The sequence below is a fragment of the Podarcis pityusensis genome (genome assembly GCF_964106645.2).
Source record: "Podarcis pityusensis genome assembly, chromosome: 2".
Taxonomy (NCBI): Eukaryota; Metazoa; Chordata; class Lepidosauria; order Squamata; family Lacertidae; genus Podarcis; species Podarcis pityusensis.
The window spans coordinates 6,296,057-6,438,757 of record NC_138029.1 but is presented as its reverse complement, the minus strand read 5'-3'; the positions used below and the strand labels follow the sequence as shown (position 1 = coordinate 6,438,757).

Sequence of the window (142,701 nt, the reverse complement as noted above, 5' to 3'; positions counted from 1 at the left end):
AGCTTAAAATCCTGAGTTATACCCCATTGTTGTTGTTTAGTCGTTTAGTTGTGTCTGACTCTTCGTGACCCCATGGACCAGAGCACACCAGGCACTCCTGTCTTCCACTGCCTCCCGCAGTTTAGTCAACTCATGCTGGTAGCTTCGAGAACACTGTCCAACCATCTCATCCTCTGTTGTCCCCTTCTCCTTGTGCCCTCCATCTTTCCCAACATCAGGGTCTTTTCCAGGGAGTTTTCTCTTCTCATGAGGTGGCCAAAGTATTGGAGCCTCAGCTTCAGGATCTGTCCTTCCAGTGAGCACTCAGGGCTGATTTCCTTCAGAATGGATAGGTTTGATCTTCTTGCAGTCCATGGGACTCTCAAAAGTCTCCTCCAGCACCATAATTCAAAAGCATCAATTCTTCGGCGATCAGCCTTCTTTACGGTCCAGCTCTCACTTCCCTACATCACTACTGGGAAAACCATAGCTTTAACTATACGGACCTTTGTTAGCAAGGTGATGTCTCTGCTTTTTAAGATGCTCTCTAGGTTTGTCATTGCTATTCTCCCAAGAAGCAGGCGTCTTTTAATTTTGTGACTGCTGTCACCATCTGCAGTGATCATAGCTTATGGCAAATGCATACATTTTCACGTGTATTTTTTTTGGGGGGGGGGTATAGGGCACTGTTTCAGAACTGGGACTAATCCATTTGCTAATTCATTCAGGGCTCCAGCACTTCATGAACTCTACCAACCAATTTGATCGGTAGTTTGTGCCTTTTTAAAAAGAAGAGAAGCTGGATCCAGGAACAGCAATGGCTTGAGATTTCCCTCCAGATGTCTAAACTAGAGCTTTTAAAAGTCTCCTTGTCTCTCATCTTCAGTGACCATCATGAAAATCTCAGTTCTCCTTGTGCAGTGAATGCCTTGGTGTCTTTGGTTGGGCAGATGAAATTAATTTTCCCTGTGCTTCTGATGGGTGGATTAAGAGACACGGGCAAATACATTTCTCTACAGCCAGGCCTTTGGCTGATTAAACATTTGATGGCCTTTAAAATGTGCTTGTGGTAGGGGGTGTTATTAGTTTTTTTTGTGGTTTTAAAAAATGTATTATGTGTTCTCATTTTGTATTGTTATGTTGTGAATGAATGAATGAATGAATGTATAAGCTGCTTGAAAACCTCAAGTTTGTTGACACAGAACTGAGCTTTTTTGTGTGAGAGACAGGAGGGCAATCTAATTAATCAATCTAATTAATTACCCACCCTTCACCCTAAGATTTCAGGGCAGGTAACAGCGTTAAAAACAGTATTACAAACCATTTAGAAACAACTTACAACCAACACAATAAAAATGGGAGTGGAAACTGTTGCTAAAACCAAAGATGATTTAATTTGTTTAAATGCCATACCTAGGTATTTGGTTAAATTTGAAATTTCTGTCATCGTGGTTTTGCTTCTTTATTAATTTGCTGGTTATCAGGCCCACTTCTTTGTAAGATTTTGTCATTTTGGAATATTGTTGGCTTTTTGTTTATTTTTATTACTTTGTTCCAAGCTTAGCTGGGGCAGATGTGTGCCCAGCGCAGACCATTGCTTGGGTCAGGTACCTGTTCCTAAATCCAGCCTTAGATTTATTTGCTTAATGAGACATGGCCCCTTTGCCATCAAGATCCTCAGTAAGGCACCTTCACTGAAGATTTGCAAAAACAAACTGAAAAAAGGTCTTCAGCGCGTTGCAAGACACATTTTATATCACATGTTTTGGCTTGTGAAGGTAAAAAAAGGTCTCTCTAGTACATTAGGAATTCTGTATCCAGTGTCCTTGCTTGGCTCATTTGCATCCTCTCTCTCTCCCCCTCTCTCTCCCTCTCTCTCTCTCTCTCTCTCTCTCTCTCTCACACACACACACACACACACACAAAAGCAAAACACTGAAATCTAGAATTCTGGGTTGATCTGGGTTTATTGATAGGAAAAAAGAGAACCGAATCATCCTGTATGTGCCAAGGCCAGGCAGGCAGCCCGATTCTTCCAGCCTCTCCCCTTCCTTGGCCAGGGACTCCTCACCTCCAGTCATCCATCACGTAAGCTGAACGCTTGTCTCGCTGCAAGAGATTTCAGCCAGGCTTGTGGCTTGAGACTTCACAGAAGTAACAGCCAGCCTTTGCCGTAAGAAGCTGTGTTTCAGCACAATTCAGCACATACTCCCATGCCGAGGGCCTTAGTATATGTGAAACAATGCCGGAAGAGAGAACAGTTTGCAACATTCTCCCAACTAACCACTATTTCGCATTCTCTCTTTGCTGGGGTTTACTAGACCAAGGCTGCAGACCTTGCACAATGGCTTGGTGCTATGCAAATGAAAAATAGTAGAGGAATGGCCTGTAAACGACAGAGCAGACTTGAACTTGCTTCATGCAAACCTTCCCTCCCCAACAGAATGCTAGGAAGAGGCCAAGACAGGACAGGGAAAGAGTGTCCTCTCCCTCGCCACCCTCCTCCAGGTTCAAGGCACACAGGTGAGAGGCAGCCATCTGCATAAGCCCAGGGGTTTCCTCCACATACACAAGAGCTTTGGGGAAAGTGGGGTGGGCGGTGAATGAGTTCCAGCTCTCCACTCCATGTTGCATTGAGCCAAAGGCCTGTTTCCACCTGGAACTGCACACCCCAAAACAGCATCAGGTCAAGAGACTCTTGGCTGCACAAAGCTCCCAATGAGTCAAGTGGGTGGCCTGGTTTTTTTGCTCCTGATGCCAAGCACAGCTGGCATGAGACTGTGAGGGTTGATGCCAACAGCGTGGCATGGGAGGGCACCACAGATTTGGCACCAAGGCTGCCATGGCCGTGTGAGGCAGCTTATGGAAGCCTTTTAGGCTATGGTGGGGACATGCCTGAGGGTACTTGAGAGAGACAGAGAGAGAAGGGGATGGGAAGGAGGGAGAGAAAGAAAGAAAGAAAGAAAGAGAAAGAAACTCATGAGACGATAGTGGGTCCAACGAAGACAGGTTTGCACCTTATGGGCAAGAGATGCCCCTCACACTTGCCAGTCACTTTGTAGGCAATTCTAATGGGATTCTGGTCACTATTGAAACACACTGTTCTTCCTGGCGAGCAACTGAAACGGTGCCCAAGAAGTCTTGCAGGGGGGAAAGCCACAGGTGACCAAGTTCCAACACTTGTTGAGGTTCAGAAATCCAGTTCATCTGAATCAGCGCTGCCAGCAGCTGGTAATTCATCCTGCCTGCGCCCCCACACAAAACGATAGTTGTCTTCCAGCTGTCGCTGCCTCCGCTGCTCTTTATGAGCTTCTTCCGTACCCTGGATCTGGGAGGGGAAGCAAAAGGCAATGAGGGCAGGGAGAAGCACACCAACACATTTGTGTATGTGTATGCATATATCTTCCTATATACATCAAAATGAAACCAACATTGGAGGATTTGTAGTGCTGTATCACAATCTTGGATTTGCACGGAGTCAGGGTGCAGAAAAGTGGTGGTTTAAAACAGCAGAAGCATGACTAAAGCTGGAAAGGAAATGGAGGTTTCAAACAACACCAGAAGTTTTAGGACAGGAGGAATGGAGACAAACTGAAAGGGAAAAAGTGGCATGACAGAGGGTTGAGTACAATGACAGAGGGTTGAGTACAATGAACATGGGGAGGGGGAGAGAAATGGGATTTCAAAACAAGGTTTGGTACAGCAAAAAGGGAGCTGGGAATGGCGCTGTTGTGTTAGCTTTTTGATGTTGGCAGAGAAGGGTACAACACAGACGCTATTTCTTCTTGTTAAAACTGATTTGCCTTTAAAAAAAGACCACACCTCAGTCTCTTTCCATCCTTGCTTTACTCAAACCTCTGCTATTGTTTGAGTACAGTGAGATGGGAGAAAAACTGAAAGGGGGAAAATGACTGTTAAAAACTTCTCCCTCTTCCATTCTTCACTTGTCTCATGTGTGAGAGATAAACTATGATATTCCATACGACCTTTACATTATATGATTCTCTCCTGCCACTATGTGTTGTCTTCAATAAGAAGCTCCAAATTCAATTTGGGAACTTAGCAATTATTTTATTAACAAGCAATCACCCATATATGTGCAACAACCATCAACTGAAACCTCTCTAACTGAACAAGCTGACAGGCTTGCTCTTAAGCCTCTATTTATTTTCAAGATACGGTAACATATCAGCACAAAATGTATGTGCACAAAGTAGCTGCACATTAGGAGAGAGGCGAAGGCAAGGAAATGGGGTGATCTGTGTGCAAGGAAGAGATGAGAAAAGGTGCATAGAGGAAAAAGGGGTGTAAAGGTGAAAATTGGCTTATAAAGGGGGTTACAAAAAGGGGGGTTTAGGAGCCATGAGAAAGGGGTTCAAGATGAAAGCAGGGGTGTGAACGGGTCTGAAGAACAGGAGGAGATTATGGCTTGTTAACTGAGAAGGTGAAAAGTCGGTCCAATATGTAGAAAAAAGAAGATGCAGAACATTACCACGGGGGTGGTTTCTTTCCAAGGGGGCTGCACAAAATGGGGGGAGGTACAGACATGGGGGTGAAGGTGAAAACAGAGGTGTAAAGTGGGGCTCAGGGAAAGAAGAGAGAAATGGCTTCGGAAATAGGGTTGGGAAGGTGAACAGCAAGCAGGGGCACAGCAGTCTCTCTCTGTGTGTAATATATATACACATACAATCAATCATATGAATGGTGGGTGACAAATTCTAGGTCCCACTGCCAACCCAAGATATTTTGGCACTCTAGGTATAAAATCTAAATGGCAAGCCCTCTCCCTCAACAGGAAAGGAATACAGGGAGTGCGCCGTAGAGTCTGCCAGGAGGAAACACATCCCTCATTCCACCAGGAGGCTCTTCTGCCAAGCTTTGTTGACATGAATGGGAAGGGCACTGTTCCTATTCATTCCTGTGAAACATGCCTAAGAAATGTTCCTGGGAGATTCTGCTCTGTGGGTTTGTTTTGAGTTTCCCACTCTGCTGCCATCTTTAAGGGTACTGAAAAAGCCGCCCTACTTAAGTGGTTACCATTTATTAGTCATGGTACAGCTACTTCCTGCATGGGCTTTACCAGGTGAATCTTGTGGTCCTGTCCAACTCTACAATTCTATGATTCTATGTGCAGAGCAGGGCCAGCCCACTCGTGAGGTAAGGTGAGGCTACCGCTTCAGACGGCAGCATCCACTGCGACAGAAGATCCAGCCTCCAAGGAACGCATCGCCCACTGCTGCCGACTACAGCTGTCCCCCATGCCGCCTCTACAGTGGCCTCTTGGCAAATAGAAGGTGCTGCTGGTCTCCCTCCCACCGTTGTTCCCTTGTTTCCAGCGTAGATCTTTATTCCCCCCTTGTTTCTGATGCAGATCTTCACTCACCCCTTCTTCTCTGGCAGGGGTGGGTGGGGAGTACCATTTTGCAGTTTGCTTCAGGTGCCAAAATGTTTTGGGCCAGCCCTGGTGCACACCCTTGTCCCCACCAAAGACCACAACTATAGCCAGTGTTCCACACCAGAGGCCAGGACTTGCAAGCAGTTCTTCCTCTTCCTTATTCCATATTAAATATAAACATGGTGTGATATGGAGGGGAACAACCTCTTTCTCCTCATTAAAACACTCGCTTCATCTTGGGCCCTCACCAGAATATTGAAGAAGATGTCCTTGAGATTTTTGGTGTCCTCTTCTGACAGCCAATGGGTATCATCATCGTCGCCCAGGCCACCCGTGGTCACAATCTTGATTTCAATTTTACCTGCCAGCCACAAAGTTAGCCACACGTTAGTTGCCCTGCCCCCAGTCCTTGGTGGGTCATATTTGAGGGAAATGGCACATGAAGATACAAGAGCACGGCAAGGAGGTCTAGCAGGCTTGCCCTGCTAAGAAAGAGACAGAGGGCATCTCTTAACTGGAGGAGCAACAGCAGGAGATGCAGCCACATCAGGACTAGCCTGCCCTCAAACTACAACCAACATGTGCAGTACCCACACAAAGATCTACACGCAACAGCTGCCAGTCCACACCTCTTCCCTGCATCTCCCAGTAATATTTTAGTTAAAGCAGAAGTGCACAGCGACACAGCTTAGCTCAGTATTTCCCCTGCCTTCTGCAAATGCTGGCCATTGAAGCATTGTTTACCTTTAGATGAAGGTAAACAATGAGCCCAACTGTGTCCCATCATGCAGTTGCTATGGCTGAGTGTTATTGGAGCAGTGTGGGGAAGAGGCACAGCAAAAGGTCACAGGCAGTTTGGTCCCCAAAATTCTGTCTGGGGAAAAACAGTACTGCTAGAGGAGCTGTTTTTATGGCCCTCTTCTAGTTTTAAAGAGCTATTAGCTTGGGGGTTTAGCAAGAGCGTGTGCACGCACAACCAGTTATAGTGGTTCCGGAAAGAACAGAACCAAACATTGCAGGTTGGTACATATAAGTTGCATGCTGCTTTCTCCTTCCTTTTAACACAAGGGGAGTGGGTTTGGGTTCCAGAGAAACCTCTAATGTTGAAGACAAGAGCATGCTGCTCCCACATTATCCCCCCGGAACTAAACTGCCCATAGGTCTTTTAATTGTAGAAAGGGTCCAGGAATGGTGATGCAGGTACAGCAGGGATGGATGCTCATCTCCATGGTTACCATGTGTGGGTGAACCTGCATGTTGACATTTGACTAACAAAATGCTTAGCTTGCCATCATTTAAAATCTCAAGAATAGGAGCCATGAGGCCTTTAAGACAGTGGTACCTATGTCCCCACTGTGGAGGGATGTGTGGATCCAGAATTGGCCTCCACAGTTACTTATGGACACACTGTTAAGGCCATATTCATGGAAGACAATCCTACTCAGCTACGAGTGATCGCCAAAGAACAAGAAGGTACCTAATCTTGTGTACAGGTAATTAATGCACTTCAGTCACAATTCACTGGGATTTCAAAAAGAACAAAAGTCAGATGTTACATAAAGTCACTTGATGGCCTACTATCTTGACTGAGAGTCCTGGAAGACGTGCTCTCTGACTTGTGGGCCTTTTCCCACCTGGTCTGGGAGGGCAGGGCCCTGACTGACTCCAGCTACAAATGCTGTGGCTGCTGAAGAGAATTTTGGGCTGGGGTAGGGGTTTGTGGCTACTATCACTGTTGCTGATGCTATTTTTTTTGTATTTTTATCTTCAGATCTTATTACGATTATGTGGAAATTGTTCAGTTTGGTTGTGTCTGCTTGATGTCTTTTATTTATTCTTTATTACTACTTTTGTTATGTTTGTTTTTATGTGAATCTTTTCATGTTGTAAACTGTCTTGAGCATGGTTTTAACTACAGAAAGGTGGCATACACACAAAAGGATGATGACAATACTATGCAGTAGAACCTAGTTCAGGGGTCAGCAACCTTTTTCAGCCCTGGGCCGGTCCACCGTCCCTCAGACCATGTGGGGGGCCGGACTATATTTTGGAGGAGAAAAAAAATGAACAACTTCCTATGCCCCACAAATAACCCAGAGATGAATTTTAAATAAAAGGACACATTCTACTTGTGTAAAAACACGCTGATTCCCAGACCGACCACAGGCCGGATTTAGAAGGCAATTGGGCCACATCCGGCCCACGGGCCTTAGGTTGTCTACCCCTGACCTAGTTCTTACAAATCCAACTTCCCATTTTCTTTTCTCCTTTAACACTCTGGTTTTGACAGATATTGGTGATTACACTTGAATTCTTCCCCATCTCCCGTATCAAAGCACATCATAAATGGGATTCACATCAAACTTCTACCTTCATCCACTACAAGCCAGCTCTTTGTTTCCCCCTACATTACGGCTGAAGGGTCTCAAAATTAAAATGTATAATCTTACAGGCAACTCCTGGTTTAGGCATATCTGAAGGCTGCATGATCAAAGATGTCAGGAAAAGGGCGAAAAGGGGCAGGGGCAGAATGGGGTGGAGCGGGCTTACTGTACTTTTAAAAATCTTCAAGTTCTAGAAGTTCAAATCCTGGCCTCAGAAACCTTCTTGGGAGAAGAATTAAGCAGATAATGTACAGTGGTACCTCGGTTTTCGAACAGCTTAGTTCACGAACAACTTGGAACCTGAATGCTGCAAAACTGGAAGTAGGTGTTCCAGTTTTCAAACTTTTTTGGAAGCCGAACGTGCTCTGTTTTGAGTCCTGAGCTTCCGTTTTTACTGTTGCGCTGCTAATTTGTGTCCTCCCATTGTAATTGAATTATTCCGTTTCCGATAGCAGTGTTCTGAGGTGATATTTGGAGCTTAAATTTGGTGCTTTTGTTTTTGCTATTTATTTTGCATTTTTTGTTTTTGAGGCTTTTTCAGTTAGTTTGTTTTTGTGACTGTGTGGAACCCAATTCAGCTACTGATTGATTGATTGTGGAAATGGATAAAAGCCCCCCCATACAAACAATGACTATCATCAGTGCAGGTAAGAAAAATGTAATTTTAAATTTTATCATCTACAATACTGTCTTATTTATCTTATAGTACAGTACATTGATTATTGCTTTCATTTTATGGATCAATGGTCTCGTTAGTAAAATTCATGTTAAACTGCTGTTTTAGGGGTTGTTTTTAAAAGTCTGGAACAGATTAATCCGTTTTGCATTACTTTCTATGGGAAAGCATGTCCTGGTTTTAGAACGGACTTCCAGAATGGATTCAGTTTGAGAACCAAGGTACCACTGTGAGATTATCAGCTCAGGAGCAGAATGGCCAATGGCTCCCTGTGGTTTGCAATTAAGAGAGCCCTCCAGTGACTTTGCATCCCTGACTGCTCTCCCTTAAAGAACTCCCCCTAAACACAACCCCGCCCAGGCTAAAAAAGGCTCAAGGCCACCTCCGGCTGTCCAGGTTACATGGCTGCGTTACCTTCTGCCTTCAGGCCTTCCTTCTCCAACAGGTCCTTAACCACACTCTCTATGTGGCGCAGCTGTGGGTTGTCCCTGCTCATCTCTTGGACTCGCAGCAGCTTCTGCTGAGCGCTGCCTGGCTTTACTTTAGTGACCCTGACTTTCACGCGCCCGTCTGGGTCGCCATCTGAGACAGAAAAGGGGACAGAGGAGGGTCAGTAGGCCAATATTTGTGGAGGGAGGGGGAGAGAGAATGAGAGCGCAAGCTGGAAGGGCCTACAAGCAAGGCTGGGGATAGTCTGCATTCAAAAGGAAAATTTCTGCCAATTGTACTTATGGTGCTTTGAGCACAGTTTTTTTTTCTACGGGTTTATTTTCAAAGCATTTGGAAATTTTGCAAAATGCAGAAGGTCCCTGGACTGCAGAGGAAAAGGAAGGCAGGAAGTCCCAGAAAGGTGTGGTGGTTATATTGGGCTGAAAACTGAGCATCCTAAGTCCCTGAACAGCAAGTTTCTAACCCTTAAGGCAGTCTTTCCCAACCCTGGTGCCCTCCGGACTCCCACCATCCCTAGTAGTGCTGGTTGGGAGCTAAATCTCTGCAGCGTACCCGGTTGGGGAAGGCTGTCTTGTGACTTGAAAGCATCTGGGTAATGCCTGGCTAGAAATATCACAAGGAAAATGGGGAGAGCTAGGCAAGGTGGCCAAGACTTCAGTGCCCTGCCTTTCCCAAGGCTAGCAGGAACAATCAAGAGTATGAGAAGCAAGCAAAAAGGGCAAAATGGGCTTAGCCAAAAAACAAAACAAAAACTTGCACATGGGTTAGAATGAAATGCAAGGGACTTTAAAAAAGGAAAGAGTTGAAATGCAAGGGACTTTAAAAAAGGAAAGAGTTGAAATGCAAGGGACTTTAAAAAAGAAAAGAGTTGGGAACTTCTATGTTGCTGGACACCCCCCCCCCCCCCGTAGCAAATAACTATTTCCATCAGTTTGGAAACTGGCAAACATTACTGGGAAAACTCCTCCCACCATCAGTTCTCTGTCTACAATGCATCATCCTACCTGCCCCCTGCCTCCCAGTCACTTACTGACCAGTGCTAAGGAAATGCACCTGGGAGAGCAGGTGAAGTCTTATGTCTTTTTTAAATGCGCAGATAGTCACAAATGGAGAAGGGCATTAGACAGGCCAGCTCTGGCAAGCTTATAGAATCGCTTTGGCCAACCTGCGGCACCTCCTGCTGCTTTAGAGCAAAACTCCCACCATCCCCAACCAGATGGGCACTGGAGTCCAAAACAGCTGGAGGGCACCAGGTGGGCAAAGCCTGTTCCAGGACTGGTGTCTGAGCAGTTGTGTTACAAAAATGAAACTCTCCAGAGACCTCACAGGCTGTCCCCTGCAGGAATTTTAAGAATGAGAGCAAGGATAAGTGATGAAAGAGCCCTTCTAAGAAGTCTCACCCATTGGGCATTCAAAGGCTTCTCCATAACTACAGTGTTTCTGCTATGGTTTTCTTCATCACATCACAACTTGCTAGCCACCTGCTCCCAAATTATTTGCTAAACCCTTGACATCTTGCCCTGCTCTCTGAGCAAGTCCGCATGTGGATCAACCCATTTATGACAAAATGTCACCCCCTGTTGGCTGATCCAAAAACAGTCCTCAAATTTACTGGCACTGAAAAAAATGAAGCCAACCTTATCTGTATGAGAACATACCGGTTGCTGGTTTGGCTACGTCTTCTTCAGCAGTATCTTCCCCATCTGCTGCTACCTCTTCTTCCTCCCCTGGCTGTGGCTCCTGCTCCTTATCTCCTTTATTCAAGTCTTTGCCAGGATCCAGCTTGTCAATAAGCTTGTTGAGGGTAGACGCCAAAGACTTGGAGGCTTGCTTTCGATCAAACTCACCTTTCAGGCCTTCTGTTTCCAACTCATCCTCCACCTGCCAGTAAATGATCCAAGAAAGGATAAGCTAAGGTCTATTTATTTATTGAGAAAGAGAGAGATCCAGTTGAGTAGCAGCCTGGCTCATTTCCTGCAGTTAAGTGTACAGCAGTTGCTCCCACACTTTCCTGGGTCTCTGCTCCCCTGAATCCACTCATTCCCAGTGCCCCCTCCTTACTAAAAGCAATATTCAGAACAGTGGTTTGCATGACCTACTATGGAAGGTAATAACGCAATAAAATTTGAAACAGCAACAATTAAATGCACATTTATTCAAAATGCAATCAGAACTATTTAATTAGTTAAACAAAACAAATGAACTTGATCTAGTGATACCAGGTTTTCAAAGTCTAACAGTCATTTACACCTTCAGTCCCCCCTTCGCCTGCTAGGCAACCCCCCCTGCCCCTCCAGGGGGCCGGACCACCCGCTTTGAGAACCACAGGTGTAGAGTCTGGATCTGCAAGACTCCGTTTTCAATCATATTTCTAGTCCTTGTGGTTGTAAGGCTCCACCAGGGCAACCATACTGACTACACGTCTCGCTCCTGCATCATTCAGACACCACTTCCTCTGTTAGTCCCCTCCCTTCCCCACCACTGGTGCTGCCTGAAGAAAGTTCCTTCACTTTGCAGAAAGATTCCCTCTCCTTACTATTCATCATTCTTTGCCAATTTTGTGTCCCTCCCTCTCAGTTTTTTCTAAACTAAAAAACACATACAAAGTTTATAGCCCTTTTCCCCACAAAGGCAGCAAAATATGTGCAAATACAAGGTGATTAGGGACAGAGAACATCCAGGGCCCATCAATAGTTTTCTCGGGTGGGTAGTGCAGAAAGGAAATTATAGCTAGTCTCCTGCATCCTCACCTCATCAATGATGTGACCAAACTCCTTTTCCATCTCAGATTTTACCTCCTCCTTCAACTTGGCCATTTCAGACTTAGGCAGCAGGATGTCTTCCAGTTCCTTCTCAAACTTCCCCAGCAGGTCTTCCTCATCCTTCTCATCCTCCTGGGCCCCTTCTTCAGAGTGCTCTGTCCCTAACGATGGCTCACTTTTGGGTGGAGTTTCTTGAGATGCTTCCTCTGGTTCTCTCACCATTTCTTTGTCCTGGAGGGACAAAGGCAAGGTGCAAACTGATCCAGCCGAGATGCCATCACAACATGCACATCACAAAGGCTGGACAATCCCTGTCCAGTGGCCCCAGGAAGACCTCCCAATTATTGTTCCCTAGCAAACACCTGGACCCTGAACAAGGAAGTTCCATGTACTAGGCAGATAACAATTCCACACTGCATACATAAAAGCAGCTCAGCAATAGCATAGTAAATCTGGAGAGAAGCAAGCCTTCTACTACATCTTACCTTCCTGGCATTCTCCTTCAAGTCACGAATAAACTGCACCAGGTCCCCAGGATTCTTGATAACTTTGAAGTGGATTTTTCTCTTGAAATCTGCAAAGATCCGAGACAGCACATATTATTTATTTATTTATAAATAAAATAATTTATATACCACCCTCTCATAAAGTATCCAGTTAGCATACAGCAATGTCAAAACATTTTTTTGAAAGAAACCTTTAAAAGCAACACAGTATGACAGCATCTTACATGGGGGTTTGGTTTCAAGGGTTCAGTGTATAGGCAAAAACACGTATACTCAAACCCTGGAAATGCCCCCCCCCCGGCAGCCTTAGCCTTCCAGTGCCAGAGCACTAAGTTGGGTTTTCCTGATGTAAAAAGTACTTTTAGCCCTCCGCCTTGCTTACCAAGCAAGGCATGCTCAGCATACTGGTTTTAGGATACTTTTGTGAAATCTCATGGGTCCATCCAAGTTCCGGTGAGATCTCATGGAGCTACCCACAAGCTTCCAGAGCCTGTGTGCTGAGAGGACCTTGGAGGTTCTTTTTGCACCAGGAAAACTTTGCATGCATTTAATTTGCACAATTTCAGCTGGCCGGCCTTCAACTGTGCAGGGTAGAAAACGCACAAGTTGGATGTGCCTAAGATGCAAGAGGAATGTACAAAACAATTAAAATGAGTCACCACTCAACAAAATTTTAAAAAACTGCATAGTCCTCTTAACTTACAAAAGAAATGCATGGAAGTGTGCTGGAAGAGTGTTCCACAGCATGGGACCAGTGACCTGGGGAAAACTATCAGCACTTCTCTGGATGATTTCAGTGATCAAGCTGGATACAAGGGTTCGGATGGTCCTTAGGGCATCCTGGACCCAACTTACTCAGGGTCTTGTATATCAACACAAGACCCTTGAACCTGGCCCAGTAGCATATGGAGATGTTTCAACAGAGGTGTCTCATGCTGTCAGCTGTTTGCCCCCATGTGCAGTTTGATCGCTGCATTCTGCATCAGCCATAGCTTCCTGACCAGGTCCGACGGCAGCCCCACATAAAGTGAATTGTAGTAATCCAGTCTTGAGGGTAACAATGCATGGACTACAGTGGCCAGTGGGTCCTAATCCAGTTATGGCCATGGCTGACAAAAGGCACTCCTAGCCACAGAGGTCACTTGGGTCTCGAATGATGGACATATCCAGGAGTACGCCTAAGCTACGTACCTGCTCCTTGAGAGGGAGTGCAACCCTTCCCAGAACGGGCAACTGGCCTATCTTCTGGATACAGGAACCGCCCACCCACAAAGCCTCCATCTTCGCTGAATTCAAACTCAAGTTTATTGGCTCTTGTCCAGTCCACCACTGCCTTGAGGCTCTGTTCCAGGGCTTTCACAACCTCTGATTCAGATGGAGAACAGAGCTGCATGTCATCAGCATACAGATGGCACCGTGCTCCAAAGCTTTGTCCTGCAGAAACCTGTAGCCTAAGGGCCAGGGAGTCCAATTGCACTCCTCCCATGTTACTTTTTAGACTCAACTGTGCAGGTTGGCATGAAACCACTCTAGTGCAGTGCCTCCAATCTCCATCCCAGGAAGCTGATCCATGTTTTCAAAAGTTGCTGAGAGACTGAGTAAGAACAACAGGGTCACACTCCCTGCCCCTCTCTCTGTAACAGTCATCCATTAAAGTAGCCAAGGCTGAGTCAATCCCCAAACCAGACCAAAATCCAGGCAGAAGTGGATCTAGATAAGCAGTGTCATCCAGGAGCGCTTGCAGTTGCCATTGCTCTCTTTCTGAACACTAAACAATGTTAAAAAGAGGAAAGGATGCCAAAGGGGGGAGGAACCAGCAGTTTCCAAAGATACAGGCCATTAAAAAAATGTCTGACTGTTAACCAGTCTTCTTGAAAGAATAGGAGAAGGAGGGTTCAGAAAGTTCTGAATTCTTTGGTTCAGGTGAACGTTCCTCAAAGCATCTTTTCTGACAGTCCTAAGAGGATTGTTTTCTTGAGCCACAGCACTTATGGGCCACACACTTACCTGCTAGGTGACTGTCTGCTGTCTTCATGATTGGCTCTTCCTCCTGCAGAAAAAAGACAGAAGTTAAATGGCTTTGGGTGCTATGCATAGAAGCCACTGTTGTAGGGTTGCGAGGGAATTATTTCTGCATGATACAGACTGTTGAGTTCAGCTACTTGTTTCGCCAAAGGAATTCATTATTACCCAGACCCTGCATTCATCACTTGAGGTCCTTCTTTGTGTGCCTTGTGCATGAGAGGCCCGGAGGGTGGCAACATGAGAACAGGCCTTTCCTGCAGTGGTTCCCCAGGAGGCTCACCTGGCGCCTTCATGGCATATCTTTACGCACCAAGAGAAATTGTTTCTCTTCAACCAGGGTTTGGCTGATTAACATTCTATGGCTTTTTAAATGTGTTTGTGGGAGGAGGGGTTATTGGTTTGTTTTTGATTTATTATGTATTTTCCCCCTCGTTTTGATGGCATGGTGCCATCAGTATTTTTATGTTGTGAACTGCTCTGGGATATTTGAATGAAGGGTGGTGCACAAATTTTATAAATATTTTTCACCCGCAGATCTCAGGCTAGTTCATAACATAAAAATGTAACAACAAAATAAATAATATAATAAAAATATAACAACAACAACAAAATAAATATAACAATATAATAAACATATAACAACACCAACATCAATGGTGCATGAGCCAACAACGAACAGATGCATCTATCTAATACTGCAGTGGGGGGGGACTGTATCTGCCCAGTGGGCCAGATCACTAGCTCCCCCATCTTGCATAGGACAGTTTTGACAGGCCAATCACCTGGTGTTAAAAGGACACTAGCTGATCTTTTTGCCCGCAGGTGACAAGCAGCTAATTGGTTGGGTCTTGTGATGTCCCTTGCAAAGCTTTGTTGGAGATGTGTCACGTGAGGTGTAGGGCAGTGGACATGGCTTGGCTGAAGTGAGCTTGTGGGCCAGATGTGGAGATCTGGTGGCCTGGAGGTTCCCCACCCCTGATTTAGTAGATATGGAACATATGACTGTGCTTGGATGCAACACTAAGACATTGGCAGTGGTGAGGCAACTTACAGGAACATAGGAATCTGCCTTTGACAGTGTCAGACCAGTGTCTGGCTGTTTGACTGACTGACAGGGGCTTTCGAGGGTTTGAGAAAGGTGCCTCTCCCAACCTTATCTGGATATGTCGGGGACTGAACCTGCGTGCAAAGCAGATGCTCCACCCCTCCCATAATTATCCTATGCACAAGGTAATTCCTGTGTGTGCTTTTAAACGCACTTTGAAGATGTTTTTAGCCAGAAAGGCCTCTTACAGTTAGTTGTGTTTATGCAGGCTTAAGACAATTAGCGGAGTTTCTTTTTCATTACTTGAATTTTATTGTCTCCCTGTTATGACTGATATGTTGCTGAAGTTAGGATATAAATCTATAAAATAAAATAATTCACTGATAAGTCAAATCTTATAATTTAGGGGATACTTATAAGTGCCTCAGCAACATGCCTAAATAAAAAACAAAGAACTCCCGCACTGGTGGTGTCAGAATCAAGAAAAAGGAAAATATACCAGCTTTGCGGGTAAGAATACACACACACACGTTAAAAGTATTTGGACAGATACTGGTTATGATCAGGTGTGATGACAGGAGGTTACCTTTGTTTGGTCTGGCATCTGGGCTGTCTTCTCATCTCCCCGCAGCGCTCTCTCCCAGAAATCAGAGTCATCACCTGGGTCACTTTCAGGAGGAGAAGCAGTTGGAACAGGCTCTGGGGTCACTGACCAAACAGGCAAAACAAAGTTTTTAAGTGGGAGCAAAGTCATTTGGGCTTACCAAGAGCATTTCTACAATTACACTCAGGATAGAGAATACTCTGCACCACACAAAAGCAGAATTCAGCACATTGAGAACGGCAGTTCCTTTTTACAGGTTTCTAGCTTCCAAACCTGCAAGAGCAGGTACTGCCCCCTAGAGGTGAAGGTCCTGTTTCACCCCGAACCTTACCCCCCACTAATGAAAAAAAGGACTATAATATATTTTGTTTTACAATGATGAACAAAATGTTTAAGACAATCTGCTTATATATTTACTTTTCTAAAATGATTTCTAAGCTTGTGTAACAGGAAACCTTTTATGTAAAATTTTGTACAATATCAGATCATTACAATTCCTGAACACTGAAGCAAACCAAGTCCTAAGTTGTACACTGAGAGCACAACTCTCAAATGCAAGAAAAAGATGCATTTCTGCCTCTTGTAGGGCACTGCGGTTGTCACAAGAGAACAAACGCAGGTTCAATGCCTTCTTTGCCGATAGCTTGCCCATCTGACAGAATTGCACCAATAGACATCTGAAACTGCAGAGGGCCCCTAAGGATGAAGGCACATTGTGTAAGGGTCCTTGCACATTATCCCAACACAAAAATCAGAGGACCAATATGTTTTTTAGCACTGAAGGCCATACAGTGGACCCTCGGGTTACATTACCTTTGGGTAACGTAACTTTCGGGTTGTGAACGTGACAAAACCCAGAAGTGTATACTTCCGGTTTTCACCATGCGCGCATGCGCTCTGCGCACTTCGCACATGCAAAGCACTCTATTGCATCGCACACATGCACAAAATCAGCACCTCTAGATCTGGACTTTTCAGGGTACATATGGACCTCTGGAATGAATTAAGTTTGTATCTGGATGGTCCACTGTATTTGCTGACTTTTTAAAATGGTGACTTGCCTCAGGCTCCATGTGATCACCCCACCCCACGGCTAGATTTCAGTAACATCCTTGCAGGACTGTCTTGCCAGGTAGTTCCCTACCATTGCCATCTGAATCCTGAATGGCAGAGTTTGGGTCTTGCTCATTCCACAGTCGTGTGTCTAGAGTCTTCAGCTCTTCAGAGATCTCCTCCACTTTGCGCTTTGTGTCAGCTGCAAAAATTTACACAATATACATTAGACGCGCAAACACGCCCCCCAGTATGTCCAGGTAAGAAACAGGTCATCATCATAGCATCCAATGCAACAAGACAATATTCCCCCAAGCAAACAGGATTCCTTGGCAGTCAGCGCTCAGAAACTACCCAGTTTGCTCTCCCTGTGCTATGCGGCTCTTCTGGCATTCGGAGGGCAAAGTGGGCACCAGAAATAGGAATCCTGAAATCCTGTGCCAAGAAATCTGGCATTCTGCCACCAAGTGCCCACATTACACAGGTGAAAATACCTGCATACTTTGTTTTGTGTTGGGAGGTGCAGTGTTCAAAATACAAAATGAGATAAAGTCATCTAGCACTTTTCAGGCTAAGTGGAATTTGAATCCATGCCAGCACAGTCTTCACTACACCACACTGTTCCCCCATGCCTATTCTCTCAGCAACAGAGAAGGCAAATGAGGAAAGGGCATCCCTTACCACCAACTCTTTATTCTGTTTCTGCTTTGAGGCCGTACTTTACACACCATTCAATCTCCCTGAAAGGAGGGGCTTACGCTTCAAATGCACTTAAGATACTTCTGTCACACTGCTGTATCCTGCCTTGCAAGGGCTAAGTTCTAAAAATGCCACCAGATCAAAGCGAATAGCCCTGGCCAAGAGGGCACTGAAGGGGCCTCCACCTCCTCCCTGACCAGTTGTACTACTTACACACTTGGGCCTTGACATATTCCACATATTCTGCAGGGCTCAGGGCCGGGTGACAGCGGATGGTCTGAGGGGTTGCAGTGGACGGTGGCCGCAGAAATGGGTGGTGGCAGATGCGGGTGGTGTGGATGGTCAGCACGTAGGAGCAGGACTGGGGCTCGTCCACGCGGGCAATGTAGTCACCTGAACCTTCCTCACACAGAAACTGCGATTTAGATATAGAAAAATATAGAAAGCTGTTTTATACTGACTCAGATCATAGGGTCCATCTAGCCTAGCACTTTGTGTTCTATTCCTCTGGCAACCAGCAGCTCTGCAAGACCTCAGGCACCAAACTTTCCTTGCCCTGCTCCTGGAGAGCCTTTAAAGATGGATATGACCAAGATTTTGCCTGGGAGTCCTGCACCCACTGCACATGCTCCACCCACTGAGCTAGGGCCCTTACCCCCAAGATAGCTTTCCATGAGTTGCCGGGAGTGGGGACAGAAGAGAGGCTAATCTCGTTTTGAAAGGCGCATACATGGAATCCAGGTCTCTCTTCCAGGACAAAGGGGGAAGGTCACATTGGTTAAAGAGAGCATGGGGACTCTGAGTCCCTCCAGATGTGGTTGGACTCCCATCAGCTGCAGTTAGCATAGCCAATGGTCAGGAGTGATGGGAGTTGCATCTAGCAAGATCTGTAGCAGCACAGGTCCCACATCCCTGGGTTGAAGGGTCAGCCCAAGTTCAAACAGCAGCAGGGTAAATTTATGAGACAATGTCCCTCCCTTTCCTTCTATTTCACAATGTGCACTTCCTAACACTTCCTTGGTGGCTACATAAAAGCCTAATCTTTATTTATTGATTATATATATATTTGATACCTCTTATGATTACAAATAAATCTCAAAGCAGTTTACCAAGATAGAAAGAAAACATGCAATAAAATTATTCCAATAAAAAAGTACATTGTGGATTATCACCTATGGTGTCGGGCAGAAGGATCCAGTGCTAATTGTCAGGGAAAGCCTGAGCAAGCAGGTGAGTTTTCTATACATGTCAGAAAAACCCTGGCCCTGAATTGGTGGCTTGGCAGCCAATGATCAGGCATTTGCAAGAGGAAAAATGGGGAACAAACTAACATGCATGACCGCACAAGCAGGAAGCTCTTTATAGCTCTCTCCTCTGCATGAAACACAGGAGAACCCATATTCCAAGCATTCCTAGGTCCAACTTCCAACTCTCGGCTCAGCATCTCTCAAGTCAAATATAGACCAGGGACCCTGTGGCCCTCCAACTCTCATCAGCCCCAGCCAGCATTGTCAATGGCCAGGAATTATGGCAGCTGTAGTCTAGCAGCATCTGGTGGGATACATGGAAAACGTCTGTTCCTGCCCATCACACAGCTCTGGCTACCTGAATGGAGACTTTCACTTGTGCATGAAGGGTTCTAAAGGACAAGAGAGCCATACTTCCTTTCCTCTCAGCTGCTGACTCAGGAAACTTCCGCACAGTACAACCAAGTTCCTTTCCTTACCCTGACTTCAGCCTCCCGGGGCTTCCCGTTCAAGTTGCACTTGGATCCGTTGACATAGGTCTGGCTGTGGTAACGCTTCAGCTTGTGCTGCTTGGAAGCCTGTGATGCGGGGAGAGAGAACCAGAAAACACTCAAGGCCTTTTGGGGGGGATGTTTCATTGCTGCAAGCCCCTATTGAGCAGAAGCTGAAGGTAATCTGCTTTGAGCTGGGCCTAGATTCAGGGACAGCTGCAGACTGTCCTTAGCATACCCTCCCCCAAGCTGGTGCTCTCCAAATATTGTTGTACTGCAACTCTCATCATCCCTTATGGGACAGGAAGGCTCCTGAACCAGGGGCTTAATTTGCTTTGGAATATGACTCCAAAAACTGCCTTACTCTGCTTTTTTAAACTCCTTGTGCATAGCAAGGAGGGACCTCCAGACCTCTTCTCTACTTTCCCCGCATCCGTTCCTTTTCTTCCCCCCGCCTCCCCGCCTCCCTCACTGGCAGCATGGTTGCCACAATCATCCCTGAATAGTTTCAAGGTGGTAGCGGCAGCAGTGGCATCTATCCCTATTTTCCATTGGAGAAGCCTTCCCTAAACTGGAGCCCTTCCGGAGATTCCTGGACTCCAGCACACTATCAGCCCCAGCCAGCACAAAGCAACTTACAAGCAAAATAAACCCACTGCACATACATGCATTAAAACCAAGGGAAAAAAGATACTTTAAAAACTTCCCCACCTCTTCTAAAAGGCAAAAACAAAAAGTTAACAACCAAAGGCCTGGTTAAAGAGATATGCTTTTGCTTGTGCCTGAAGTGACCCAAAGTGACTTACAAATTGGGAGTTTTCATTGCCATTCCCCTCTACTGATGTCAAGAGTGTTTTATCTCAAGGTACACCAAATCTAAGAGCTTCAGGCTGGGGGAAGGGGGAGGAAAGGTCTATTAAGGAAAGCAAGTGAAACATCAGATTTGATTTATGTTCAGCAGTTAGGAGGTTGGAGAGCTACCTAAGCCTTAGGGATGCTCACTCAACTTTTTCTCCATTGCATGAAGTGATCAAGGGCCTAGGGAACACCCACCTTGGCAGTTTCGTTGTCCCAGTCGAATGCGGACTGGTAGTACCCCAGGTACAGAATGTCACCTTTGATTTCAGACTCTGGGGGTGGGGGAAGACACAGGGAAAGATGAAAAGTGTCACTTTGTTAACTGGAAGCTTGGACCTCAGCAGAGAGTAGTAATGATGATGATGATGATGATGATGATGATAACAACATCTTAGCATGAACCAGAGGCTGAGAAAAGACCTGCTTCAGTTGTGCCGCCACAGTGTAAATTCAAGCTGTGAATCTGGCTACACTGACAACCACACACAAAAGACACCCTTTCACTAAAAACAAAATGTTAAATATTCTGGTCTGTGCTAATCACGCCACTAGTTTCCTGACACATATGTTTCGTTTGCATAAAATCTGTGATTATAGATTAGGGGCTATCCCAGCTAAGAAACGGAAGGGATTAGTACGAAGTAAAGTTTCAAATCTGCATATTGATGCAAAAAGGGAGAGCACACCAGACTGGAGAACCCCCACTTCCTTTTGAGAACACAGCCATGCACCTATCAGTTCAAAGTAGCTGGACAGCCATTCCTGGTTTGCTGACATGAACTGCTTCAGTCATCAGCCTTTGACAGTGTTGGAAGACCCCCACCCTGGCCAAACTCTACAATATGGGGAGACTATGGACCTCTCGTTATAAGACTACTGTAAGAATTAACCATGTATACAGACCTAAGGTTAAGGTTTATTAAAAGGGTGGCACTACACTCACGACACAATTCTGGGGACTGTGGTTGCTCCTTTTCCACTGCAGATCAGCAAAGTGGGAGGCACTTTGCAGCAGGCAAGTGGCAAGTGATGGAGCACCAGAGGCTCTCAGATACTGCTGGAGTCCAACTCCCACCAGCCCTGGTCAGCAGTCATGGGAGTTGTGGTCCAGAGGCACCTGAAGAGCCAAAGGCTCCCCATCCCTGGCTTAACTGTTCACTGATTATTTATTTCTACTCCACCTTTCATGCCAAAGACCTGTCAGGTTGACTAATATTAAAAGGGGGAAAATGAGCATTGTATCCAGAGAAAGTTGAGTGGAACTCTTTTGAATAATAAGACTTCCTTGGCTTTCTTTTCTACCACAACTCCATTTCACCTCCCAGAAGCCATTTCTGAGACTGGGCCCTCTGGAACAGTGGGTTATTGCAGCAACCCTCCTGCTCCACCAAAGCAAATTGTGCCAATGCATATTGTGGTTGAGAAGCAGGCAAGCATGACTCCCAGACCTGTCTTTGCCACCACCAGCCCACTTCTGTTCTGACTGAATCATATACTCTTCACTGTTGTGGCATCCGGGGTGGGGAGGTTTAAACCTTCCATTACAGTGGAGATGAAAAAAACCCAGCCCGGTTGGGTAAAGCGAGCAAACATGGTCTGGGGGGTGTGGGGCTTGCAGAAGGCTGGATAGGAGGGTCTGGAGGGTCAGAGGCTCCCCATACCTACTTTGATGGGAGAAACCAACAAAAGAGAAGAGAGTACCTTCCATGTGGTATTGCTGGATGTGCTTCCCGTAGCAGAACTCGTACGTCCACCAGTCCTTGGTCTGAGAGAAAAGGGAGAAGTTAAAGCCTAGGTGATTTGGCTGAAGCAAAAAATCTTGTTGTAAGAGCCCCATTGCATTGTAATTCTCTTGAACTATTACACCCAAATTAGGCAATGACTAATCATACAAATGAGTGGAGTGGACATGGAAGTGTTGAGTTTCACTGAAGTTTTGGTTATAAAAGTGGGCAACGCTCAAGGACTCAGGAGTGGAGAGGGGGGAGGGGGAGAAAGAGAAGAAGAATCTCAATGGAGTTTTAATAAGGCTGCAAGATTCAAGTTAGCATTTTAGCTGAGTACCGGCTTCGGTTCCTTAAAGGAGGCAGTCCCCATGACAGCAAGAGATTGTTGACAAAGGAAAAACAAGGATGATTGAGGGTAATCATCCTTGCAAATTTCCCCAGGGACAGGGGGAACAGACTTCACTTGCAGTTCGTTAACAGAGAGCCCAGGGGTGGCTTCCCTGCTTCTCTTCTTGCATCTGGTCTCCCAACATTTAATCCCAACTCTTAGCCCAAAGTTACCTTGGTAAGGCAAGGAGCCACTTCCATGGGCTTCAGCAGTTCTGAGATTCCAAGTCCACTGTAACTCCGTGGGTGTTCCTCTTTTTCCTGGTGGATCTTCACTGCGGCAGCAGGTAGCCGGCACTCATACATCTGCTTGTATTTGGATGAGATACTCACCACATCAGATGACTTGCTCTGGGAAGATATAAGCAAAGGAGCTGTGTAAGAAGAGATAAATTAGCGGCAGGCAGCAGCCTGACTTCTCCAAAAGGACAAGGGAAGCAGGAGCCCAGGAGATACAAACAGCAAGAACAGGACTAAGGTTTGCCTTATGGAGAACCAGTCTCCAGACACTTTAAAGTGGTTCTTTGGATCCACCATGTCAGCCTGCTATCTTAGTCAACAAGGCTTCCAGCCACTGGAAACACCACACGGGACAATGGCTTAAGCATGAAAGAGTTTTTTATTTAGCAATTTATTTTTAGGGAAAAAGGCAAAAGTCAGACTTTGCTGTGATGCAACATCTTCCCTCTTAGGGGAGAGTCAGAGCCAGTAGGAAGCACACATTTTGGCTGGCTACTAAACCCAACCTTGCAGACTACTGATTATTATATTGATAATATCACCACAGGGGAAAAGTTCCATTTGGTCTTCCCTTATTCCTGATACCAAGATATCTTGCTTGGGTATATTTACAAATGCAGCTGTCTTGCTTTCAAATAAACCTGCGCAGAATTGAGCCTGTAACCCGTTTCACCACCAGTCCAGTCACTCTAGGCAGAGTGCTGTATATACTCCACATTTATATATACATAATACACGCACCCCCCCCCCAAGGTAACCCAAATTCTGCCCACTATATTATATGCAAGTCAAGCAATTTGCATCCATGTACATGTAAGTTAAGGGATGCGGGTGGCACTGTGGGTTAAACCACAGAGCCTAGGACTTGCCGATCAGAAGGTTGGCGGTTCAAATCCTCGTGACGGGGTGAGATCCTGTTGCTCAGTCCCTGCTCCTGCCAATCTAGCAGTTTGAAAGCACGTCAAAGTGCAAGTAGATAAATAGGTACCACTCCGGCGGGAAGGTAAACGGCGTTTCCGTGCGCTGCTCTGGTTCACCAGAAGCGGCTTAGTCATGCTGGCCACATGACCCAGAAGCTGTACGCTGGCTTCCTCGGCCAATAAAGCGAGATGAGCGCCGCAACCCCAGAGTCGGCCACGACTGGACCTAATGGTCAGGGGTCCCTTTACCTTTACCTTACATCTAAGTTACAGGGAGGATCAAGGGAGTATATAGGGCAATGAACCTGCTATCAACTGCTTGGCCCCTTCCCAGCTTCAGCAATTATGCTAGGCATTGCCTAAAGTTTCCTGCTGATCTTTATATTACTACTGAAGCCTCTACTACAACTATATCCCACCTTTCCTCCTTCCTTTTTATCCTTCCAACAACCCTGTGAGGTAGGTTAAAGCTAAGAGGCACTGACTTGCCCAAAGTAACCCAGTGAGCTTCATGGCTGAGTGCGGATTTGAACCCTGGCCTCCTGGGACCTAGTCCAACACTCAATAATTAATACAACACAGCCGCTCTAGCCAGGGGGGTGAGGAAAACTCTTGCCCACAGGCTTCATTGGGCCCAGCAGATGCTCTAACACCACCCACAATTACCTTCTAATCATGCCCACCCCGATGTGACAACAGCACAGTTGTTCAGACAAGGACCAGTAGTTTCTGTGTATGGAAGACGTTCCAGACACCTTGTATTGAAGACCTTGTGTGTATGGAAGACCTTTATGTTCCTCTCAAATGTAAATATGATCTGAGTAATACACATTTACATAGCAATAACAGCATGTACAGTGGTACCTCGCGTTAAGAACTTAATTTGTTCCGGAGGTCCGTTCTTAACCTGAAACTGTTCTTAACCTGAAGCACCACTTTAGCTAATGGGGCCTCCTGCTGCCGCTGTGCCACCAAAGCACGATTTCTGTTTTCATCCTGAAGCAAAGTTCTTAACCCAAGGTACTATTTCTGGGTTAGTGAAGTCTGTAACCTGAAGCATCTGTAACCTGAGATACCACTGTATTCATATTAGCAAACAATTATTAACCAGTGTGTCCCTCAACAGTCAAACATACAATCAGCAATGATTACACTACAAAGGGCGGCACCAAGGCAAGGTCACCGTGAGCTCAGCTCCAACTGGCCAGCCAACTGCAACCAAGCCCTCCAGAACATTCGCAGATGTACAAAGTACAAGCCAGATTTAGACTGTTGACAGAAAGGGGCTCCTCTTTTTTTGCCTGACAAACAACTTGGCAGAAAGTCAAAACCCTCTCACTCATACAAATCACTCCCTTTTGAAAACTGATGGAGAGTCAGGCTCTGTTTTTGCAGTCACATAGGGGCAGAAAAGCATCAGCCACAAAGAACAGCAGTGCAGTATAGCAGGGGTAACTTGTTCCTAACTGGAAGAGCACTGTTACTACATTTGTGTTTCTGGGCATTTCTGACGGATCCAGACCAAAATGTATTTTCCAAAAGCTGAGCTCAGTTTTGGGATGAATTAAATGATGCTCACAGTGGTGAGTACCACACTCGTTCTTCCTTTGCAGAGCCACAGTTTTCAGAGTGGTTTAACAATCAACCGCTCTTCACAGGGAACTCTGGGAATTGTAGGTCTTATGAGGGGAATGGGGGTCTCCTAACAACTCTCAACACCCTTAACAAACTACAGCAACTGCAATTCTTTGGGGGAAGCTGTGAATGTTTAAAGTGGCAGCATAGCACTTTAAATGTATGGTGAATGTGGCCTAAATCAAGGATCATGATTTGTTGCACCAGATACTAAAGGAACAAAGTGGGAGCTAACTCCATGTTCACAGTAACTATTGATTACTGTGATGTATCAACATGGTCCATTCAATATTGCTCTTTTACTCCCCAATATAAACCAGCACCTCAAACCGCCCACATATTTGTTGTGATTTAGAGCTCTCTTAGGCTGCAGGTGACGCTGTGGTCTAAACCACTGAGCCTAGGGCTTGCCGATCAGAAGGTCGGTGGTTCGAATCCCCACAACATGGTGAGCTTCTGTTGATCAGTCCCAGCTCCTGCCCACCTAGCAGTTCAAAAGCACATCAAAGTGAAAGTAGATAAATAGGTACCGCTCCAGTGCGAAGGTAAACAACATTTCTGTGCGCTGCTCAGAAGCTGGCCACAGGACCCAGAAGCTGTCCGCGGACAAATGCCGGCTCCCTCGGCCTATAGAGGGAGATGAGCACACAGAGTCGTCCGCGACTGGACCTAACGCTCAGGGGTACCTTTATCTTTAGGTTGCAGTCCTATCCTACGTATCCGGGGGCAAGTCCAACTGAACTCAGTTGGGCATATTTCTGAGCAGAAATGTATAGGATTGCTTTGTCGGACAGTTCTTGTGCTGTGGCAGCAATCTACATCTACAAAAAAGCTGGAAAAGTAGCCTCTCAATGTGCCACTGAAATCAAGCTCACTCTATGATGGATTTCAAAATGACATATTTCAAAATGACAGAGTGCTAGAGGCCTGACTAGTCAAGTTGCATGGGTTCAATTCTAATCTGTTACCACTGAGGATGTGGACAGGCTGCTTGGACGAGTGAAACCAACCACCTGTCTCCTTGATTCTTGCCCATCCTGGCTTATAAAAGCTAGCCGGGAATGGCTGGGCAATGGGCTTCGCGGGGTGGTGAATGTTTCTCTCTGTGAGGGAGCCTTCCCAGACCCGCTGAAAGAGGCGGTTATCAAACCGCTTCTTAGAAAACCATCTTCAGATGCGGCCAATATGTCCAACTATCGCCCAGAATAAAATATTCCATTATTGGGCAAGGTGACTGAGCGAGTGGTTGCTGAACAACTCCAGACATGCCTGGAAAAAGCGGACCATTTGGATCCCTTCCAGTCGAGATTCAGGCCTCATCATGGGACTGAAACTGCCTTGGTTGCACTGGTCGATGATCTCCAGCGGGCTAGGGACAAAGATGAGAGCTGTTTCCTAGTTCTGCTGGATCTCTCAGTGGCTTTTGACACCATTGACCATAACATCCTTCTGGACCGTCTAGAGGGGCTGGGAGCTGAGGGCACTGTTATACAGTGGTTCCACTCTTTCCTCCTGGGCCATGTTCAGAAAGTGGTGTGGGGGATGAGTGTTCAGACCCCTGGGCTCTCACTTGTGGGGCACCTCAGGGTTCTGTCCTCTCCCCCATGCTTTTCAACATCTACATGCAGCTGCTGGGAGAGATCATCAGGGGCTTTGCGCTGGGTGTTCATCAGTATGCGGATGATACCCAGCTCTACCTCCCTTTCAAATCGGAACCAGTGAAGGCGGTGAAGGTCCTGTGTGAGTGTCTGGAGGTGGTTGGAGGATGGATGGCGGCTAACAAATTGAGGTTGAATCCTGACAAGACAGAAGTACTGTTTTTGGGGGACAGGAGGCGGGTGGGTGTGGAGGACTCCCTGGTCCTGAATCGGGTAACTGTGCCCCTGAAGGACCAGGTGCGCAGCCTGGGAGTCATTCTGGACTCACAGCTGTCCATGGAGGCGCAAGTCAATTCTGTGTCCAGGGCAGCTGTTTATCAGCTCCATCTGGTACGCAGGCTGAGACCCTACCTGCCCGCGGACTGTCTCGCCAGAGTGGTGCATGCTCTAGTTATCTTTCACTTGGACTTCTGCAATGCGCTCTATGTGGGGCTACCTTTGAAGGTGACCCGGAAACTACAACTAATCCAGAATGCGGCAGCTAGACTGGTGACTGGGAGTGGCCGCCGAGACCACATAACACCAGTCTACACTGGCTCCCAGTACGTTTACGAGCACAATTCAAAGTGTTGGTGCTGACCTTTAGAGCCCTAAACGGCCTTGGTCCAGTATACCTGAAGGAGCCTCTTCACCCCCAACGTTCTGCCTGGACACTAAGGTCCAGTGCCGAGGGCCTTCTGGCAGTTCTCTCCCTGCAAGAAGCCAAGTTACAGGGAACCAAGCAGAGGGCCTTCTCGGTAGTGGCACCCACCCTGTGGAACGCCCTCCCACCAGATGTCAAAGAGAAAAACTACCACCAGATTTTTAGAAGACATCTGAAGGTAGCCCTGTTTAGGGAAGCTTTTAATGTTTAATAGATTATTGTATTTTAATATTCTGTTGGAAGCCCCCCAGAGTGGCTGGGGAAACCCAGCCAGATGGGTGGGGTATAAATAAATTATTATTATGATTATTATTATTTATATGGATGTTAAAATGTGATGTTGGAATTTCATTTTAAGACACCACTCAATAGCTGCAGAATCCCTGCACAATTTTAGAGCACACTAGAATGCATTGTTGTAAGGAGATGCCAGCCAGGCCTACCACCACAGATACGTCAAGTAATACTTTGGCCACCTGAGAAGAGAAGACTCCCTGGAAAAGACCCTGATGTTGGGAAAGATTGAGGGCATAAGGAGAAGGGGACGACAGAGGACAAGATGGTTAGACAGTGTTCTTGCAGCTACCAGCATGAGTCTGACCAAACTGCGGGAGGCAGTGGAGGACAGGAGTGCCTGGTGTGCTCTGGTCCATGGGGTCACGGAGAGTCGGACACAACTAAACAACAACAACAAGAAACCAAAACTTCCCCAAGCACATTGCAAAGGAAGATTTGTCATGGCACACAGTATGTCTTTGGGGTAGCTTACTTAGCCTTATTGTTATTTTCATCAGGAAGCACCAGTAGATTGAGCACAGTTTAAGGTTTTCGAACGGCTTAGGACCACAATACTTCATTGCCCGCCTCTTTCCATATGAACCTAGCCTAAGAGCGATCATCTTCTGAGGCTCTCCTTCATGAGTCTCCTCAAGAGGTCTGGAGGGTGGCAACATGAGAATGGACCTTTTCTGCAGTGGCTCCTCGTATGTGGAATGCTTTCCCCAGGGAGGCTGACCTGGTACCTTCATTATACACCTTTATGTGCCAGGCAAAAATGTTCCTTTTTAACCAGACCTTTGGCTGATTTGATTGACCTCCTATACCCTTTTAAAATCTGGTGGTGGGGGGGTTATTGTGTTTTTATTTTGATTATGTATTTTGTGGTTTTATATTCTGATTTTACTTTGTGAATTGCCCTGAGGCATGCAGGTATAGGGCAGTATATTAATATTAATGTTAATAAATAAATAAATAAATAAATAAATAAATAAATAATACCGGTGCACAGCATAATGGTTCCTGTTGCTAGGACCTAAGGCTGTGTCAGGTAATTAATCTGGAACTGATAAGGCAAGGACCAGTTCAGAATGAACTTGCATGGAAGTGAAACTTAAAAAGCAGCTGTGCAGGCTATAGAACATGGAGACACTCCTGCAAATGAATCCAACTAAAATTACTAGTCCACAAATAATTTTACTAGCTTATCAGCCGACATATGCCATTGCCCCTGAAGTAAAAAACAAAGCAAAAACAGATTTATAAGACTTCCCTGCCTGATCATCTGGAAGGGTCCCTTAGGCTGCAGTCTGATGAATACCGACTTGAGTGTAAGCCAGCCTTGTAAATTAAGCCCAGAAAAGTTACTAGCCTGCAAAAAGAAAGTGCAAGCCTGTTAGAGGCTGGCAGGAGACAGAGCTCTGCCCCTCCTCCTGTAGCCCACTACATTTTGATGCAAGGCACAGGGGGACCAAATGCTGTGTCCCTCTTCTGCCACTCCAGTGTAGGATTCCTTTTGACCTATAGCTCACAGGCAAGTGCTTAAACACAAGGCTGGGGTAAGACCCATTGAATCAGAGGGCTGCATCCACTGCCCTACTGGCTGTGGTTGATGGGAGTTGGAGTCCAACAACATCTGGGGGTCATTGGTTGGGGAAAAGTTGGCATATAGGACTGCACTGCCATTTGCCATAGCAAGCGGCTATTTACAAGATGCATTGTTTTGTTACCCATGTAATATTACTTTTGCTGTAACTGTAATGTTCAACTTATGCTTTAGTTTATGTTTTAGTTGCTGCTTTGTTAATAGTGTTTTATAGACTGCAATTGTTTTACTGATTATTTATTTATTTTATATGATTTATGCTGTACTTGTGGTACTACTATGTTCTATTATGTTGTTAATTATTGTGTGTAAGCCACTTTGGCATTCAGTGGAATGAAAAGCGGCATATAAATACAATCAATCAATCAGTCAATTCTATGCCAGTCTGGAAGGCACCATTTAATGCTAAGCACTCCCCACTGCTTGGAACGGCTCTGGTGCAAGTCACTCTGGTGCCAGACGGTGCATTTCCTTTTATGATACAGCCCTTGCAGTATCCCAAGCTCCATCACTTGCAAGGGAACAACACACAGGAAAACCAGATGGTTAAGCTGTCAATGCCTTCAGGGAGCAGCTACTTCTATTAGGAAGGCTCTTTTTCTTCTGGAGAAGGGATGCAGTTCTACAACAGATACATTCTTATAAGAGTCAAAACACCACTAAAGCAAAAGGAGGTACACCCACACTTGTGCTAATGAAAAATGACTTCTTATGTAAAACAGAATATATTAGCCAGATTTTTTTTTAACTATATGAGACATCAGTATCAAAAATCCAAATACTGCAGAATCACAGAGGGGAGGTTGTTCACTGAGAGGGTGTGGAATGAACACACTGAGTAAATTACAGTCGTTTGTTTATGTTGCAAGCTTCAAACTCCAGTAGTCAGAGACACGGTTGGGCAGCTGACATCTTGGTGCTGCAGGAAGCACTGCTTTCAGAACAGTAGACATGCAATTAAGAGTGCACCTGAGCGGCATAAATAGTTTTCAGGATGTACACATAACTGATTACTAACTAAGATACTGGTGCAGAGCAGCTTTCTCCAACCTGGTACCTGCCAGATGCTTTGGATTACAACTCCCATCAGCCACAGCATGCAAAGCCAATGGTATGGGATGATGGGTGCTGTAGTCCAAAGCCCCTGGAGGGCACCAAGCAGGGGAAGGTGAGGGCAGAAGATGCCCATAGCTGGGTACTGCCACTTCAAGACTACAAATTTTCTACCAAGACCTGTCCTATTAACTGAAGCAGCAAGTTTCCCTTAAAACAAAGGCTACTGCTGTCCTATAAATATTGCCTATAAATATATCTCAGGAAAATCATCTGCATCACACTTTGAGAAACTCAGGTCCTGCTCAGTTCTGCCACCTTGAAAAAGACCAGACCCTCCATGGGTCTGTTGCCTCCCCTTCCCTAAGACGACAGGAAACAAAGAAGAAAGAAGAGGGAGAGGGAGAAAGAAAGAAGAGCCATTTGGCTCTGCAAGGTTTAAGTCAGTCCTCTGTAAAAACCACAAAGGAGATCAAGGACAATAGCACTCAAGCCACTTAAAATAAGTCTTCAAATTCAAATTCCTCAGGGTCAACTACAACACAGATGATGCAAGACTCAGGTGTGATGATGCAAGCCTTGCTAGAGTAGTAAACATACACTGATGCCACTGTTCCTGAAAAGGGCAAGGGTGCAAGCAGCTGTAGAAAGCAGAGCAGCAGTCAAGGAACCTGAACAGGATGATTAGGGTTTGAGTGCCCACTGCTATTATGTGTCCACAGTCAAACATCATCAAATATACCATGAAGCCAAGAATGTCCTATCTAAAGGGCAAGGCAAGTGTGCGAGCTTTTTACAGATCCTACATGCATTTTGGGAGGGGTGGGCTACAGACACATAGGGAAAGTGCATCACCTCCTTTAAACTACAGTCAGAACTACATTTAAAAATCAACTCCCCTTTATTTATGACAACTACTGTACTAGGCAGAGTAATCCAAACCCCAATCCACCATGTTGTATGGAGAGGGAGGGAGCACTCAATATGCCCCCCCAAAATGGCAGACAGAAGCTGCCACTGGTGGTAGCCAGCAGGAAACCCCAAATTATGGTGCTTTGGACTGGGCTGGCACAAAATTGGCTGGATTCTGTGCTAATTCTGCTACTGTCATAAGATGGCAATAGGCCTGATCTGTGTCTGTTCACTGCACCAGCCTGGGGCTTGACACAGCAAAGAGGTATTTCCCCCTGCCTCTGTTGCCCACACCTTCCACCATGAGCAGCAGGACAGCAGAAGCAGCCATGGCTACACTATGCCACAAAGTCCAGCCACTCCTTACATTTTTAAAAAAGTTTTCAATTTGAGTTATCCATGGGTTAGCCAGGATAGGCACTCAGCCTCTTGAACACCATTATGTTAAGTGTACATAAAATAAATAAAATAAAATAAAATAGTAGACGACTACAAGTATGTAGTATTTAATTTAGTTGTTACGTGATTGTAATTAGCCCAAGGTGATTTCTTGGGAGCTGCTGTAACTGTCTAAGTTGGAGTTCAACAACATCTGAAGGGATACAGGCTTCCCAGTCCTGTATTACATGATTGGTGAAATGGTCAATTTTTCTGAAGTAATTAAATGTTTATTACATGAATATTATTCCTGCCCTTTATGGCATACCTTGGCCACTTCTTGAAGGGTGAGATACTGTTCCTCTAAATAGGAATGGAGAAACCTGTGGCCCGACTGACACTGAAGGATTCCAACTCCCATCATTCCCAGTGAGCATATCCAATAGTCAGGGATGATGGAAGCTGTAGTCCAAGAATTTCTTGGAAGACCACAGTTTCTCTATCCTGGTCTCCCAAGGGAAGCTCACCTACCACCATAATTACATGTCTTTAGGCACCAGTCAAAAACATTCCTTTTTACCCAGGTGTTCATCCATTAAAAAATCTATGGCCTGTTAAATGTGGGGGAGACGTTACTATGGTTTTTTATTATTTTGCTGTGTATACTGTTTTATTATTCTGCATAAAAAATGTTATTAATGTTGTACACCACCCAGGGATCTTTGGATAAAGTGTGGTATATAAACTGAATACATAATGATTTAAAATAATATCTTGCTACACTTTAATGGGACAGAGGACCCCTACCTGTTGTTTATTGCAGACAGATTTGTTTTATTTATTCATACAATTAGTTACCTGGCTCTTCATTGCAAATAACCCCCAAAGCGAGGGTACAATACTTATAAAAAGCAGCAAAAAAACCCCACACAATGAACCCATCAACAAACAAGAGATCCAACAGGACCTGGTCGGGGGCGGCTCTCATGGGGGGGGGGTCGCCCTGGGAAGCCTCTTGCTGCGAGCAGAGCCAGCGCAGCGCCTTGCGGCCCCTCAGAAGCCTGGCACGAGTTGATGAAGGGGCGAGAGCCGTATGGCGGCGGCGGCGCCTGAGGAGGCGGCCTCGGGCCCGCGGAACCTTCTGCCACAGTAATGATGAGGACGACGACAACAACCAGGAGCGCAGGTCTTTCCCGAGGCGCCGCCAGGCTCCTTTTGCCGCTTCTGCTGGACTCTCCGGCGCTTCCCTGCCCACCACCATCGCCTCAGCTCGGCCCAGCCAGCCATACCTGCCCGGCCATCACGGGCTCGGCGCCGATTTCAATGCCGTACTTCAGCTCGCTGAGCTCGTGCAGGTTGAGCGCGCCCAGCGCCTCGCTGCGCCCCAGCGCCAGAGCCCCGGCCAGGAGGAGGAGGAGGAGTTGCAGCCGAGGCACCCAGGACCCCGAGAGGCGTCGCGCCGGCGCCATCTTCCTCGCGCGGCTCCCTCCGGCTTCTCGCCTTTACTGGCGGCCGCCGCGGAGGCTACTTCCGCCCTTCCTCTACGGGAGGGGGCGGGCCCGATGACCATTATGGCGCGGGAGCCTTTCCATTGGCTGCCGGGAAGGGCGGGGGAGGGAAGCGTTCGTCGAAGAAACCTGGTAAAAGGGGATTGGGTCGCTCCCGTCAGCCAATCAGGAGAGCGAGCGCCCGTATCGGGCTGCGGCTAAACGAGGAAGAAGCGCGTCGCGGGACGCCCCAGCTCGGCGCTCGGCCGCCAATCAGAACAGCGAGCGCCTGCAGGACTCGAGGGAGCGCTTGACGGCGCGCGCCAGCCGCTTGCAGATGCGTGGCTTCGTGTTGTGTTGTGTTTTTAAAATCTAGATAATTTAATCCAGATTATTTCGCCACCCCTGTTACTGCTGTGTGGAAGCACGGTGATCTTGAATACTGTATAATGCATTTAAAGTATAATGGGGGAATATTATTTTAGCACTTACTTTAGCTTTCCTGAATATTAGCACCAAAGCATAGTGAAAACATGTCAAGGAGTAATTAATTCACATTCAGTGACCTTGGACAAGAGCTATGGAAGGGATTCGGTGAGCCGATGCCCTCCCTGAAGCTGGAGCACGCAGGCTGCATGACCCGTTTTAATTCACTTGGAATGGCTGTTGTCTCCCGGGCCCCAGGATTTGTCCTTTTCTAAAATGGTGTTCTATTGTTGCTATTAAGAATAACCTTCCTATTAATAATGTCTCATTAATTCAATTAGTAGTTGTCATTATTATTATTAATTAGATTTATATAACAGCCCACAAACATACATTCATTGGGTGGGTTACAACAAAATATTAAAAACAGAATCTATAGTCCTATAGCAGTCGCACAATCAGGCAAAAGACATTCCACAGCTTTCAGTGATTCCTAGGGTGCTTCCTGATGTGTGTTTATTACAGGATCCTAGCAGTCTGTGCTTTATGAAAAATCATACACATTTCCTTTTAAACACTGACATTTTTGCTAGGATAGCTTTGCAGTTACTAGGATAATTCTTGGCTTGGCCAAACTCCTTATCTCAGATATTTCTGTAGGTATTTTATAATGATGATGATGATTGTCCTCACTTTCTGGTGGGTCATGACTCATGAGAAACATGAGTGCCCTTGGCTTCCATCTTCTGCTTGCTTGACTCCTGCTGTAACTGTAATTGGAATTACAGTTAATTGGAATTACAGTTAATCTTGTCATCCATAGGCATGTGAGGGAACCATTCTAGATGAGTGTGCCCTTTGGAGAGGCTTTGGTCTGGTGCCCTGGATCCAGGCAATAAGGTGTTCAGCTCCAAAGTGCTATTGGAGACAGTGTGTGGAAGAGGCATGGACCTTGTCAAGAGAACATCTGGGATGGGGATGAGGGTGGTTAGTGTTTGTGTCATGCGATTTTCCTACCGACTCCGGCCAGATCCTGTGAATGAGAGAGAGTAAAGCCAGGTTAGCAACAATGACCCACCAGCTCCTGTGGAGAAGAGGGTTCTCACAAAGAAGGCAGAGGGTGTGCCAGACATCCAGTGAAGAGAGCAGTGGAGTGATCCTTCTGGTACACCCAAGGTAGCACCACCTCAGGTAGTACCACAGCAGCAAGCAGTGGTAACAACTGAGGCCTATGCTGCCCACCTTGTGACCCTTTTTCTGTTGTCCTCATGAAGCCTAAAAGGAGAATATTGTCACGTGCCACTCCAATCTCTAAGTGGTGAGAGACTCTAGACTCAAAGCGCTCACCCAGGTGTTTGGTTTCCTTTGGAATAAAGGTCAGTGGAGACTGCGGTGTCCAAGATATATGATTTTATTTTCACATGCATACAAAATGAACATAGGATGGAGGGGTTCACAACATTAACACTCCAGCATATATGGTGTCCATTAGATTTCCAGCAAAGCCTCACAGTCCAGCAAAGAGCAAACATCTCTCTTTGTCTCCAGCTTCCAGTCTGCTTTCAGCTTACTTTCACATACAACTCTGGTTATTGTCCTGTTACCTACCAGCCAGGTGAGAGTGTGTGGAAGACCCACCCATTTGTTTCTCTGGCAACTTCTTTGGACGCATAATTTGCAGTAAACTAGTCAGCCCAAGCCATTTCCTTGACAAAGGAAGTGGTGTGGCAAGCTTCCCCTTGCGCATTCTACCCTCACAGATATAGGATCCCAGGTTTCCTTCTCCACTCTCCTTATTCCAGGGTACTGATTAAACCTCCCCACAAACTCAGGTGGTTGGCTGAGCCCTGAAACTTCTGTAATGTAAAATCAAGCAGTGACTGGACTACTTGCCTGCCCCGGGTTGCAAGTCCTATTGAAATTCTGTGGGAATCAATGTGAAAGGAACCCAAGCTCTTGAGCCTCTGTGACCTTTGAAGTTAGAGCTACTTGCTTGCTCTGTGAATCAGGCATTGTGTTTGGGGCAGGACCCAAGAACTTTTCCTACACACAGAACAGCTCCACTAGGAGTCCAGCCAATAAGATAATGGAAAGCTTTGTACTATCTCAAGGCAGCACATACTGTTTTCTAGGCTGCACATTTATGCTACTAAAGATGTGCTGCAGCCAGAGTCTTTCAGATGGATGAGAGAGACTGGTTAAATGTGGGTTGAACAAGGTAACTGTTAGGTGGATTTGTAGCTGGTTGACTGATCGAACCCAAAGAGTACTCATTAATGCCACAAGTTTCTGTGCTGGGCCTGTTCAACGTCTTTATAAACAACTTGGATGAAGGAATTGAAGACATGATCACCAAATTTGCAGATGACACAAAACTAGGAGGTTCTTTTGCCACAGAAGACAGAATCAGGATTCAAGATGACCTTAACTGAATGGAAAACTGGGCCCAAACTAACAAAATGAATTCAATAGGGACAAATGTAAGGTTCTGCACTTTGCCAGGAATAACCAGCTGCACAAATATAAGCTGGGGAACATCTGGCTTGCCAGTAAGACATATGAAAAGGATCTAGGGGTCTTCGTAGATCATGAGTTTAACTTGAGTCAACAGTGTGATGCGGCAGCAGCAAAAATAAAAATAAAAAATGCTAATACTGCCTCAACAGAAGTATAGTGTCCAGATCAAGGGAAATAAAAGTACCACTCTTTCTGCTTTGGTCAGACCACACCTGGAGTACTGCATCCAATTCTGGGTGCCACAATTTAAGAAGGATATTGACAAGCTGGAACATGTGCAGAGGAGGGCAACCCAGATGATCGAGGGTCTGGAAACCAAATCTTATGAGGAACGGTTGAGGGAGATGGGTATGTTTAGCCTGGAAAAGAGGAGAGAGTAGATATGATATATCTGATGAGCTTCAGTTAGTAAGGCTTGAGGATGTGGACAAGGTACTTGGATTGGTCAGAGTGACCACTTGCACTCTGGACCCTTTCTCCTCCTGGTTGATAGAAGTTAGCAGGGAGGCGACAGCTGGTTGAGCCAGGGAGGTAGTTCAGGCCCCTTTACGATAGTGGGTGGTTCCTGCCTGTTTGATGGAGGCAGTGGTAAAACCACTCCTCAAGAAACCCTCCCTAGATTTGGAAAATCTAAGTAACTACCAGCCAGTTGCTAATCTCCCTTCCCTGGTTCTTGAGTGGGTTCTTGTGGACAGTGCTTTCTTCTGGCAGTACTCATAGAATCATAGAATCATAGAGTTGGAAGAGACCACAAGGGCCATCGAGTCCAACCCCCTGCCAAGCAGGAAACACCATCAGAGCACTCCTGACATATGGTTGTCAAGCCTCTGCTTAAAGACCTCCAAAGAAGGAGACTCCACCACACTCCTTGGCAGCAAATTCCACTGTCGAACAGCTCTTACTGTCAGGAAGTTCTTCCTAATGTTTAGGTGGAATCTTCTTTCTTGTAGTTTGGATCCATTGCTCCGTGTCTGCTTCTCTGGAGCAGCAGAAAACAACCTTTCTCCCTCCTCTATGCGACATCCTTTTATATATTTGAACATGGCTATCATATCACCCCTTAACCTCCTCTTCTCCAGGCTAAACATGCCCAGCTCCCTTAGCCGTTCCTCATAAGGCATCGTTTCCAGGCCTTTGACCATTTTGGTTGCCCTCCTCTGGACACGTTCCAGTTTGTCAGTGTCCTTCTTGAACTGTGGTGCCCAGAACTGGACACAGTACTCCAGGTGAGGTCTGACCAGAGCAGAATACAGTGGCACTATTACTTCCCTTGATCTAGATGCTATACTCCTATTGATGCAGCCCAGAATTGCATTGGCTTTTTTAGCTGCCGCGTCACACTGTTGGCGTCACACTCAAAGGTATGCAGTACCAGCACCTCCCCCCCAAAATCTTGCGGTGACCCTCATAGTATTTTCCACCTCTACGATTCTGCTATTCCCTCCTCCAACCCCTGCATCTAGTTCCTAAGAAAAGGAACTGGAGCAGGGCCCCTCGGACAGCTACAGAATCTCCAGTAAGCCGATGCAACAACAACAGTGGCAGCGGCAGCAGCAGCAGCACGATGGCGATGGTGTATGGAATCAAATGCTGCTTTGAGAGGTATAAAAGCGGCATAAAAGGAGGTTGTGTTGTGGGAGGAGCACTTCTCAATGAGATGATGGAGTACTAGGCACTGATCAATAGTGGATTGACCTTCCCTAAAGCCAGATTGCGCCTCTGCAAGTATATTTTCTTGTTCCATCCAGTCGTGAAATTTCCATTGTAGGTGTCTTATGTAAAGTTTGCTAATTAAGTTAAGGAGACTAATCGGTCTGTAGTTTGCAGGATCATCCCTTTTTCCTTTTTTATATATAGGGGCAATGACTGCAAGCCCCCAGTCCTTGGGGGCTCAGCCATGGGTGTCGATGCAAGGGAAGAGTGAGGCCAGAATAGGGGCCCAGAAGTCCATATTGTTTTTAATAGCCTCTGGAGGAATTAGGTCTTCCCCTGGGGCCTTCCCCAGTCTTAGCTGAGCTACCAGGTTCTTAAACTCTGTCACCGTCACTAGTGCCCACATAGGCAGATTCTCTATAGTTTGACTAGAGCAGGCACCCCCAACCTGTGGCCCTCCAGATGTTTTGGCCTACAACTCCCATGATCCCTAGCTAACAGGACCAGTGGTTAGGGATGATGGGAATTGTAGTCCAAAACATCTGGAGGGCCAAAGGTTGGGGGTGCCTGGACTAGAGCCTCCACCTTTAGCAGAGGTTTCCGAGTAGAGTTCCTGAAGTTGAGCCTCCCAGGTCCCTGGGGGGATGTGACAGTCCACCATGGGTGGGTCCTTGGTTTGTGGGCTAGATGTAATATGCCAAAATGTGGCTGAATCATTGGATCTGGCTGCCTGGATAAGTCATGTCCAGGTGTTCTTCATGACTTCCCTTTTCTTGCGTGCCAGCAGATGCTTGTAGTATCTCTTCTGTTGGAGGAGGTCCATTGCAGCTGTTGGCTTGGTCTTGGATACATAAGCAATAACTTTTTTGGCATTAACACAGTCCTTGTCAAACCTTGGCTTGGAGTGGTGCTGTTGTTGCCTCAAGGGTGCACTGTTATTCCAGGTTAGGTGTTGCATAAGGGTGTTATAGTTCTCCAAAAGTGCATCAGGAGACTCAGCAGGTATTTAAAGGTAAAGGGACCCCTGACCGTTAGGTCCAGTCATGGCCAACTCTGGGGTTGCAGCGCTCATCTCGCTTTATTGGCCGAGGGAGCCAGCGTACAGCTTCCGGGTCATGTGGCCAGCATGACCAGCTTCTGGCGAACCAGAGCAGCGCACAGAAATGCTGTTTACCTTCCCGCTGGAGCGGTACCTATTTATCTACTTGCACTTTGATGTGCTTTTGAACTGCTAGGTTGGCAGGAGCAGGGACCGAACAACGGGAGCTCACCCCATCACGAGGATTCGAACCGCCAACCTTCTGATCGGCAAGTCTTAGGCTCTGTGGTTTAACCCACAGCGCCACCCTTATTAGGGCAGACCAAAGGCACTGTAAGCAATTTGAGGCCAGTAGTTCAGTTATCATTTGGTTTAGATCATTTGGCTCAGCGGTAAGTTCTTCCTGCTGGCATTAGGAAGGGTTGGTAACAGTCCTCAGTATGTATCTCTTGAATGAAGGATTTTGGCTGAAGGAGAATTGGGACGTGATCACTGTCAAATTTAGGCATAACTTCTAGGGTCTTAGCATAAGGAAGGAGATCCCTAGAAACAGTTATATAGTCTATAGCACTCATTCTGGAGCCAGATAGGTAGGTGAATTCAGCTGGGTAGTCGCTTTCAAGGGCACCATTTAAAATGTTTCGCCTAAATGCCAAGCAGAGGCCTGCGAAGTTTGATTTCTGATTTTTTGAGCAACGGGTGAGGAGGAATCCACCGGCCTCAAGGTTGGGGGGAGGACAGTGATTACCAGCTGGGTTTGTCTAGATGTCCTTTCAGTATCTTTTGGCTCTAAAGCTCTCTCTTCAGTTGTAAAATTTTCCACCAATGTTGTAAGCAGCCCGTTGCTTACTGTAAGAAAGTTTTATGATGAGGGTTAATTCTAAGCAAACCATATGAAGCTGATCCTGGAGGTCAGTGTCTCTCTCCTCTGTTTGTGTGCATTTAGAAATGCCTTGTTGTCTGGGCTGGCTTTTACTGAGCTCAAAAGAACGCCTCTGTATAAGCTCATCGGTTTGCCCCAATTTATTTCTCAAATTGGCCTTGTCTATGTCCTCTGCCAAGGCCAATTTAGGACCAAATTTATTAAGGGACTTATATTCCTAGGTTGCTGCATGTCCCCTTTACGATTTATTGACCAGTCCAAACAGGAAGTATAGGGGACAGAGGCATAGCAAGGTCAGGTGGTACCCCATGTGGATTTTTTTTTTGTCAACCCCCCCCCCCCCCACATTGACGGCTCGGGGTAGGCTTGGGAGTCACGGGCAGGCAGAGCACCGAATGTCACCCCTCTCAGTGATGACACCCGGTACTTTGCCCCCCTGCTCCCCCTTCTTACACCTCTAATCCCAGCATGGCGTGTGTGTGTGTGTTCACTGTCAGGTCCCATCGGCCTCAGCCACTATGACTAAGATTAAGAGCCCCCAAAACCTGAAAGCCCCAGGTTGGGGGTGGCCTGTCCATCAGTTAACTGGGAGGGTGTCTCCTCCAGCCAGCCATGAAACTGCAGTGGGAGAGGGGAAGGCTTCAGTCCTCCTCATTGTGAGGCGGCCACGGACTCACAACCTGCGAGCCTGATATTCCCTATCCATGCTCTTTCCCAATTGATTGATTGGCTTCCAGTATGTTTCTGAGCACCATTCCATGTTGGTGCTGACCTTAAAAGCCCTAAACGGCCTCAGCCCAGTATACCTGAAGGTGTGTTTTCACCTCCATCATTCAGCCCGGACACTGAGGTCCTCCTCCGAGGGTCTTCTGGTGGTTCCCTCACTGAGAGAAGTAAGATTGCAGGGAACCAGGCAGAGGGCCTTCTCGGTGGTGGCAGCCTCCTTGTGGAATGCCCTCCCTACAGGTGACAAGGAGATGAGCGACTATAAAACCTCTGAAGGTAGCGCTGTATAGGGAGGCTTTTAATGTTTTTACCCAAGTCACCAGGAGTATTGTGTATATAGTTTTCACTCAGGTCCACGTCAGTTACTTTAGGCGGGAAACCCTGTGTTGTTGTTGCTACAATGTTGACAGCCGGCTGTCTATAAAAGCAGGCCGGCTGAGCTGTTTGCTGTTCAGTTCTGTTCTGGCCTGTGAATAAACAAGAGCTGTTTGAAGAATCGCTGTGTCGTCTGATATGTTCACCCACTATTTAACACTGGCGACGAAGGTGGGATCGATGGACATCAGAGCACAGCCAGACACGGCCACGCTCTGAGCTGAGCTGAATCACGGAGCTGAAACACTGAGCGAAATCACAGAGCAGAATCAATTCAGAGCTGACCGTTCTGGCTAGAGCACTGTGTTCCATCCATGGCCCTCCATGTCGGCATCGGAACCATGGCTTCACTCGTGCCTCTACCGCCATTTGCCCCAGCCTCTGAATCATGGGACTCCTACCTCGCTCGGTTCGACTGCTGCCTCCAAGCAAATGAGCTGACAAAAGGGTCTGTAGAGCAGAAGCGGGGCCTCTTCCTCAGCCGTTGTGGCCCCGAAGTGTTTGCGATGGCCCGAGCATTGGTTGCGCCTCTAGCAGTCCAGGCAGAGCCGTGGGACACGATTCAAGAGAAGCTCCGCAACAACTACGTGCCAAAGCCATCCAAGATTGCTGCCTGCCATGCGTTCTACCACCGGAACCAGGCAGAGGGAGAGTCAATTAACAACTACACTGCCGCCCACCGACAGGCTGCAATGCACTACGAGTTCCGAGACTTAGACGATGCCCTGATGGATCAAATTGTCTGCGAGGTCCGGGACATCCGTCTGCAACGGCATCTCCTCGCCAAGCCAGACCTCACGCTGCAGAAAACCATTGAGGAGGCCATGGCCTCAGAAGCTGCTGAACTCTCCGCCCAGGAAATCCGCAAGGCCAGTAGCTCACGTCTTGCTAGGAAGCCAGTCCCAGTGCATCATGAAGAGGCCAGCAGTGATGAGGCATCCTCCAGTGAAGACGATGACGTGCACCAGACAAAGCAGGAGCACAGGAAGTTCAAACAGAAGTCCATGGGCCAATCAGAATGTGCCGGCTGTGGAGGCAACCATTCCCGTGCCAAGTGTCGGTTCAGAGACGCCATCTGTCGGCGATGTTCCAGGAGGGGCCACATCGCAACCAGACAGCACGAGCTCTCGGCTCATCACGGCTGCCTACTGTGGGGAGATCGAGTTGTGGTTCCCCAAAGACTCCGCCAGCGCGTCCTCGAGGCTCTGCACACCAGCCACCCGGGAATCATCAAAATGAAGGTGTTGGCTCGGTGTTACGTCTGGTGGCCTAACATGGACGATGCCATCACTTCGTGGGTTGCCTCCTGTCAAGCATGCCAGGAGTTGAGACCTGCACCGCCAGCAGCTAAGGGTAACACCTGGGAGATGCCCAAGGCACCCTGGTCGAGGGTGCACATTGATCTTGCCAGCCCCTTTCATGGTCGGACCTTTATGGTAGTGGTGGACGCCTATTCCAAACGGCTGGAGGTGGCCCTGATGCCCTCCACCACTACCGAAGGCGTCATCCGGGTGCTGTGGGGTCTGTTTGCAACTCATGGGTGTTCTTATGTCCTCGTCTTGGACAACAGACCTCAGTTCATGTCGGGCACCTTTGAAAGGTACCTCTTGGGGCTGGGCATCCGCCATGCCCTAACGGCACCATTTCACCCGGCCAGCAACGCACAGGCAGAAAGAATGGTGCGCTGGCGCGCCTGGAACAGAGGGACTGGCACGAGCGGGTCACTGAATACTTGCTCGTGCAGCACATCACCCCTCATGCAGCCACAGGGCCGAGCCCGGCCAAACTGCTTATGGGCTGCCGCCTCAGATCTCCGCTTGACCAGCTGCACCCAGACTTTGGTGTGGCCAAGCCCCTGGGCAGTACTAACGTGCCAAGGTCCTTTATTCCAGGGGATCAGGTTTTTGCCCAGAACTTTGTGGGGGACATTCCTTGGGTGCCAGCCATGGTAGTGGGAGTCACAGGGCCCTGTTCGTACCAGGTGGCACTCGAGAACGAACACTTGTGGCGGTGGCACATATACCAGCTAAGGCGCAGGGTTGGGGATTAGGACACTACCGCTGTGCCCCCAGCTGTGGCCCCAGCTCTGGAGCAGTCATTAATGTAACGCGAGGCTCCACCTACAACTTCCTCACAAACTGAGGGCATGGAGCCGAGCAGAGCCATTTCAGTGGGTCTGCCTGGCTCTCCAGAGACTCAGATCACCACCATGCCTGACCGTCCGCCAGTCCGCTCGCAGCAGTTTCTTCGACAGCAGCGGAGCCAGGGAACTTGGGCTCAATGCCACATTTGGTCGCATCACAGTCGCAACCAGAATCGGAAGGCCACCCGGATTCTGGTACTGGCCCTCGGCGATCCAGCAGGGTTTCCAAGCGCCCAGCATATTTAAAAGACTATGTTCACTGGACAAACTGCACATATAAAGCTGTATGGTGAATAGGGTCAATTAATATGCTTATGTGCCTTACTGAAACCAATAAGGGTATTGCTGTATGTACCGTATTTTTCGCTCCATAGGGCGCACCTGACCATAGGGCGCACCTAGTTTTTAGAGGAGGAAAATACGGAAAAAAATATTCTGAATCAAATGTTGCACTAACTAAACTATTTAAAGCAGCAAAGCGGGCGGCTCCTGTCCACTTTGCTGCTTTAAATTGAGCCTCAGAGGAGGGTAGGAAGGGGAACCATGGCTTATCTAAGTCCAGTTAATAATGCTGAGCCTGACTTATGGCCATCGAGATTAGCCTGGCCGTCTCAGTGGAAATCTGGGGAGGCTGAGGTGGACTTTCAGTGGTCAAAGTGTGGTTGTGTCTTCCTGCCCGGCATCTATTTCCTGCCCTCTTTCCCCCCTGCACCCCCGCACCCTGCTTCGAGGGAAGGAAGCGGAGCCATGGATCCTCTGCTCGCAACTGCAGTGGATTCCCTCCACTTTGAAGCAGCAAAGTGGGAGAGGAGCTGCTTACACAAGTGCTTTCCTGCTTCAAAGCAATCACGGAGGAGGAATCCGCTGCAGCCGTGAGCAGCGGAGGATCCATGGTCCCCTTCCTTCCCTCCTCCGTAGTTGCTTTGAAGCAGGAAAGTGGGAGAGGAGCTGCTTACACGAGTGTAAGCTGCTCCCCTCCCACATTGCCGCTTCAAAGGGAGCCCGGGAGGAGGGAATCTGCTCCAGCTTCCCCCACCTCCCGCAGAAGCCGCGCGCTCTTTAAAGGGGCTGCGTGGCTTCTCCTGGCTTTTCTGGGAGGTGGGGGGATTCCCCCACCTCGTAGAAAAGCCCGCAGGAGCCGCACAGCCTTTAAAGAGGGCGCCGCTCTTGGGGGCTTTTCCCCCAGGAGGGAAAAGGGACTGATGTGGCCAGTCAGTCTCTTCTCCCTCCTGGAGAAAAGCCCGCAAGTGCGCACGAAGCTTGTGTGCGGCTCTTGAGGGCTTTTCCCGCCTGCCTCCCCCCTGCATTCGCTCCATAGGACGCACACACATTTTCCCTTGCTTTTTAGGAGGGGAAAAGTGCGTCCTATGGTGCGAAAAATACGGTAATGGAACCACTATGATTGTAACTAATGCCTTATCTCGGTGGGGAAGGGTCTTATGTATTGAAGTTCTCACCCTGCCCACCAGGAGTATCGTGCATATAGTTTTCACTCAGGTCCACGTCAGTTACTTTAGGCGGGAAACCCTGTGTTGTTGTTGCTACAATGTTGACAGCCGGCTGCCTATAAAAGCAGGCCGGCTGAGCTGTTTGCTGTTCAGTTCTGTTCTGGCCTGTGAATAAACAAGAGCTGTTTGAAGAATCGCTGTGTCGTCTGATATGTTCACCCACTATTTAACAGTTTTATTATGTTTTTATATGTGTTGGAAGCCACCCAGAGTCGCTGGGGCAACCCAGTCAGATCGGTGGGGTATGTTGTAAACAAAAATTGCCCTTTTCCCTTATGGGGTATCCAAGAGCCTATATAGAGTCCTTACATAGGTTCCCTATTGGTAGGAGAGAATAACAGAGGCCAACCAGAGAATATTGAGAAGCAAAGCAGCTAGTAAGCCTGATCTTTATTGAACTGTTGCAATGTTGTAAATAAAAATATGCCCTTTTCCCTTATGGGGTATCCAAGAGCCCATATAGAGTCCTTACATAGGTTCCCTATAGGTAGGAGAAAATAACAGAGGCCAACCAGAGAATATTGAGAAGCAAAGCAGCTAGTAAGCTTGATCTTTATTAACCTGTTGCAACAGGGTGCTCCCCTCACACGCAGGAGAGGAAGAGGACCCAGAACAATGGCCTGCAAGGCCTTATAAAGACTTTTGAAATTCCCATTCTCTAGATCAGGACCACCCCCAGAAACATTATGCATACATCACAGAAGGGGTGTAACCTAAGACCACCCCTCAGATACATCCCCCTACATCACAGAAATTTAAATATTGTTTTTCTCCTGTTGTTGTTTATCTCCTGTCTAGCAGGTTACTTGATTGGATTTCCTGGGGAGCCTGGCCATTCTTTTGTAGTGGTAAAATACTTATTTCCTGGGCCAGGTCACAGGCTCACACCTTATTCAAACAGACATATCCTTGAGACAGGATTTGTGAGGAAAGAGACAATGGGGAGGCTTTTCCAGGATTTGTTCAGTTTAGGAATCAAAATGGTTCCAGATTGGTCTTCCTGTGTTGATCTATGTACGTGTGGTTATGAACGTTGCCATATATCTAAAACCATAAAATTCCTATCACATTATTCCCCCCTTTGGGGCTAGAATTTTTCTTAAAAATTTTTGCCCCACAAATAATAACATCATATGTTGTAAATGGATGTCTTTGTATAAATATATCATATAAAAATAACACGTTGCATTTTGCTACTAAATTACTTGTGGCTTTCTAACACTTTGGGAGAGACCATTTACTCAATAGTGTTCTATGCTTTACACCTAGCAGGAAGGTCCACTAATGACTGAAAAATGCAGTTGGTGTTTTGTCCTTCGCCATTTTTGTGTGTTTCTCAGGTGTCAAGCTAGCTCTTCTGTGGTCTCACACTGACATAGTGCTACAGCAACACATCCTGTCTGTTGAATCCCCTCGGGGCTTTCATTTAACCATGTTGCCTGGCATTCACCATAGCTGGCACAGGTTTGGGCATCTCGTGAGGGAGATGCCTTGGCCTTGGCCTTTCTATGGCATTTCATTATAGGCTGTGGTCTTGCACTCATGGGAAGTTGCTCACTTGCACTTAAAGGACCAAAAAGCTAATTGCAGCCTGGATACACTTGCCCAATTCAAACTGAGTCCAATTTGAATTTATCTTGCCCCATGGTTCTCAACTTTTCAAACCAATCTGTTAAAAGAAAACCATTCTTAAAAGGGCACTTTGTCCAAATAAGTCAATTTAACTCTATAAGGGATCATTCCTGCTAAACCAAAGCATATGCACCTTCATGTACCTGGTGTTTTATGGATCCAGAAGTTTGTCCTTGGCAAAACGAGGTTTAACACATTTTAAAATGGATAGGGAAAGTTGGCAGAGTGCCAGGTGGAACAATGTGGTTATAAATTGAGCTAAACATTGGACTACACAATAGTGTGGGCTATTAGAAAGTATAAAATGCATGAGAATTCTCCATTGGTGTGTAAGCAATAAGACATTAAACATAAAAACAATTACACACAAAAATAGCCTCCCCCCCTTTGTGGAAATCACACTGTCAGACACATTTCAACATTCCTACATAATAACACATAATACAAAACAAACTAATTAAATATCAGTTGCATATCTTGACACAATTGTGACCTTTTACGTATGTATCTTTTGAATCTTGGTGCACAGAGGCTTGAGGTTCAAAAGTGAGAAAATGTCCTTGCAATTCAACTCCTCCCCCTTTTGTCAGCCCCACTCCCCATCAGTCTATATCCTTTGAAAGAGATAGCTGTGGCCACTTTGAAACTTTGGTGTTTGTTGTTGTTGCAGGTCTTGTGATGGCGAAGAACTGAGTTGAGGGGTTGTTGCTGCTTTTCATCATTGCACATCTGTAGAAGTGATATCCTGTAAGGGGGCAGGGTTTTGGGGAGACTTAAAAACAGTTAGACAAGGAAGGGGCAAAAGGCAAAAAGGATGTCCTCCAGTTTCCATGGGAAGCTGCAAATAATAACAATCTTAGTGGATTAAACATTTTATTCATTATCACATTTCCATATAGTTACTGTTATTATCTGCTAAGTTTGTTTGCTTTCCTTCACTTAATAAAAAATTACTCCACATGTAGAGAAAGAGAACTGTAAAAAATACAAGAAAGGTTAAAAATTAAAAAGAAAGCAAAAAATTAGATTACCAGTTAGATGAAAACGGACTTGACACAAAGACATCAGATTCAGAAAAGAACCATTATTAAATAGTACAAAGATATTATCAAAACCACACAGATTACTACTGGACTAAAAAAAAAATGGGAAAACAATGGGGAAAACTTAAAATTCACCATGTGCTATCCAATAAAAGAACTTCATGAAACTGACTTTCAACATGTGATGAACATGTCCCCAAAGTAAAACACACACACACACAAAATGAGCTATGAGGAACCAAAAATAAATAAATGCTAAGACACACAATTAATAAGAAACCTGAAGTAATCTGTTTTGGCATTCTAACATCCCAAATGAAAATAAAAGCGTGTTTCTTGATGTGACAACATCGGCTGTAATGTTAATAGCGGAATACTGGGAAATGAGTTAATACCAAGAAAAAATGAATGGCAATTTAAAGTTGTGCAAGTACCTTGCACTAGCCAAAATGACAGAATTAATAAGAAATGCTCAGGCAAAATGGTAGACAAATACAATTCCATAAATAATGTTTGGTTGTGCTTTGATTAATTTCATATATATAATGGAAGAACTGATAAAACGAACTTAATAAACGAAAACAGATTATTTGTAACCTAAAAAAAATGTCAAAGCCACAAAGAGATAGAGGGAAGTCACTACTATAGCAGGGATTCAGACTTCTTTTGCTGAACAGAAAGAAAGTGACTGTTTGGCTTTAAGGGAAGAAAGACAAAAAGAAAAACAAAAGCAATTACTTTTTATAGAGTATTTAAATCACTGTTTGCATCCCCTCATTATCATTTGTGCTGTGGGAGAAAAGAAAGGACACTCTGTTAAAAGGGAAAATTATTTCATGTGAGAGGTCTGTCAGGAAATGCTGTTCCTAAAATGCATAGGCATATACACACACACACCAAAAAAAAAACTTATAAAATTTAAATTCCATTGGGAGGCGAACCTTTTGTCTTACGTAGCCCCTGGAGCAAGACACATTAGGGTGATTTCCCTCAATGGTTCCAAGTTTTACATAAGGAAATTTGGATAGGTTTCACGCTCTCCAAACCTTCTCTCTCCCCCCTCCTTTCTCTCTCTCTCTCTTTTTTTTGTAAGCTGATCTAGCCTCTGTGCATGTGCAGAGTTCATGTCTCAGCAAACCTTTTATACCATTGAAATGTTGCATCTTTTGGCTCAATTAGAATAAGGAAGGGAAAGGTAAGGAGTAGATTTTAAAAATAGGGTTAGATTTTAAAACAAAAAAGAGAAACTCAGCAATTTAAGTATTCACCAAAGCTAGCAATTTCAGCCCAAGCAAAAGGAGTGCTTCCTTTATGTACAGGAAAGGGCTATCATTATTGGTCATTTTATCTGGTCATTCGCGGAACAATCAACCGCTCTCTTATTTATGAGTAAAAATGGCCAGAAAGTTAGAATTCATAGGATTTTTTTTTTTTTTTAACATTCTCAGTCATTTCAGCCTTACCATTTGCAGACAAATTTTACTGCCCTTTATTTACAGGATTGGTCAAGGCTAATTCTACTTGATTATTCATTTGTATGTGCTTAAACTTCGAGTAGACTCTTAAGTCTGATTTTTGTAAATAATAGACAAAACGATAAACACTGTAATCACTTAAATGCCTGATATCACCAGTTCTGCTTCAAACATCACGGCTTCACCTCACACCTTTTAAAAAACAAAGAGCAAATCTGGGCTGAATTTCAACACATCACCAGAATTTAAGAATTACCCTCCAATGCTTGCAGACACATGGCCTTCCACACAGCCACAAATTGGGAAAGTTGAAAGGGACCCTGGGGTCATCTAGTCCAACCCTAAAATACAGGGTTCATAGCAAGATTTGTACTACCAGAGAGACACACACATACTTATGTACACAGACACAACTGGGGAAGAGATCACAAGCCATGCGCCTATCACAAACCATGCGCCTATCATGTACTAAGGAAGAGGAAAATAAAAGTACCCAACTTTATACAGAACCCTTTTAGCAGATCTTGAAGCTAGTTTGAGTGAGAGTTTACTTCCTTAGACTAGAGAGTGAAAGTTCCTAGATAAATTATCTTTAAAGAGTGAAGTGAACATTTTTCCTAAGATAGGGAGAGGATCTCTTATAAAGCATAGTTTAAACAGCCATAGATTTGATTTAAAAGGAATACAACAGTGACAATTTTTCCTGAACTTGCAGAGGAATAGTAAGCCTATTTTATGCCCCCCACCTTTGCAGTTTCCTTTAAAGGAAGCTTACTCGGGAGTAAATTTACCTGGCACAGAAGTAAGAAGGAGAAGGGGAAAAAAAACCTGAAAGAGACAGAATGAAACAAGGGGGGGCATTTTCTAAGAATAGAGGCCAGGAAGTCTTATAGAGACTGATATCAGGAGCCTTACAATAACTCTTCTGTCCAACCAAATCAAAGTTAAAACTGGACTCAGATATTTTTCTTAGAAGGAAGACCATACTTTCATAGGCATTTGCTTAATGAAGTACATACAAGGAGGAAGACTCTTTTGAGCCTCTCTCAAATAACAAACATTTGCACACTTCATTCTCATTTTTGTCTTGTTTAAGATTGATAAGGCCCAACATGGCTTTCTTAGATTTAGAATTTGGAGCAAGCTTGCATTTTTATTTCAGATGGCACATTTAAGATAAGCAGCTGCTGGATGTGTTACCTAAGTACAATTTAAACACAGGAAAAACGTTTCTTAAAGTCCAGGCGGGAAGTAAGCACCAACTGGGCTTCTTTCCCATCAGGAGTCTGTGGGTTCATTTCTTTTGATTGAGGTGCACCCATTTTAAGAATTTTAATAGCGCTAGCTTTTACTTTTATACTGCAGTCGGGGTTTTATCCCCACTTTTCAGGAAACACAATAAATAACCCACAGTACACTCAATTTGGACAACTCCGAGAATTAGTACTGTGACACACCGCCGTTCGTCTGGCCTGACTTACTAGGCTGGTACAGCTGTTGGCCTTTCCTGGCTACTAAGCTAACAGTGCGGTCAGCGATCTCAACCCCCCCCCCTTTGGTCATTACTCTGCCAGGGAGCCCACAGCAACCTCCTGCCTCTTACAATCTAACCTGAGAGTTCCCTACTGGACGCTTGCGTAGCGCAGTGCCAGATTGGGACTCAGAAATGACAAAGAAGGAAAGGAATCAGGTGCCCTTGCTTTCTCTGCTCACAGGTCATCTCTAACAAAGATCGCCATGGCAGAGGTGCGGCTGCACCTGGGAGTTATAGTTTTCAGTACGGAAGAAAAAGCACGACCTTTTTCTGGGCAAAACTCCGAAGGAATAGGTCAGCATATAGACTGTAGAAGGGAAATGAAAGAAGTCACACACAACTTTTGCCTGGGCATACTCCGAAGGGCTAGGGCTGGTGTTGAGATCGAGGGGACAGAAAGGAGAAGGCAATTTTTAGATGAGGAAAAAAGTAGAAATTTTAGATTTGAAGGGAAAAGGAAGAATTAAAGAATTTTGGTTGCTGTGGTTTAGAGACCCCAACCCACTACCCGTGTTTCCTACTTAATACTCACTTCCGCATGCACTGTTCCTGGTGATCCCACGATCTCTTGACTGGTTGTTTAAGGCCGGCCTGATCAAGCGTTGCTTCCTCTGGTTAGCCCCGCTGAAACTCCAGTTATTTCCAGACCCTGGGACCGATGGAAGACTGGTTATTCCTCCTGGCAAACTGCCTGGTGCGCGCTGGATAACCAGTCCTTCCTCGTTTCCAGAATCCGGGTAACCAAAAGTCCCTTCGTGCGTGGTCGCCATCTGTTGTAAATAAAAATATGCCCTTTTCCCTTATGGGGTATCCAAGAGCCCATATAGAGTCCTTACATAGGTTCCCTATAGGTAGGAGAAAATAACAGAGGCCAACCAGAGAATATTGAGAAGCAAAGCAGCTAGTAAGCTTGATCTTTATTAACCTGTTGCAACAGGGTGCTCCCCTCACACGCAGGAGAGGAAGAGGACCCAGAACAATGGCCTGCAAGGCCTTATAAAGACTTTTGAAATTCCCATTCTCTAGATCAGGACCACCCCCAGAAACATTATGCATACATCACAGAAGGGGTGTAACCTAAGACCACCCCTCAGATACATCCCCCTACATCACAGAAATTTAAATATTGTTTTTCTCCTGTTGTTGTTTATCTCCTGTCTAGCAGGTTACTTGATTGGATTTCCTGGGGAGCCTGGCCATTCTTTTGTAGTGGTAAAATACTTATTTCCTGGGCCAGGTCACAGGCTCACACCTTATTCAAACAGACATATCCTTGAGACAGGATTTGTGAGGAAAGAGACAATGGGGAGGCTTTTCCAGGATTTGTTCAGTTTAGGAATCAAAATGGTTCCAGATTGGTCTTCCTGTGTTGATCTATGTACGTGTGGTTATGAACGTTGCCATATATCTAAAACCATAAAATTCCTATCACAGCAACAGGGTGCTCCCCTCACACGCAGGAGAGGAGGAGGACCCAGAAAAATGGCGTGCAAGGCCTTATAAAGACTTTTGAAATTGCCACCCTGTAGATCAAGACCACCCCCAGAAACATCATACATACATCACAGAAGGGGTGTAACCTAAGACCACCCCTCAGATACATCATACCTACATCACAAAAAAGGTGGTCTTAAAACAGAAATTTTAATGTTCTTTTTCTCCTGTCGTTGTTTATCTCCTGTCTGGCAGGTTACTTGATTGGATTTGCTGGGGAGCCTGGCCATTCTTTTGTAGTGATAAATACTTAGTTCCTGGGCCAGGTCACAGGCTCACACCCTATTCATATCTTAAATGTGCCCTTAAGACAGGATTTGTGAGGAAAGAGACAATGGGGAAGTTTCCCATTTTGACCTTGCAGAGAAAACATTTACTCAGTTTAGGAATCAAAATGGTTCCAGGTTGGTCTTCCTGTGCTGATGAGGTCCATAGCTACTGAAGGTAATGGGGCCCTTTATATGTCCAGCTTTGTCAACAACAAATTGTCGCTGTTTTTTGTGTTGAATATATGCTATATGGTAATTTATGGACCTAATAGATATCGAGAGCCATTTGAACATGTTGCCATGCAACCAATCCATGCAGAATATATGCACCCTATATATAGAAATGAGCAAACCAGTGATATTTTAGGGAGCAGGCTAGTAGGCGGGGCTCGTTACAATGGTACCTCTGGTTACGAAATTAATTTGTTCCGGAGGTCCGTTCTTAACCTGAAACTGTTCTTAACCTGAGGTACCACTTCAGCTAATGGGGCCTCCTACTGCTGCCGCACCGCCAGTGTGCAATTTCTGTTCTCATCCTGAGGTAAAGTTTTTAACCCGAGGTACTACTTCCGGGTTAGCAGGGTCTGTAACCTGAAGCGTTTGTAACCTGAGGTGTTTGTAACCTGAGGTACCACTGTACTTACATCATAGGAGTCTACACAACACAAAACACTGTTGCTGTATGTAGGTTTTATTTTATTTGTTTTTTTATGTTATATTTTGGAAATGTACATCCAGGGTTTTTTTCTTTGAATTTTTGGAGGCGCCCCCAAAATTTTCTGGGGGCCCTAAGCTATAGCTTATACAGTACCTAAATCCAGCACTGGGTCAAAGAGACTTGCATTGCAGGGGGCTGGACTCTTGTCCCTATAATTCCATGGTTCTGTTATTGATCTTATTGGTTGGCATATATCAGTCTTGGGAGACGATTTGGGGGTGAAGTCAAACTCTACAATTCTATGCTTCTATTAACGCTGAAAGTTTAAATGTTAACTCTTTTTTTTTAAATAATATTTATTAAAATTTCACAAGAAAAAAAACCACATTAATGAAGAAAAAATTAACAATAAAAAAATACAAAGTAAAAAAGGAAAAAACAATTAAAAACAATTTCATCTTTTCCTCACTTCTTTTACGTTTACTTGTTTCTCGGACCTCCTCTTACCTCCCTCTTTTGTATTCTAATTAAATATGTTAGTCCAACAGTTCCTTTCCCTCCTTTTTAATCCTAATCTTTAATCTTGATATAATATAGCTTTAAATTTTAGATTTTACATATTAAAACCAATTTTTCCATATTCTTTTAGCCTGTACAGCTAGAAACCCCTTAACTTCAATCCAATATCATTCTAACATTCATTAATTTTGCAGTATTTCTGTAAATAGTCTTTGAATTTCTTCCAATCTTCTTCCAGTTTAAATGTTAACTCTTGACGCGTGAGGAAGCCTTAATCTTTTGTTCTTAGTCGTTAAACCTCCCCGCTAGAGCGCCCGAGACATGCCCATATGTGGATGCATGCATGCATGCAAGTGGCTGAGTGGGAACTGCTTCTGCACCCACCCACCACGCGCGCCACGTGTGAACTCCGGGTCGCGGTTGTCGCCGCGCAGACTCCTCCTGCTCCGATTCCCGGCTCGGCCGCTAGGGGCGGGGCGGAGCTGCTCCCCTGGCTGCTCTCTTCCTTGGGCGGAGGGGCTGGTGGTTTTCTGCTAGCAGCAGGGTACCTGTTATTCCTTTAAAGCAAAACGAGAACCTGCCACATGTGAAATCTGGAAGCCGGAAGATTGCTCTGAGGTCGGAGAGGAGGAAGCGAAGCGGCGATGTGAAAATGGCACGGGAGATGGGGGCGAGGCAGATGCTGCGGCGCTGAGCGTGCAGCTCCTCCGATTTATTTCGCATCCTCCTCCTCCTTCTCCTCGGGACCAAGGTACCGTCTCTGCCCGCGTCCGCGGAGAGCTAGCCGGCGTCTCAGCGCTCCGGTGCCCGCCGGACCAGCCTGGCTTTTGTTATTTATAGCTAGGTGGGGCTGGCGGGGGTGGGGGCCGGAGCCCAGCGAATCGACTGCATTGATTGGCTGGACAGGTTTTTAAAAAGAGGTTTTATATCTCTCTCTCTCTCATCATTGCAGTCTTTTGGTGCGGGGATAGAGGAGTCTGTCACAATTGGGCCTGAGCGGTGGCAACAGCAGGCCTGGATCCGGTCCGGATGGAGGATAGATGCGGATGGTGTGGAGCCAATTATTTCGTTCCCAATGGCGTTTTATAGGTACAGGAGACGAAGAGCTTTCGCCTCCCCTTGCCACCTGAATGCTGCTTGATAGAGGAGTGATGGGTTAATTCTTTATAATATCACCGGGTTTTATTTATTTGGTCATGTTAGGTAATGTGGGGAGGGGGCGAGTCCTAAGTGCAGGTGGCATTTCTTTTAGCTTTCTGGCTCTCCCCCGCCTCCCATGATAGAATTTACCGTCTCATTTATGCCTGGGATTTATTCCAAAGAGAGCTTGTTAATTGAATTACCAACCAAAGGGTAGCCCTGGGAACAGGCCCCAGGATGCAGTCATGTTCGGAAAGGGATTCTCTTCCCTTCCAGTCCACGATTGAATGTGCTTCAATAGTGGGCCGACCTGCCTAGAAAGCGAAGGTGAGGTGGGAACTGCCTTTTGTCTGAATGGCACAGGTATATCTCTGATCTGCCAGAAACCAGACCCAGGGATGGCTAGAGGAATTGTACAGCTGCTGTCAACAAGGTTTACATAAGGCTTACGGTCCAAGGCCAGTTGCCTGTTTCAGAGCACATGTGCTGTATGGGCATGACTTAGATTAGGAAACGGGGTTTGGATTCTTATTCCTACTGCATTTCTGGGTGTGTGTGATTTCTTTATTTTTTTAAAAAAGCAATAACCAACTGTCACATAAGTTAGACTGACTTGTAACCCAAGCCTATGTCTTTGTACTCAGAAATCACGGTGTCTAGTGAGACCTTTGTTCAGCTGTGTGCTTGTCAGATTGCAGCTCCATATCGTGTTTCTTTGCACACTCAGGCTGCAGTTCTAGCTGTGTCTCCTCAGAAGTAAGACCTACTGAATTCAGTAGTACTTCAGGCAAGTGAGGTTAGCATTGCAGCCTTAGTCCTATTGAACTTGGTGGGATTTGCTTCTGAGTTGGCAAATATAGGATCACTGTAAATAAATATAGGATCGTTGTAAATAAAAAATGTGGCTGTGTATACACATGCACATCTTTTCAGTTTATGCTTACAGTGAAGTAGGTTTTTATCTATCATGGAATTGGGATTGGAGTTAATTCCATTCCTGTGTGTTAATTCTAATCTTGTATATGTGGTGTTGGTAAACTTTATGGCTGAGTACATTCACCACAGACCTTGCTAATTTTGCTCTGCACATGGCAACCATTCCATCTTGTAATCACCTAGTCTCTTCTGGATTGTCCGTATTTACATCCCCCTCCCTGACTCCCATCCTTTGGAGCCTGCCTACGGGGGGGGGGGGGGGTTAGCTCCATATAAGAAACAGCCAGACACTGGGTGAGGCCTCCTAAGCATAGACAGAGAGCGAGTGATCTTGGCACAGAGATTCCTTAACCCACTGCTGTCCCTCAAGGCCTGTTAGCTGCCGTGCCTTATCTTGTCACTTTAGGCCACCATATTATCCTAATCAGAGAAGAGAACTTTGTTCTTGATCCTTCCTTCTAACAGGTCAGATTGTGAACTGTGGAAGGAAGTTTATGTGAACAGAATAGCAGATTGAGTCAAACTTATTTGTAATTATATTACAAATAATTAACGAAACCACAAGATGTGAGTTGCCCTGCCAACAATAATAGTAGTGTGGAATAATCAGAACTTTCATAATAATCAAATTAACGGATTATAAAATGGCTTGTGATGGGCAACAAAACACATTTCATAGCGATTGGAAGTCCAGAGGGGGTATAAACTGGGGGTAACTATATCCCCCCTCAAAGTTTCTGTATTCCCCAAATTTATGGAAACAAATATGAAAACAACTTGAAAGATAGGGGGGGATACCTGGTCTGCCCTGGTTTTTCCACCCTCCCAGACCTTTCCATTTGTAACTGTTCATTGTTTAATTTTGGGATGATTAATATCAGGATGATACATGCTTATACACTTTTATATTATTATAAATATTCCTTTATCTAACAGAAACAGAAACAAATCAATAACTCCCATCCCACAAACACATTTTAAAAGCCATAGAATGTTAATCAGCTGAATGCCTGGTTGAAGAGAAACGTCTTTGCCTGGTGCCTAAAGATACGCAATTAAGGTGCCAGGCGAGCCTCCCTGGGGAGAGCATTTCACAAATGGGAAGCCACTGCAGAAAAGGCCCGTTCTAGTGCTGCCATGCTCCACAAAAGGCAAAGGTGCATGCAGCTGCCTCTGCAAGGCTTTGCAAAGTTAGCTAAGGTTCCTCTCCCCCCCCCCCTTTTGCCCAATCCCAAGCAAGTTGATTTGGAAGTCTATTGAGTTCAGTGGGATTTACTCCCAGGTAAAGCCGGGGAGGAGCCAGGCTGCCCACAGAGAAGAGACCTGCAAAACGGGTTTGAGGTTGCAAATAAACGTTTGTTTGTTAGGCTTCTATTTTTTTTTTTAAAATGATATTTATTAAAGTTTCAAAGAATACAAGAATTACACAAAACAAAAATTAAAAATGCAAGAAAATCCAAGATACAGAAAAAAGAATAAAATTTTTAAGATATAACAAAGAAATGAAAGATAAAAAGAAACATACAAAATAAAAACAGTTAAAAACACGTTAATTTTCCATAGCATATCTTCCTTACCCTTATTTCCCCGGACCTCCTCGTACCTCCCTTTTTTGTATTCCAGTTCAGTTTGTTAGTTCAGCAAATCCTTACCATTAAGCTTTTACCCATTTATAAACCTTTTTTCGTATCTCTTAAAGCATTACAGCTGGAAACCACTTAGTTTCTATCCAACATCCTTCTAAGATTCCTTAATTTTACAATATTTCTGTAAATAGTCTTTAAATTTCTTCCAGTCTTCTTTCACCGACTCTTCTCCCTGGTCTCGGATTCTGTTTGTTAGGCTTCTATGTGCAGGAAAAAGGATGAGGTGGTGCTTATTTAGGAGTTGTTCCACAACCACCCTGCTAAGCCCATGTAAATATAACTGCTGCACTCTGTCCTGGCTGTTTGATTCCCAGGGAAACAAACCAAATCAGCTTCCTCATCCATAATCACATCCTGGTTGAGGGAGGTCTTGCTCAGAGCCTATGTGGCATTCAGCAACAGCAGATGAAGACCCAAGGGCTGGCTGATAGGACAATCCTCAGCAACTCCTCAGGTTGGTGGAGGAGCTGTCACACAGCCCAGTCACTAGCTGCCGATACTTCTTGATGAGCATGGGTGGGAGGTTGGAAGGACTCTTTGAACAAGCTTCCTTAATTTACCCAGTTCCAGAGCCTATTTCTGCAAAAGAAAGGGAAGTTCGAACTCCGCATTTCCTCTCCTTATTCTTTTCATATAGTCAAATAGCTCTTTTGTACTTTGCAATAGTGAACCCTTGGTTATTTTTGCAGCTATGAGGCATGCTCTTCCCATTTCTATACTGCAGTTATCTGTTCTTGTTATTCTCCTAACTGGATCTCAGTGTTTTATTCTCTTCCTCCCACCTCTGATACTTAAATCAGCTGGGACCCCAAACTTGGTAATGGGTTACTTTCATTTGTATGTGTTCTTTTTAATTTTAGTGGATCCTGAACTTTGGAGGATGTTGCTGCCATTTATTTGGAGTTGGTGGTTGACCTCCATTCTTCAGCTGCATTGCTGACCTGTACAGTCATAGAATCACAGAATGATAGAGTTGGAAGGGACCCCAAGGGCCATCTAGTCCAACCCCCTGCAATGCAGGAATCTCAGCTAAAGCATCCATGACAGTAGGCCACCCAACCTCTGCTTGAAAACCTCCAAGGAAGGAGAGTCCACCACCTTCCAAGGACACATGGCTCCCCCTCCGAAATCTTGGGAACTGTAGCTTGTTAAGGTTTCAGGATTCTTTAGGGAAAGTCATGTGTTTTAAATGTGTGTTAATGTATAGTGTGGATGAAGCAAACAGAAATCACATCCACACCAAACATGTTAAGCAATCTTAACAGTCATGAATCTTGGGAACTGTAGTTTAAAGTTGCTGATTTCTCAGAGCTACACTTCTCAGCACCCTTAACAAATGACAATTTCCAGGATTCTCCATGACTAAGTGGTAAGAGTGCTTAAATGTATGCATACCCTCCAACATTCTTCAGATGAAAATAGGGACATTTCTCACTCCTCTCAACTGACCCTCCTTGAACCCCCCATTTTTGTACCCCCCCTTGCAGAGCATTTCCCATCAGAAGATGGGCGGGAACCACCACCTCCCTAATGGGACATAGCACACATGCCCTCCCCCATCCTGAGAAAACCCCTTTATTTTATTTTATTACTTGGTAGATTTACAAAAAGAAATACTCACCCAGAAATTTATTTATTTTTAGAAAGGGGCAAGATTAGATGTAGTTGCACCAAGTTTTGTTTTTTAAATCAAGATCCATTCTGTTCCCTCTTTCTTCCTGTTCTTTCTGAAGGCTTGCTAAATGCAGACTCCATGCATGATTTCAACACCAGTCATTTCGCTTCCCCCTTTCTGTCTACTGAATACTGTAATAGTTCTGGAGAAGGCAAAAGCTTGCCCACTGTTTTCTTTTTAAGATCTTTAACATTGCTTGAGAAAGGTATTTTCTAATGTAGATTTTGAATGAAGAAAGGAAGTTAAGATCGTTTTTTTAAGACTATGGTGGCAACTTAAGCCACATGTATGAATTGGCTCTTAGACCTGGATCATGGTTCCACGTTGTGCCCAGGAAACTCAAGAAACAATTGGAGATTAAATGGCTTTTGAGCATGTGCAGAGTGCCTTTCTCTCTTCCTTGAGCACATCCTGGGTTCCATGGGTCAGTATCAGGGCCTGTTGCATTTCTGGAAGGGGTGAGGAGAGGAGGAGTTTGAGGTCCACCACTGTGTGCATGTGCCTGTTCATTTATCTGTTAACCAGACCCAGCCTGGTTACCTGTAAAAAGTTTAGGGGAGATGTGTTTGGTGAATCAGGTCACATGCTACCCTAGAACAAACCAGAGATGATTGAACTAGCACCAGCACCTTCTGTTGCAGAGATGGAGAACCTGAGACTCTTTGGATGTTGTTGGACTACAACTTCCATCATCTCTGACTCTGACCTTTGTCCATGCTGGGCAAAGGGGCAAGATTAGACGTAGATGCACAAAGTTGTTTTTTTTTTTAAATCAAGACTCCTTGCGCTCTGTTCTGCTCCCCCTTCCTTCCTTCCCAGGGAGGCCCTTGCCCTCTGCCTGCCCCTCAGAGCCAGCACTTCACACAGGGCTGGGCCTTGGCAGTGGCAGCCTCTTCTCATCTGCTCTCTAGCAGCTGCTATGAGCTGCCCAAGGAAGTGGGGCAGCAGCAGCGGCCATGGAGAGGCCACAGGGGCTCCCTTGCCTCCTCGGCTGCTCAGGACAAGTGCCAGATCTTCCTCTTTTTTTGAGCTCGGCAGCAGCAGCACTCGCAGGGGAAATAGGGACATTCTGGGATTAAATGAGAAACTGAGATGGCTTTTGTAATTCTGGGACTGTCCCTGACATATAGGTTTGATTACAGAAAATTCATTGCTGATATTTGTGAGTAACAACAACTACAGAACCCCTTTTTGGACTTTTTGTTTGAAAAGGAATGCATTTGAGACGTATGGGTCTGAAGATTGGGGAAGTATTGCTTAACAGAGTGAATGTTTTGAATAGTTTTTTGGGGGCAACTGACAAACAAAAATTCGAAAGTCCTGTTTTATTTTTATTTTCCCTTTGTTTCTTTTCTCATATATATGTCCCTCCTTTTTATCTTATTTCTTCTCTTTTCTTTTGTTTTCCTTTGGTGTCCTCTGCTTTGGGCCATTACTGGGTTCCAGGATTACACACACATGAAGGTGGTGGATGGATGGAGGGACCCTGAGTGAGAAATTGGAAGAAGAAACGAAAGCTCCCAGGTGAGAGCTGGGAGGGTTCACCACTTTCTGTGTGAGACAAGGACTCTGAATTTTCTTTCTTCTTTCTTCAGACAATCTTAACTGCTATATCTCAAAGTGTTACACGCAACCTCAAACTTCCATCATTTATAAATAACTTTCACCTTTCTGATGTCAACAACAGACTAGAAAATATTTTTGTACATTAAACAGGAAGCTGCCTTAAATATCTCAAGTTTAGGACGGTTGAGACTGACTAACCGAAGTGCTCCAGGGTTTCAGAGAGGGGAGCGTTCCAGCCCTGCCTGGAGATACCAGGGATGGAACCTAAGGCCTTTGCATGCAAAGCAGATGCACGGCCCCATAGCTGTTGCTCTTCCGCAAACATTAATACCTTGCTCAGTCCCTGAAAGGGCAGCCAGCTCCAGAGCTCCACAGATTTCAACCGAGTTTTAATTGATTTTAACTTGTTTTAAACCAAGCATTTTATTAACTGTTTTATTAACTGTTATTTTAACCTGGAAGCTGGAGAGCAGAAGAATGTGAACTGTGAGATAAGCAATAATTAACAAACTTGGAGCTTATCTGTTCTGTCAGGATCCCGTTTATCAAGTGGAAGGGTGCAAAGTGACTGAACTTGACACAGTAATTGTTGAGATTTTAACTTAGCTTTGAACCTAAAAAGGCACCCAGAGGCAAGAAAAGAATCCGGACCAGTCCCAGTAATGATACTGGGGCTCATAAATCCAGTAAAGCAGAGAAACTGATGAGAATACCTTGCTCATACCCAAGCTGGGCTCCCCTAGCCCTATTCGTAAGACAAATTCATGTGTGGAGCCAAGCCAAGTAGCCATGCCCTTAATACAATGCATGTCTGTCCTCTGGTGAAAGTCTGTAAGGTGTGTGTCTTTTGGCGTGCATCACTGTGCCTGAGGACACCAGGTGGTGCAGCCTGGGACATGCATGACAAGTTGGGGCATGGGATAGCAGCTCCTTGCAGATGTTCTTGTTATTATCTCTGCTCTTTCTACCCAAGGGAACTTAGGTTGGTATTGTGTAACTTTTGAACTGGGCTCCTGTGATCTTCCACCCAGGGGACAGATCTGAACTCAACTGCACCCGCTTAGCTTCAGCAATGCTGCAGTGGATTCTCCCAGATCAGTTAGGCTTTTAAAGCCCTGCAAGGCTTTGAGTCTGAGGGTGCTGTGGGCGTGTATGTGTGCCATCATGTATATGCAAGGTAACCTTGAGCATAAAGACTGGCACCTTTTCCCCCCTGGCAGAGTTTATGTACCTTTAACCGATGTATGACAGGCAGAAATCCAGCAGGTCAGAAGAACCAACATTTTGAGTGTTATCCCTTGGAAGCCTATGGGATTTAAATTCCCACTTTTAATTGCTTAAAGGGGTTGTTGTGGATCCCTTTGTGTGCTGTCACTGACTTGAATTTGTATAAGATTTCAGGCTTGGACACAATTGTATTTGAACTTGGTGGAGCTTACATTTTGAACCATGTACAGTTTGAACCATGTGTGCAAGCATATGGATGGAGTCAGAGGGTGTGCATGTGTGGTTCTTAGTGCACGTAGGAAGAAGGAGGGGGTTATTAGTGATTATATGAAAGAATGGGTGCAGATGACTAGTACCTGCTGAAACAAACATGGAAGAGAAGTGAAATGAGACTTTTTCAAAAAAGAACAGGCTGATACCCCACCCTCACCCACCGTGGCCCCCTCCACCTCTTTTCCCCTTCCCCCCCAATGTAACACTAATGTCTCAACAATTGAAACCGACTGTGGCGATCACACAGGGTCCCCGGACGTTTGATGGTCTGTTGATCCCTGTGCCACCACTGTGATTGCCTCTTGGCTGCCACCAACCCATTTCTCTTGGGTACACACGGAGTCCATATAGTTGTTAATCACGTTTATTTTTATAGGCACCAACAACTAACAACTTCAAACTGATTATCCCAACTATATATCTGACTCCACCTAACAGTTCCTCTCACTCTCTCACCACACAACTCGACCAACCCACAGACTCAACCTCCCTCTTCTTTCTCCAACTCCCAACTCTCAACTGACTTTCAAACAACACCAATTCTCTCTCTAGCTCCACCTCCTCCCCTCGGGTTCTCACTGGCCAATCACATCACACTCATTTAACCCTTTCCTTATGACCCACCTAGGAGGCAAACGCCACACCGACCTGTAGAAAATGTTCCTTGGAAAAAGAGATATTGCACATACTTCGTAAACAAGACATCTTTAATAAAAAATACATTTTTTAAAAAAGAACAGGCTGCCTTGAGAATTGAGCAGTGCCTGCTAATAATTCAGGCATGGCCAGCAAATGGACTGCAAGTCCTAATGTAATTGTTTTTATGGAACTAAGCAGGTCTGAGCTTGCTACTACCCCAGTGGGAGGAAGCCTGGGCATCCCATAGGTGCTGCTTTGAGCAGGAAGAGAGCAAGACACAATTTTAACAAATACAATTTCTGCCTTTAAATGGAGATGAAATGAACTAGGCATCCAGTTTTTTCTACTTTGTAAGTTCATTAGTAACAATGACGGGGTTCAGTACTGGATTGCAGGAAGGGGCCGTGCCCCAGGGACTGGCAACCCATACTACTCCACTGATCCTCCGGATTTCTCATGGAGGAGATGCTTGAAGGGCCTCAGGGGATGATCATAGTGTCCAGGTAGGTTCATATGGGGAGAGGCGGACCTTGAGCTATTGCAGTCCTGAGACAGTTAAGACTTTGAACTGGACCCAGAAACTAATTGGCAGCTAATGCAGTTCAACCAGGATTGGTGTAATACGCTCAAACTGCCTTGCTCCAATGAGCAACTTGGTCACCAAATTCTGCACCAGCTGAAGTTTCTGAATAGTGTTCAGTGTTGCAGTGGATTCTTCCAGATCAGGGGTGTCTAATGTGATGGCTTCCAGATGTTTCTGGACTACAGCTTTCAGCATCGTTGTGCATCGTTTTTGTGACTGAACCAGTGCAGATTTTCATCCCAGGTATTTTAAATGTTTTATTAACTAAAAATGTAACAACAATTTGGTTATTTGACGAGTACTGGAGCTCAAGGTTAGCAATTTTTATATTCAAAAGGTTTCTGTGTTTTGACTTCTAATATAATGGAACTTAATGAAATCTGTCTCAGAAAGGACAAAGCAATAATCAGTTTGCCAAGATGTCACTGCTGTATTGCAATGTCACAAAGTGTCATAGTGTGTGAGATGTTCAAAGGAGTCGAGTCTGATGCCTTGGCCATTCTGGGAACAGTGGGGGGTGACCAAAGTTGAGCCATATTTTGACTTTATTGCTAAATTAAGCATCACTTAATTGTAGTTTCTCAGTATACGCAGTAATTTCCCCATTATTACTATTTTTGTGTGCAAAGTAACCTCTACAATCTGTAGCAATCTGTTCTCTTTCTACTTCTTGAGAGCAAAGTATGTACATCTACACATGCATGCACACCCCACATAGATAACGAATCTCGATAGATATCGTATTAAATCCTGAAAGAACCTCAAATCACCATATTCTACTCTTGCAGATTTGTGATGAATTATTGTGGAGACAGTTGACGGCTTTCTGTATGCATTGGCCTTAAATTATTATTGTTACTTTTTTATTCATAATTGTATGTTTTATTTTTATTTTTTTGTAAACTGCTGAGAGGTTTTGTACAATCAAGCTGTTAAGTTGTTGCTGTTTGTTCCGATTCAGGGCTGAAGATCAGGTTTCCCCGGGGGGAGGGGAAGCAGCGGAGCAAATGGCGATGTGGATGAGCCCCCAGACTCCCATGTGAGCCCAGGACACAGAGGCAAAGGGTTTGTTTATGCCTTACTTCCCATAGTAAATGGCAGCAGGGTTGGGCTTTAGAGCCTTCTCCCTACCCAGCTCAGTCGGAGATGCGGGCTCTTAGAAATCATCAGGGAATGATATTAGGGAAGGTGGTCTTGGCATTGGAGGAGAGGGTAGGAGGATATAGCCTTGGCATGGGAAGCACCTGGGAGCCAGACTGAACCTCTGAGGTTCCCAATTCTCTATCCCTAGGATGGGATAACTAACATGACTCAAATGTTTGGCTTCACCCAGAGATTTCTGATGGAAGGGCTGAGGCTAGAATGATTTCACCTGGAGGAAGTTTATTCAAGCATGTAGTTTATGAGTTGCATCACTTTCCAGGAAGGACTTTCCCTCAGTCCCACTCCTCTCCATGAGTTGTCAGTTTCCTTGTTCTCAAGATCCTAGAGTCAATTTATTTTTCTTTTACAGGTATGTCACAATATCATTATCTGCTCAGGCAATCGCTAGTGTGATTTCCTTATCCTGGCTGTAGGTATAATAGTTATGAGGAAGCAATAAATGATGTAGCTGCTGCTTCTCCACTGGGTCCCCTTGCTCAACTTCCTCAAGGACATCTTCTTGCAGCAGGTGGAGGGGAAGAGGGAAGGCAAAGGGACTAGTGAAGGAACAGAATGGGGAGTGCGACAGAATCTTCTCCCATTGCCTCAGAGCTTATGGCTATAGATAGGATCTCTAGTGGGTGAAGTGGTAATCCTACAGCTCCCCCCCCCCACGTTCAACGGTGTGTGTTCTGCAACATGTTCTAGTGCTTATGCTTGGCTTGTTCTGTGATGCTTCCCCAATGCTACCACATTACTGCTGACTGGAGAAGCTGTAGTGCAACCAAAACAGAACAAGAATAAACAAGGAACATTTGTGTTAGAAAAAGTGACAGGATATGCACTCATTGAGCATGTGAAATAATACACCTGCCCTCAGGGGTGGGCTATGGTAATTTTTCGTAATATGGCACCCTGTGCGAGCCCAAAATGTTATGCCCCCAAATGCATCTTCTCAGTTTTGTGCCCCCCCCCCGGCTTGGCACCCTGTGCCTGCACCACCTTAAATCTGGTGCTGCTGCTGCCCCAAATTGTCATTTGCAGGTGCAAATAGCTTTGGAAGTGGGATCACGTGTGACGACCACGATGGCCTCACAAGCACAGATCACCATGAATGTGCAGTAAAAAGGATGAGGTGGGGCTTATTTAGGAGTTGTTCCACAATCACCCTGCCAAGCCCATGTAAATATAACTGCTGCACTCTGTCCTGGCTGTTTGATTGACTGTTCCTTTACAAGACCCCTGGTAACTCACTTACATTCTTGTTCTAGGAAGTGGTATGGGGATGGGGAGGCTGAGAGAAGACCCAAAACTATGATGTTTGAGTTTTGATTGGAATTTTTGGAAAAGAGAGGGAAAACAAAACTCCAAAACAAAAAGTAAGCAGGGTTACAGTAGGAATTTGCAGCAGCTGACCAAAGTGAACACTATTCACCAGACATGTATGGTGACCTGTTAGGGACTTGGGGTCAAACCATTTCCTTCCTGCAGGGCAAATAGGAGCTACATGGGGAGGGCAATTCAGAGTGGGGAAATGATGGCAGGTGAAAGGGTTAAAGTGTCCTGATCCAGCCCCCTCCCCCTCCCCCCTCCAGTGGCATGTAGCTTTGGGGAGGGGGACAAGGGGGGGGTCGTATTTATCCTAAAATCATGGTGTCAATAATGTATTGTATTTTTTCTTTATTTTTTCTTTTATCTTTTTGTCAACTGCTTTGAGGGATTCTTGTATAATCATATTTTGGTGGCGTGTGGTTAACCTGATTTTGCCACTGACTGAAACGCCTTAAACCTTTTGGGGGAGAGAGAAGCATCTGGTGGGCAAAAAATATCTGCCTGGAGACCGTGTTCTGCTCTGTGGGTCAGATGTTGAGCAGGCCTGGGCCAGAGTAATGATTGGAGCTCAGCTAGAGGCTAAATGAGGCTGTTTGGAGACCATCATATCCTAATAGCAGGGAAGTGATTGAGATTGGCTTTGTTGCATGTCTGGTTTAGATCCCAAACTGGGATTCTGTGAGTGCATAACAACAATTATTTAATACTTTAGACGTTCCCTAGCTCCTTTAAATACGCACATCTTCTTTCTAGCTGTGTTTGCTATTAAATCATATGTGAGACTAATGGGCTTCTGACTAGCTGTCCATTTCACAATATTGCTGGTGATGATGTGCTCTTGGTTGCTACGAATCTGATTTGCACCCTGTCAATTTCTGGTTGGCTTATTCTGAGAGCAGGAGATCACTGCAGTGATTTCTGTCTGGAATGACTTCTGTAATTTTGCAATTGCATGGCCACTGGCTAGGATTTTCAGGCGATTTTTTTGCTGACTGGGAACAGTTATGGACCACAGGTATGAAGTTTACGGCATGTAATGCCTTAAGAGAGAATATTATGAAAATGATATACAGGTGGTACATGACCCCAGTCAAGCTTGCAAAAATCTATCATTTGCCCGATAATAAATGTTGGAAATGTAAAGAAACTGAAGGTACATTCTTTCACCTTTGGTGGACGTGCCCAAGGATTAAGGCTTTCTGGGAGATGATTTATAATGAAATAAAAAAGGTATTTAAATATACCTTTCTGAAGAAACCAGAGGCCTTTCTTCTGGGCATTGTCGGCCAATTGGTGCCAAAGAAGGACAGAACTTTTTTTATGTATGCTACAACAGCAGCAAGAATACTCATTGCAAAGTATTGGAAGACACAAGATCTACCCACTCTGGAAGAATGGCAGATGAAGGTGATTGACTACATGGAATTGGCAGAAATGACTGGCAGAATCCGAGACCAGGGAGAAGAGTCGGTGAAAGAAGACTGGAAGAAATTTAAAGACTATTTACAGAAATATTGTAAAATTAATGAATCTTAGAAGGATGTTGGATAGAAACTAAGTGGTTTCCAGCTGTAATGCCTTAAGAGATACGAAAAAAGGTTTACAAATGGGTAAAAGCTTAATGGTAAGGATTTGCTGAACTAACAAACTGAACTGGAATACAAAAAAGGGAGGTACAAGGAGGTCCGGGGAAATAAGTGTAAGGAAGATATGCTATGGAAAATTAACGTGTTTTTAACTGTCTTTATTTTGTATGTTTCTTTTTATTTTTTATTTCTTTGTTATATCTTTAAAAAATTATTCTTTTTTCTGTATTTTGTATTTTCTTGTATTTTTATTTTTTGTTTTTGCGTAATTCTTGTATTCTTTGAAACATTAATAAATATCATTTGAAAAATAATAATAGGATTTTCAGGCGATTTCTTGGTGAGACAAGTAGACCAGATCTGAAAACAAGGCAACTTGCAGCTTTAACCACTAATTAACTTTCTAGTGTAATGTTGCAATACAAAGGCTGTTAAATTCAAATTAGGAATGAGTTTGCTATCTTGAGCTTTCATCAGTTGTACAGTGCAGTCTATTAACAGAGTGAGGGCGTTAGAAAAAGCATTACAAAAGTCTATCACTCAGGATAACATTTCATGCATCTGTTGAAGTTCAGTATTGTCTGTGAAAGTTTATGCTATGATGTATTCATTGGTCTTTAAGGTGCCACAAGATTCTGATTTTTTTTCTAGGCAGCAAGGTGCCACAAACCTTTTGTGACCTACTTCCAAAGGAAACAGAACTTTTAGTGGGGCATGTACCTATGAAACAGCTTGTCACTCAGAAGTGAGGACAGACCTGCATAGCCATATACTTGGGACACCAGATAGGGGTAGAATCATGCGCAGTGAAAGCTATGATGTAATCACAGCTGGATCTAATGTTGCTACAAACACTGGATCCCACATCTTCCAGTGAAGTTGGCTGTGTTAGTCCATTACAATAATTATAACAGCCATACGGCACCTGGAACAAACTAGCAGACTCATCCTAGCATAAACATTTCTCCCTCCATCCTGCTCCCACACTCGGACTCACGTGGACATACTGGGGTGTGCATGAAAATGGGACCAAATGACCATGAGATGCAAAAAGTACTGTCTCTGATAATTCTGTATAAAATTTATGATAGGCAAAGCTACCATTCAGCGGTAGTTTGGTGATAATCGCCCCAGTTTTGCTATTATTATCCCGACCTTTAGTGGGACAGGAAACAGTTATTGTGATTCAAACCCAACTGATAGAGCCAAATGTCTTGATAACTTTCTAATTCAGCTATTTCACCCTATTTTTGAAATTTTTAATGTTTGATGATTTAGCATGTTTTTAATATTCTGTTGGGAGCTGCCCAGAGTGGCTGGGGAAACCCAGCCAGATGGGTGGGTTATTATTATTATTACATTGCAGTCTCCTTTCGCAGTGCCTTTGTTGCAGAAAGGCACTTCCCAAGAAAGCAGTATACTGTCTCATAAAGCTGAAATGTTATCCCACTGGTTTCTGAATATTGCAATTTATTGCATCAGATTTGTGACCGGTTTGTATGCATTTCAATGTTTGTCCTGTACTGAAGGCAATCGTTGATGGCATGTATCCCTTTGGCAAATAAGCCGGTGAGTGAACTCCTGAAGATGTGGTAATTTTTTTCTGGCAAGCTGTCATGAGGCCCTACTCCCTGCACGTTCACACATGATGTTTGTTCATACTGCCCTGAACTGTAGTCATGGCCTTCACCAAGGGTGGGTGATGACCCAAACAATAGGAAGATCCCAGGGTTCTGGAACAAGGTCAGTATTTTGGACAAGGACCAATATGCTGATTCAGGACTGCTGTTTGCAATCATTCCACTGAGGCAGAAAAACCAAATTGTCTCAGCAGGATTCTGAGCAACTAACGGGATTTGGTTAGTCAAGAAGCAAGTCCATACCCTGTTAACATCCTGTAATGGTGTTGTCTGAGTGGTGTCTCATTGTAGCAAATGTCTAATATAAATCCTTCAAGTGCACATCCCCATCCAACAAGCTGGAACAAATGTGGCTGAATCCAGGACTTGGATATAGATGGAAGATCTTGTGTTATGCTTTGGATGGAAGCAAGAAGTGTGCAAACATGTTTTGCAGTCAGCTGGTTTCTATTATAAGCTGGTGCCTATTTGTCTACTATGCAGTTTTGCAGTATCATCCATAAAACGAACCTGCATGTGGACAGGTTTATGCTTGGGTTGATGGTGAGGTGAATATTTTTTCACTAGTCCTAGTGTACAGTCGTACCTCGGAAGTCGAACAGAATCCATTCCGGAAGTCCATTTGACTTCCGAAACGTTAGATTTCCAAAGCGCAGCTTTTGATTGGCTGAGGAAGCTCCTGTAGCCAATTGGAAGCCTCGTTGGATGTTCGGCTTCCAAAAGAACGTCCAAAAACCGGAAAATTGATTGCCGATTTTTGATCATTTGGGAGCCGGAACGTTTGACTCCCCAGGTGTTCAGGAGTCGAGGTACAACTGTACAGTACTGTACAGTCTCCTGCCCATGGGTCCAGATGATGAAGATGTCATCAATATAACTTGGGGGAGGTGTTTGTGGGCAGAAGCAGAAGTAAGTGTTGTTCTAAAATAGCCATGGATATGTTTGCATACTGTGTTGCCCATTTACCTGTCTTTTTGAAATAATGGTGTTTGAGGACCAAGTGGCAAAACTTGGTAGCTATATGTGGTCCAGCATCCTGGATAACATTCCTGATGGCTGGTACTCTGTTTTTGAGGGGGAAAGTGGTCTGGAACCTCAGTATCCCTGATTGCCAAAATAATATTCCCCGGGATAGAGAAAGACTTGTACAGTAGTTGCCCAACAGAGTTGGTGGTTTTCTTTGTGGAAGGAGGAAAGGAAGAGAAAGAAAAATATTTGAAGGAAAGGATGGATTGAACAAACAGGCTCCTGTTCTAAATGTAGAAATGTAGCATCAATGTAGCATTTTCCAAAGCAAATTGTCTTTTTGCAGATCCCTCCCACCCTGCTTTTCAACACAAGACTCTTTGTAATGCTTTGCAATGCAAATGTGAAGCTGAAGTTTGGACAGAATGCTCATTGCATGGCAAATTCTTCTCTGCTCCTCCAACACCGTTCTTGCAAATGTAGTTGTGTTGACCCACAAGAAGAAAATCCAAAATCCACATTAGGGCAATACCCTTATTAGGCCAACCAAGATACTACAAGTAGCATGCGAGCTTCTGAGTTCTCCTATACAGGTATTATTCTAGATGATAAAAAAACCAAGACTGGTGAGAGGAAACCTGTGTATTTTGCAAAAGTAAAAAATGATACACTTGTGATTAACAGCTGGATCTTATATTTCTAAAAATTGGAGTGTCAACCATTGTATGCTTCTTTTTCCCAGAAGCCCTGCAAAGCACCTAATAGAGCCTCATTTGAATATTGCAACCTCCTTCCACGGTTTTTCTGACTAAATTCAGACTCCATGCATGATTTCAACACCAGTCATTTCGCTTCCCCCTTTCTGTCTACTGAATACTGTAATAGTTCTGGAGAAGGCAAAAGCTTGCCCACTGTTTTCTTTCTAACATCTTTAACATTGCTTGAGAAAGGTATTTTCTAATGTAGATTTTGAATGAAGAAAGGAAGTTAAGATCATTTTTTTAAGACTATGGTGGCAACTTAAGCCACATGTATGAATTGGCTCTTAGACCTGGAACATGGCTCCACGTTGTGCCCAGGAAACTCAAGAAACAATTGGAGATTAAATGGCTTTTGAGCATGTGCAGAGTGCCTTTCTCTCTTCCTTGAGCACATCCTGGGTTCCATGGGTCAGTGTCAGGGCCTGTTGCATTTCTGGAAGGGGTGAGGAGAGGAGGAGTCTGAGGTCCACCACTGTGTGCATGTGCCTGTTCATTTATCTGTTAACCAGACCCAGCCTGGTTACCTGTACAAAGTTTAGGGGAGATGTGTTTGGTGAATCAGGTCACATGCTACCCTAGAACAAACCAGAGATGATTGAACTAGCACCAGCACCTTCTGTTGCAGAGATGGAGAACCTGAGACTCTTTGGATGTTGTTGGACTACAACTTCCATCATCTCTGACTCTGACCTTTGTCCATGCTGGCTGGGGCTGATGGGAGTTTGAGTTCTCATTCTTGATCTGTTGCCACAATTTTCCAAGTTTAAAATGGACCTACCTAAGGATTTTTTTCATGTCCCCTCTATTTATTTACTTTATTTCAAACATTTACATCCCACTTCTCGATTGTAGTTTTCCAAGGCAGGAGGGTTGTATGTTGCTGGTGTGTGACTTTCTGGTGGAGCTGGGCAGGTTTGTTGGCTTCAAAGGGCTAGAGCTGCCTTGCACAAAGCTGCGGCAGGATGTGGTAAAATAATGACGAGCATCTCTGCATTTGAAGAGATAACTGACTTTGTGAGCAGAGATCACTGATAAGATGAATGATGGGAGTTCAGGCATAGAATACAACCTTTTGATAACTTTCTGATCAATTTGGGCTAGATTTTGCCTAGAATTTCTTTCTTAATTACAGGTCTTGATCTTGGAAGGTGTGAATCATGTCAGAGAAAACGGTGCCCGTGATCATGCACAGAGTGTTCTTTTCTTCCCCTTTTCAGTAACCACAGTTTGCATCCACATACCTGGAACTGAGGTAAAATTTTCCAGGAAAGATTGTGTGACCTTCCCATTCACAGTTCACCTCCAGCATCACTTGCTTGAAATAAAGCAGGGAGGTAGAAGACCTCGCCTTACTAAAGAAGGCCAGTTTAGCTTACACTGTGATTCAGCCACGCAAATCTGTGGACCAGCTGAAGTGCCCCAGTAGCTTTCTCTCACTAGGTCTGGTTCAGATGACACACGAAGCCAAACCATGCCTTGGGATGGCTCAGTTGCAGAATGACCAAGGTGGAGCAAAGTACAATAGCCACAGTCTCCTTTCTGGAGAGCGTGCTAAGCCATGGTTAGGCTCACTATGATGTGTGAAACCAGGTCACTATGACAGGAATCTTTGTGGAATCTGTTTTCTCCCTGTCAAAGGCTGTTTTCTGTAGTGCAGATATATTTCTTGGCTGCTGTAGGTTCTGCATTCAAATTATGTAATAACCACATTATACTTTGTGTGCTAGAACTGTCTTTGATTCAGTGCTGTGGATGTTAGTTAAGAAGGAATATTTCATGCACTTAACAGGATTTTCAAGAAAAGAAAAAAGTATGTGCTTTCAGATGCACCAGCACCAGAAGTTTAGGCAAAATCTGATGACAAAGCAGGACAATGCTGCTTCCAGGACAGAATAATAATGTGTGAAAGGTGCCCCACTCCCACGAAGGGAAAACACCCTTGGGTAAGATTATTTTAAGGCAATAATAATAATAATAATAATAATAATTTATTATTTATACCCCGCCCATCTGGCTGGGTTTCCCCAGCCACTCTGGGCGGCTTCCAAAAGAATATTAAAATACTATGATACATCAAACATTAAAAGCTTCCCTAAACAGGGCTGCCTTCAGATGTCTTCTAAAAGTCTGGTAGTTGTTGTTCTCTTTGACATCTGGTGGGAGGGCGTTCCACAGGGAGGGCGCCACTACCGAGAAGGCCCTCTGCCTGGTTCCCTGTAACTTGGCTTCTCGCAGTGAGGGAACCGCCAGAAGGCCCTCGGTGCTGGACCATTACTGGGGCAATGGGAGGTCCTGGGCTCTCCAATACTGGTAGATAATATGCATTCTCATGGCAAGTAGTCATGGATAGCTTTATGAATTACCGTATTTTTCGCCCTATAGGACGCACTGTCCCATAAGGCGCACCTAGTTTTTTTTGGGGGGGGGGGAATAAAGGGAAAAAATTTATTCCCCCCCCCAGGAGCGGGGCTGGGTCGGGGGAAGCTCGGGCTTCCCCCGACTCCAGCCCCCAGAACAGGCAACTCTCCGCAAGCCGCGGGAGCCCAGCGCCAGGCTCCCGTGCCTTGCAGAGAGCTGCGCCAAGCCTGGGCGCGCTGAGCTCAGCCTGCGCGGGCTTCAGCGTGCAGGCAACTCTCCGCAAGCCGGGGGAGCCCTCCCGCGCCTTGCGGAGAGCTACCCGAAGCCCAGGCGCGACTGCTCAGCGCACCAGGGCTTCGGGATAAGAGGCAGCTCTGCGCAAGCCGTGGGAGGGCTCCCGCGGCTTGCTCACAGCTACCTGAAGCCTGGGCGCGACTGCTCGGTGCGCCGGGGCTTCGGGATAAGAGGCAGCTGTGCGCAAGCCGGGGGAGCCCTCCTGCGGCTTGTGCACAGCTACCCGAAGCCCAGGGGCGACTGCTCAGTGTGCCCGGGCTTCGGGGTGCAGGCAGCTGTGCGCAAGCCGTGGGAGCCCGGGGGAAACTCCGTTCCCAGGTTTGAGACGGTGGAAAATTTATCTTTCTTTACTCTCTCTCCTGCAGGCTTAAACAGTCAAAAATCCCCCTCTTTTCTCCTGCTTCCAAGAGGGGTTTTGGTGGTGATGAATGAAGGAAATTTAGAACTTTATATACGACTTTCCAGACTTTAGCTTACACAGTTTTTGCTTCAATCTATTTACAAAAAACGGGAGGCGGACTTCCTGTTTAGAACCTTCCTGTTTCGGTGCCAAATTAAGATATTTCTTAATACTTAATCCAATTTTCCGTCCTACTCACGGGTACTTGTTTAGAGTATAAATATCCACAGGAAAAGGTCAGCACTCTCCGGCAATGGCTGTGCAGCTTCACTCCGTAAAAGTAGCGGTTGATTCAAAACAACGCGCCACTCACCCCACGTCGCTTCGGACCCCCGAAAAAGGGTTTCCCTGCGAGTAGGGGAGGTAGGGGAGGCGCTCCTGGTGTCAGCCGAATCCCACGTTTCCAGGCTTCCTCCGCCTGGGATTTTTAAAGGGTCTCCGCCTTCGCCGCGGCGGCAAGACCCGATTTTCACGGAGCGGGTTCCTCTCTGTCAGAGGAACTCTGCCATTGCCGATGGCGCTGTCCCGGAAGTCCGTGAATTCCCTAGTTTTAACTATCTGCTGTGTGACGAAGTATTTCCTTTTGACCTCAGTCTTCTAACATTCAACTTTATGGGGGTCCCAGGTCAAGCTTCACAGTCATGTGGTTTGCCCTTTGCTGAAACTTTTCTGACTCTACAGTAGCACATAATGAATGGTCTTGTGTTGATTTTATGTGTCAGCAGTAGGAGGCCCACAGGCATTCTGAGAACTCTGTTAAAGGGATCACTGCCATTTCTCTAGTGCTTGTACTGGTGTTCCTCCATGTTAATTTCCTAAATGTGAGGCATTGTTGGCAGTATTTTGGGGACAGTTGGCACAGTGCTGCAACTTTGCTTTCTCCCCCAAGGATGGGAATTAATGCCTCTTCCCCTAGGGCTGGGTGACCAGTGGTGTAGGAGACGGGGACTTTTTTTAAGAGCAGAAGTGATGTCAATGTGATGTCTAATGAAAAAGAGGGTAAATGAGGGTGCACCCACACTTCGCTTGTCCCGTGCCTAGAAAAATCAGAGCAAACCTCAATCCACAGAAAACTTGACGTTTGCTTCAGTTGATTGACATTTGCTCTGATTAAGTGGTGAAGTTTTCCCCGGAGGGAGAGGCAGGTACAAACAGAAGTGTGAACAAGCCCTGACTGGCGGTCCTTGCTTATGGAATTGAGTGAGGCTAATAATCAAGCAGAGGCTTTTGTCTTTGATTGTGTTCCTACCTTACTGTAGCAGTTGAAATGGTAACACTTCCTTTTTCAAATTTGCATTTCTTCTACTTATTTAGAAATGTGCCAAATCATTTACGAAAGAGGGCCCTTCCTGGACTCATAAGGAATTGTTGCTGAAAGAGATTTGGAACATACCCAGAAGAATTCAGTGTTGCGCGGTTGTTATCATTCCATTAGTGCAAGCATTTCTGCTTGCCTGACAGAACAACCTCTCCTTTCCTCCCCCAGTGCGCTGTTCTGGAGGTTTTCCAGAGCAGATCGGGAGAAGGAGAGTGGAAGAAGCTGCCCTGCCCTGGTGTGCTCACAGGAGCCCTTGTGTCGGCTTCGGTTAGTGTACTGGGTTAGTTCAATCTGGCCCATAGCTTCCTTCTTGACAGCAGTCATATGAGCAATTGCTGTCAGTTGGAAATCCCCCAACTTTAGTAGTACAGTAATGCAATGGTATGATAATGTTTGGGAGATAGCTTTTATGACCATAAAAGACGAGAAGAAGGTTGCAGTGCACAAGTAAATTGATAGAACTATGGAGTTTAAAAACCATTGTAATTCAAAATATTAAGATATTGCACAACCTTGTGCCTTATTTTCACTCATGATTGCCGTGCATTAGACTGCAGTTCCCATTATCCCTGACAGCTGACCATGAAGGCAGGGGGCTGATGGGAGCTAGAGTCCAACAACATAGGAGGACACAAGGGGGGGGGGTTGACGGCTTATTTTTTTCCTTCTCTGTCTTAGCTGCTACTTACTTTCTTCTGCCACTAAATAAGTATGATTGCCTAGAATTGTAGTCATTATATATGTAATTTTGTACAATACACTACAGCAGTCGCCACTAAGTTCTGTGGGCAACTGGGCACATATGGTATCTTGAGGAAGCAACAGGGGTGTCCTTTACAAAATGGTTGCAAAAAATGGTTGCCATATGAAAAAGAGACAGGGCCACAAGATGGTCCGTCAGTGGGGTGGAATGGCACCTACATCAGTCACTGCCACATTCACTCTTTGCAGCTCTCCTCTGTTCAGAACAGATGGGAGGGTAGGCACCCATTCCTGAGCCAGTGCAAATAGAAACTGAGCAGGATGAGTAAACAGTTTCTTGTATATTGTGGATTTTAGGAAATAGCTACTGAGACCTTTCGTGGACACCATAGGAGATATTAGTGAGCACAATGGCACCATGTTAGTGACTGCTTGTGTTGCAGTTTTGTATTTCTAATAAAGAGCCAAAGATTGCATTTCAGCTGGCTTGATACCTTTTGTTAAAGGTCAATGTTTTCTACAAGTTGAATTTATTCCATAATTTATTACTGTCAGCTGATTCTAATCAAATGGGTTTTATGCCACAGATTGCTGTTCTTTAGTGGGGGGGGGGGTGTATGCATGTATAAATTTACATATATCAGTTGATACAGCTGCCTGCATTTTTGGACTTTCTTTGAGGGTGTGGTGATGGGGATTGTCCCAATGAGCCCATGCATTTCAAAATTACCACACTATTGTAGAATATCTCAGAAGTAGGAGAAAACTAAAGTAGCCCCTACACAAATAAAAGGGGGGGGGGAGAGAAGAACAGGAACAAGGTGCAAACTTGTTTCATTTCCATTGTTTAATACGGTTTCAACATCCCGTGGTGCAGGCAAAAACATGAATGCCTGTATCCTCACCATGCATCTTGCTCAACTGATGACGTGCCAAATCATTGCTAATTACTGTAGCTCTTCCCTATATGACTCACGCTGCTTCTAGTAACGACTGTGCAACTGGTGCAAGGAATGTTTCGAGAAAGCACACAACTCACTTGGATGAGAGGGTGCAGAACATTCTGCTTCAGAAAAAGGTAGGGCTGAAGGGGACAAAAGTGTGGGAGGGACCAGATCTCAGTGGTAGATTGCTTTCTTTCATGCAGATCAGAGCTGGGCCAACTTGGTTCCCTCCTGATGTTGTTGGCCAGAACCCCCACCATCACTGGCTATGGGCCATGCTGGCTGGGGCTGATGGGAGCAGGGAGTCAAACAGCATCTGTAGGGCACCATGTGGGCTGCCCCTGACGTAGGAGTTTCTAGTTCAATCCCTGGCATATGCAGGTTTTAAAAAAGATTGGGTAGCCCTGCTTTGGAATCTCAACTGCATCAGCCTCAGGCAGTTTGGCCAGTGGTCAGGGATGATGGGAGTTGTAGTCTGGCAGTATCTGGAGGAGAGCCACACACTCCCCATCAAGCAGTGTAATCATTTCAAGAAATAAATAATAGCATAGCCTCCAAGTGCCACTTTTTAGCCATGGCACCCACGGGAAAAAATAAGCAAATCTGCTTTGTTCTTCAACAGAGAAATCCTGGTTTAAGATGGAGCCATAGGCAAAATTGCAGCTGGCTTGCAATGCCTTTGAGGCTCTCCTATGCAAGTGAGAAAGTGCTCCTTCCTGTTCAGTTTGCTTTCTACTGTTGCCCGCCCGCTCTCCTGCTCACCCAGGCTCTTTCCCCAGGCTCTCCCTCCCTCCCCAATCCCATGACCAGAAGGGCAGGAGGGATCATTAAACCACTCAGGCGAGGTCTCTTCAGCTTGGCAGAGGAGCATTGCAGCAAAACAGTTGCCTTACAGCCAACGGGAGAGCAGCTGCCTCTGCATGGCTTTGCAAAATAAATAATAATAATAATAATAATAATTCTTCCAGTAGCACCTTAGAGACCAACTTAAGTGTGCATGCACACAAAAGCTCATAGCAATAACAAACTTAGTTGGTCTCTAAGGTGCTACCGGAAGAATTTGTTTGTTTGTTTGTTTGTTTGTTTGGACTACGGCCGACGAACATGGCTACCTACCTGTGACTATGGCTTTGCAAAGTTAGCTAGTGTTTTTTCCTCCCCCCCCCCCGTCTAGCCCAAACCCAAGCATGTCTACTTGGAAGTAAGTGCCATTGAGGTCAGTGTGCATCTGAAGAAGTGTGCATGCACACGAAAGCTTATACCAAGAACAAACTTAGTTGGTCTCTAAGGTATATGAAAGATGGGTGCAGATGACTAGTACCTGCCGAAACAAACATGGAAGAGAACCGAAATGAGACTTTTTCAAAAAGAACAGGCTGCCTTGAGAATTGAGCAGTGCCTGCTAATAATTCAGGCACAGCCAGCAAATGGACTGCAAGTCCTAATGTAATGGTTTCTATGGAACTAAGCAGGTCTGAGCTTGCTACTACCCCAGTGGGAGGAAGCCTGGGCAACCTATAGGTGCTGCTTTGAGCAGGAAGAGAACAATACCCAGTTTTAACAAACACAACTTCTGCCTTTAAATGGAGATGAAATGAACTAGGCATCCAGTTTTTTCACTTTGTAAGTTCATTAGTAACAATGACGGGGTTCTATGCTGGACTGGAGGAAGGGATTTAGGGAGTGGTAACAGTCCACGGGTTAGGAGGTGCTATATTTGCCCTGGGTGCTGGCGACCCATGCCGTGCCACTGATCCACAAGGATAAATGGCATCTTCCCTTAAAGGGACCTCAGGCAGCAGAAAAGGATACTGTGTAGCAGGATTAGGAAATACCTCCTCCATCTTGGAGAGCTATAGCTAGTCAGGGCTAGAAAGCACATTTGTCTGGAGTTATTGAACATGTTTATGTGGACTGAATGGTTATTAAGTGTCTGAGTTACCTTCTAAATAGCATTTAACATATTTAATATGGTTTTGCTAATTCCCCGTTTTTGGCCTTAAAAAGTTCCTTTTGAAAACTTTAAATGCAAATAATAGTCATGCATCTATCCCCTGGGCTTTAAAACCAAGCTGGTCAATGTAAATATTTGTCTTTTCTGTACAGTAATTTCATAGCATCCTTTTGCGCAATGATCTGAAAGTGAGTTGATATTATTATTATTATTATTATTATTATTATTATTATTTATTTGCATTTGGCCCTTCCTAACAATGAGCTCAGGGTAGCATATATGGTTCTTCTTCCCCTCCCCTATTTTATCATCACGATAACCCTTTGATGTGAGTTAAGCAGAGAGTGTGACTGGCCCAAGGTAATCCAATATGCTCCATGGATGAGTGGAGAATTCTGTCTGGGTCTTCCCAACAGGCTAACCCCTGCACCAACTTCATGCAACTCAAAAGCCCAGATGCTTCAGTCTCTCTGTCTAAGCATGGCCAGGGAGCTAGCTCATTCAATTTTTTGGTTTGGTTCTGGTTCAAATATGACTGGTTTGGTTCCAGTTTAGACTGATAAGTCTACTTATTTAATAGATTTATATTCAACTTTTTTGACAAGAAAATGGCTTGCATTTACAGAATGCAAATGTATGCCAAATAAGGACAAAATTTTGGGGTATGGTACTTAAAGCTTCACTGAAATGTCACTAGGGTCTAGCCTTGCAGGTTCAGAATCTATCAGGTTCAAGCAAGAGATCTCTGCCAGGCAAATTGGAAGCAAAACAGTGGCTAGAAGAAAGCTGGATCATTTGTTATTGCAACAAGGTTCCAACTCCCAAGCAAAACATGGGAGAAGCCCAGAACAAAGGGCACATTCTTTTCTGGTTTCTGTGAGGACTGGTAATACAAGCTCCGATACTTTAGAGCGGTGCTTGGTATACGCAGTAGCACATCTGAAGGATTATGGCGTCCTTGTTCCATTCATGCCATGGGTCGGGTCAACTCCACCCTTGGAACTAAAAAACCATCTATTTGGCTACTTTTTTGTGAATGTTTCAGAAAGTGGGGTTTCCTTGCCTTATTACGGCACTGGGAACCCAGTAGAGGTTGCCTAATGGAGGGAAATGTATTGAAATTAACAGTGGTGTGTATGCAATGTTGTGCAGTGGAACCAACCCTTCTGTTTTGGAGCTGTGGCTTTGTCAAATCCCTACAGCGTAACACTCAAGCTCAGGAGGCCAACGCTTCTGATGTGTTGGTTGGGTAGACCTCTGTTGCGTTGATAAATAACGCAGACAAAGAGATGTTTGTTTCAGAGCTTGCGTGTAATGAGCCAGATGAGATGAGAGAGTGTGCGTCTCTGTGTGTGTGTCTCTCTGGCCCCACAGCTTCTCTCTTTTATTCAAAGTTAAAAAGCATGGCCACGGTATGCTTGCGGCTGATTGGTTAAAAGTAAACAAAGAAACTGAATTCTTATTGGATTACATATATGTAAGGCGGGCTTACATAGGTTCATCAATCTTTGGTACATGAAAGAAAATATGCAAGAGCTGCACTTAGACAGGTATATAAGCTCTTAATCCACTTATGACTAAAATTGATTATAATATGACTAATGCAATTACTGATGTTATGATCATATGTAAACTCACATAATTAATTATACATTGAGGATTAACATATCATTGTGAACTTAACGTGAACTAAAATAAAAAAGTGGTATGCAAGGAATGGAATGTAGGGATTTGTGTGCCAGGGACAGGCTTGCGCCTTGTGCGTGAAGGAGAGAAGCGTGTCTGATTATAAGAAGCTAGAAATAGTTCCCAGAATGCAAGAGGAAAGAGAACCAATGTTTTTCTATACTGGCACATAAGAATAACATGTCTACATCTCCTCCTTTCTTTTCTTCTTTGCGAGATAAGGCAACTGGGTGAATAAAGCAACAATACTTCCGGATTAGTGGTTTGCCAACAAATGCCGGAAATAATACTGCTAGGGTTGATGGGGCAAAAGTACTTCAAGATTAGTGGTTTGCCAACGAATCTCAAAATAATCCTACCCACATCTCCCCTTTTTGTTTTTAATTTTCTTACCGCTGGCGTTGCCATTTCGCATAATAGGCTGCAAGAAGTGCACTAGGTGGTTGAGGAGGAGAAAAAAGGCATGAAAAAAGACTTGTAAGGCTAGGAATGCATTGGAAAAAACAACAAAACAAAATTAATATACATACAATAATAATGGCATAATAAAAAAGACTACGAAGCCAATTGAGATTAGGGAGCCATGCAGTGGACCATAAGGAAAAGGAGTCCCAGAGACCAGAAAATCCGACATCCTTTTTTATGTGGTGAGTAAGATTTTGCAAATGAGAAATTTGTCTTTGAACGGCCTTAGAATTGTCAGTGATGTTGAAACAGCACATGTCTTCGACCTGTTCGCAACCATAATGATGAAGCATGAGTAGATAGTCAATAGCAGATTTTGTAAAAGTCCATAGTGGAGTTTTGTAAAAGTCCATTATGTAATTCACTCTGTTCTTTATTCAAAAGGTGAAGGGCTTGAGAAGTGAATTTCAGGGTTTTTTCTGCAGAGCAAGCTAAAGAATTAATATTTGCGCTATTACGTACAGCCAAGCCAGGAACACCTAGGAGAGAAACAGCTAAAGAGATATATTCAGACCTACTGAGAAGAGAGACAAAAGCTTCACAATCATTAGTCAATTCAATATTGTGACGATAAAATGATGGACAAACGGCTTAAACAGCAAGGTGTGCCATGGCTAATGTTTGCTGGAATGTGATTAAACGTATAGCCAGGACACGACCTGAAGATTTCCAGTTGAGGGGAAGTGCAAGCTTACTCATTAATTTGAATGGTAGCTTGTAACTGTTGTAATAAATCTCTTCCCCACAGATTGAGGTGGATTTTCAGCACACAGGGCTGAATATATGCAATGGTTTCAGAGCTATCAGGCAGAGAAACAGGCAGCCACTGTGCGCTTTTGCAAGAAGTCTGGTTGCCTCCCATGCCCCACACTTCAGGAGAAGATTCAAGGGGCCATGTGGGATCCCAAAATTTACTTGAAATGACAGAAACATCCGCGCCAGTGTCTATCAGACCCTCTAATAGTTTTCCATTAATTTTATACTTACGAAGGAGTTTTTCTCTTCCAATACGTTGGGTTACAGCTAGAAGCTGTGGGGAAAAAGATGAAGAGAGCTTGTGCAGATTAGTATCAATAACAGAAACAGTATCAGGTGGAGAAGGCAGCATCACCAATTGTGCCCAAGATTCACCTTTTGTTAACTGCATGGGCATATGGCTCCAAAATTGGACCATGATTGTGCCCACATAGTCAGGAGGTAGGACACCTGGGATGATCTGTATGCCTTGTTTTGCCGCAGAAAATTTAGGTAAAATTAAACCTGTGAGGTTAGAAGGAAGTGGACCTGCCATTTGGCTGGCCATGATTATGATTTCACCAGGTAATGCAGTGCTTTTGGTCTCTTGATTAATCAAATCAATAGCAAATTCAAAAGGCACATTTTTAGAAACTTTTGCAGCAGTAGAAACTAAAGGCTGACAACTCTCTATTCTTTGGGGCCCGAGAGTCTGGGCCCAATGAAGTTTCCCTGAGACCTACATTGATTTGCCCAATGATAGCCTTTCCCACACTTTGGGCATTTTTTGGAAGGTCTGGCCGTGGTATTTGCAGTATTATTATTCTGTGGAGTCCTATCTGGGGCCTTGCACTGCTTTGCAAAATGGCCAGGACGCTTGCAATTGAAGCAATTACCTGTTGGTTTTACGGAAGCCTGGATTGCAGTAGCAAGCAATGACATAGCATGTGACTGACTTCCTATTTCCGAACACGATTGTATCATATCTGCAAGACTAAATTTTGAACGGCATGTGACAGATTGTAACACTTTCTGACAGTCCGTGTTCGCATTTTGAAATGCCAATTTTTTCAACAACTCATCCTGAGCTACTTCATTGTCTATTTGTCTAGAGATAGATTCTTTCAATCTATCTACAAATTGATGATATGGTTCTGAATGCTGTTGTTTAACATTTACAAAGGAACTCAGAGGCTGTCCTGTAACAGGAATTTTGCGGAATGCACGCTGCACGCAAGTTGCAGTGCGCTGAAAGTGTGAAGGTGACAACAGGGCTTGGGCAGCCAAAGTATCAAATGGTGCAGAACCAAAAATTTGACTGGCTGTATGCATTGGATCTGCTAGAGCTATGGCAGCATGTTTGAATTCATTTTCAAATACAACAAATTGTGCTGGAGATAGCATCATGCGCATCAAATCTCTCCAGTCAAAAGCTGTCATCGTATAAGATGAAGCAATTCCCTCTAACATTCCCATAACATAAGAAGATTTCAGACCTGAATCAGAAATGGCTTTTCTAAAATCTTTCATTACAGCATAAGGCAACTTTTCGTGGTAAACCTGCAACTGATTTCCTCCAGGGACATTTTGATAAGTGAGGGGAAAAATTAATGGCATTTCACCAGCCCACGCACATTTTTCGTCCAAGGAAAGAAGCCCATTCTGCTTAGCTTGTAACAGCCCTGCACGGACAGCTCCGTACTGAGGTATCATACAAGCATGCTCAGAAGGGAGGGGGGAGGGAAGAGAAGCATGCTGATTCACAGCTTGTACAGAGACAGACTGAGAGGCAGGCACAGTGGGGGAATGAAGGGGGGTAGGTGAAATCTGAGACGAAACAACTGCAAGAGGAGGGGGATTTTGGCTGGGTGATGAAAGAGACAAAGGAGGCAGAATCTGTGGGTATGGTGGGGGTTTTTCTGCAGTTACCAATAATGGAGAAACTGCGGGAGAAAACAGTTCTAATTTTGCTATTGCATTTGCGCATTTTTGCCATGTGAGTAGGCAGTTAATTGGAGCCCTTGGCTCAGAGAAAAGGATTTTCCCTATCTTCTCCCATGTGCTAATTTGTAATGATCCTTCGTCTGAATAAAAGGGGCATTGATATTTAATTTCCAGTAATAGCTGTTCAATCTCTTTTAAAGAAATTTGAACTTTGTCTACAGTCTGTTTTACGAGCGAATAAAGTTCTTTTGCATGAGCCATTTGCACCTTGCTTAAATCCCCTCCCATACTAACGAAATAAGCGCTTGAGACTTTTATCTTAGTCGGGTTAAGTATGAGGGATGCAGGCTCTAAAGGGATCTGGCAACTTACCCTTCTTCAGTATCACGTCGGGGGTCACCAGATGTTGCGTTGATAAATAACGCAGACAAAGAGATGTTTGTTTCAGAGCTTGCGTGTAATGAGCCAGATGAGATGAGAGAGTGTGCGTCTCTGTGTGTGTGTCTCTCTGGCCCCACAGCTTCTCTCTTTTATTCAAAGTTAAAAAGCATGGCCACGGTATGCTTGCGGCTGATTGGTTAAAAGTAAACAAAGAAACTGAATTCTTATTGGATTACATATATGTAAGGCGGGCTTACATAGGTTCATCAATCTTTGGTACATGAAAGAAAATATGCAAGAGCTGCACTTAGACAGGTATATAAGCTCTTAATCCACTTATGACTAAAATTGATTATAATATGACTAATGCAATTACTGATGTTATGATCATATGTAAACTCACATAATTAATTATACATTGAGGATTAACATATCATTGTGAACTTAACGTGAACTAAAATAAAAAAGTGGTATGCAAGGAATGGAATGTAGGGATTTGTGTGCCAGGGACAGGCTTGCGCCTTGTGCGTGAAGGAGAGAAGCGTGTCTGATTATAAGAAGCTAGAAATAGTTCCCAGAATGCAAGAGGAAAGAGAACCAATGTTTTTCTATACTGGCACATAAGAATAACATGTCTACAGACCTCCCCCCCCCCCCCGTGTCCATAACAGTTTGAACTGTGGTAAGGTGGCATAAAGATAAGATTATGTATGAAGATAGGAGTGAGAGAACAAATTGAAAACAGGGCAAAGAGGTATGGCCTTAAGGGAAAGTGGAGTTGGGCCTTTAGTGTCAATCTCAAGCTGCAGCCTATTAGACCATGCCTCTCAGACATTTTTAAAGCTTTCTGGGGGTTATTGAGTTATGGAGTTCCAGAGACCCTGAAGTAATAAAAAACAAGAAGTGCAAACATCTAAACTTCATTTTAAAAGTGGGCCTGAGGGAAGTTTCTGTTTAAATGGATACACCAAGATGGTGGATGAGAATTGACCCAATGAGCCCATGCACTTCAAAATTTACCATATCATTCTAGAAGATCTCAGATGTAGGAGAAAAGTAAAGTAGCTCCCAAACTAAGAAAAAGAAAAAAACCCCGCATGCAAACTTGTTTCGCTTCCGTGGCATAACCTGGTTTTGGCACTGTGTGGATATTCCTTTTCTGCACTTCAAGTGAAACTGGGGCGCTTCCTCCTTCACCTTGCAGCTTGCTAGGCTTCTGACCTGCCCAGGCCCTGTTAGTGCAGGTGACTCTTCCCCATACGACTGACACTCTCACTGGCAACACCTCTGTAATGGGAGGAGGAAAAGCTTTGAGAAAGGACACAACTCACTGGGCATCTCCAGTTTAAAAAAAAAAAAAAAGATCAGGCAGCACAGACCCTGAAATATTAAAACAATAAATAAAAAAGTACAAACATCTAAACTTTATTTTGAAAAGTGGGTCTCGGGGAACAGTTTCTCTCTAAATGGATACACCAGGAACCACAAAGCAGAGAGTTGACGCCTGACTTTCCTCCCCACAGGGCAGTGGGTGGCATAGAGAGTCCTCTTTGGAATGCAGGGAGGAGACAATCCTGCAGGGACAGGCTCAGGTGTCTCTTTTTGGCTGCCTGTCTGCTTTCCCACAGGGCAGTTGCTGGAGGATTTCCCTTGAAGGGAAGGGGTAGCTTAACTGGAACAGAAACGCCTATAGATGTTTTCCACCATCCAACCCAGCTCACCTTAACACCTAGGCAGCTCCTGAAGCCAGTAGTCCTAGAAGAATGGTGCAGTTTGTGATGCGGAGATACATCCCTCTCATTTGCTGTTAAGTTGCTCAGTCTTCCTTTTGAAACTTTTGCAACCAAATTCCAATTCACTAGTCTTTTGGGAAAAGCCATGGCATTCTGTGCTGCATGAGACCCTACAAGTCTAAAATTACAGGTTTTGCCAATCTTCAGAGCTGATGGAAACGGACATCTGCAGAGATGAAACCGCCACTTCATTTGCTTGTTTCGCTTCTCATGATCATTACCACAAGCACAGAATGGTGTGTGCCTTCCCCTACTCACAAATGGTTTATCTATGCAGCAACCATGTGAGCGAGGTTAGGCGAAGAGAAAAAGAGGGCATTACTCACCCAAAGTCACCCGCGGGATTGGGGCTTAAGAGTAAGAATAATCAAATCTGTCCATTTTGGCTTCTCATTTTTCTGATGATCAGTTTGCCCCATCTTCACTTCAGTTTCCTTTTTTAAAAATGATACGAAAATGCACAGGCATTTCTCCTAATGTAATGCAGAAACATTTTGAACACACTTAAAAAAAAGGTAAAGGATCCCTGACAGTTAAGTCCAGTCATGAACGACTCTGGGGTTGCGGCACTCATCTCACTTTACTGGCCGAGGGAGCCGACGTTTGTCCACAGACAGTTTTTCTGGATCATGTGGCCAGCATGACTAAGCCGCTTCTGGCGAACCAGAGCAGCACACGGAAACGCCGTTTACCTTCCCGCCAGAGCGGTACCTATTTATCTACTTGCAATTTGGTGTGCTTTCGAACTGCTAGGTTGGCAGGAGCAGGGACCGAGCAACGGGAGCTCACCCATTGAACTGCAGACCTTCTGACTGGCAAGCCTAAGAGGCTCAGTGGTTTAGACCACAGAGCCACCCACGTCCCTTGAACACACTTACTTTCCTGTAATATTTCTGTGCCGCCTTTGTTGTTGTTGGAGAACTACATTGCAAAATTAAGAATCCAAATTTCAAAGGGCAGCTCAGTTTTTGTTGCCATAATAATAATAATAATAATAATAATAATAATAATAATACCATTATTGTCAATATACAACCTGTGTACAGTGAAATTAACCGAGCCTCCCCCACCCAAACACTCAATCTCATTGCACTCTGTGTGCTTGTCGCACAACACATCAACCCCAAAAGTCGTTTGCACTATATTACTGTATTTTCCGTTCAGCAGCCTAACACCCCACGGATAGAAACTGTTTTTTAGCCTGCTGGTATGACTGATTATACTTCTATTTCTCCTGCCCAAGGGTAGAAGATTAAAGAGGTTCTGGCCGGGGTGTGAAACATCCCTGAGAATTTTTCTCACTCTCTCTTGGGCTCAGGGGACAGCCCATGATATTATGTGCTGTGTTCACCACCCTCTGTAAAGACTTTCTGTTCGTGGCTGTCAAGCCAACATACCACACTGTGATACAATGTGAGAGGACACTTTCTATCGTGGACCGGTAGAAGGAGGTCATCAATTGTTGTTTAACATATTGGTTTGGGAAGAGTGAATTGGGTAGTTTCCCATTAAAGTGCAAATGGAACAAATTTCTTCCCACTCTCTGGCTGAGAACTCTTTCCTTGCTCACCCAATCCAGGCTGCTGCTGCCTTTCTAAGGTTTCTTCTCTCTCCTTGCATCTTCGCTCCAGGATGCGTCCAGTCCAGAAGTCCTTGTGTGTGCTGATGGTGCTGATGGCATCCCTGGCTTTTCTCTATCTTCATGTCTGGTCACCGAAGCCCTACAGTACGGTGGACCTGCGACACCGGCCAGGCCGAACGCCAGAGCAACTGTTGAGTGACCATCTGCTGGTGCCTGAGAAGAAATATGCACACATTGCTTTCCGGATTAAGGAGGAGATCCTGGAGTAAGCGCCCATCCCTATTTAACAAGGACAGTGCCTGTTTTCGGGTACCAGGCCCTCATGAAGCGCTATTTCTTTTTTGTTTGGGGGTGGGGGAGGTGTTGTATATGTGCTTTTATATAGTGTCAGAACATCTGCAGTAGGATTCTTAAGGTTACCATTCAACCCCCTTCCGGGGGGGGGGGTGGAGTGAATTGAGAAGATAAATATCTGAATATAGGAATGGATGCATTGTGACATTAATGTGCATGCATGTAAATACTCATATCCCAAAGCATAGAGCTGACCATGGCGTGGCTCCAGTGGCCAACTCCTCCTCCTGCTGCCGTGGAGAGGAAGGAGGGTCAGAGCAGTCTCCTGCCAGTAGCAATGCCAGGAGGAGGGGAAGGAGGAGCCATTGAAGCTGTGTGGCCACCGGGTTTGGCTCCACCCATGGCTCCTCCCAACATTCTGATGTCACACGTGGGACGTTGCGCATGTGACATCCCCACCCCCCTGCCCTTGTAAGCTGGCTCCTTGGACTGGATTTAAGACTCAGGAGACCACCTGGAATGCCATGTGGGGCAAGAATGTCTGGACTGTAGATTCAGCTGTCCACACAACAGCTGAAATGATGTTACACATCGTAGGGAGCAGAGCAGGTCAGTGGTGTGGCCTAGGGAGAGAAACCGCTAGCCCCAAAGGTGTTCCAGTCGCTAGTACCTTGCTTCCATTCCTCCTGCCACTGCTTCCCCAGGTACTAAATGTGTTTCACTTTTACCTCTGCTATAATAGGCAACAGCCAGTGGTGCAGTAATGTAAATTTAGATTCTGGATTTATAGGTCTTATTCCGCTCCTGCTTTTAGATGTTAATGTAGCCTTGCTGCTTTGGAAGGGGGCAGGATCCTGCTCATTCCTCTGTGTGGGGTCCTGAGCTGCTGTCCCACAGTCCTATCTTGATGGTACTGAGGGCAACATCCATCTCCATTGGGCTTGGGGGGGGCGAGATTATTAAATATTCTTCCAAGTAAGTAATGGTGTTGTTGCACATTTAGTGTATTCAGCATTGACAAAAGGAGAATACCCCTCATCAGTGTTTACTGACATGTACTTGTCCCTTCCCAGGCTCCTTCCAAAGAACTCCTGCAAGTGTGAGGTGGAACCTAGTATGAACTTCCCACTTCAGAAACAGCTCTTTGGTCACATCTATTCTCTGGAATTCGCAAACGCCTTCAGTCCTTCCGAACTGCCAGAGATAAACAGCAGGCGAAAACAGGAGTACCGCAGTTACCAGCAAAGGTGAGCTTCACCTGTGGCACGGTGGGTTCCTTGATCACGCCACACACGCTTGGTGGGGAGTTCTGTCGCAAAGGAGCAGCTGCTGAAAAGGCCCTGCTACGTGTTGCCATCCTTCTATACAGGACCGCAGATGATGGTAACAGGGGAATCTCACATGGGAGCCGGAAACTATTGGGCGGTGCATGGTTTATAGAATGGCAGCAGATTCCTGTTCCATCAGCAGAGAATTAAACCATAAAAGGTACTCCTGACCAGAGATATTATCCAGACTTAGGGAAAGGCTGTGTATATTTCCTTGCTTATCCTGTTAACAAAGCCCAGCTTCCATTCCAGTGGTTTTTCCTAACCCTGCACTATTGTAACCATTTAATATCACTTATACCCTTTAAACCCTTAATTTACCAACAACTCTGGTAACTCTGGGGTCTAGACATTGTACAAACCACTCAGATATATTTACTGTATTTAACAAAGATATTACTGTTTGCTGACGTGGTTACTTTAAAATAGTACTGCCTCATTAAGTAGATAACATGGTTACTGTCACTGTAAATACCAACAGCTTATTTCTAGTGACACTCACCAGTTTACACCTTTTGACATGTGCAGTTAGTCCTCTTTGTTGCTGCCCATTTTGCACCGTCAGCTAGGCATAAAGTGCTTGATCTGCAATTCTCTCTGAAGCTTCTACAGTGTGATTTGTTGTATTCTCCTGATGTTTCCTTATCTGTAACATGGCTTGCTTACTCCATTTCCATCACATCAAATATGGCCTTGCTTTCTTTCCACCCAGCAGTTTCTCTTCAAGACAACTTAACTAAATGATTTTAATTATTTCGGTCCCTCCACACCTCCAGTGTGTGGTTGACCTGGCATGTAGCCTCCATCGTCTTCCATGTTTCCTCACATGGGCACACAGCTCATGTTAGATAGACTCCTGCCGATTCCATAGCTGCTGCCTTGCTTGAGCAGAAATGCACCTCAGCAGAAAGCTGGCCTCGTATTCTGTCACCTCCACTGGTCAGTACCACAGCGGAGTGAAGGGCCGGTTGTTTGGTGCCTCCTCCCAGCTTGAGGGGTGGTACATCATGGACGTAGCGGGGGGGGTGTGTCAGCTGCCTCCCTAAATCAATCTAAATCAATACAAATCCCCTTTTTTGGAGAGAAACCCGCCAAATATGCTAGGCAGAGGCAGGTTACTTTAGCATGCATGGCTTAGGGTTAGACTGCCACATTTATTTTTTTTGGGTGGGAATCCATAGCCTCTTTGTTCTGATCAATGGAAATGTCACAAAATGGTGAGCAAGCTTTTGAGACCACCAGAACTCTTACAAGGCTGGATGTTTAGAAAAACAGAAGGTGGTGAGGAAAAAGCTGACTTTGCATTGATGCCATAAAGTCTGCAATGCAAGCATTTATTTTTCTAGTATAATCCTAGAAGGTATGTGGCTATGGGGGTTGTCCCAAAGAGAACCTGCACTTCAGAATTTAACTCATCAGCCACGTAGAGTAAACCCCCTGAATTTGGCAGGACAAATTTTTGAGTAAACACAGGATTGTAATCTGTGGTTGCAGTCCTAAGCACATTTCCTAAGGCTCACTCTGGGCAGCTGCAATCCTAAGCAATCTCATGTGGAAGACTTCATAGAATCATAGAGTTGGAAGAGACCACCAGGGCCATCGAGTCCAACCCCCTGCCAAGCAGGAAACTTGTGAACTCAGTGGGATTTACTTCTGTGGGAATTAGCCACCAACTAGCTACTGAGAGTCAAAGCAGCAAATGAAGGTGAAGGAACAACTTCCTGTGTCTTCCTTTGAAACAGAATGGAGATGTTTGTCAGGCACAGCTTTGAGGGAGTGTGTGCTTACTGGACTTCCCTTCCACATAGTTCTTAAAATTAAGTAGTCAGCTGGTGATCTGTTTTAATTTTTGTTTGATTTCTACTGCATTAAAATCACTGTAATCCACTTTGGTTTTTAAAATGAAATTGTGGGCTACAAATATTTATATCAATGGATAAAGATGTAGGAGCACCTTGTCAAAGCCAGAGGCTGGCATCCCTAAACCTTCTTCCTTTCCATTCTCCAAGGTCCCATTCTCCATCTGACCAGCTCCTCATTGTCCGAGCCAACTCACCTCTAGAGTATCCAGTTCAAGGGGTGGAAGTTCGGCCCCTCCGGACCATCCTCATCCCAGGCAAGTCTCTTCCCCTCCACTTGTGCCTCGAAGGAAACAACTATGGGGGTGGCAGGTCTGGGGAACAGGGGACCGTGCTGTTGTGGAAGGTGGTGGGCTTGGCACAGAGACTTCTTATTGTGGAACAGGGAAAGGTAAAAATTCATTAACCTCCTTGTGCATTTTTATTCCTCAGGTCTGAGTCTACAAGCAGCTGAAAGAGCTCTGTACCAGGTAAGGTATTTGGGACACAGAGATCTGATTGCAGGGATTAGGTGACGGTTTCTCAGCCTGATTAGTTTCTAACATCCCTGTATCCTTGCAAAAAGGAAGGCTGGTTGCACATGGAGTTACATGTTTGAATTTTCCGCTGAGGCAGCAGGTGAAGTTGCATGTTTGAATGCATTCAAGCACATATTATCCCACCTATAGCCTGAAATGGTGCAGGCCAGAAAAATGGTTACTGCTTGATTCTGCTAAATGTATAAACTGGTCCTGTTTCTTTGACAAATGGCTAGTGTGCGTTATCTCTTTGGGTGTTCTTAGATAATCTGAGGCCATGAAGCCACCGGGGGATCTTGTGTCTCTCTGTGTGTGATGATTCCTTGTCTTATATATTACGGTGGTACGTTGGTTTGCAGCCGCTTTGGATTACAACCACGTCAAACCCGGAAGTGCGTGCCCCTTTTTTTGGATTACAAACAACTGGGGTGGGCCATTGGCAAAAGCGCGCCTTGGGTTACAACCTGTTTTGGTTTACAACCAGTCCTCCGGAACACATTATGGTACCACTGTATGCAGTTGCAGTTATGAGCTGGTTGTTTGGAGCATGTGACTCCTCTCTTCAACCGGTTTGGGGGGCTTCCGGTGGGTTTCTGGGATTCAATTCTAAGTGTTGATTATCACTTTAATACAGGTGGGGAACCTGTTTCAGCCCAAGGGCCACACTCCCTTCTGCACAAATGTCTGGAGGCCCCGTGCCAATGGTGGGCAGGGCCAGAGTGGCTGGGGCAGCCCAGTCAGATGGGCAAGGCACAATTTTTTTTTTTATTATATTATTATTTATTAAAAGTGGGTGGAGCATTGCATGTGAATTTTATCTTTATACAGTAGGCTAGTTTATACACAAACCCCTTTACTCTTCACCCAGGAAAGCAATAAACATTATCAGAGAACAAGGACTCATTCCAGCCAGGCAAAAAGATTTGCGGAGGGTGCAGAGTGGGGCTGGTGAAGGGGGTGTCACTTGGGAGGGTGTGAGCAGCACTGCACTAGATGTGGCAGCTTCTTCCCAGGCACAGGTCCATGCTTTAAAGCTTCATGTCTGAGCACGCCCCCCCACGCCCCCCCAGAGCATTCCCTGTGGAAAAACCTCCAACATCCCACTAGTCAAAATCAGGACACTCGTTTTTGGGTCCACTCTCATGGGAGCCAGTTGGTTCGCACCAGAGCACCAGACCAAAAAAACACAGGACATTCTGGGATCCAATCAGAAGGCTTCTGTAATTTTGGGATGTCCCGCTGAAATCAGCATGGTTGAGCAGTATGCATTTTCAATCTGCGGGAAACCTGAACTGACGTTTGCTCCAAGTGTGTGCTAAAGAGTAGGTTTTGTGGGGAAAGTTCTGGGGTAAACAATAACAAAGGAATTAAAAAATGCTCAGGCACTGAGCTTTTAAGAACGGCCTGGGCCTGGAAAGAGCAGGACAAAAGCCAAGTATGGTTGAGCTCTTCCTGTGTTTCCCAGCCCTCTTGTCTTCCTGTTGTCCCTCCCTTTTCCAGCTGTTTCCTCCTGGCACCACTTCTTGTTGCACAATGTCAAGTTCTGAAGAAATGCAAACACTCATTTCTTTGTTCAAAGATTTATGCCCTACCCTTATTTTGCAATCACATTCCTCAGAGAGTCAGGCATCAGCCAAAGTACTGCAAGCCATGATATTTCCAGTCCTCTGGAATTCTCTTCCTGTAGCAGCAAAGAAAGTCCCAGCACCGTTATATTTTTTACGTTTGCTGAAAACTTTAATTCCCCTCCCCAAGGCTTTCCAAATGAGTATTTTTTCCTGCAGTTGGTTTTTATGTTTTAAGACTCTTTTATGATCTGTATTTTTAATATATATGTTACTTTGGCACACTGCTTGGGCATTCTCTGAATGTAGAGTGGTTCATAAATCCTGAAATAAATAATGAATATAATAAAATAAAAACAATAACTTAAAGCAATCAAACATTTACAAATTTTATATATATATATATATATATATATATATATATATATATATATTCATTTGTAACTAAAAATCAATAAAACACAAATTTTAAAATAAAGGGACTAATTAGGAGTCACCATATTAAATTCCATCTGCCCAGCTTGAAAAAAGCTTGCCAAAACAGAAACGTTTTCACAATCAATGGAAAGTAGCAAAGGATGTGGGATTAAGCAAGTTTCATGTGTCACAGCAACTACTGGGTGTGACCACCAAGAGAACCATGCTTATCTTGATTGAAAAAAACCAAACCTTGCGGCAGGTTCATGCAAATTATCTAGGATTGCTCTGTGTACCTATAATTTATTTGCATGTAACCAAATTTGTACTCTGCAGAAAATATGCTGTATAAACCAGTCTCGTTAGATTTTGGTTCATGGAACATCCTATAAAGTTTTCCATTCTGTTCCCAGCACACCATTTTACCAGAGAGATCCTAAAGCTGAGGTGGGGAACCTGTGACCCTCTACATGTTTGGAGACTCCATTAGGGTAGCCATATTCCAGGGATCAAAAACCCAGACACCCCACCACCATCGGGGCACCCCTCACCAGTCTGCATCTCCCTTGCTTGCCCCTCCCTGCCGCTAACCCCTTCCTCTCCTGCCTGCTCCCCCCTTCTTCCCTCCCCTCTCTTTGCTGTCTTTGGCCTCCTGCTCACGATGGGAGGCTGAGCGGCCCCGGCAAGGTCACACAAGGCCAGGCAACTGCCGGGACCAGCGCGGGGCCTAGTGCGGCCAGGAACAACACCAGGCCTAGCACGACCCCCAGCAGGCTGCTCCAGGCCACCCGATGCCTGCCTTCTGTTCCTGGGCACAGTGCCTTCTGAACATGGGCGTGCTCCACAAAAAATAATAATAAAATAAAACATAAAAATAAAAAACAACACCCCCCAACCTGGACATTTAATCCAAAATGCAAAAATCCACCCAAATGCTGGCCCCCCAAAACCGGATGTGTCCAGGAAATCCCAGGTAGATGACAGCCCTAGACCGCATCAGCCCCAGCCAGCTTGGCCGATGGCCAGGAGTAATGGGAATTGTAGTCTAAGCAAGATAGAGGGCCATCTCTGTTTCCCATCCCTGTTGGAAAGTCACAAGCTGGCTTCCTTCATTCTTGACCCTGCTTTTTTTCCTTTGACAGGTCAACTTGACAGCTACTATGGGCACTTTCGATGTGGCTGCAGAAGTGGAAGGGGTCAAAGTGGAAGGGGAGGGGGGCATGCAACTCATCATGTCAGGATCCCAACTGGACAACCTCAATCGGCAAATGCAGTTTGTCACCTACACCAACACACTCTTCCATCCCAACACAGCAGATACAGGTGGGTACAGAAGGGGCATTCATTGCATTTCAAAGCACTGGGGTGTCATTGCAGAGAACAGGGGGAAAGGCACAGGATGGCACAGCACAGAACCAAGGAAATCTTGTCACAAGGCAGCACAAATGAGAAAAAAATGAACAAAATGGAAACCATTGTGGGGATATGAACAAAGGCTTTGTGGTAGGCCTATTTTTTGACAGGATGTATCAGATACATCCTTTGAGCTACTGTCTAAAATGGGCACTAAGAATGTGAGCTAAGAGCTAACTAGTCTCCAGTTCAAGTTGTGCCTCTGCTATTAGGTGACTCCCTCAGACCCAGTCCTTCTGTCTGCTATATAGGAGAAATAATTGGGATGCTGGAAGAAGCAGACTCCTTGCAGATACCTGGGAGTTGAGCCTGGCCACACTCATAACCTCAGAGTTACACTCGTAATTCAGACACTGAGTACTCATCACCCCCACTTTCTTCCCAAGGATCCAACAACGTACCTGTGGCTGCAGGGACAAGTAGGGTGGGTGAAGGAGCTCTCAAGCTGAATGTTCATTTTCACCAAGGGGAGAACTTGGGGTTGCAAAAAAGATGGCACTATAATGCCAGTTCCCACTGCTCCTGCTGCTAGTGTTCCCACTTCCCCCCCAAGTAAGGATTGTGGGCCCTTGAGGGGACAAGGACAGATAAAGGTGAAGGTCGGCATGTCAGGTGCAAGCAGGTGTTCTCACAATTGCTTGCAAATGTGGCAAATGTGCAAAAGGTTAAGTTGCTTGTGAGGCATTATCCTATTGGACTGGAAGACCCTGGGGTCTCTTCCAGCTCTGTTCCTGTTGTGGCAGTTCTGTGGTGAAGTGCTCTGAATACATGGAGGGGAGCGTAGAGACTGTTGTTGCTGTGATTGGAATTCTGCCTTCCCCACTCTCAAAAATTGACTAGTGTATGCATTCATTGATTTGATTAGATTTCTTACCTGTTCTTTGCCATATGTTCCCAGGGCGGGTTACAACAATAAAATATACAATTTTAGGCAATGCAGTGCCTTTCAGTTTGACCAGGCATTTGGGGGCTGTAGTTACGTAAGTAGTGATGTTTGGGGGGGGGTAATTAAAATTCATTTTATTTTTTGTTTTTGTTCTGTTTAATAGTATAATACCCTGTGGCCCCAGGGATAGGGCAGGATAGTAGCTCAAGGAAGGATGCTATTAAAAAAATGAAGAAATGCCATGTTTCTGAAAGATATTGCCAGATTGCTACAGGGTATGTGTGATTTTGCTAGGCTGACAACTGTGGAAATTAATAAACTCTGCAAGCTGGAATCTGCATAAGCGTCTTCTCATGGATGGCTGATATTTTGCACCTGGCTCTGCCTGGTGGACCTCAAAGTTCCAGTCAAAAGGCGAAGTAGATTTTGCAAGCCTGAGGTTTGCCAGCCCCTGGCTTAAAACACACTCCTAGGCATTATCTATGTCTATTTAGATGTCTAGTTAAATTCAGTGGGACTCACTCCCAGGTAAGTATCTATAGCAGGGATCCGGGAGCCTTTGGTTCTCCAGATTCCCCAAACTTCCAGAGCAGATTTTCAGTATGTAGAAGGGCTTCAGAGGAAAGGGGAGATCAGCAAAACACACCTTTCCCCCTTTCTGCTGATGGGAGCATAATGTAAACAGAACTCCACTCACAGGCTGCTCCTGTCGACAGAAACTTCAGACCTAAACTGTTATCCCCATATTATAGTTGAAGGGTGAGTGCTGAGGAGAGACAGTGGTTTGGATAAAGGCAGCCACCAAGGTCATCGCTGAGGTGAGATTTTTAAAATCTGGGTCTGGCCAGCTCAAACTCTTGGTCCTTAGAATGTACCAGTTCGTACTATGTGTGTGTGAATGGTAGAGAAACATCAGCCCACAGCCAGTGATTCACACAGAAAAGGCCTTTGTAGCAGAGAGTCTTTGAAGTCTAGAGTACCACTCAGAAGGGACCCTCAAGTGCAGCAGGCCTAGCTTGCCACATTTTGGAGTAATGCACATTATCATCTAAAGAACATTAAGCTCAGTCTAAAATTAGCTTACTGCACCAGAGCTCCCAGGCCAGAAACACGTTCAGTGGTGTTAGCTTCGTTTTCAAGTGCTTACAGCTCTAGACTGGTGTTCTGCTCCTTCCTCTGTTTTCCAGTGCAGTTTTCTACCGATGAGCACCATGCATCTTTCATCATCCGCATCCGCCATGCACCTACGCCCAAGCTCTACAATCCAGGACCCTCCAGTAGAGGAGAAAGTGGCGGTGAGTACTACACATGAGGTGTCTAGCACACAAATGTTCCAAGGGACGGCCTGGCCTTCGAGCCCATCTGCTGTGTCCAACTTCAGACTTGGATGATCAGAAGTAAGAGTCTTTCCTTTCCCCAGCACTCTACCCCACCCCAGTCTTTGTCCTCATCACATCCTTAGAGATTCTCTCGTCTTTTTTGGTCTCAAATTGTTCCAGGATTAAGTTCTGATTTTCACCACAGGCCTTGAGGGGAGAGCTCAGATGGAGCCCTGCACAGGGCTGCATGCCATCACTGCCACCTGCATGCCACCCCCATTTGTGTGCTATAGCAACATAAGGGCGCAACAGCTTAGAGCAGCGGTAACCATGCTCAGGAGTCATGTAACTAGTTTATAGTAATCCTGGTTCATAGTAAGCATTGTGTTTAGGAGCATGTCTTTTCAAGGTATCTCTTGCTCTCTAGTAGCCCAAGAACCCACTGCAACAGAGTTGGATACCATGGTGCTTGTTCAGCTGTGGTGCCGCCCTTGTGGAGTTCTCTCTCCTGAGTGGTTCACCTGGTGCCCTCGCTGTTTCATTTCTATCCGTCTTTTTGGTGCCTTCTTCCTTGGAAACCAACCTGGAAGCATTGTTGTAAGGCGATATAGAAGTCCTCTAAATGAGCAGATAGCTGCTGGATATGCTGTTCTTTTAATCTCAACATTGGAAACCGTGAAGGATATCCATTTCTGCCCAAGGCTTCTCAAGCCACTCCCTCTGAGCCATCCCTCAGCAGAACCTTTCCAACCTCTCCTGTGTTGTGTTTCCTCTGCAGAATACGACATCAGCGCCCTGGTCACCATAGCAACGAAGACCTTTTTGCGCTATGACAAGCTGCAAACACTGATCAGCAGCATCCGCAAGTTTTATCCCACCGTGACCATCATCATTGCTGATGACAGCGAGACCCCTGAACATGTGCAGGGAACCCACATTGAACAGTACTTTATGCCCTTTGGCAAGGTGTGGAGACTAGCTGTGGGAAGCCTCAGGCACATTTCTGAATCTCTGCTGGGTTCCATTGTGATGTGCTATCTAAGGGCAACCAGCTCTGGCGTCAGGCTCCTGAAGTAGAGATGGGGGTGGAATGGGGCTAATTGACACCTACTAAGAAGGGAAAACTCCACTGTCACTTTCCTCATCGCACATTAACTGTATCTACACTAACAATCAGGATGAGTAAAGAGTTTAAATGTATTCTTGTACGTGAGCCTAGTCCACATTAATGATTACAACATTGGGGTAGCAATGTGAATTACTAGAATATGGAATACAAGGATGCAGTATTGTATTTGTGGTACATGGTGACTGGAGTGGAGTAGTGGCTGAATAAGGCCACAATGCTGAGGTAACCCCGGGCTGGAGAAAGTTGGTAGAGAACAGTATGGGGATCAGCCACTGGAGACCTACAAGTCTCATCTGGGACTCTGTAGGGAACCACCTGATCCCCTAGTTGCCAATGTAGAATGAAAAACTATTTACTAGCCAGGGAGGGAGAAGCAACACTTGGGTTCCTGGAGCCCAAGGAGAAGTATGGTGCCCAGTGATTGAGCTCATGATATTAAATGGTAAGATGCTTCATGGCAAAGCAAGATGGCTATGTTTCACTTTGGGGCAAGGGGAATGACATTAGCCGTGTTGTGAACAGTGCTTGCAGAACTTTCCCTTCTTTTCTAGGGCTGGTTTGCCGGCAGAAACCTTGCCATTTCCCAAGTGACCACAAAATATGTTCTGTGGGTGGATGATGATTTCATCTTCACACATCGCACCAAAGTGGAGAAGCTGGTAGATGTCCTTGAGAAAACTACCCTGGATCTGGTGAGTGCCTTTCCTGTAGTTGCTTTTCCTGTTCCCCATTTCTTTAATCTGAAGCATGGATGACAAACATGTGGCCCTCAAAATGTTGTTCCTATCAGCTGTGCCAGCAGGATAATAAGAGTGGGCATCCAGGATAATCTGAAAGGCCACAGGTTCTCCATCCTTGGTCTGAAGAGACGGACTGACATCTCTCCAGCCAAGCCTTCTAATACCTATTATACAATATGGCAGCAAAATGCAGCTTCTAGAATTGGAGAAAGATGCTCACAATGGGGCCCCTTGACAGCCATGATAGTTGAAGGGATCTGTGGGGACAGCAGCAGGGCTGGGGACATGTCACATTCTGAAGTACAAATCAGGCTTGTAGGGAGAGCCAGTAAGGAAGGAACCTAGTCTAAATTAGGCTGAAGTTGGCTTCTATTTTCAACAAGTTTTTTAAGTATAGATCTTTCCCAGTCGGCATTTGTATAAGAATTGTTTTTAGATATTTTCAGGTGTTTTAAATCATTTGTGTGTTTACTGATGCTCCCGCATTGCAGGCAGTATGCCTCTGAATACTGGTTTCTGGAGAAGCCGAGTGGGGAGAGTGCTGTTGTGCTCCTGTCTTGCTTGTGGGCTTTCCATAGCATCTGGTTGAGAAGAGGATGCTGGACTGCATGAGCATTTGGTCTGATCCAGCATAATTGTTTCTATGTTCTTGAGGGGGACCATGGGGGAACTGCTCTACTCCTTGATCATTTTGGTTGCCATTTTTGCACCTCTGGGAAGCAGGCTGGCTGGCTGCTGTTGGAGACAGCATTTGGTCTGAGACGCTCAAGGCCAATTCTTGCGTAAATCCACACATCTGTGCCAGTAGAGACTGTCCCTTGTATGTCTGGCCCAAACTCTGTTCCATCTCTGCATCCATCCCAAATGTCCTCTCTTGTGCCTGGCAGGTGGGTGGAGCAGTGCGAGAGATCACCAGCTACACCACCACATACCGCCAGCAGATCAGCGTGCAAGCTGGCGGTGAAGAGGGAGATTGTCTGCACATCCGCCAGGGTTACCATCACGTCATTGAAGGTTTTCCTGACTGCGTGGTTACTGATGGTGTGATCAACTTCTTCCTGGCACGCACCGAGAAGGTTCTGCAGGTTGGCTTTGACCCTCGCCTCAGTCGTGTTGCCCACCTCGGTGAGTCATGCTGGCACAGTCCAAGTGGTGCTTAGCATGTGTAGGCAAGGAGCATTGGCTTAACGCTAGGGGTGGCACTTTTGTACAAGGCAGCGGAGGAAAACTGTATGCAGTGTACAAGTCAAGTGATGTGCTCGGGACCCCTTGTGAGTGCGGTGGGTGCTTGGAGCATAATTTAGGACCAGTGACCATATCTGGACTAAGCTGGTTTTTTGGCCGCATGAGGGCTTCCTGGCTAAAATCCAGAAGACCGTGCTAATCCTCCTCCTCCTCCTCTCTCTCTCTCTCCAGAATTCTTCATTGATGGCCTGGGTATTCTGCATGTCGGTTCCTGTTCCGATGTGGTGGTGGACCACGCCTCAAAGATTAAGCTGCCATGGCTAAAGACAGACAGTGAGAAGCAGTATGCCAAATTCCGCTATCCCAACTCAAGTGACAACGGCCTGACCACCAAACAGAGCTTCTTTTACTTCAAGAACCGTTTCAAATGCATGACCGGCAACTAGTCTCTGGTGCTAATGAGTTTAGCTTCACCCCTGACAACTGGCTTTGTCCTCAGGCAATTGGGTTTACCAATCTCAGGCAGCCTGCTCTTGCAATTGGCCAGAGCCCCAGGCAAATGGCCTTGTCTGTCAGCTAGCCAAACCCCCAGAACTCAGGGTGGCCTCAGCAGCCTCAGGCTTAAAGAGCAGTTGGGGAAATGGGCAGCCATGACCACTTTTTTTAAAAAGAAAAAAAATGTCTTTTCTAGCAGGATGGAGAGACTGTGCTATTGCTTGATTCTGAGCCTTGGTGGTCAGGAGGATGTGACCCGTTCCTGTGTTTGTTTTGCCCTGTTACGTCTCTGAAATGGAAAATCTTGGATGGGGTGTGATACTTGAGAGCGCTGGAAGTTAACTTACTTTCTTTCCTAGTTGGAAGCAACTACATTTTTTTCTGGGCTTCCCCCTGCATCTCGCCACACACAGACACAATACTTTATCCAGTGCCACAACTTTTTGTGCCAAGTCTTTACATCTGTGCTCCCTTCTTCCCAATTCCTTTCCCTCACGCATCCTCAAGCTGGAGCCATCCTGGGACATTTTGAAGTGCCAAAGACTACAGTGATGGAAAGCAGCCACCAGGGGGAAGCTTTGAGGTATAAATTGCTGCAAAGCAACAGAAAAGGAGGACAGCAGGGGCCATAAAACAGCACACTCAAAACTCCAGACAAGTTCAGGTTTGTCCACTCCTGCAGAAGAAGTGGCCTGTGTTCATAGACAGTGGGGTGGGAGCTGGGAGCTGATTTTCTAATGTGGCAGGATTTTTATATGCTGAAGAAGGCAGACTTGTGTACAACAGACTGCAATGTTTTTATTTCAAACAAAATCCATTTGACATGTCTTCCCCCTCATATCCCTGAACCCTGCTTCCTTTTGCCTTCTTGGTCCCAACTGCGTAATCGGTATTACTGTTCTTCCTACAGCTGCTGTTTGTTTTTGGGGGTGTGAAATGCTTATGAAGCAGGGCTGGGTTTAGTTTCTCCTGCATATTTAGTTCCAATGCATGGGATTGGTCCTACAGCAAGTAGGCAGCAGCCATTAAGACCACTCTGTTATGTGACACGCTTTCCCCACCCCATTCCCCATATGATGTGCACTCCTTCCTGGCAGCCTGGCTACGAAGTGCTCATCTGCAACTGACTGCAGAGGTGTTGAGACAGAGAGGCAATCATAGCACTAGCCAATCAGCTCTAGGCACTGAAGCACTTCTGCAGCAGGGAGAGTGATGCTGAGGGGACAGATATGGAAATTGCAAGAGTCAATGTGGTTGGAGCAGGACTGATGATCACTGCCATTTAGCTGTGAAGTTCAAATATATTTGTTGTACTACCATAGCGCCCCCTTCCTCCAAACTCTCTCTCTCTCTCCATGACCTAAAGGTTCCCTCTGGTCATGTCAATAGACCCAGAGCAAATGGCTCTTCTTCAGAAGGGGGAACATGTTGCTTTCCTGAGAGTGTTATTGTGCTTTTCTGCCACAACCATCAGATAAGCAAATGCCTCAGTAGGTAAAGAATTGATGCTTCGTTTTTTCCTTCTACCTACCTTCCCCCTCCAGCCTAACCCTCTTGCTTTTTATAGGGTTGCTTCTTGTTCCAGGATGATGCATTATGTCTGAGTTGCTAGATCACAGTTTCAAAAAGATTGGTATAGAACTGGGTCTCAAATAAGGCATTTGCTAGATTGGTCAGTTGGCTGTAACAGAGGCTGCTGAAGTCCCATTCAAAACTGAAGTAAGCCCTGTGGAGCATAGTGGGACTTACAGCACAATTGTTGACTCAGAAGCAAGTCTCTCATCTCTGTTTATCCATTCAGCAGAATCACATGCTGAAAGGTAAGGCACTGAATCTTTCACTTGCTCTCCCTATGTAAAGTAGGGCAGGTGAAGCCCCTTTAGTTTTAGCCTACATATTGATATGTAAATAAGATGGGTCCTCTCTCTTGCTGTCATGCCACTTTATTTATTTATTTATTAAGCGAGGGAGTGATTCAACCCCTACAGATTCCCCCACCCCACAACACTTTCAAATACAGCAAGAGTTATTTTCAAAATGTTGACATATTGATTTGGAACTATTACTGGAAAGCTTACAGCCTGTTCCTAATTCAGCCTAAACAAGCAAATGCTTAGTTTGGTACACACGGTATGAATTCAGATCATGATACTAGGCTGAAGAGTCAACTATACTGATGTGAAAGAGAATTAAAACTAAAAGCAGAAACCCTCCTCAGTGAGGGAAGCTGCCCAGGAGGTGAACATCATCCCCATTTCTGACTTTCTCCCAACAGCCCTGCAGTGTTGCCTTACTGCCCAACCACATGAGGAGGGAAAGGCAGTTTATCAGTCTTTAGGGTGGCTAGCTATAGATTTGGCAAGCAAGTTCTTCAGTGGCGGCGGTGGCAGCAGCAGCGGGGTGTGTGTGTTAGCCTTTGCATGAAATAATATCTTCCAACCTCCCCATCCTCCTGTCCTGTTTGCATCCAGCCGTGGGGGCTGCTGCAGCTATAATGAGACCTCTCATTCCAGGCTGCACAGCCCTTTCACTCACATTGAGTAGAAGTCCACTAACCTTTGCTCAGAGCAGACTCACTGAAGTTAAAGAACATGATGAAGTTAGATCCATAAATTTCCATGGGTGTACTCTTGAGTAAAACATAGCTGGATGCCACCTGCTGTTTTGCGGCTGCTCCTTTCCTTTCATCTTACGAGCTTACTGTCCCTTTCCTGTTGGCAATGACTTTACCTGTGATTACTTCAAACGTTTTTTTCCTGTATAAAGGAAATGATTTGGGGAAGGGAATAAAGTTTTTTTGTGTTGGTTTTTTCAACAAAAAAAATTATCTCTTGTTGTTGGTGTATCGAAACTTTTTGACAAGGGCCCAGAAGAGATGGAGATCAAATAGGATTGAGTGCAAATCAAACCCTCCTTTAGTGTGGTGGTAGATGAATACAGACCACAACTGGCCAAAGAGGTCTTGGCAAGAGAAGGAGCTTCTGTCTTGTCCTGCTGCCTCCTTTCTCTTCTGTCTCTCTGTCCATTCCTGATAGGACAGCCCTCCATTATAGCAGACAGGGCCTTGTTGGTTTCCAAGGCAGCCAGCTGCCTCTAGCATTTCTGTGATCTCAGCTAGTCCTTGTCCTGGTACGCATGGATTGATTTGATACAGAGGCAGTTACACCCAGATGGTTGGGTCCTTCATCTCCATACTTTCCTGAACAGGGAAAGAAAAAAAGAAAGAATTCTGCATGAAGCTGTATACTGTGTAACAGGACTCTCCCAGGCACCCTTGCTCACTAGTCTCTCTGCCTTAGCCCCTATCTGCAATATAGGTGCATGATGGCTGCAGAAAGGATTGGGATAATGTATGTCAAGTGCCTTGGACACCTTAAACATGCTGTATTAATGGTATTGTGAAGCAGTGAGCAGCAGACTTTATAGAGGCTGTTCTTATCCCTCCTGTAACGCATGGATTGAAAGAGACTGAAATGGGAAGGCACCCACACACTTCTCAGTGTATGCTCTTTAGGAATGGAAAAAAGACCACCAGCTCCCTTGCTATTTCTGTAGAACGGGGATAGCCAGTGTGCTGTCCTGATGTGGACTACAGCTCTTATCATCCCCTACCAGAATGTCCCACAGTCAGGAATTATGTAGTCCAGCAACAGCTGGAGGACCCCCCCCTCTTGGCTGCTCCTGTTACGGAAGGCTTCAGCTCCACACAGACACAGAGCCCATATGTGGGATTGCATGGGGACCAGAAAGAACTCTCATTTTTTATACGTTACTACAAGAGGTAAAGGTAAAAGGACCCCTGACCATTAGGTCCAGTCGTGACCGACTCTGGGATTGCGGTGCTCGTCTCGCTTTATTGGCCGAGGGAGCCGGCTACAAGAGGTACCTCGTAACAAATAGCTTGCAAAACGAAAAGCAAGCTGTCAACCAGCCAAAGCCACTTTCATCTGAAAAGGGTGTGCATCTGCCTTGGTGCAATATCTACTAAGTGGGTGGCTGAGACGTGGGTTGTGGTTTTTTCATTTTGTGGTTGCCACAATTCTGTATTTTTTCTTCTACTTTTCATAAGTGTTCCATTGCTTCCTGCCCACACCCATGGGCACTCACTGAAGAAATGTTTCTGCACTGCTGGTTCTGCCCCCCCCCCCCCCCCGCAATGCTTCACTACCTTTTCAGATTCTTCGCATGTGTACGTAAAAAATACAAGCAAGTATTCCTGGCCCTTAGTTACTATGTTTCACAATGGAGGTTTGTGTTTGGGGGATGAGGTGGCTGGGCCCCATTTCCATTTTGGTGGGTTTAAAAAAATTATTACCCATGTCTTGCACAATAGTGACATTTTAGCTATACTGATACTCTAATAAGGAGGTCTTACCTAAGACCTCGCTGTTTGAAACAGTAATTTTTAAATGCCTGATAATAGAGACTACCAGGTAATCCCCCCCCCCACACACCATGAGATCTTTTTGCGGGATCTTGAGAATAGCTGCTGTAAACTGGGTTGTTGAAATTCCAACATGCCTTCATGAAAATGGTTGAAAATAGGCATACAAATATCATTTTGGCCACTGGAAAGAAAGTGGGTAGGTTGTGCTCAGGTGAGGAGCAAATAGCTGTAGGTGTATGGCAATAGAGACTCCCCACCCCAACATCACCCTACACACATTTTTATTGCAGGGAATTCATTGATGGGCTTCCACACCAGTGGTGACTGTAGATTTATAATGGGTTATTGTTACTTAACAAATTTCCTGCAGTCAGAGAAAAATCCAGATTAAATGTTTAAAAACAGTACAGGTATTGATGATGGGAAGGCCATGTGGATAGTGTGGGAAACTTGCATACGTGGACAGCACTGATTCCACAATAAACCTCCATTGAAGCCCGCAAGGGAAGGCCCAGTTCCTTCACCTGGCAGCTGAAGTGGTGAATCTGTGTCTGGATTAGTCCATTTAGGTGTGGGTTCAATTGATGGAATGCTCCCACATAGAAAAATAATATCCCTGCACATAGAAAATGGCCATGCCAGAGAGAGGGCTAGGCTGGACATTGAGAAAAAGCTTTTTCCCTTGGGAATATTTCAATGATAAGAGTTTATACTTTCAGTCTCAATGGGTACAGCCATGACCCCACAATTGCTGTTGGGGAAAACGGAGCTATTTCCCAAGTAAGGCCCTGTCCTCCCCAGGGCTGCAAAGCTGGTTCCAGAGGGGCCAGGATTGCAACCAGCAAGAGCAAAGGCTCACCTATTGTCTGTCTGCACCCTCAGCCTCTTACCATAGTCTGCTGAAGGTTGGAAACCGCATCGTGAACAGTGACAAAAATCAACTGTGGGGGAAGATGATGGAGAAGGCCACAGGACCTCAAGGTCTGTAAAACACCAGCTAAATGGAAAGGAGGAAATAAATGGATATGGGTGAGGTCTGATTCTACAGGCGCATGTTCCTCGAGGGGTGACCTGCATGTGTGAGGAAGACACCCCCCCCCCTCAAAACCACTGCAAACAGGATTTACCTCTCATTTTGTATGCAAGGCTTCCTCAACTGAGTCAGTTCACATATTCAGTGGCAAGTCAAGAGGGGAGCATGCACTTCTGATCTTTGGGTCTTAGGGCCTAACTCTGGCCACATCCACACCAAACCTTTAAACCTTCCCCTAAATTATTCTGGCAATGGTGATTTGTTATGGTGCTAGGAATGGATAACTCAGTTGGTCAGAGTGAGGTGCAGATAATGTCAAGGTTGCACGTCCGATCCCCATATGGGACAGCTGCATATCCCTACATTGCAGAGGGTTGGACTAGATGATCTACAATTCTACGATTCTATGAATTGCAGCTCTGAAGGGTAAACTACAGGGCACAAAATTCCTTGAGGGAAGCAATGTGCTGTAAATGCATGGTATGGATGTGGCCTATGTCAGGATGATGACAGAGCTGTGGATGGATTTCCCATTTCTTTATATTTCTGTAAAAACTGGTTCCTTCCCATAGCTATTCAGAGCAGAATTAGAGCACCAGGAATGGCCATTTCCCCTGCACTTTCCCCCCAACAACCCCCCCCCCCCATGTCATTTGCTCCCATAGGGAGCGCTACTACCATACTATGTTTTTGATGTGAATTGGGTACCCCCATTGCTGCTTTTTACAAAAATGTAGAGAAACGAAAACAGGAGACCCAATCACAAATCTCTGTTGCCTCCTCTAGTTTGGCCCTCAGTCATGCCGGCTGAAGTGGCTGATCGAGAAAGAGACAGTGCAAGGACTCCTACAGAAAACAAAGTACACCAGATGCACATCTCAGAATACTTTCCAGGGGTTGCAATCGGCCGCTCCCTGCCTGAGTGTACAGCTGGTGGCAAGCCCAGGCTTGCTTCTGGGTAACGTGTGCATTGGGACAAGCTGCCTTTTAAATATATTGATTTTAATCTTTCTATATTATAACAACCATGAAATATAAAGATACGTCAGAACACAACATAGCACACATTCTTTCTTTATATACGTGCAACTTCACTTTAAAAACAACCAACGGGAAATCAATGGGGGAATAAAGAGGTCTGGTGGCACCTTTAATTTCACTTACCATTACAGGAAGCCAAATGTATCTGCATGCCTGCCTTTTGGCATTCTACACACACCTGCAAGGCACAGGAAGCCATTAGTAGAGAATTGCAAACATTGCCTTTTAACCACAAGCTGCCTTGGTGATTATAGCTAGGTCCCTGGTGCTATGCTGTGATCTTCTAATTTGCTACTGATATTTGCACAACTGCGGGGCGGGGGAACTATCTCTGTAATCCATTTTGGGATCTATCATGTCTGTGTCACTGTTTTTGATTCCATTATGGAAAATCTTGACTCCAAATTGTTCATTGGTAAGTTACATAAATAATAACTGGACTCAATACAGATCCTTAGGGACACCGCTGCTCACAGTTTGTTCACCTACCTGTAAGTTTAAAGATCTAACTTGAACAAGGGTTGTGCTTGAACTGACCGAGAATTGTAGTCCCAACAACATTGGCTGACAAATTGATCAGATCAGAGCCAGCCCTACTATTAGGCAGAGCGAGGCAGCTGCCTCAGGCAGCAAATGCTGACAGGCAAAGAGTAGTGGCAACATGTTGGTTGACAGAGCTGTATGTGCCTTTTTGCCCACCTTGTGCTGCCTAAGCTAGCCTGTTACCCTTTGACAGAGTAGAGGATATTATTCCATCATCAATGTTGCAGTAAGTTTGAACTATCAGCCTGGTTGACTCCTGTACAAGGAATGAGGACAGAGGTGGGGTACCACCTTGCCCTTTGCTTGAGGCACATGGACGTAGCTTAGTGGGTGCAGGGGGTGCAGCTGATCAAGTAAATAAATAAATACTTAACTAACTGACCAATTGCATTACAGATATCTTCGTTCTATGCCCCCCAACATAAATCCTGACTACGCCTATGCTCAGGCGGCAGCATTCCATTTACTGAATTTTCTAAAGATTTCCTAAGTGGGAAGTCACATGGCAGCCAGATGAAACTTACTCTAAGAGTCAAACTGGACTTGGCACTAATGGAATAATTTCCTCCTAATGCAACTAGGAGGGATTGCCAGAAAGGTTATGTTGCTCCCTCCTTAGCCCACATTATAACAGCTCCACTACCTGGGTGGATGCTGTTTGCATTTAAAACAATCAAACACCCTGCACATTAAATGCAAAAAGTGCATTTAACATTCAGTCAGGTTAAGCCCTGAGCTCTTTGGAGGAAGAGCAGAATACAGGTGAAATAAATAAAACAAGGCAGGCAATCTAGACTGGGAGCTTGGCTTCCAGATTGTCTCAGCACCCAGACTTTCTGATGGCAAGTGCGCCACCTCATTACTTGTACGCATACATATGTGTCCTTTTGTACCTGAATAAGTAGATGGGCTCCAGCTGCATCCACAAAGGACACTCCACTGCAGTCAAGAATGACAGCCTGTACTGACACGCCTGGAAGAACAAAGTAGACACACCACAATCTGCAATGAATCCAACAGGCAGAGCCCAGCAGCATCAATGACAATTTGCCATGTGCCGCTCTGCACATGCTCAGAAGCAATCCCATCTCCAACCAGTTTTTACAGGGGAGACATAAATCTCATTTTCCATATGGGAAACTGTTGCAGCTGCACGATCACAACTGTTTTCTTCAACCCAGCCCAACATGTCCAGTCCTCTGGCATCTCCAGATCGGGCTGAAAAGAAACTACTATCTGATACCTTGGAGAGCAGCCGACAGTCAGTGTTGACAATACTGAGTCAGATGGGCCAGTATTGATGGGCCAGTATGATGCTTTACTCAGTGTAAAGCATCTTTCTATGTTCACAGAAGAGAACCTGCCTATCAACTCCTGTCACACCAGTCTAGTGTAGCTAAACACAACACCCAGCATTTTGCTCAAAGGTGGGAAGATTGAAGGCTTACAAGAAGTAATTTGATTTTTACAAGAACGCCAAGATCCACTATCCAGAGCCAGGTGCAAGACACAGAGAGAGAGAGCACTAATGAATTCTGAACCCAGGAACTTATTCTGAGTACCAGAAGTGAATGGAACTCTTGTCCTTCCATAGGAAAAAACACTCCTGGCAAGTCCCTTACACACACACACTCATTCATTATCCTCAGCAGAATACAGGAAAGGGGCAGTTAAGCAGCTTTCCACTTTGCAGAGTTCAAAATGCATGTTGACTAAGCAAGATTTACCAGGAACTGGAAGGCAATTGCCCTTTGCTTACCTGAGCCAGGCTTTTTGTCCAGGACAGAGACATTGCTCTCCTAGGAAGAAAAACAACAGTTAATCTCCACTTAGGTGAGAAGAATTTAAACTCCAGACAAAGTGAAAACATCTCCAGCCTTGGGTTTGTTCATTTAATTTATATTTATTTTAAAACCTCTGCTTTAGAGCAAAACCTAGTTTGGTCCGTGGCTCAACAGGACTTGCTTAGTTCTTTGCTTCTACTGAATCAAATGGTCTGTATCTAGTACAGAATTGTCTTCCAAGGATGTGCTCTACAGGGAGCTGGCTTCAGGCACTAGGCCTGTTGGCGGCCAACTCTGGGTTACAAAGATGTCTGCAAACGTGGCATGAAGGCTGGTAACATCAGCCCCATCCTGTGGGAGTCCCTTGCAGATGACCACAGTGCCTGGAGACAGGTCATGGAGATATAGCAGTGGCCAGGGGAGGAATGACCGCTGAGAGAAGCGCAGAGAGAAGAAACACCATGGTGCATCAATGGACGCCTTCATCTGCCCCAGCTGCAACAAAACATGTTTATCCTGTATCAGTCTCTACAGCCACAGCAGGTGCTTCAGCCTTACAGCAGTCTGAGTTCTCCCCCAAAGGCACACTCCTCCATTATCTCCCAAGACGGATGGAGGCCAACTCCATTGGCTCCCACTCTGACTAGCAAGAATTGTGTTAACTTGATTCTGTTATTTATGACTAATATTTTTATCCTGCTCTTCAGCTGAGAAAGCGTTCCCAGAGTGGCTTATTGTCAGAGCTGCTTCCAGATCCTAGCTCACAGAGGATCACGCTAGCCAGCGATCATTAAATAAAAGTCTTTATTGAGTTACAGTTTCCATTCTCAAGCTGCTGCGTGCAACTCTACGTCTCATGGTTAGATCGGCGAAGCCCCATCTGAGTCTCCGCCCCTTGTACACCAACTTAATATCCTAGCCTTGCTCCACCTTTTCCGCCTGACTGTTCTTCTCTGGGTCCCTCTGCCCCCCGGGGTCTCTTCCTTCCGGGATTCCTCTGACGCTGACGCTGACCCCCCTGACTCTTCTCCCTCCTTTCGGCGGGCTTTAGGACCTGGCTCCCTTTCCGGGCTGCCTACTGCGCCACCTTCCTGTGCATTTGAACTTGGCACGCGCGCCCAACCTTCCACCTTCCGTCTGACCGTTTCTTCGCTCCCCGATGGAGGTGTGGCCACTCCTGACTCGTGCCCTCCCCCCTGTTGTGAGCTGCCAGCACTTGATCCCTGGCGCCCTTCCTCTTCCCTGCTCTCTGGCGGTGACGCTGGTCCTGATTTCCAACTGCTCCCCTCTGAGTCCCCTCTGGCTCTATCTTCCTGGGGTGTCCCCCTAGGCTCCCCCCTTGCCCTGGCCACTGGTGCTCCTTTCTGTGAATCTTCTGATTCACTGGAAAGACTCGGAGATCTCGGGTCGTCGTCATCACTCATCTTTTCTTCTGCCTCCTCTCCCTCGCTCTCTGTTTCCTCCCTTGCCCTTGCCTCTGCTCCTGAACCCCTGACACTTATGAATATCAGTGAGAAGATGTCCCTGCCTTCAGGCTCACAGTTGACCAGTCTCCACACAAAAGGAAGAGGAAAAATGCAAGCAAGCTTAGGCACTAATTCTTGGCTAATTCTGAATTCCACTCCCAATTTTCCACTCTACTTCCCTCCATCTTTTCTGCCCCCCTCCCACCCTGGGTTGCCACATTACCACAGTGCTGATGTCCATCTTGAGCTCGATGCCTGGAGCTTGGTCCTCGTGCTTCTCCCCTTCTTGGTTTAGTCCCACAAGTTGGCTCAGAGTGTCGCGGAAGAAGCTGCGGTTCCCATAGTAGATGGGAGCCTGGTAGCTTATAATCTTCACACCTGGGATCTCAAAGCACTAAGAAGCAGGGATGGGTGGATAAATGGGGTACAGATGCATCACTGTGCCTGGCTAGGGTGGCCAAGTTAATAAAATTAACCCCATCCTAAAATGAATATACGAACCCCATCATCTTTCAAATTTTTGGCTGAAGCAGAGGTGATGAACCTCTTTCAGCCCAAGGGCTGCCTTCCTTTGTGGACAAAGGCAATGTAAGGCAAACAGAGATTTATACACCCACATGGATAGGCACACCTCCATTCAGACAAGCAACAGCAGAGGTGAAATTAGGGCATGGAGCCTCCATGGTCTCTGCCCAAGCCATGTCCCTCTCACTAGGAATGATGTAGAATGGAAGGCAAGAGGCAGGGGTGTGTGTGCGCTGAATTTTGGTGTCTCTTTGCCTGCTCCAGTGACCCCCACCCCCTACCAGAGTGATCAACCACAAACTCTGGGAAGGATCCCAGTAGAAAGAGGGAACCTGGCAAAGAAGACACCAGGGGCTGCTACTGCAGGACTACCTTGCCACAGGGCCATTCATTTGGAGACTAGTTGTGGGAAGGATCCTGGTGGCTTTTTATATGTTGATAATGTTCATAGTGTGTTTTAAAAATGTATTTTAATATTGTTTAATCCTAGGAAGGATTTGTTCCCTGAAAGGGGTGAAAAGTGGGGCACAAATGGTTGTAATAAATATTTCTGATCCTTATTAAACCACAGACCTAACCCCGCCTACTTAGAAGTACCGTATTTTTCGCTCTATAACACGCACCCGACCATAACACGCACGTAGTTTTTAGAGGAGGAAAATCCGTAGGCATGCCACCCGTAGGCATTCCCTCCATAACACGCACAGACATTTCCCCTTACTTTTTAGGAGGAAAAAAGTGAGTGTTATGGTGCAAAAAATACTGAATTCAATGGGGCTTATGCACAGGTAGTGGGGTTTGAATGACAGCCTAAGTTGCCACCACATCCCTACACATCTCACCTCAAAGGCAGGCCCCCTTGAGTACAGTGAGGCTTGCTCCCTCTCCTAGGAACATCTGCTACATTTGCTACCTTCCGCATCCTCCTGGGATAATTGCCATCTTCTGCAGTGTGGCTAATTTCCATTCTACAACACTGAAAACTCAGAACTCGCACGCACTTCTGCTTGTCCTGTGCCTAGAAACCATGGGTCCAAGAGGTTTCCCTCTTGTCTGGAGCTTTCATTTGTCCCATCACTTTCCCCGGGAAAATCTGCTGTTTACTGCTGAATTCAGTCGGCGGAATAAATGAGTGATGTTTGTTTTGATTTAACAGTAATCAGGTTTTCCAGGGGAAGCAGTGGGATGAGTCCTCACCTCACACCCACCTGCAGGTTCTGATCCTTCAAAAGCCTGGGTGGGAAGCCTTCTGATATTGCTGGACTTCAGCTCCCTTCACCCCAAGCCAGCATGGCCTATGCTCAGGGATGAGAGGAGTTGTAGTTCTGCTGCCTCTGGAGGTGCCCCACCTGTGCTATAAATAGCCTATCAAGAGATTAGCATGTGTGTGTTCAACTAGTGTGGACTGGGCCCCCTTGGGCACTGGAGTCGCCCCACCAATCTCAATCCTGAGATTCATGCTCCCTGCAGTGGGTGCTTTGGGGCTGCAGCTTCAGACATGCACGTGGCGTGTGTTCCTATGTTTGTTTGCTCCCTCTTGATCCTCACGACTCTTACCTTGCTGTTGTACTTGACAGGCTTGTAGATCTCTGTGTCCCCTGCCCTGCCCAGAACTGAGCACTCAGCCCTGTAAGAATGACAAAGCGACATGAAGGGCAAATGGGCAATTATCTGGACACAGATCCTCCAACATACAGCAAACATGGTTGGAGGCGGAAGGTTGTAGGGAACCATAGGCTCCCTCTCAGCCCCCAGCGCAGGCTCCTTCTCGTGGGACCTTTGCTGCATGGGAGCTGCTGTGACACGGCTCAGTCGTGCACCACCAGGATAATGTGAGGAGCCTCAGGCCACGTGGCAGAAGCCCACATTGCAGTTCCCCCTCCGCGCTAGTACTGCTCCAGTTTCTGGGAGGGACAACACTAGCTCAGAAGTCTACACTATGGGTGAGGAATCTCAGGCACTTCAGATGTGGACGAACTGCAGTTCCTATCAGCTGCAGATGGCAAGGGATGATGGGAGTTGTAGTTCAGCAACATCTGGCGGATCGAAGGCTCCTCATCCTGGCCTACAATGGCTTGCAGAAGCTCTCCAGGGTGTCAGATAGGAAGTATTTCCCTGTCCTACCTGAAGATGCTGAGGACTGAATCTGGGACCTTTTGCATGCAAAGAAGATGCCCTATCACTGAGCCATAGCCCTTCCCCATGTGGCCCCCAGCAGAGAGATGTGGAGAGGGAGAGATGGGGTAGCAAGTGAGGGGGCAGGAATGGTATGAAATCTGCCCACCACTAGCAATGCAGCCCTCAACAGAAAGAAGCTCCTCCCCCTAATCTTATAGCCTTGCAGGCTCCCCCCACAATCCCAACTAGGGGACCTAATCCTAGCAGCTGGGCGTGATCTAACAGTCGACAAGAGGAGAAAGTAGAGGAAGAGGACAGGCAAGCAAATACCTCTGTGTGCGGCAAACAACAGTCATCATGGAGAATACAACTCCCACCGCCAAGCCAAGGTCCACGTTGAGCACAACCACAGAAAGCCACGTGACCACCCACAACGTCTGCAATGGATGAGAAAGGGTGGGATAGAATCACAAGGAATCCTGAGAGGAGAGCAGCTGAGCACCTGAGGATACAGATCTGAGGCGCAACCAGCACTGCTCAGCTTTGACTACCAGCTTTGTCACTTAGCGTGGAACTCCTGCTGTTCAGTCCTTCACTGGCTCAGCCTCCCCTCTTGCCCTCTGCTGACTCAGGTCTGATTCACATAAGCACACTCTTCTGGCAGGCTTGGTGAAGTCTGGGTGGAAACTGGCCTAATGCAAGGAACTATTACAGTAGGCCAGGAGGACCTCTCAGAAAACTGGAGCTACAATGGCTAAGGACTGGACCCTTTCACAAGGCAGTTTCACACCAGTTCACTGTGAGAGGTAACAGACAGGCTCGTATGGCCTTCAGATTATGCTCCCCAGTGCCATGGCTGTTTGGCATGATGGGGGCCACAGGCTCTGCCAATATGACGGGGTGACTAACCTGTGGCCCTCCAGATGTTGCTGGACTTCAACTCCCATCAGCCCCAGTCTGTATGACCAATGGTCAGGGATGATGGGAGTTGTAGTTCAACAAAATATGGGTGGAGGAGAAAGAAAGATTCTTCATCCCTACTATAGGCCATTACTGAGAACTGTGGACCTAGCCACTCCAATTGCAAAAGCCTGGTAGCAATGTAAACATTTTTGATAGGGGAGGAACATATTCAGTTCTTAATTTCCAACTGCTAGATTAGAAACTGGTCCATTCTCAGATGCTGTCATGGCTTACGAAGTCAATGGGGCTGATCCTCCACAGCTCGGGCAGGTCCTGGAACTGCAGAAACATCTGCCGAAGGCTGGTGACATTGATGCAGGCCAGGACAGCCTAGACATTAGAGAGAGAAGAGGCGTGAAATGAGGGGCCTCTTTAACACACTGTCCCACTTCCATACCACGGCTCTTGAACACCACTGAGGCACTGTTTTTCTGTGATCAGTTCAAAACAGAATTAAAATTCAGTTCAGTAAAGCCCCGTTACAACTTTCATTAGAAGCTTTCTCCTCCTACCCTGGGCCTGCTTGCTGTTCAGGAGGGATGCAGCACTGCTGACCTCCTTAACTGGTCCTTCAGTACCGTATTTTTTGCCCTTTAGGACGCACTTTTCCCCCTCCAAAAATGAAGGTGAAATGTGTGTACGTCCTATGGGGCGAATGCAGGCTTTCGCTGAAGCCTGTAGAGCGAGAGGGGTCGGTGCACACCGACCCCTCTTGCTCTCCATGCTTCAGGAAGCTATCCGCAAGCCGTGGGAGAGCTGCGCGAAGTCGCACAGCTCTCCCACCTCTTGTGGACAGCTGCCTGCACCCAGAAGCCTGGGGGGCGCTGAGCTCAGCGCCCCCCAGGCTTCGGGCTTCCCACGGCTTGCGGATAGCAGCCTGTTCTGGGGGCTGGGGTCGGGGGAAGCTCAGGCTTCCCCTGCCCCAGCCCCACGCCTGGGGGGGAAATAAATTTTTTTTTTTTATTTCCCCCCCCAAAAAACTAGGTGCGCCCTATGGGCCGGTGTGCCATTTGGGGCGAAAAATACGGTATATATAATAATTTAATTAATGACATTTACATAACATTTGACTGTTTAAAAAATAAAGTCCTAATTCCTGTTCCCTTTGCTGGGGGGGGGGGGAGAGCTTTAATTACCAGTTTCCTATCTTATGTTTCCTTTCTTATGTTTTTATTGTGAAATAGTTTTAGCTCACCAAGAACTGATAAAACAGTTAAGGAGCAGTCACACAGAACAGGAGGCAGAAGGTGCAGGGAAGAAGTTTCTCATTACAGTCATACCTCGGGTTTCAGACGCTTCAGGTTGCATTTTTTCAGGTTACAGAGACACCGAAACCCGGAAGTACCAGAACGGGTTACTTTCGGGTTTCGGCAGTCGTGCATGCACAGAAGCGCTAAATCATGCTTTGCACATGCGCAGAAGTGCTGAATCGCAACCCCCGCGTACGCAGACGTGCCGCTGTGGGTTGCAAATGCTGCAGATTTCAAACGTGCATCCTGCACAGATCACGTTTGCAACCCAAATGTCCACTGTACAGGCCAAATAGCATTGAACAGTTTCCATAGCATGCTCTTAGTCCACATTGGGCAGGCTGGTGCTGCAAGTGTACATTACCATTTTGCAGAGATCAGTGGGAAGAAATGGGTTGGCAACAAGGACTTATAGCCACCAGATTGTCTATAAAAACTAAGGAGGTAAATTCCAGGCTGAACAGCTGGCATGGAAACAAAATGTGTAGCAAGAGTGTATGACTGCACACACCGTACGTCTAAAGCATGTCTCCTCCGAACACCAAACAAAACAATACAGCTGGGAAATGTAGTTTACCTCTCACAGAACTACAATTCCCAGCACCCTTTAAATACAGTTCCCCGGATTGTTTGACGGGAGATGTGCTTATAATATATGGCATGTGAGTCAAGCCTTTGTGCTAACAGCAAGTAAATGAAGATGCCCAGGGGACCCAGAATTTGTGTAAAATATGGTACCAAGATATATCAATGATGCCTAGAGCACATGACTTAATTTTGTATCAGGGTTGGCTGAGCATAACGAGCTACCCTTAGAATAAACCCCTATCCTTCCCCCAACACATACCGTATTTTTCGCTCTATTGGACGCAGTTTTTCCCCTCCAAAAATTGAGGGGGAATGTGTGTGCATCCTATGGAGTGAATGCAGGCTTGTGCCATAGCCGCGCACAACCCCTCCGGCAGGGAGAGGCTGCACGGGGCTATGGCTTCTTTAGCCCTGCGCAGTGTCTCCCGGCAAGGAGAGGCTGCACGGGGCTAAAGGGGAAGCCAAAACAGCTAGCGGGATCCATCCCGCTCGCTGCCTTGCCTTCTTCCATAGCTGTGCGCAACCCCTTCGGCAAGGAGAGGCTGCACGGGGCTATGGATTCTTTAGCCTCACGCAGCCTCTCCCAGGAGGTAGAGGCTGCACGGGGCTAAAGAGGAAGCCAAAACAGCAAGCGAGATCCATCCCGCTCGCTGCCTTGGCTTGTTCCATAGCTGCGCGCAACCCCTCTGGCAGGGAGAGGTTGTGTGCAGCCTGTACGCTGCTCTTTGGGGCTGGGGGGGAAAATATTTTTTTCCTTGATTTCCCCCCCTAAAAACTGGGTGCGCCCTATGGTCCGGTGCGCCCTATGGTGCGAAAAATACGGTAGTATCAACTAGCTCACCTTCGGTAAGTAGTAGAAGAGAGGTCCAATCCATAGCAAGACCACCAGGACAACAGCACTGGTGAAGAGGCCAGAGAGCTGTGGGCAAGGAAGGCTGGTTAGTTGCAGCCAAGATAACGGAAGGGACATTAAAGTCCCCTGGCAACCAAGGGACATTGTTCTGCCTTAGTATAGCACAACGCCAGTAAAGTAGAAAACACCAGTGGTACCAAATAAACACCTGTATTCCCCATAATGATGAGCACTGGAGTGGACCTCCAGCTACCCAGGTGAGCCTTGGATACATGAGCATAATGAATAGGAATTCCCCATTTAAGTTCAGTTCTCTAAATTTCCACATCTGTTTGCAATTTAAAAAAAAAAGTCTTCATGAAAATTCACCAAAATTTTCATGCGATTTCTTCTGATATACATGATTTTGTATGCAATTTTGCCTAATACACACAATTTTGCAACACAATTTCCCCTTATATATTGCATTTCATACACCATTTTCACTAATGTGTGCATTTTTATGCACACTTTATCCTAGTTTAAACCTCCAGCTCACAAAATACATTTGTTAATGATTACAGACCCTCCAAGTGTCCCTATTTTCCAGGGACAGTCCTAGATTTGCAGAAGCCGTCCTGGTTTCTGATTTGATCCCAGAATGTTCTGCTTTTCCTTAGGATGTCCCTGTTTTCATTGGAGAAATGTTGGAGGGTATGGAGTTATGCAATCCCCAAGCCCAGGAGATAAGAAACTATAAAACTTTTAGTAGACATCTGAAGCTAGCTCTATATAAGGAAGTTTTTTTAAAAAAAAATGTTTAATATTTTATTATGTTTTTATATAAGTTGGAAGTTGCCCAGTCAGATTGGTGGGGTATAAATAATAGTTATCTTCCTCCTCCTCCTCATTGAATAGGACGCCCCTATTTTCATCGGAGAAATGTTGGAGCATATGTTACTATTATTTAGTCTGGAAAAGTCTCATTTAGCAGCAGGCAAATCCATATCTGCTTGCTGTGTAGTTATAAAAGGCAAAGGAGCCCTATCAGGGAAAAAGGGTGCTTTCATCCCAATGGACCACTGTGGCTGACAATGCTTTGGAACCAGCAACTGGGCTAACCCTATCCTTCCCACTGTTGCTGGAAACAGTCTTGCCTTCCACTTTTCTTTCTAGAGAAGCCAGCCCTTTGCCCCCTGCCATTTCCAAGCAACAAATGTAAATGTAGTGGGATGGTGGTAAGAAAGTCCGTTTGTAGCCCAAGGATGGGGATCCTGTGACTCTCTAGATGCTGGTGAACTTCCATCTGCCCTAACCAGCATGGCCAATGGTCAGAGATGATGGGAGCTGGAGTCCATCCAGAGGAGCGTAGGTTCTCCACCTCTCTCCAAAGCGCTCCCAAAACATCAGCCTTATACCTGTGTGCGTCCACCAGCACTTTCCAAGATGTTGGTTGTAGCCAGCGTGGCTGAACTGGGGAAACAGGTGAACAGGGAGGAGACCAGGTTTGAGAGGCCATGAGCCAGCAGTTCCTGTAGGGGGGCAGAGGAAGGCAAAGTGAGAGCAGGGTCTTAGCCGGCTGAACTTGAAGCAAGCAGTGGGCGGGTGTATCCAGAGCAGGGATAGGGAACCAGTGGCTCCCCAAATGTTGTTGGGACTCCTACTCCTATCAGCACAGTCAATGGTCAGGGATGATAGGTGCTGTAGTTCATCTGGAAGACCAGGGGTTCATTATCCCTGGCCTCCAGCAAGAAATGAAGAACTCTCAAGCTGAGTCTCCACTACAAACAAAGACAATTTTTAAGCTGGAGGGTCACAGGAACATAAGAAGGCCCTTCTGGATCAGACCCAAAGGCCCATCTAACCCAGCACTCTGTTTCCACGCAACAGGAGGCGCTAGGGAGTCTGGCGGCTTGGCAAGCAAAGGGAACAGTATCCATGACTGAACGTGTCCAGGTTCTGCCTCCCCACCCTGAGGGGACCCTGAGCTCTCCAGGCTGGACACACACCTGGTTGGGGTCAATGGCATAGTGGTGCTTCTCAGCGTAGATCATGGCCAATGACACCGAGATGGCGTAGGCCACAAAAGTGAGGGCCACCGTGTCACCCAGCAGTTGGGGCAGCAGATGCAGGGCTGGGAGCTGGGGCTGTGGGAACCTGCATGAAAGAATGGGGGAATGGGAGTCACCGTGTGCCCCGGGGACAGAGACCATGCCCTGCCCTGCCCTTCCCCAACAACCAGGGTCAGGCCGAGTTTGGAAGCCGCACTTCTGCTGCCATGCCAACAGGGCAGTGGTGACTTGACCCTCAGCCGGCATAGAGAATGGGGAGGACAGAGAGAGAGAGAAAGGGGGTCTTACCCTGCTGGGAGGTGTCCAACAACTTGCACCTTATAGTGAGTGTTTAGGGAGGAAGCAAAACAGATCCCAGTAGCCAGCAGTACCTGCCAAAAAATGACAGACAGACCCAGCGTCAGTCCAAAGGCCTGTAAGCTGTGTGGCTTTTAAAAACAACCTCCTCATTTGCCTTTAAGAACTTCTGCTATGGCCGCTGTCCCGCTAGGTGCTCCAAATATTAAATCCCCACAAAGTGTATCCTCATGTATTTCAGATATACTTCACTGTGAAGGGACATCTCACGTTTGTCAAAAGTCTCCAAATATTGCAAGAATTAAGGTCTGAGTGAATTAGCAAGGGGGGATTTTCTATACCCAGCGGGGTTAGGACTAGTCATGGGATTATTATCCTGGTACAGGTAAGAAAACAGAAGGTCAGGCCAGTTTGGAACATGTATGCTGAAATCCCTTTTTAGCTATCTGACTGAACTACATTGGCCCAGGTTTTGCATATTTTGTAACTCAATGTGTTGCACAAGCAAGTAACATGGTACCGTATTTAATATCAGAATGTGTCATAGTGACTAAGGTCTTTGAGAGCAGAAGCAGGAAAGTGCTGGAAAATTCTAGCAGGTTCACTTCTTATGCAAATATTGTTTTGACTATGTAACTTTGACTTACTTTGCTCACTTTCGCTTGCACAGTGCTTTAATAAAGTTTGTTTGTTTGCCTCAGTAAAGTTTTTCTGCCTTTACTGTGAATCTATGACTCTGCATTTTGACTCTGTGTGGTTCCTTATTTATTGCAAGACAACTACTGTCTGACAGAATGATGCATTGTGAAAACCTCCTCTGTCAATTAAAAACCAAGTTTTTAGCCCTCATGGCTGTGAAAAAAAAGCTTTTGAATACACTGGCAATGACCACCAAAAGTATAAAAATGATTCTGAAGAGTCATTCCAAGGGCCACAGAATTAGGGCAAAACTAAACAGGATGCTAAAGAGCATCTTCCTACATATTTTGTTTTGTTTGCTTAAATTCAAATATCTACAGCTGGGGTGGGGATAATTACCATGGATTGCAGCAGGTGGGGAAGGCCTGTTTAAGCCTATCCTCTTCTGCTGTGGTCCTGATGGAAATTTTCTCCCAAAGCATATAATCACTATGAAGAAGTATTTTCTTCAGCACCACAGAATAGAATGAAAGATTTGAACTCGCTGGCTACAATCTGAATAATTATCGGTCACCTCTTCCATTGACTACTATTTGTATTTTCTTTTAAAAAATGTGCATGTTGAATTAAAATATGCATTTAATGACAGATCTAATTTAGTCCTTCATCCACAGTGCCCTGCTCAGCTCCTGCCCCCCCCAATTATATCTCCCCCCCCCACCTATCTCCAGCATCCATGCCTTTCCATGCCTACACTTTATTCTTCACCACTCTTCAATCCCTGCTCTACCCACCCATCCAAATCTTTTGATGACCTCAGACTTGGAAGAAGAAATACACAAAGGAAGTATGAGCAAATTAGCTGGATTTACATTCTTTGTAAGTGTTAAAATGTGACTTTCCTTTGCAGGGAGTCACCAGCTGTCTGTAGGACAGAAGACAGCCTTGACGTACCATGATGATCTCTCCCGGGATGGGGACCCACAGCCGACTCCTGTAGCGGTTGTTGATCTCTTTGATGGGCACCAACACAGCCAAGCAGAAGCCTGAGATGAGCAGTTCCGCTGTGTTGCTTAAGGGCAAGGCTTCCGCAACAGATGCCAGTGTCTAGGGGGAAATGCAGAAACACGGACATCTGGCGTGGCATTCACAAAGGGCAGCCAGGTCTTCTGTCCGAGGGGTGGACTGGAATGCTTTTAGCAGCCTGCGAGGAGGAAGCAGCTAGGCTTATTGGAACCTTCTAGCAGCTATCAAAACCCATCGGCAGCCTATTTCAGCAAACCACTGGTGGAATTGGCAGGGCCAGTGGCAGGAAGACCAACAGCAGGTGGAGCCAGAGACAGTGACAAAGCCACAATAATGTAGGTCAAAATCAGGGCTGGCCCAAGGTATTTTGGCCCCTGAGGTGAACCACAAAACAATGCCTGTCTCCCCACCAGGGAAGAAGAGGTGAGGGAAGATCTACATCAGAAAAAGGGGGGAATAAATATCTATATTGGGATCTGCTGGCCCTGTGGATTCTGCTGCCTGGTCACCTCACCTTGCCTCATGAGACCAATTGTCCCTCTAGTCCAGCATTCTGTCCTCACAGTGGCCAACCATAAGTCAACTAATTCTAGCTTTGTCCCCAGTCTTCTCCTCCCTCTGCAAGGGCAGCACTGGAACTAAACTGGCAGCCAGTGACACACTCTAGAATGGTTGCAAGAAGGCAGGTAAGTGAGGAGCTGGCTGAAGCCAGGCTGAGGTTGGTGGGGCAGCGCCCCCTTTGCCCCACTCAAACTGCTGAAAGCACCATGGAGTGAGAGAGAGTGAAGAAAACAAGGACACTCATATTAGCTCAGGGGAACAAAATATCTTATGGATTGCATCCAGGAGCAGGTGTCTAGGAATGAGAATTCCTGCATTTACATTTCTGGTGGCTTCATAAGCAGAGATGTCTGCACCCCCACCCCCCACCCCCTGAATGTGGATCCACATACCTTGAAGATGGCGAAGCAGCCAGTGGGACGTGGTAATGGCAAGCCTAGGAGGCTCTGGAGTTGAGACACGACCACATGCAAAGCAGCACCACAGGTAAAGGCCTTGACGACAGGCTCCGAGAGGTAGGTGGAAAGGAAGCCCAGGTGAAGCGTAAACATCCCTGTCTGGGGAAGAGGGGAAGGTGGCAGCAGTAGCTGCGTGAATTGTGTGTCTGCTGAGACAGGCAGAATAAACACAGATTGTGATGCTGGGTGCAGAAGCGAGCGCCCTCAGCTTTCATTCTTTTAAGAAAGCAAGTTTCTAGTCCTTATCATTGTGGAAGTATGCCAGAAAATGTGTGGGCTAGGCCTACCAAAATCTCAAAAGCCAGAGGAGCTGCCAAGTAAGCTTTCCAGAGGCCATATAACATGGTGCCATCAGGAGCACAACACAGACAAAAGAAAATTGTTCTCAGCACAATAAACAATTAGCATGGAATTCATTGCCACAAGAGGTGGTGATGGACTTTAGAACAGATGGCTCTTCAAAGGGATTAGACAAATACTGGATTTTTAAAAAGGATTTTAAAGGGTTTCGGTGGGGCGGGGATCAAGTGAGCTTGCTGAAGGAGAGATATAAGAATAGCTATTAGCCAAGAGAGCTGGGATAGCTCAGTCAGGAGAGCAGGAGACTCTTAATCTCAGGATCGTGGGTTTGAGCCCCACATTGGGCAAAGGGTTCCTGCATTGCAGAGGTTTGGACTGGATGACCCTCAGGGTCGCTTCCACCTCTACAATTCTATGATTCTATAGCTAAGACTGAAGCCTCCATGTTCATCAACCCCTAGTTTATCAGCCCTTCTTATTAGCCATGGGCAGCCCAAGAATCCTCCCAGGACAACAGCCATAGCACTGTTCCAAGGCTCTGGCCCCTTTGTGATGTGCTCAGCCTTCCCAAAGGAGCCCTTTTGCCCCAGCATCTCCCTTTGACTCACCATGAGCAGCCCTACAAGGAAGGCCATAGCGGCCGCCACACCAATGCGCTGCGCCTCCATCAAAGCTGCTTCTGCAGGGATAGTGCCATTGGACTGCAGGGGCTCAGGAACCAAACGCTCCACCACGGAGCCCGTCATCAGACTGACCACAGCAAAGGTGCCTTTGGAGAGCAGGAAGAGAGGAACGAATGAAATCTCTGCATGTCCCATCCTGGGCGAGAATGACACCATGGCACTCAGGACCACCCATTCCTATTTTCCCCTCAGCAGTATACTGGGGGTGCTTCCAGGTGTCCTGTTTATTCAGCATTCATCCTGATTTGTTTGCAGGGAGGCTGGACAACATTGGCTACTTAGTGAGCATTCATTCTGATTTGTTCACGGGGCAGTTGGATGCCATTGCATCAAAGCAAGTGTTATCGCAGTGCATTTCCCATCGCCTGCTCTTTTGTGGAAGCAGGTTTGTTGCACAAATACTTCCAAATCAGTTATAACTGCCAGTATGTAACTGAATCCCACCCAAAAATAGCAACCTCAGTTACATGGCATTGTGGCATTCATTCATGATCCTGGCAGCAGCAGAGCCACCCATTCCTACTTTCCACCTGAACAATACACTGGATCTCTCTCTACATTCAGAAAGCTGAAAAATCTCCATTTGCAGCCTTCAGGTCTTGGATGGGTGGAACAGAATAGGTTGACAAACAATGACAAAGACCACACAGTAAGCTTTATGGCAGTGGAAGGATCTCTCCCCCCCCCCCCCGCCCACGTGGCATGCTAGTAGAGTCAAACTCAATTTTCAGTCCAGTGCACCACTATGTGAGATTTAAGAGCAAACACAGCTTGAGGGGGATTCTTACATTTCAAATGCTGCAGAATATACCGTTTTTTTCCATGTATAAGACTAGGTTTTTTTCCCTAAAAAACAGTGTCCAAAATTGGGGGGCATCTTATATACAGATAGATCCCCCCCCCCATTTTCTTAAATCCAAGTCCCCAAAAATAAGGGGCATCTTATACATAGGGATGTCTTATAGACGGAAAAATATGGGTGTATATCTGGAACATTTGAAATTCATTATTTATAAATTCATATTTATAAATTGCCCAATTTAAATGTACTACCACTATTATGAACAAGCAATGCAGCCACTGTCATAACAGGTGGCCTGGAAGTGTGTGCATGTGTGATGAAAAGGAATTGTATATCTGGAGGGCAAGTTGATGAAAGCTACTCTACAGGATTGATGTGAGAGAGGACTGGTCCAAGAATCAAGGGTGAAGTTTTGTCCTCACTACCACAAGATCTCCAAAGGCAGCACATTTATTTTCCTTTGCAAAAGTGAATAGTGACCATTCACTTATACTGGAGCGGAGACAGTAAAACGTTGCGTGTCAAGGTCCCCAGGTCCACCCCAATAACTCACACATCACACAGAAGTTTTTGTTTAAGATTTTTGGCATAATTTTGGCCACAACTTTATTAAAATACAAATTTATGAGTGGTTGCGTAGGCATTGGTTGCGACTATCTGCCCCCACCATGGGGGACAGACTGACATTCCGCACGATGCGAAAGTCAGAATGGGGGAATACACTTGGGGGTTACGCGGAGCAGGGAACCTGCCCTCACCCCAAATGCAACCAGGAGCTCATTGCTATGGCCCGAGCCCCCTTGACAGAGTGGACAAGCAAGAGTTAGCTCCCAATTCCTTTAACGGAATCCTTTGCAGCAGCAGCATTAGAGGGGCAGGCACAGCCAATCCATGCCCCTCAACCAACCAAACCATAAACCAATGCCTAACCGCGAACCTTACAAGTTGTGACGATTTGCTACGCAGTAGGCAAAAACCAAATGGCCCCAGCCAATCAGCCAGATGGACAAAATTCCTACCAGGCCTCCGCTCCAAAGCAGACGACCCCATGACAGGCATAGCAAGGTCAAAGCGAACAACCCTATTCTAGGGAGGGAGGGACGGGCAATTCGATGCACGGGCGAAAAGAGGAAGCCCTAGCCTCGTGCAAGGAGTTTTACTATTTCTGGCTGTCAATCAATAAATGGCAACATTAACTTCTTCCCAACAACAAGGGAAGCCCCAATCGCATCAGTGGCCAACGATCAATTAGCCCGCCCCCCAACTTTGGAGTGTTCTGGCGGCCCCCACCGCAACACGTGCTCTCCATGAAGGAGAACCCGCTTTGCCTTCAGGGATGCCACCCTGGCAGCCCCAGTTGTTAAGAAGCAGGGCTGGCCCTCTCTTCATCTGCATAACCACTGCATTGTGTGACAGGATCTTGGAAACCGGCATGTATGGGTTTGTTATGTGTGTAATATATTATAGTGCACACATGCACATTTTCATACACAGAGAGAGAAATCAGACAGGGCAGAAATTATTTCCTCAAGTTATCCTGTCCTTAGCCTTCTTCCTCTCCTTATTTGGCTTGGCCACTTCTTTAAATCTGAAGCACATTTAATTGTATTCAGCAAAGTTCTACTCAGAGCAGACCCATTGGAATGCATGGGCCTAGTTTAACTGTGTCCATTAATTTGAATGAGTCTACTCTGAGTATGACTAACATTGTATATAATCCATTATTTATAGTATTAGTATCAGTAGTATTATACTGGTGCAGATATAACTGCAATCTTGGTTGCCTTTTTTGTGTCTGCCTTTCCTCTTTCAACAAGGCTTTATCTCAAATGTTATCTGAACTTTATCTCAAATGTTATCTGAACTAGGTTTCAATTTGTTTTTATATATGCAATTGCTTTAACTTTTTAATGTATGGATATATGTATATATTTACTGTATTGTGAAATCACTTCAAGATAGTTCATAGGGTCAGGGCTCATAAATTATATAAAGAAATCACAATAATAATAATAGATCTGCCCGGAGGACGTTAAGCCGTGGAGCCCAAGAGCAGTGCCCCAGGTGCCCGTCTATGGCGACTGCATCCTGACTCAGCCACACAGCACACTTACCTGTGGACACATGGCGCCCCGTACCAAACAGCATGTACAGCAGGGCAGGGAAGAATGAAGTGTAGAGCCCATAGACTGGTGCTACTGAGGTGAGCAGAGCAAAGGCCATTCCTGCAGGAAGAACAAACAGAACGAGCTATACAAAATCCCCACCGGCTGGGAGCCCAAGTGTAAACAAGCGGCTGGGACAAGAGTTCTAACTTTCGGAAGCACAGCCTGTAACTGATAGGCCCCGCTTCCCCTGCTGAAGGACTGACAATGTCACTGGTGCCTAAGAACCACTAGAACTGACAATGGGAAGTGATCGTGCCATATGCTCCTGCTCCTCCGCTCAGTAGCCACATGGAAGTGGTAATGATGCTATTCAAGTAATGTAGGATCTACCCCAGAATTAGTGGGATGGTATCCTTGAAAGGGGACGCGGGTGGCGCTGTGGGTTAAACCACAGAGCCTAGGACTTGCTGATCAGAAGGTCGGCGGTTCGAATCCCCGCGACGGGGTGAGCTCCTGTTGCTTGGTCCCTGCTCCTGCCAACCTAGCAGTTCGAAAGCACGTCAAAGTGCAAGTAGATAAATAGGTACCGCTCTGGCGGGAAGGTAAACGGAGTTTCCGTGCGCTGCTCTGGTTCTCCAGAAGCGGCTTAGTCATGCTGGCCACATGACCCGGAAGCTGTACGCCGGCTCCCTTGGCCAGTAAAGCGAGATGAGCGCCGCAACCCCAGAGTCGGCCACGACTGGACCTAATGGTCAGGGGTCCCTTTACCTTTACCTTTATCCTTGAAAGGGTCAGGGGCCCTCTCAGGGTTTGTTGGAACCCAGAGTCCAACTCTCTTTGAGCATATGTGATGCGTGTCTGCCTCACTAACATGTAAACCCAACCCTCCCTCTCAGAGCACCTCCAGACTGTCAGTACTTTGCAGGAAGGATATGGGAATGCACGCTTTCAGGTGGTCTGTTTACTGAGCTTTTATCCTGATTTGTCTGCAGGAGATTAGATGACAATCAGCATCCATTCTGATTTGTTTCCAGTGTATTTTCTCACCAATCAACTATACTTGTGCAACCCGAATTTGCTAGCATGTGATTGTATCCCACCCGAAAATCCAGTCCAGAAACAATCCCATATCTCACACTGCCGCTAGCACATTTATGAAATTAGGAATTCTGAGGGAGTGCCACTCAGGCTGCACAATTACAGCTGATTAGGAAATTTTGTGCAACAAGCCCACTCCCCCAAAGGAACAGACTTTTTGCAATAAGGAACAACTGGAAAGTGTGTGATAACCCTTGCTATGGCACAACATCATCTGACCCCCTTGCAAACAAATCGGGATGAATGCTCAATAGCGTGTGCTCAGTCCAGAAGGGTTCATGCACTAGGATTCACTTTCCTAGTCAGCAGCATGAGTGACAAGCATGTCTGCATGTCATCCCTCTGGTGAGCTGGGCTCCAATCCACAAAAGCTTTGCACTACTGTACAATAAATCTGCCAAGTCTTTGAGGTGTCACGTGACTGTTTTGTTGTCAGGGTCTTGACACAAACACAGCCACCCCTCAGAATTAATTTTTAGAAGGAATAGAATTTTGAAAATGCCACCTCTCAGCAAGAAAATAGGCTGTCAAACAAATCTACGTACATTTTTGAAATCATTCCCTCCAATGCTCTTTGTACCTTCCTTCTTTTCCACTGTCAAAATCTGGAGGAGGAACAGCCCTGACCAGAAACCCCTTGATGCATGCTCCATTAACCCCAGCTGCTTACGCCTGGGCTGCCGCTGGAGGAAAGGGAAGCGCCACCTTAACAAGGACAGGCAGGGCATGAGTCCAACCTGGGGCCTCCAGGGCGGAAAGACATCCAGGAGTTGACTCCCACCCCCCTGCCATTCCACCACACAGCCACAGCCTCAGAGATTAGTGAGAAACAGCTCCTGAAGCAAGACAGGCTGCCAGCCCTCCACCCTTGCGTGTTTACTTCAGAGCCAGCTCCAGTGGATGGGGCTCACTCCCCAGGTAAGTGTGCACAGGACTGCGCAGCCTTAGAAATCCCAGACTAAAACCAGAAAACAAAAGACTTGTTGTTCAAACAAGGAAGATGCAAAGCTGGTCACAGATTTTTTTAAAAGTATGTGAACCGGGGAGAGGGCTTGAGGAAGTGGATAAGAGGTCAGTACTCTTCTGGTGTGTGTGCAAGGGAGCAGACAAAAATATAAGGGAGACTGAGAGTAAAGCATAAGGGGCACTGAGAGTAAATCCCCTGGAAGGTTTAGGGATAGCTTGGGAAACAGAAACGCTTAACAATTGCATAGAGAGCAGGGGCATCAAGTCAGCAAGCAGAACCTCCAGGGTGAAGGATCTTTGAAGATCTTGCAGGTGAGGAGAAGAAATTAGGTAGGACTTGAGAGGAGAAGGAGGAGGAGGAGGATCCACACCAGTAAAGATCAGAAATCCTTGGAGACTTTCATGGGGAAGGGGAGATGACAGAGAAAGGAGAAAGGATGATGGTGCCCAGGTTTGCACCCTCCCAAAGCGACTCATCTCTACCACCGCCCCATCTCCTTGGATACTTCTGGAAGGGAAGAATGCCCACCACCGCCGTATGTTCTGCAACAAACGTCTGTGCAGAAAAGGAAGAGGCTTCACTTCAGCCTCTGGCTGCTGTGCTATGTCTTCCAGGATCACCAATGACGTTCAGTTCAGCAGCGTTCCCTACACACGCTCTCTCACACACAAACTCACCTTGTGGGATGTGCACAATGCCCACGGTCAGCCCTGCCACCACGTCCCCCAGGAGCCACTTCCTAGGCTGGTACTTGGGCAGCCAGCTTGCAATGGGAAGCCTGCTTCGGAGCAAGTGCAAGGCTGCAGCCCTGGAGCAGCGGCACCCCTGGGCCAGCTTGCCCTTCAGCATCCCTGCCAGGCTGCCCTCTGGCTCTGGGGGCGTCCCATAAAGCTGCTGGAAGCGCTCCTCAGTGTAGATGCCACGGTACAAGGCCAGGTTGCTCATGTTGACATGGGCTGCAGGCAAGCAGGCAGGATGCTTACAGTCACCTTTTATCCCTGGCTGGGCTTGACTTCTCTGGCCAATCGCAAGGCTTGGGGAGCTGGGATTCTCCTCCCTCTGGGAAGTAGAATGTGGGTCGGGGCAGGAAGGGGGCGGAAGTTCAGGGTGCTAAGGGTCAGGTGCGGGGCACCAAGGCTCTGATGCCTCTAGGTGCCCTCTGAGTCATGCATGAGGGCAGCTTTCCCACCCCCTTAGACATCCCTGATTACCAGACGCTTCCCTAGTTGGAACAATATAGTAAACTGTCTTTTGTTATCTTTCCATTTCCCTTGGTTCTCCAGCATGAGCTCCTGTTCCTAAGCGGACCATGGATTGATTGTTTGTTTGTCTGTCTGTCTGTCTGTTTTAGTGGGGGGTGGGGGTGGGGTGAAAGAGAAGAAAAAACAAAACAAGCCAAGGCCCGTTTGAAAACTATGTCCCTTCATACAACAGAGGATCAAGAAATGAGTATAAAAAAATAGTAATAATTTCATACCATAGACTAAACGAAATCTAAGTCATTACTTGAAGCTGCTATTAGCTGTGAAGAGGGGCAAAGCTAGGCACCAGACTGTCCCTGACTTCTCTACCCCTTTGGCTACAAGTAGTTTTGGAAAGCAGGGATTGAAATCGAGGAAACAGCATGGGAAAACTGTCACACCCTGGCCCCGGGATTTGGCCTGAGCCACAAGCTCAAAGGGGGTCTCAGATGTAGACACTTGTTTATTTTTTGGCATCTGATAAGTTTTGCAACTTGTTTTTATGTGCACCAGATGAAAATGTGGCATGCAAGTTTAAGCACGTAAGAGGAGGTTAGGGGAAAGACATGGGGAGGGCTTCAACGAAGCACTAAGGAGATTGATCCTCAGGGGTTCTCCCAACCCTCCAGGGCAGATTTGGTGAGGTGCAGAGTGCAGGTGGGGGGATGAGAGAGGGAAGTCCCATTGCACCTTGCTCTGGATTCCATTCATGGAACAGGCTAGCTGAATCCATATGCCCCCTCCCAATTTTGCATACTGATATAGATTTTTGTCATATTAAATAATTTAAAATGCCTCTGCTTGTTTTTGTGTGTCATCATTTTAAATTTTTATTATACACTGGGGCCTCAAAAGCTGAAAGGGGCCCAGGTCCCTTTGAACCCCCAAGATACACTCCATGACCACCACAGCTCAGAGCCAAACCAAGAACCCACATAGCAGCATTCATGCAAAATAGAAGAACCAGCAAGGATGGGATCTCTCATGTCACTTCTAGGTAGGTCTTGACAGAGTAGAATCACAGGGCATGAATGGAGAGAGATTATTCTCTCTGCAAATTCAGCGTCATCCAACTGAAGCGATTAGCAGTATTTTATGTATGTATCATGTTTGCATCCTGCCCTTCCTACAAGAACATACGTAGAACATACTGTTCCATTTTATCTCCACAACTAACCTGTAAAGTGTCTTGGAGGGACAGAGGTTTGCCCAAGGACACAAAGCGAGCAGAGATTTCAGCCCAAGTCACCCCACCCAGTCCAAGTCCATCATCCTCTCTGCACATTTGCCCTGTACTAGCTCTCAATAGAGGTCAGCTGGACAGACCAAAGGAAGTATTCCTTCACAATATGCAATTAACCCACGGAATCCATTGCTATAGGATGTTGCGATAAGGCCTAGCACGTGGCTTTTCCAAAGGATGAGATAAATTCAAGGAATCAATGACTGGTGTTAAGATAGGAGCAGGCAAGAGCAGAGGTAGCATGCAGAAGATTGTTGGGTCCTGGGCAGGGACCTTCTGTGCTCACGAACTTCTTTGGGACACTTGGCAAGCCAATGCAGCAGACAGAGTGCTGGGCTGGAGGCAGTGGCAGCTGCTGAAGCAGTTCATGGTTGGGAAATGCTTGTTGCTGCTGGGGGCAATCAAGGAGGAAGCCCTCCCCTTAATGGTACACATTGGGAGACATTGGTGGAGACACGGGAGGTCTTAGCACCATGCTAAGACTGGTTGTCACAGACTGGTTGGACGCAGAGGAATGGTGGAAGGGACCAGCTGCAGAATCACCAAGGCCAGGGAGTGGTGGTGGGACAATGATGAGCGGTCAGAGGGAGAGACTGGGGGGAGAAGGTGTCAGAAGCTGAAGAGGTAACAGGGCTCAGTGAGCTGGGAGAGCTGGTGGCATTTTGGGCAGCAGGTTGCAACTAGATTCTTGTAAGAAAGGATCCCATTTTCCAAAATATGCACATAACCATGCTATAAAATAATAGGAAGCAACTCTGTCCAAGAATGTACTTTCACTTACTTCAAATCAGAACTGGCACCAGGGGCTGGCAAAACTAGGCACCTGCTGAGGTCCACTCACCTGTGGAGGTGGCACAACCAAAAGCTCCCTGCAGGATGGCCATGTGAAAAGGAGTGCAAGGCTCCTGCACTTTGGATGGATGGAAGCGCATGCTGAGAAACTCTGGTGTGTATACCTAAGGTGGATTAAACTACTCTGCTGCTCTAGCATCAGCTCTGAACGCTGGCTATGGCTGTTGGGAGTCATAGTCCAAAAGTACCTGAAGGGCACCACACTGACTATCCCTGGAAAAGCACGACTCCTCACTAGCTGGCTGCCAAATCCTACTTATTACAAACGAAGATTTGGGGGTTAATGCTCACTCTTCTGAGAGGAGATATGATAGCCATCTTCAAATATCTTGAGGGCTTGCACATGGAAGATGGAGCAAGCTTGTTTTCTCTTGCACTGGAGAGTAGGACTCGAACCAGTGACTTCAAGTTGCAAGAAAGGAGATTCTGGCTAAACATCAGGAAGAACTTTCTGACAGTAAGAGCTGTTTGACAGTGGAACAGTCTCCCCCAGGAGGTTGTGGACTCTCCTTTCTTGAAGGTTTTTAAGCAGAAGTTCAATGGCCATCGGTCATGTATGATTTAGGTGAGATTCCTGCACCGCAGGGGGTTGGACTAGATGACCCTCTGGGTCTGTTCCAACTCTACAATTCAATGATCCTAACAAATCCAGTTTTTAAAACCCAGACTTTTTGCGGTTAGGAAAGTGACAGGGAAAGGCACTGAAATGTGTGGGATGAACAAACAAATTAATTGGAATATGTATAAACACCCCAGAAATCAAGAAGAATGCAGGATGAAAGTGCCCCACAAATGAATCAGAATGAATGCACAGTAAAGTAACAGAAATTTGGGGAGGGGGGTCTACTCTCAGCTGGTGAGCAGAGAGTTCAATCTGCTGGCTGCAAGTGTCTGCTTTGCCAGCGTGTTTTGCATGGGGAATGTGCCGGCAAAGCAGAACCTAGCAGAATTTAACCTTGCCTCCTGGTCCATCAGCTGACATCACTCAGGGTTTATCAACACTTCCTCTTCTCCCACTACTTCCCCCACCCCACCTGGAGAAAACTGCTCTTTAGTGCTCAATCAGAGCAAATGACAATTTGGGTTTTCTCTGGATTGACGTTTGCTCCGATTTAGCATGAAAGAGCAGGTTTTTCCTAGGAAGGGAGCAGGCCATGGGTGAAACTGCTGAGACTTAGAAAGCTTGGAAGTGTGAATGAACCCCCGTTGACACCTGCTGTTTCACAGATGAGCATGGTTTGCAGGAACAGGCCTCCTGGGCTAACTTGGACCCCCGGCAGGCCAAAATTGTCCCATGGGCTGGAGGTTCCCAGCCCTGGCATAAAAGGATATTTGAGCTTGCACCCCCAATTCCTAATTCACAATCACAGAACCAAGAGTGCAACTCTCCCCTGCCCCAGGGAAGGGTCAGAGTTCAGGAGTAGAGCGTCTGCCTTGCATGCAGAAGGTCCCAGGTTTGACTCCTGGCATTTTCAAACAAGGCTAGAAAAGATTCCCTCTCGAAACTCTAGAAAGCCACTGCCAATCAGAGAAGACAACCCTAAGCCACATGGGCCAGTGGTCTGACTTCAATATCAGGTATCTTCCTACATCCCAGAGTAGAAATAAACCTCCTCTTTACCACGCTTGAGCTGTGAGTACTGCAGGGTGGTCAAAATGAATGGAGGGGGTATGTAATTCATGATAAGTGATTTCAAACATGCTCTATTATAACAAAAACAAACGGTGGCTCTTTTTCTCTTCTTTTTTTGTAGAGACCAAACTCCCTTGGCAGCATGTTTAACCTGAGTCCCCACATTTACCCTTATAGACTTGTTTTGTCTCCTGCAGGATAGCCTGGCCTTTGCGTAACCTGCACCAGAGCAAAATCCCTTTCTATAAACAGAACCTTCTCGCTGAAACAGCATCTTGGGCCAAGAGCTGCTATCAAAATAAATGCTTTTTTTGGGCAGCCCATAGTCCCAACTCAGCACAGGCTCTGACTGCAGGTTTTCTGCTTCTCTCCCCGCCCCCCTCCAGCTTTCTCTCTTAGCTCCACTACACCAAACACAGAAACTATTATTTGCTTGGGTGCAAGCTGAGGGCACACAGCACTGGTAAGCTGCTGGGGTCCAGCAGGAGACAAGCAGGGGACCAGACAGAACAGCTAAACGGCGCCAGCCAATGGCGCCACCCCCCTCTCCCAAGCTCAAGCCTTCCCTACAAGGCTCTTTTAGGGGACATGGTGATGGTAGAAGGGCGGGGGGAGGAATCATGGAAGATACACTCCTAGCCTCTAAGTACTAAACCAAGCGTCTCCTGCTTGTTGCCTCTCTCAGTACTTTTATCACTATTATTATTTTCCCACATTTATCCACAGCAGCGGAATGAACTGTTGGAATGGGATTGGAGGTGCACCCAGTCCACCCTGGCAGCTCTCTCCAGTCTGCAGCCCAAACCACACATGCATTTTGTTCCTCAACTAATGCATGTCACCCCCCAACTGCCAGGTGTCCTGCTCCTGGTTTTAATGTTGCCCCTCTCCCTCCAACCAATGCAGGTGAAGGCAAGTCCCCCTCACCTGCCCACCCCAGAAGCTGATCTGAAATGAGTCGGGCGCAGTCCCACGAATACTCCTGGCACCGCTTAACTCATACCTCACTTTACTTACTTTGTAAGCTGTTGAACCTGACATGTACACAATTCTCTGAGGAAACAAATGTGCTTCAAATGCGATTTAAAGGTACAATGTGCACACAGCCACAGTCTCAGTTCTTGCTCTACTGTACTGCACAACTGTGTGTGTTTCCATTCTTCACCTAATAGCAGAGAAGCATGGGCTGCTTCCCCAGCCTGAAGTTCAGCCAGCATCTGCTTTGCATGCAGGTCCCGGGTTCAGTCCCCGGCATCTCCATCCTGCATCCCCAGGAGGCAACGATGGGCAGCATCTTGGATGGCTTTAAAACCAATTCATGGAGGAGAGGCCTATGGACGGCTACTAGCCATGACAACTATGCTCACCTCCACAGCTGGAGACAGCAACACCTGGAGAGACTCCACCAGTCATTATGCTAGACGTACCCAGCTTTCTAAGTTTCTATGTCCCCAGTGAGGCTTGGTTCTCAAAGAGCTGCTTCCGCACCCCCCAGCAATGCTCCCTGCAAAAGTGCTGCCCTGTGCAGCTGCCCAGGTGTGGCCAGCTGCTGTGGCCACACCACTGCCACCTTCCTTTGCCACTAGCAAATCTCCAGCCCCAGCCTGCTTCGGCCACTTAAGCTTCCAGCGCCAAGAAGGCTCATTCTTCAAAGTCTGGGTGGTGCTTGCCCCAGCCTGCAGCCTTCCCAATTCCTTCTATTGTTCCCAGTGGCGTCTTATCTCGGCGGCTGGCTGCCTGGCCTGCTGGCTCGGCACGTCCTGTCAGCCTGAGTCCCGAATCCCACCGCAGGGAGCTCCCCCTCAGTCTCTCATTGTTTTGCGGGGAGGATCACTCTCGGATGGGTTCCTGTGTTTTTGGATGGGCCTCCGAGGATTAGCCTTGGCTCCTGGCCAGCTGGCAGCTCGCAGCCTGCCAGGGTGACCGTGGGGTGTGGAGTGCTGGGCCTAGACTTGGGTGTCGTCTTCATTCCCCCTCCCAGGGCCATTGTCCGAGGGCAGGAAGCTGGCCCAAACACGCGACGCAGAGGCCAGAATAGGCTGCGATGGTTCCTAGGGGAGTGTCGCGCTGCGTCGGCCTGGTAGGTTCAACCTCACAGCCCCCCTGAGAAACACATTGAGAAATGGACAGCATGTTTATGTTGCATTTATGAGAACAAAGGGGAAACGGTGTTAGGTATATGTACGGTCAGGCGAGGGCTGATTATCACATGCAAGGACATCACTCGATTATTATTTAGCACTTGATGGCTGGCAGCGGAATGTGTGGTCTGAATCACTGGCAAGCGTTGCGTTAGCTACAGAAGGGCTGTCTGACTGTGGGGCAGATCTATGACGCCTTCTTGCAACACGCATGTCATGGCCCCCTGATGCTGCCACTGTCAAGGGATGGAAAAGCACGTCTGGGGCAGCTCTGAGGTTATCCCCAAAAGGTCTTTGTTCTTTCTTCTACTGCAGGGTTGAGACACGCATGGCCCTCCAGATGTACAAATGCAAATCTTGTCAGCCCCAACTTGTCAGTGGTCAGGGATGATGGGAGTTGTAGCCCAGGAACACCTGATGTCCTCATCCCCTGACCTACCTGGCAGCCCGACAGTGTGCCAAGACCAAGTCCAAAATCTGAGGGTCGTTAAGCATCCTCAAAGTCCATGGTCTGAGATCCAAAGTCGAAGGCCGAAAGACAGAAAATGAGGTTCAGGGTCAATTCAAGTCCGAAGTCAGGATGCAGTCCAGAGTCATGCCCAAAGTAAAACTCATGGAGGTTCAGAAGTGTCCAAAACGAGGTTCCTCAATGTGGGCAGTTCAGCAGACACAGCACCTCAGCCCTGCTGCCTTCTGACACTGTGCCTGCTGATTGCAGCCTCTGGCCTTGATAAGGCCTGTGACTCTCACCTGCTCAGCTGAGGAATCACATGCCTCCTTCCCCACCTGGCCCGCTAGTGAACTGGGCTGCAGGCCCTGGCTTGCTTCCTGGAGCGCCAGCCCACTGTTCCCTATATCTCAGGACTCCCCGTTGTTATGTAGTGTAGTTTCACCCTGGGCCAACAGGGGGATACTGTATATAGTTTTCACTCAGGTCTGTAGATAGTTTTCACTCAGGTCCGCGTCTGTTATTTTAGGCGGGAACTCTGGGCTGTTGTGGTTACAATGTTGACAGCCGGCTGCCTATAAATACAGGCCGGCTGAGCTGTTCGCAGTCAGTTCTATTCCAGCTTACCATAATAAAGAGCTACTTGAAGAAATCGCTGTGCCGGCTGCTATGTCAACCCACGACCTAACTCTGGCGACGAGGATGGGATGGATGGACATCAGAGCACAGCCAGATGCGGCCAGCCTCTGAACTGAGCTGAATCACTGAGCTGAATCACAGAGCGAAATCACTGAGCGAAATCACTGGGCAGAACCAATTCAGAGCTGACTGTTCTGGCTAGAGCACTGTGTTCCATCCATCGCCCTTCACGCCGGCATCGGAATCATGGCTTCACTTGTGCCTCTACCGCCGTTTGCGCCAGCCTCTGAATCATGGGACTCCTACCTCGCTCGGTTCGACTGCTACCTCCAAGCCAACGAGCTGACAGAAGTATCACAGGAGCGGAAGCGGGGCCTATTCCTCAGCCTCTGTGGGCCTGAGGTGTTTGAGACGGCCCGAGCGTTGGTTGCGCCTGAAGCAGTCCAGGCAACACCATGGGACACGATCCAAGAGAAGCTCCGCAACCACTACGCACCAAAGCCGTCCAAGATTGCTGCCCGCCATGTGTTCTACCACCGGAACCAGGCAGAGGGGGAGTCAATCAACAACTACACCACCGCCCTGCGACAGGCTGCCATGCACTGTGAGTTCCGAGACTTAGACGATGCCCTGATGGATCGAATCGTCTGCGGGGTCCGGGACATCCATCTGCAACGGCGCCTCCTAGCCAAGCCAGACCTCACGCTACAGAAAGCCATTGAGGAGGCTGTGGCCTCAGAAGCTGCTGAACGCTCCGCCCAGGAGATCCGCAAGTCCAGCAGCCCGCGTCTTGCTAGGGAGCCAGTTCCGGTGCATCATGAAGAGGCCAGCAGTGAGGAGGCATCCTCCAGTGAAGACGATGACGTGCACCAGACAAAGCGGGAGCGCAGGAAGTTCCAACAGAAGTCCAAGGGCCAACCGGAATGTGCTGGCTGCGGAGGCAACCATTCCCGTGCCAAGTGTCGATTCAGAGACGCCATCTGTAGGAAGTGTTCCAGAAGGGGCCACATCGCTAAGGTCTGCCGATCGGCTCCGTCTGACACCCCCCCTTCATCGACTCGCAAGTCCAAGTCTTCACTCCAGTCTGCCAAGGAAAGTTGTTTCGCTCTCACCAACTGCCGCTGCCCGTCTGGAACCACGATTGGCCAAACCGACTCGCCTACGCGACGCAAGCTGAACGTCACGGTGCTCATTGAAGGAGCTCCATGTGACATGGAGATCGACACCGGGTCTGCCCTGTCCATCGTGTCATGGAGCACCATCAAAAGACTGGTACCCAGAGTGTCCAAAAGGCAACTCGACTCTCACCGCGTACACCTGAGAGACTACCAGGGAAACGACATTCCCGTGGTAGGCGTTGGCCGGTTCCGGATCGCCTTCAAGGATTTTTCGGGCCTGCTCCGGTTGGTGGTGGTCGAAGGTCAGCGGCCAAGCCTCCTAGGGCTAGACTGGTTTGATGCCCTCGGCCTGGAAGTCACCGGCATCAACTGCATCTCTAACGCAGAGACTGAGGGTCTGGTCAAAGACTTTGCCGAGGTTTTTGACGGCACCTTGGGCCAATATACAGGTACGCCCATCTCCTTTAGCCTTGATCCACAAGTCGCCCCCATCAAGCTAAAGCCACGCCGGGTTCCCTTTGCTCTCAAGGCTAAGGTGGACGAACAACTGGACAAACTGATCGCCCAAGGAGTTTTGGAGCCGGTTGACCACGCAAAGTGGGAAACCCCCATCGTCACGCCTGTCAAGCCAGATGGGTCGGTGAGAATCTGCGCTGACTACAAGTGCACGATCAACAAGGCACTTCAGCAGCACGCTTACCCGGTTCCTGTTGTCCAACACCTGCTGCATTCCCTGGGTGAGGGTAAGGTCTTCGCTAAGCTGGACCTTGCCCAAGCCTATCAACAACTGCCAGTCGATGATGCCACTGCTGAAGCCCAGACGATCGTCACCCACCGGGGGGCTTTCCGTTGCCGCCGGTTGCAGTTCGGGGTGAGTGTGGCTCCTGGCATCTTCCAAAGCCTTATGGAGCGTCTCCTGCAAGGGCTTCCGGGCGTGGTACCATATTTTGATGACGTCTTGGTGTCTGCAGACTCACACCAGCAGCTGTTCGAGCGCCTCCGTGCCGTGCTGACCAGGTTCCAGGAGGCCGGGCTCAAGGTAAAGAGGGACAAGTGCCAGATCGCCGTTCCACAGGTAGAGTTCCTGGGCTATCTTATCGATGCCTCCGGTCTTCATCCAACCACATCCAAGATCCGCGCTATCCAGCAGGCCCCCACCCCAAAGAACAAAACGGAGTTGCAGGCATTCCTGGGGCTGCTGAACTTTTATAACATGTTCCTGCCCCACAAAGCCACAGTGGCTGAGCCTCTTCACCGACTCCTTAGCACTAAGACGCCTTGGGCCTGGGGTCATCGGGAGACGGCGGCCTTCAACGCGGTCAAGGCTCTCCTTTCTTCAGACAGTGTGCTGGTACAGTACAGTGAATCCAGGCCGCTGGTCCTTGCCTGCGACGCCTCACCTTTTGGCATCGGTGCTGTCCTTAGTCACCGTTTTCCAGATGGAAGAGAAGCACCGCTCGCCTACTTTTCCAGGACACTATCTCCGACGGAACGGAATTACAGCCAGCTCGACAAGGAGGCATTAGCACTTGTGGCTGGAGTGAAGAGGTTCCATGAATACCTCTATGGCAGGACTTTTGACCTCATCACTGACCACAAGCCACTCCTGGGCCTCCTCGCCGGTGATCGTCCAACTCCACCGGTCCTCTCACCACGCATGCTGCGATGGACTGTTTTCCTGGCTGCCTACCACTACCGGCTCATCCATCGCCCGGGGAAATCGATGGGCCATGCTGACGCCCTCAGCCGTTGCCCTCTTCCAGCATTTGTGGAAGACCCGGCTCCAGCTTCATCGCTCCTTCTGATTGAGGATCTTCCGGCAGCGCCTGTATCGGCTGCCACTGTGGCCTCCGCATCTGCCCAGGATCGCACCATCAGCCGGGTGCTCAACTGGGTGTGGAGGGGGTGGCCACAAGGGCCTGTTGCATCGGAGTTCCAGCCCTTCGCAACCAGACAACATGAACTCTCAGCTCATCGCGGCTGCCTGCTGTGGGGAGACCGCGTCGTGATTCCCCAGGGACTCCGTCAGCGCGTCCTGGAGGCTCTGCACGTTGGCCACCCGGGAATTGTCAAAATGAAGGCGTTGGCTCGGTGTTACGTCTGGTGGCTTAATATGGACGATGCCATCACTGCCTGGGTGTCCGCCTGTCAAGCGTGCCAGGAGTCGAGGCCTGCACCACCGGCAGCTAAGGGACACACCTGGGAGACGCCAAAGACACCCTGGTCGAGGGTGCACATCGATCTGGCTGGCCCCTTTCACGGCCGGACCTTTATGGTAGTGGTGGACGCCTATTCCAAATGGCTGGAGGTCGCCCTGATGCCCTCCACCACTACCGAAGCTGTCATCCGGGTGCTGCGAGGCCTGTTTGCAACGCATGGGTGTCCTGATGTCCTTGTCTCTGACAACGGACCGCAGTTCACGTCAGGCACGTTTGAGCGGTATCTTTTGGGACTGGGCATCCGCCATGCCCTAATGGCACCCTTTCATCCATCCAGCAACGGGCAAGCGGAAAGAATGGTGCGCTCGACAAAAGAGGCACTGGCGCGCCTGGACCGGGGAGACTGGCATGAGCGGGTCGCCGAATACTTGTTCGTGCAACACATCACCCCTCATGCGGCCACAGGGAGGAGTCCTGCTGAACTGCTTATGGGCCGCCGCCTCAGGTCACCGCTCGACCGGCTACACCCAGACTTTGCCGTGGCTGAACCCCCAGGCTGTGCCAACGCACCACGGTCATTTGTCCCAGGAAACCAGGTCTTTGCCCGGAACTATGTGGGGGACATCCCTTGGGTGCCAGCCACAGTAGTGGGAGTCACTGGACCTCGCTCGTACCAGGTGGCACTCGAAGACGGACGCTTGTGGCGACGGCACATAGACCAGCTTAGGCGCAGGGTTGGGGACTTGGACACTACCGAGGTGCCCCCAACTGCGCTTGCGGCTCCAGAAGAGACACGTACAGATGGCGAGGCCCCACCTACACCTCCCTCGCAAGCTGCCAGCGTGGAGCCGAACCAAGCCGTTTCAGAACACTCAGACCACTCCACTTGCGGAGGCTCCACCCACAGCAGCGGATCCAGGGGAGTTGGTTCCAACGCCACCTAGGGTCGCACCACAGCCTCAGCGAGAACTGTGTGGCCCTCCGGACTTGGCTACCAGTCCCCGGCGGTCTGGCAGAGTTTCCAAGCGCCCAACTTATTTAAAGGACTATGTTGTTGGACAGGTATCACTGTTGGTCTAAGTATGGGAAATGTAACCGATATGCTTTTGTGCTTAATTGAACCATTACGCGTAGTGCTGTATATAAGGAAACCATTACGATTGTAACTAACGCCTTATCTCGGTGGGGAGGGGTGTTATGTAGTGTAGTTTCACCCTGGGCCAACAGGGGGATACTGTATATAGTTTTCACTCAGGTCTGTAGATAGTTTTCACTCAGGTCCGCGTCTGTTATTTTAGGCGGGAACTCTGGGCTGTTGTGGGTACAATGTTGACAGCCGGCTGCCTATAAATACAGGCCGGCTGAGCTGTTCGCAGTCAGTTCTATTCCAGCTTACCATAATAAAGAGCTACTTGAAGAAATCGCTGTGCCGGCTGCTATGTCAACCCACGACCTAACACCCGTGTTCATGGGGACAGGGGCCTCTCTGGTTCTGGCGAGTGGTCCTGTTGCTTGGTTTCCTGTGCACTGGCCACTGACCCCTCGTCATCCTCTGGCCACCTGCAAGTACTACCTACACCAACCTCTCCTTCCCCATCCCCAGCTTGCCCCTATGTGACCCAGTCTCAGCTGCACCCCTTGCTGGGATCCTCTTGCTCCTCCCAAAGTCCTGCCAGTTCATGACATCTGGAGGGCCATCAGGGTGCCCACAAGAATAAAATATTGGGGGGCAGGTAAGCCCAGCCCCACAGAATCAAGCACATGACAGGGCACACCCACACCATTTGAATTGCAATGCCTATCAATTTTGGGGGTGCCAGCCCCCTCAAATATTTTATTGGGGGGCGCAAAGGGACCTTGGCCCCAGAAGTCGGCTCCTATTAGGGCCATCATTTCCCTAGTCTACCGAGAGTAGTTCCTTTCCATAGGGTGGACAGAGGCAGAAACACCTTCATACTGTTTGTCTAGTCACATTCACTCCATGCAAACCCAATTACTGTTTGGACCTCTCTTGGCACCGCTCTGCTACAACACAGCTTCCATTTAGCATATACACACACACTGAATTTTGCCTTTTCAAAACCTTCAGGAGTCTTCTGAAATGTATTTTTCTGCAAGTGGCTTTTCCCCGTGAGAAATGAGATGGGCACATCTAACTGCAGCTCCTTTTGTTCCATTATGTTAAAGTGAACTGGAGCGCCACACCTGCCATACTTTTAAAGCACATTTAAAATGCAAGCCTTCCCCTGAAAGAATCACGGTGCTGGGAATTGTGGCTCTGTGAGGAGCAAACTACAGCTCCCAGGGTTCTTTGGGTGAAGCCATGTGCTTTAAAGTTATGGTGCAGCATTAACTGATTTCTAAGAGACAAAAGACGAGGCCCTCCTGGAATCCCTGGTGGCTGTATGTGGCCCCTTGACTGCATGTGATGAACCATGTGCCAATGCTGATGGAAATAAATAATTGTGCTTAATGGTTAGAGCAGAGAAGCCCTTTCTATGCTGGGAGTTTGCTGCCTTGGCCCACAACTATCACTGTTTTTTTTCTTTTCCTGGTATGCTCAGATTCCATTTGGAGAAACTTAACCCCCCAAAGAGACACAATGGGCTCTTTAATCAGTTCAAAAGAACTCTTCTGTTGCCAGCCGCTGGAGACTGCGGCCAAGGAGCGCTTGCCAGCTCTGGGATGGAGAGGGACGAGGTGGGAAGTAAGTGGCAGATCCATCCTGTCCTCTCCTCCTGGGCAGCCCATCCGGGCCCTCCGCTCAGTGCCCCTGAGTCCAGTCTCAGCACGTAAGCCTTTCTCCGCTCTGCAGCCCCTCCCTGGCCTCCTGACCCCTCATTGTCACACTCCCCACCACCTCGCTTGTTAAACACCCTTCGACAAGCAAGCAGCTGCCTGCCTATCTTTCCTTACAATAGCCTGAAAGTCATAAGGCAAGACCATTTGTCAAAAATGTCCAATGGGACAGCCAGAGAGCCGATATAAATAGCAACAGAGCTGGGGCAAAGCCAGGGCTCCTGATGTAGACCCTTTGCAAGGAGGTTAAAAGAACCCTCCAGAAATGGGTAGTGGAAAGGGTGGGTGGGGAGGGAAAGGGGGGAACCTCCCAAGTTCTGAGGGTTATGGTTCTTCTATGGCTCAATCAAAAGAAAACTATTAATAGGAAGTTATTAGGAAAACAGGAAGCCTTGACACAAGCTAATGTAAGTTATGTGTTAGAAGGTACTTGGCCATCTGTCATGGATGCTTTAGTTGAGGTTCCTGCATTGGAGCAGGTTGGGACAGATGACCCTCAGGGTCCCTTCCAACCGAACGATTCCATATTCTATTTCTTAATCTATAATGGGGGTGGGGAATCTGTGGCCCCCACTCGCTCCCACAGGAGGCAGGGGCTTTGGAAGAGGATTCAATGACTTTCTGGAGGAGAAGGCTCCATGGGAGGGCTCCTGTGCTCTGGTCCTGCTTGTGGTCAGTCGCTGTGAGAACAGGATGCTGGCCTAAGTGGGCCAGCAGGCTCTTCTCACATTTGTCAATGTTGCAGGACTACAACTCCCAGCAGCCATGGGTAAATAATCATGGGAGTTGAAGTCCATCAACAGGCCCTCCAAGTGTCCCTATTTTACAGGGACAGTTCCAGATTTAAAGAAGCCATCCCGATTTCCCTCAGGATGTCCCTATTTTCATCTGAGAAATGTTGAAGGGTATGGAGCTTTGCAACCCCCCCAAGCCAAGGAGATAAATAACTATACAACCTTGAGAAGACATCTGAAGGCAGTTGGGCATAGGGAAGCTTTTTAATGTGTTTTTATATGTTGGAAGCTGCCCAGAGTGCCTGGGGCAACCCAGTCAGATGGGTGAGGTATAATTATTATGGGT

The 142,701-nt window shown here is 46.5% G+C and overlaps 3 protein-coding genes and 1 long non-coding RNA gene across 15 annotated transcripts; 2 read left to right on the top strand and 2 right to left on the bottom strand.

Moving 5' to 3' along the window:
- Window positions 1-1,927: 1,927 nt before the first annotated feature.
- OS9 (OS9 endoplasmic reticulum lectin) lies at window positions 1,928-33,115 on the bottom strand. 3 transcript variants are annotated; one of them, XM_080987441.1, is made up of 15 exons: window positions 32,899-33,114; window positions 22,463-22,639; window positions 21,876-21,939; window positions 20,370-20,446; window positions 19,305-19,403; window positions 17,792-17,993; window positions 16,956-17,081; window positions 15,809-15,930; window positions 14,160-14,202; window positions 12,132-12,220; window positions 11,635-11,877; window positions 10,543-10,765; window positions 8,849-9,016; window positions 5,623-5,735; window positions 1,928-3,307 (listed from the first exon to the last, which is right to left on the bottom strand). In XM_080987441.1, exons 1-15 carry the CDS (start codon window positions 33,076-33,078, stop codon window positions 3,170-3,172), a joined length of 2,064 nt encoding a protein of 687 aa, XP_080843567.1. In that variant the 5' UTR covers window positions 33,079-33,114; the 3' UTR covers window positions 1,928-3,169. The 3 variants fall into 3 exon arrangements, with proteins under 3 accessions (XP_080843567.1, XP_080843568.1, XP_080843569.1); XM_080987442.1 differs by having other exon boundaries at window positions 16,971-17,081; XM_080987443.1 differs by lacking the exon at window positions 8,849-9,016 and having other exon boundaries at window positions 32,899-33,115.
- Window positions 33,116-53,469: 20,354 nt separating this feature from the next.
- On the top strand, window positions 53,470-104,020 carry B4GALNT1 (beta-1,4-N-acetyl-galactosaminyltransferase 1). Of its 8 annotated transcripts, none has more exons than XM_080994648.1 (13): window positions 53,470-53,741; window positions 59,834-59,911; window positions 86,709-86,924; window positions 88,027-88,200; window positions 90,291-90,397; window positions 90,573-90,610; window positions 93,783-93,963; window positions 96,127-96,234; window positions 97,037-97,224; window positions 97,939-98,079; window positions 99,015-99,252; window positions 99,544-103,588; window positions 103,690-104,020. In XM_080994648.1, the coding sequence occupies exons 2-12, from the start codon at window positions 59,859-59,861 to the stop codon at window positions 99,756-99,758; spliced, it is 1,659 nt and encodes a 552-aa protein (XP_080850774.1). In that variant the 5' UTR covers window positions 53,470-53,741; window positions 59,834-59,858; the 3' UTR covers window positions 99,759-103,588; window positions 103,690-104,020. The 8 variants fall into 8 exon arrangements, with proteins under 8 accessions (XP_080850774.1, XP_080850776.1, XP_080850777.1 ...); XM_080994650.1 differs by lacking the exon at window positions 59,834-59,911 and adding an exon at window positions 53,943-54,079; XM_080994647.1 differs by lacking the exon at window positions 53,470-53,741 and adding an exon at window positions 53,943-54,079.
- LOC308471219 lies at window positions 90,617-93,514 on the top strand. The gene is made up of 2 exons (XR_013982805.1): window positions 90,617-91,653; window positions 91,706-93,514. It is a non-coding gene; the product is annotated as an uncharacterized lncRNA (long non-coding RNA).
- LOC308470901 (solute carrier family 26 member 10-like) lies at window positions 100,581-128,418 on the bottom strand. Of its 3 annotated transcripts, none has more exons than XM_080994555.1 (18): window positions 128,026-128,418; window positions 125,290-125,400; window positions 122,299-122,459; window positions 121,325-121,489; window positions 120,300-120,452; window positions 118,698-118,780; window positions 118,347-118,494; window positions 117,756-117,869; window positions 116,347-116,424; window positions 113,902-113,997; window positions 113,035-113,141; window positions 112,144-112,213; window positions 110,285-110,455; window positions 108,571-108,610; window positions 107,705-107,784; window positions 106,392-106,446; window positions 105,085-105,191; window positions 100,581-103,006 (listed from the first exon to the last, which is right to left on the bottom strand). In XM_080994555.1, exons 1-18 carry the CDS (start codon window positions 128,291-128,293, stop codon window positions 102,968-102,970), a joined length of 2,046 nt encoding a protein of 681 aa, XP_080850681.1. In that variant the 5' UTR covers window positions 128,294-128,418; the 3' UTR covers window positions 100,581-102,967. The 3 variants fall into 3 exon arrangements, with proteins under 3 accessions (XP_080850681.1, XP_080850682.1, XP_080850683.1); XM_080994556.1 differs by lacking the exon at window positions 128,026-128,418 and adding an exon at window positions 126,962-127,157; XM_080994557.1 differs by lacking the exon at window positions 128,026-128,418 and adding an exon at window positions 126,927-127,156.
- Between the last annotated feature and the right edge of the window lie 14,283 nt (window positions 128,419-142,701).

Excerpts from the sequence above, each read along its gene's own strand:
- B4GALNT1 (XM_080994645.1), top strand. The coding sequence starts at position 76,189 with ATGTTTCGAGAAAGCACACAACTCACTTGGATGAGAGGGTGCAGAACA. Across the intron at positions 88,201-90,290 it reads TACCGCAGTTACCAGCAAAG|GTCCCATTCTCCATCTGACC; the intron begins GTGAGCTTCACC and ends CCATTCTCCAAG. Across the intron at positions 90,398-90,572 it reads CCGGACCATCCTCATCCCAG|GTCTGAGTCTACAAGCAGCT; the intron begins GCAAGTCTCTTC and ends TTTATTCCTCAG.
- OS9 (XM_080987441.1), bottom strand. The coding sequence starts at position 33,078 with ATGGCGCCGGCGCGACGCCTCTCGGGGTCCTGGGTGCCTCGGCTGCAA. Across the intron at positions 10,766-11,634 it reads TTGGTCACATCATTGATGAG|GTGGAGGATGAGTTGGAAAC; the intron begins GTGAGGATGCAG and ends ATTTACTGGCAG. Across the intron at positions 9,017-10,542 it reads CGTAGCCAAACCAGCAACCG|ATGGCGACCCAGACGGGCGC; the intron begins GTATGTTCTCAT and ends TTTCTGTCTCAG.
- LOC308470901 (XM_080994555.1), bottom strand. The coding sequence starts at position 128,293 with ATGAGCAACCTGGCCTTGTACCGTGGCATCTACACTGAGGAGCGCTTC. Across the intron at positions 118,495-118,697 it reads GTTGGACACCTCCCAGCAGG|GTTCCCACAGCCCCAGCTCC; the intron begins GTAAGACCCCCT and ends TCTTTCATGCAG. Across the intron at positions 117,870-118,346 it reads ATGCCATTGACCCCAACCAG|GAACTGCTGGCTCATGGCCT; the intron begins GTGTGTGTCCAG and ends GCCCCCCTACAG.